General features: G+C 45.2%; 3 protein-coding genes and 1 long non-coding RNA gene across 6 annotated transcripts; 2 read left to right on the top strand and 2 right to left on the bottom strand.

Moving 5' to 3' along the window:
- Window positions 1–24,920: 24,920 nt before the first annotated feature.
- GALNT10 (polypeptide N-acetylgalactosaminyltransferase 10) lies at window positions 24,921–108,959 on the top strand. Its single transcript, XM_071570060.1, has 12 exons — window positions 24,921–25,230; window positions 64,132–64,234; window positions 65,129–65,267; window positions 69,281–69,447; window positions 86,411–86,596; window positions 88,116–88,299; window positions 89,162–89,279; window positions 97,526–97,633; window positions 99,427–99,648; window positions 100,512–100,628; window positions 102,344–102,493; window positions 103,231–108,959. Exons 1-12 carry the CDS (start codon window positions 25,066–25,068, stop codon window positions 103,396–103,398), a joined length of 1,827 nt encoding a protein of 608 aa, XP_071426161.1. The 5' UTR covers window positions 24,921–25,065; the 3' UTR covers window positions 103,399–108,959.
- Window positions 108,960–111,797: 2,838 nt separating this feature from the next.
- LOC139678955 (uncharacterized) lies at window positions 111,798–112,668 on the bottom strand. The gene is made up of 2 exons (XR_011699122.1): window positions 112,547–112,668; window positions 111,798–112,420 (listed from the first exon to the last, which is right to left on the bottom strand). It is a non-coding gene; the product is annotated as an uncharacterized lncRNA (long non-coding RNA).
- A 439-nt stretch (window positions 112,669–113,107) lies between these two features.
- On the top strand, window positions 113,108–125,847 carry SAP30L (SAP30 like). Of its 3 annotated transcripts, none has more exons than XM_071570012.1 (5): window positions 113,108–113,568; window positions 115,200–115,322; window positions 116,944–117,042; window positions 118,986–119,159; window positions 124,666–125,847. In XM_071570012.1, exons 1-4 carry the CDS (start codon window positions 113,383–113,385, stop codon window positions 119,112–119,114), a joined length of 537 nt encoding a protein of 178 aa, XP_071426113.1. In that variant the 5' UTR covers window positions 113,108–113,382; the 3' UTR covers window positions 119,115–119,159; window positions 124,666–125,847. The 3 variants fall into 3 exon arrangements, with proteins under 3 accessions (XP_071426113.1, XP_071426111.1, XP_071426112.1); XM_071570010.1 differs by lacking the exon at window positions 124,666–125,847 and adding an exon at window positions 118,171–118,278 and having other exon boundaries at window positions 116,944–117,058; window positions 118,986–119,118; XM_071570011.1 differs by lacking the exon at window positions 124,666–125,847 and having other exon boundaries at window positions 118,986–124,535.
- A 7,541-nt stretch (window positions 125,848–133,388) lies between these two features.
- Window positions 133,389–134,545, bottom strand: HAND1 (heart and neural crest derivatives expressed 1). Its single transcript, XM_071570363.1, has 2 exons — window positions 134,045–134,545; window positions 133,389–133,490 (listed from the first exon to the last, which is right to left on the bottom strand). The coding sequence occupies exons 1-2, from the start codon at window positions 134,543–134,545 to the stop codon at window positions 133,389–133,391; spliced, it is 603 nt and encodes a 200-aa protein (XP_071426464.1).
- Window positions 134,546–141,862: the final 7,317 nt, after the last annotated feature.

Here is a 141,862-nt window from a genome sequence, read left to right as displayed (position 1 = left end):
GGCTGTCTCCTCCACACGCCAGGTGTCTGCAGGACACAGCTGCTGCAGGACCAAAGCCAGGCTCGGGCTGGTGCAGTGCAACTCAAATCCAATCCGTTAAGCAGGGAGAAATGATACCAGCAAAATGACACTTCCAGCTTTAGCAGAGGGTGTGCTGGAGTTAGCAGAGAGATGAAATCTTGAAGGGGTGCTTGCTATCAGCAATGACAAAAAAGAAAAGAGACAAGCATGTGGGATAGCAGGAGAGCTGCAGACATTGGTAAAGAAACTTTTACAGCTCAGTGTTCATCTTTCCCAAACTGCTGGAGTACTCAGTCTGACCTGGGCATCTCTGTCCTTCATCCCCCGGGAGTCTAAGAGTAGTTCCAGGAGGAACAATGCCTGTTCTCCATAGCTGGTGGTCAAAATAATAAAAAAAAAAGAGGCAGAAAGCAATCAAAACTCAGGAGAGTGAGGTGAATTTCATACCTGGTAGGAATTTCCCATGGGAACAGTTTGCTGGCTGTAATGCCACTCTCATCAAAATGAAAATTTTTCCCTTGGGAATATTTCAAGATTGATGAAAAATTAAGAGTTTCCTCTGGGAGAAAGGGTGAGAGAACCAGAGTCATTCACCATAGGCCCATTTCTGCCTTCAGGGAGAAAACAAAATTTATGAGCACCGGTTGAGCAGTCACATGTTGAGCTGAGAAACCCCACTGAGCTCTCTTAAAGCTTTTTCCACATGTGCTGAATACCTCCTCCCATGAAAAAAAAATCTGATATTGCATTTTGCTCCAATTCAGGTAAAAAAACCCAGATTCTAAATCACATTTTTGAGCATAGGATGGGATATCATTTTCCAGCTGGCAGCAGCTGCCTTCCATCAGCAAAACCTGTGCTCTCTGCAGCTTGCCCTGCCCAGCCTGCCCCAGTGTCACCAGTTTAATTAGCTGCTGTCCCCAGTGCCTGTGGCTCAGCTTAACTTCATGTGAACCAACCCTGCTGTGCTGGACAAGCTGGACTCTTTCCTGCACCAGGGAGAAATCACTGCCTTTCCTCATGTTTTTCCTCCAGGACTTCATGCCTGGCAGAAACTAAAAGTTTGAAGCTGGGCCCAGGTGGCTTCATACATGCCTTAGTCACTCAATCTTGTCTTTCCTCTAGTGAGGAAAATAGCAAAAAAGAGATCTAAGGGAAATGAATCCTCCACCCAGCCTTGATGCGCAGCTTTCCAGGCTGCTGAACTCTGCCTGAGAGTGGGATTAATATGCACCATGGGCACTCATGGAGTTAAAGAGCATCCTCACCAGATGCAGGAAGGTGCAGAGAGGGGCCAGGAGAGCCACATGGGACAGAAAACACAAAGACAGGCTGACAAAACTGGTCTTCAGGCTCAAAGAGATAATGGGAACAAAGAAATAATAGGAAAAGTGATGTCAAGGAAGAGAGGTGTCTGTTTTTTATCCTTTGCTTGTTGTGACAAAGTGGGATGGACTGAAACAGCAGCAAGAATATTTAGGGTTAGACAACAGGGAAACCCTCAAGGACAGCAATTAAACATGGGGCAGGTTGGTTGGGGAGAAGGCAGACACACCGTCACAGTGAAGAACAGACCAGATGCAGTTTCTGTCTCTGGACAGATGCAGACAGAGCTGTTCCTGCCTGGACATGGGACTCTGGAATACACAAATCTCTGTGATTTCAATGGCTCCATTTTCCGCTGGTCCAGCCCAGGGCCAGATCCTTCATGACTCCCTGGGGGACACATTTACAGCCACTTTTTTTTCACTTTGCCACTTGTTTTCCCAAATAACAGCAGCAGTCACCCACAGCTTGGGCACCCAGGTTGAGTCCCATGGAGGGAAATGGATTTACTGAGCTGCATCCCTGTGTGAGCTGAGGGGCTGGCAGCATCCATGGCTGGATGCAGCAAGCAGGGGCATGGGCTCAGACAGCAATGAGGACTGCCAAAATACCTCAGAAATGTTTGTTGAAATAAAATTTTTCTTGTTTGGCTCCATCAGCTGGATCAGGAATCTCAACTGGTATCTCAGAGCACTACAGTGATCTTTTCCCCTTTGGAGACATGATCAGAGACTTCTCCAAAAAAGACAGTAGACAGATGATATGTTTTCTGTGAAGAAGAGATGCAGCACCAATGGGCTGCACTGTATCTACCAGACTGAGCTGCATTTCCCTGCATCCCACAGCCATGTTCTGCTCCATTCCTGGGATTCAGACACCAGCCAAACCTGCATCATCCACACCAAAACCCCTTCCCCTTGGCAATGAGCAGCAGTGAACTGAGGGACAGGGTTTCATCTCACTCTTGGGGTAGAAGAGAGGAGCAGGAGGGATGCACAGGAGGGGGTAGCCCTGCTGCTATGGAGTTTACCAGCCTTTTATGGTGTCTGATTTTTGTCATCTGCAAAGCTATCAGCTGAAAACGTCAAATTAGTGCTGTTAGTCCACTGCGCAGCTCTTATCTGTGTCTCTCAGGATGGAAGACACTTCAAGATGATTATTGTTCCCCACTGCTCCTGAAATGAAATTGGCCCTCCCAGAGCGCTAAAAGGGAACCGAGAAATTGTTTGCCTGAATTTGCATGAAAAGCCCTGGAGACGTAATGAAAGGGGGTGACAAGCCCAGTGTCACCTTCTGCCAGCTAAATGACAGAAGAAAAAAATTCCTTTGTATTTCTGCTTCATTTCAAGGCCTTGATTCCACTTCCTGCCCTTTTCCCTCTGCCTGTCACCAAGCTCCCAAGGTCGCTGGATCCACCGGCCCCATGACTGACATGGGAACTGCCTGCTTTGGAGCCTGGATGCCATTTTGCCACCCAAGGAAGTATGGTCTGCCTCCCATGGTGATGTGGACCCTATTCCCAGCACCACCACAGTATCTGTGTCCCCAGGGCATGGCTCTCCCACTTTCACCCCAGCTAAAAAGTGGGGTTCCCCTGTTCTAGAACATCCTATCCCACTGTAGCTTTTCCCCAGTTTAGGAAGTCCTGCCCATTGCAAAGAGGTGCAGTAGCACAACTTCAAGTCCCAGTAATTGCAACTTGGTATTTTCTTTTAGATCCATGTGCTTGGCTGTGGTAAGCAAGGAAACATGGTCCTGCAGGATAAACAGATGGCTGTGTGCTTCCAGGGTTCCTCCTGATTGCCATCAACCCAAACCTGCAACACCCTGGATGGGGCAGGAGCTTAATGATGGGGCTTTGCTGGTGAAAAACCCACAGCATCGAGGGAGGCACTGCTGGAGGTTGTCTGGGGAGAGGTCCCTCACTGGGCTGACAGCAGCATTTCATCAGCCAGCTGCTGCAGTGCCCAGATGGGACTCCAGATCCAAGGGCTCACCCAAGCGTGCTTGTACGTGTGTGTGTGTGCTTGTCCAAGCTAGGCAGTGGGCAGGCTGTGCAGGCAGCTGGCTCAGAGGGATCTGCAGCCTGCTTCCAGTAGGGAATTTGCTCACAAGCCATTTTTGTGAAATTGTTAATTCCCACCATCCTTGTTCGGTCTGCTGTCTTCTTCCTCCAGCCTTGGTTATCCCTGCCTTGCAGCTTTCCTTCATACTGGGAGCACCTACTTAGATTTCACACTTGTGGAGAAGCCCTGGAAATAATGATGCAAACAGGCAGGAAAGCTCAGAAACCCAAAGGAGAATAATGAGATCACAGAAAATGAGAGTAAAATGTAGAATGTCATGATTTTTTGGTTTGAGAGAAGACAAAAAATCTCTGCCTCACTTTGTGGGAGCAGAATTGAGCCATCTCCTCCCTGAGGATTATGGAAGCTGCTTTCTGAGAGTCCAGCTCCATCAGCTCTCCTGTTCCCAAAACCTTCATCCCATATGGGTTTTCCCATGCCAGTTTTTTTGCAGCCAAAGGGCTGCTCAAGCACCAGTACAAGTGCCTGCATGGGTGGAAATGCCTGGGGTACAGGGAGGAACTGTGCTGCAGAGACCTTAATCCGTACTTTTTCTCTTTTAATCCATACACGTGGAAATGTCCTGGAGGAAGGAGCAGCTTAGCTGGGGCCTCTTCTTCAGTTTTCTTCCCCTTTCATCAGCAGGAGAGGCAGACATGAGCTCCCGCTCAGCAGATGGGTGGAAATGACTGTTTCAAAAGATGGACACTCCAGCAGCAAACCCTGAAACTGGCCCCAAAGCAATGCCAGGAGGTGCTTCCAGCTCTCTGAGTCAGTCCCACAGGATTCATTCCAGCACCACAGCACCACAGCCTCAAAACTCTTTCTTCTTTGTCAGTAATTTGATCCCAGCTGTGCCCAGCCCTGGGGAACCACAGCCACTGACACTTTGCTGAAGTGAACGGCCATTGTAAGATTCAGGTGGCAAATGAAAAAAAAAAGAGTTTTGGGGTACTGTGGTTTAAAAAGCGTTGTGAGAGTTGGGGTTGGGATATCAGTCCAGGCAAGGAGCACAGGCAGGAAGGGATATGCATGTGATGTTCTGCTTGCCCCAGTTTGTTTTGTCTGCTTTAATGGCAAGCTCATGAGAAGGCAAGAACACCAGCCACCTCTGCCAGCTGCAGCAGAGCTATTTGGGGTGATGTGACAGTATGGCTCATGGAGGATGCAAATCTGTCCTGCCACAGGTCTGCATTTAGTGTATCTAATCCCAGCAACTTGCTGGATGCAGCTCTGTGAAGGACTCAGCCGAGTCTGCCAGCCCACAAACATTCCCATTTCTCCATCACTCTGCCCAGCCAGTATTTTTGCATCAAACTCCATATTGGTTTGGGGAGCTCTAGAAGGGCTTTAAAGCACGGCAGCAGTCCCCAGTCCTGAGGGGGGTTTTGCAGGGCTGGCCTATGGATGCAGCATGGCAGAGAGAGGGAGGGGTCAGCATTCCCATGGCAAAGGTCCATTCCTGGGGAAGGGATTCCTGTCCTCAGCGGAGCTCTGGGCGATGAAACACAATGAAGCAGCCAGCATGTGCTGGGGCATCACTGAGGGAGTGAAGCTGATACAGGGCTCCCATCATGGGGACCCAGTGGGGCATCACCATATCCATCACTCTCCCACACCCTGGCACATCTGCCCCAGCAGAGCAGCACCATCCCCTTTCCCAGATGACATCTCCCAAGTGCAGCACTGGCAACATCTGCAGCAGACACAAAGTCCCACAGGCTGTTTCCTCCAGGTCTCTCCCTGCTTTTGACTCCCTGCAGCAGGAAATACAGCCAGAGTCACACCAGTGCCTTCATGCCACTGCTCGAAGAAACTGTGCCCACACATTCTCCCTCTTCCCCATTCTCCCACTTCCAGCAGCACAGTGGGAGTTTTTTTGCCACTTCACCTCCCACAGCCAAGCGAAGGTGGGATGTTGTGTAACAGGAACCATCAGGAAGGGAAACTGAGTCACAGCCCGGGGGGCTGGGGTCACTGGAGGGGGACAAGGGAGGGCAGTGAGCAAGTCTGGCTGGTGGGCCAGAGGAGCCCACTCTGAACAGGGACTCAGGTGCAGCAGGGACCTCCCCACAGCAGACCTTGTTGCCATGGTGGGGAATAAACCTGCCTGGAGCAAGAGAGGAGAATCTGCAAACAGCCATCACATCCATGGGAAGGCTCATTCACTGTGACTGGCTGCAAGGGGAGAAAATCATATGGAAAAATAATATGGCTGGGAATAAGGAGGGATCATTTGTAGTCAACAAAGGGACCAAAAAGCTTGGCTACAGAGTCAGAAAGGGAAACTTGTGAGTCAGTGGTGAAATGAAAGCAGCGATTACAATGGGAAAATGCATATATGTATATATGGCCAAAGAAAACCAAAGAGCAGTCTTTGTTATGGAAGATGTGAAATGTTAAGAACGTGAAATGCTAAGAATAGAAAAAGTAAGATGAAAATACCAGGAAAAAAGCATGCCTGGAAGCACTAAGGGTAGTAAGAAAGGAGTAAAATTCTATGTGTGCTATTACAGACAAATGCTTAATAGAGATGGTAAAATTGCTAATGATACATAACAGGCAGAAGCAGGCAGCAAATATTTCTGTTTGGTATTTGGAAATGAGCAGGCAGCTATATTTGTCTCACGTCAAGCTGCTGAGGCACTTTCTAGTTCATTAATTATGTGGCCTTATTAAATATCATCTGCCAGGAATAAACACAAGAGAAGTGGTAGGCCAGGGTGCCTCAGCTTCATGCCCTGCCTGTGCTGGATCCTGGAGTGAAACCCAGAGCCAGGGATGCTGCAGGAGGTAAAGGTGAGTTGGCTCCTGAAAGGGGGACATGAGAGGACTGAGATTTGGGCTGCCTACTTAGCCTGGCTTCAATCCTAGGCAAAGTAAAAGACAATCTGATGTAAGACTCAATTAATAAAGAATTAAAGGATAGAAATCCAATTAATGCCAGTCCATGTGGTTTATGGAAAACAATGTCTTGTCAAACAAAGCTGGTTTGTTCTGTGGTGGGGTGATGTCAGGTTAGTGGAGTTGACTGCATGCTGCACCAGCCCACACTTTGGGGGGGCCCAGCTCTGAACTGGAGGGTGTCCTGGTCCCCAAAAACTGATGCAATGCCTAGTACTGAAGGATGTGTAGTTCTCCTTCTCTGCATGTGGAAATGAGATGCAAACAGACACTGTCTGCAGGGATGGGAGCTGTGATAATGGAGGCAGAGGAGGTCTGTCCATGAGCAGTGGCCAGTCCCTCTGCTCTCCTGCCCTGCCAGCACACATACAGCCAAATTTGACCCACAAACAAGGAGCAGGGAAAGGGATAGGCATCCCCAGTCATGTTCATCAGTGCCATGCACATCTGGTAATTAGCCTTCATCCCCAGAACAGTACGAAGCCACATGTGGCTTTGATGGGCACCAGGTAAGCATCACTCAAATGCCAGGGGCAGGGGGTTTATCAGGAACTGCATATTTCTGGCATGTTGCTTATCACTACATTTTTGCTCTGGAAGAGAAATTATCCTTACAAGGAAAACAAAGGTGTGCTACACCAGCTGGTCCCAAAGCATCTGTCACATCACCTTGAAGTGCAGCACCGGAGGGAAACTGAGAAAGCTTCTTGCAGGCCAGCACAGGCTAGAAAAGTCCCTTTATTGATGGGAAGAGAAAGGAGAGAATAGCTTCTGTGCAAGGCACATGAGCAGAGTGGAAAAGGGAATTATCACGGAGGTCTCAGTACCCTGATGCATCCTGGTGCCATGAATCTGGCTGGCCATGAGACCCAACGCAGCCCCATCCCTGTGCAGCTGTCCCCTCCCTAGGGACCATGTCCCCAGGTGGGGAGCACAGAGCTTCATCTGCATCAGTTTTTTCTGTGCTCCAAGGCTCAGCCCATTTCAGCCTCATTGCAATTCCGTGTCCTCGTGGCGTCTCCTGACACTGGATCATTTACAATGCCCAGGAGGCAAATACAATGACTCATTATTATTAGTTAATGAAGCATCCAAGCACTAAACCCACAGTCTACCGAACAGATAAAGAGCTGAGGCTGAATCCGATTTACCACGCATCTCGCCTGCTCCTCTGGCAGCGATGGAGTTGCTGCCTCTTGAATCCCCCCGGCCCTTTTCCCAACACTGTGGGTGCAGGCAGCAGCCAGGAGCTGGCAGGGAGTGGGGCCAGGAGCATCCATCCTGCTGCCAGAGCTGGTGAGCCATGCTGGCTTCTCCCACTGTGTCACCTCGCAGGCCAAAGACCACCAGTAAGGCACTGGCATCTCCCCTTCTGCAGTGTCATGGACTTGCCAGGGCAAATCCCTGACTCAGGGCCAGCTTCAAAACCACCAGCCTCAAGGGACAAAGAATCCCGAAGACAAGGGATCCCACTCTGAATTTCGAGCCTGCACCAAGGGATCAAGGTGGGATGAGGGCAGGGGTAGGCATGAAGGACATGACACGTCCTTGGCTGGCAGCACAGATAATGCAGAATTTCTCAGGCTGCATCTCCCTTCCCAGAAGAATAAATATTTGATAACAAATTACTTTGAAGATAATCCACTTAATCCTTTGCCATGTCTCCAGGTTTCAATATAATTAAAATGTGATTAATTTTCTAAAGAAAAGCTAAAATCCCATGCCTCCCCTGGCCCCCTCTTCCCTGGGTGCAAGGGATGGGCTCAGCTCATGACAGGGATGATGAGGTCCTGCCAAGCTTGCTGCTGGTGGTCAAACAAAGCCCAGAATTGGGCCCACAGACATCCTGCATAGCTCAAATCACCAAGCTTGAAGCAAGAGCAGGAAAGCCAGATGTATATCTGGGAAGGTCTGACACAAATATGCAGTCCCCACAAGCTGCTCACCCAAATGTGTCCCTGGACTGAGAAGGGGATTTGCGACCCCATGTCAGCTCCCCTCAAACTGTTCCCCAGCTTCTCACTTTCATTAGACCTTGTACCCTGCCCAGGGAAGCTGATGTCCCACTGGTGTCTCAGTTTTAAGGTGTTGGGGTCTGCACAACTGGTGGGATGCCCATCCTTTGCTCTTCTGTATCTCCCAAGGGCTAATGCAGCTTCACACTGGGGGTTTCAGATGCTCAGCTCTTTAACCCCCACCTTCAGAGAGGCAAAAAATGTGTTGTAGTGATTTTGCTCATGACAGGGAGCTGCTGTCGTGGGCTGGGAAGCGGCACAGAGGGGAGGGGAGTGGGCTGTGCCCTCCTAATGGAGTGGGATCACCTTTCACTCCTCAAGTGCCAAAACTAGGGTTGACTCACTTGATCAAAAATAGAGAGTGAGGGGAGGTGTGAAAGCCAAGGGAAAAAAAGGAAAACAGGAGAAAAATAAAGAAAAGCCAACCAACCTGACTAAGACTATCTGCATTCACCTCCCTCAAGGTCCTGGAACTTGGAGGTGGGGGCCTGGCACTTGGGGTATTTCAGAGCTGATTGATCCCTTCAGGGAGCCATGCTGACATCTCCCTGATGCTCCTCAATGCAGCAGCACTCATCCCCATGGGAATGGTGGCAGCTCTGACTCAGTGTCACACCTCGCAGCACACAGGTAGGGGACCCAAGGGGTCAGCATGGGGATGCTGGCAGCAGGTGACACTGTTGGAAGAGGAAGACAGGACCTTCACTCTGCTCCTCACTTCCCAATGCATCTATAGGGGACTCAGACATTCAAAACACCACGAGGTGCATCCCTCATGCCCAGCTGTGTCCCTTGTCCTGGAGCTGTTTGCAATAAAACCAGGCTGAATTTCCTGCATTTTTGCTGATTGATGTTTAGTGGAGCAACACAGGAAGTCCCAGCTCTCCTACAGACATTGCCAGTGTGTCTGGGGCATCATGGGCTGAGCCTGCCCCAGTCCCATGTGTGCCCTATGGTCCCACTGACCCCTGACAGCAGAGCAGAAGAGACAAGAGGACAGAGGGACAGAGGCAGATCTGGTGAAGCAGCTTTCCCAGGCAACACTGGGAGGATGGACTCTGCTGCATTCAACTCTGACTCTTGGTCCTGTATGACTGGTGTCACCACCTGGTCATACGCAGGGAATTTCTCAGGACTGAGCCATCTCCTGTTCTGTGTTTCGAGGCTGGACACCCTCAAAAGTTCCCACCTCCAGCATAGGCCAAGAGAAGACAGCCAAGCAGTCACAGTGGTAGAACCGCTGGGAGGTTTAGGTGGGAGCTGTTCCTGCTTTGGGACATCATAGCATGTCATGGACATGAAGCCACCACTCTTGGTGCCAGGCAAGCTGAGCTGACCATGCCAGACAGGAATGTCATGCTTTGCCCACATCTAACAAGGACATGAATCCAGGCTAAAATTAACACTGCACCAGTCCTGGTGGGGCTTTCCTTCTCTTCTGTCCCTGTATAGTTGTGTTTTCAGGTCAAAACTGTTAAGAGAAGCTTTGGAGCTCAGGACTGTTCATGGTAGAGTAAAACTCCCTGAGTGCAGGGAGCGTGGGAGAGCAGCACAGAGCTGCACTTATCAGATAGTTCAGCCTAGTCAGTGTCAGCTCTAAAGACACAGAAGCTGTGTTATTCAGAATATGAGGTTTGGCTATCGAATGCCAATAACTGGCCAGTGCTTTTAAGGATCAAACAGAGCAGGCATCTTACTGCAAGTTGGAATTCTGCCTTGGAGCTGCCTCAGCAGCAGGCACGTGTGCAGGGCGTGAAAATCTGCTGAAGAGAAGGTGCCAGTTGTCGAAGGCTGCCAAATTGTCAATGAAAGAAGAGTTACACTACTGAAGGATCAGTTATTCAACAGAGATGGCAGTTTCATTGCTGGGATGAATCAAAGAGCTGTGGCAGCCGTGGCAGAGGAACTCTCTGCCCAGCAGAGGCTGTGCAGCCGTCGGGGTACGTGCTGCTGGAGGCTGTCAGAGCGATGCTGCTCGCTAAGAGCAGGGAGTTTTTCCAATAAAATACCACTAGCTTTTTTATCATGAGGTCCAGGGTTTACATTAAATGATAATGAAAAGGGAATAAAACTCAGCACATTCCCAGTTTTAATCTTGCAGGTGCTCAGCACAGTGCAGTCTACAAGGTAGGAAGCTCTGCTCAGTGTACTTTGCTTTTGCTGTACCCCAGGGTAATGCTGAGGAAGGGAAGAAACAATTGCTTTCATAAGCCTTCCTGCCTTCCTCTTTCCTCCTCATATCTCCTATTGAATTCAGACTCAAATGAAACGAGGCAAAGAAACTCCAGTGGTTGTCACTGACTGAGCACAGTCCCTTCACCCAGCTGCAACAAGGAGAGGTATTTTAGGAGCATCCTGCTGGGCTTACCCTCTTCCCTTACAGATCCTGGACAGCCATACTCAGCAGATCACAGGAAAAGGGGTTGAAATCCTGTAAGAAAAGGTCAAAAAACATCTACCCTTCCCTGGCTGTTCTACCTCACTGTCCCCTGAGCCCCAGGACACTTCTAAGGGCTCTGCCCACACTAAGGATGTGGAGTCCACCCAGGGTAATGCCAACAGGCAAGTTTTGTATTTATTTCCCCTGGAAATATGTCCTTAACAGGCACTTAACATTATGCTTAAGTGACAACGAATTACACATTTCATTTAAGAGTAGGCATGAGGAACAGTGTAATGCCCTATAGACTAATGGTGCATTTCTCCTCACAGACAGCCAATTAAATATTTAATCAGCACAATAGCCACTTAAGTATTGTATATGGCCATAAATACAACCCAATACATTTCCATGCCACATTAAGCTGAAGCTTGTAGACACTTGTCTCCCCAGAATCAGGCATGACAGCTCGGTCAACGCATCCTTTGAAAGCAGATTCTATTTATTTTCTGTCATATTAAGTGGGCATCATTTCTATCCTGTCCCAGCCAAGTATATTAACTCTTCAGCATCACCATAAGAATAATCTGCATCAAATTGTGGAATAGAAGAAGATTGCCACCTTCCTGCTCATCAGCTGTTTGTGAGGGGACTGCAGATGTATTTGAATAATTTCTCTTTGGGTCTCATCCTGGAGCTGCAGTAGTGGTTAAAGGGACATTGCTCTCTCTGCTCCTCAGATGCTTTAGAAGAGATGAAAGATTCAGCAATTAAAGACATAAGCTAGAAAAAAAGGGGAAATAAAAGAATTCTGCTTCTCATTTAATGGAGAGGGATGAGGTTAAAAAAGCATTAAAATTAGGTTCTCAAATAGGGCATTGCCAGAGGGAGGGAGGGAGGGAGGGAGGGAGGGAGGGAGGGAGGGAGGGAGGGAGGGAGGGAGGGAGGGACGGGGCTTATGGAACTACCCAAGGACACAGTGGAGCACTCAGTCTGGGCTCTCAGTCAGGGCACAGCACAGGCTGTGGGCATGAGTGGGGCTCCTCATTGGCAAGTGGAGCCAGCCCCAGAGGAGAACAGGGCATGCAGGGCTTGGTCCAGTGCAGAGTACAGAGAGAGAAACATTAATTCCTCTTTCCCACCATCTAGGAGATGTGTTCATTCCATCAGTGCCTTCTTTCAGGTTTGATTTCTATTCAGCTTGCTTTCAGTCTCCACTTCCCAAGCTCTTACTGGCTCAATTATAACCGTAAGAATAAATCTATTTACAGTGCATTGTTACAAAGTGAATCAATAAACCTGAAGCAAACACAAGGCCAAATCCTCAACAACTTGAATGGTTTTGTGTTGGCTGCAGCGGGTGCTGCCTCCCATATTCCCTCTGAGTCTCTCAGGTAAGTGCTGTTTGCAAATACAAGGGTCATGCCTGGTACAGAAAGTTAAGCACGATGGGTTATTGACAGCTGATTTTCTTTTCTGGCTTCTAAGCAACTTCACAAACAAGTCACAATCCTCTTCTCCATCCTGCAAGCTACAGTGATTCACGTTGGTAAAGCAATGAGAGGAATATGAGCCCTTGCTTGCAGAAATAAGCTACTCTTGGTAAAGAGGGCTTTGCTTGATTTCAAGACCAGCACATTACAAGGCATGCTCTAATACAGCACCTAAACAAGACAGAGGCTGAGCAAGAGTGGGATGTGGGGTTAGACAGCACCTTCTGTGTTCCAGGCATTTCTAGGGCCTTGGAGACATCAGAATGCAGACAGGGGAGCATGTGCCAATCTGCCTCACACTAGGATGAAGCTCACAAACATCTGGGCCATTTAACTGCAGGGGGTGCACCAGGGTAAACCCTGTGAAGTGTCACTGTGAGAAGGTTTTTCTAGGGTTGTGAGTCACCATTGGGGAGCTGGAGACTGTGTAAGGGTGATGTGTAAGGAAAGGTGAAACCATGGGAGGGACACCAGCTTTTGGCTAATTTTATGTGTCTTAGAATAGTTTCTGTTGAGATCTGTTACATTACATAAAGATTTAGGGAAGGCAGAGGCTGTGTGACTTGCTGGAGAGCAATGCACAAACCAAACTCCAGCCCCATCCTGGCCCCATGACCAGTTGATGGGATTGGCTGAGCTGATGGGGTTGGCAAGCTGTGGTGGCCAGTCAGGACTGTGATAAGGGACTCCATGACCTCACGGGGCTTCAGTCTGACATGTTATTCCATCCTCAGCCAGCCTTTGAGCATGCTTTTACTGACTGAAACACTCTGGCTGAAGCACAGTAAGAATTTAAGCCACATGAATGCCTTCATTTCTGTGCCCCTTGCCTTAATTACATCCTGAATTTCATCAAAATTTGATTTGATCCTAGACACAGAGAGATGGTGAGAAACGAATTGGGGATCTGTCCCCAAGTGCCCCCAGACACCACCACTGGCTTCCTACTAATAAATCCCCTTCCATTAGGAAAAAACAGGCAAGTGCTAAGGGTGGTTTACACTTTTTTGTCTCTGTTGCTCTTACTTCAACCTCTGCAACAGCTGCCAGCAGCTATAAATCACTGAGCACAGTCCTAGAGCTGGGGATCACTGTCTTGTAAAACAAACATCTTCCAGATTTTGTAGCACCTGATGCTTGTTACAAACTGTAGGTAGTTGAATTCTTCCTCTTCCATTTATTTCCCAGCCCCTCATCTCTGCTACTCCTTGTCTGCTATATATCTTCCGTTTATTGTTATTTCTTTCCCTCCTTTGTTTTAATAACTATTTTACTGTGGATTCTTGTAAAAACAGCTGTTCCAGACAGTAAAAAAAAAAAAAAAGAAAGAATATCTGGAAACAGATGCCCTGGCATTGCTTCAGCTGTAATCTACAAGATTTATAATTCCTCCTCAGTTCAATATTGATTCAGAATAAAGCAACTCAAAACACACTGGCAGCTCACAGCTTTTTGTAGTCTTCTTCTATCTTTTTTCTTCTGTGTCATGACATTTCTCTTCATTCACACAACTGAAATGTGCACAGGAACAAACCAATCCAAGCTGATGAGATACACCCAGGTGCCCATAGAACAGAGGGTTTATGTCTGTGGAAGCTCAAAGGAATGTTGTCAGCTCATTTTTTATTGTTTTAATTTCTTTCTTCTTGTCAAGCATTATCTACCTTCTCTCAGCATGCCCCTTGTGCTACTGCCCTGTATTTCAGGGACTTAGAGAGTTCCCAGAGCTCACAAAGAGGTGATGGAAGCCCAGCAACCCCAGACCAGGGCATGGTGCCTCCCATAGGATGCAGATGGGGCCATTCCCTTTGGGTTCTGGGTGCAAGAGCTCAGGGAATGAGCACTGAGGCTCCTTCTCAGCCCATCTGCCACTGAACAGCACCACAGGGATCAGCAAGTCCCATGGCACCACAGTGAAAAAGAAACACTAACATTTCCTTCCATAAAGTGCCTTGAGAGCCCACAGGGAAGGACAGGAGAAAGCTATTAGCACACATCTTTCAGACTGATAAAAAAGCCCATTTAGAATGCATGTATTAAATACAAGGCTTATGCCCAGACCAGCAAGAACAGGCACCATGTGTCCCTGGAGCCTGCCTGTAAGTGGCTCAAGGGCCACACCACCCATCCACCAGCACACAGATTTCTTCTGACTGACCCTACACCGGTGAGACTGTACCTCAGTGCAGAGTGGAAGGGTTGTCTGGAGCCTAAAAGAGGAATATGCTCCTTTGAATGTTTCAAGACACTCTAGACAATGCCACCCTGTGTCTTATATCTCAGTTTCTCTCAGGGCTATTTGGTTTGAACTTTTGGGACTATTAATGCCTGGATCTTCCCTTCCAGACCTAGACTCCTTTGCTCCCTCTTAACAAAACTCTGCCAGCACTATAAGCTATTTCATCCCAGCAGAGCTCCCATTTGGGTACTTTAAATTAGCCTATTACTTTCTTCTTCAGGAGAGGATGTAGCCTGGGCTTTCTTTAGCTTGTGAAACCCCAGGTGGTGTCCAGTTATTACATCTCACTATCTCATATTCTCCAAGTCCAGCACAGATCCTTGGGTTTCTTCCCAGGTTCTCCCCCATGTTTTCTGCCCCTCCCAGCTGACTTTCCCTCTGAGGAGATGGGACCTACTCAAGGGCAGCATGTGTGAAGCCCAACAGCCATGTTTCTGTGCTTACCTAAAGACAGGCTCTAAGAGGCACAAATTTAGGAAGTGGAAGTAAAGTATCAGTCCTACAATGAGGTGAGAAATGTTACTTCTAGCAGAGCTGCACTGCTGCAGGGCATTTGATTTGGGGAAACAAGCTCCAGCCCACCCAGCACTCAGCCAGGCTGTCTCAGTTGGACAAGAAGTTCACTGATTCCCCTGGCTCTGTCATATGTCAGCCCGGAGCTGACAAACCCTCAAGCAATCATTTGTGTTGCTGAGCCTGGAATGCCAGAAGTGCTCCCAGAGATGTTGCCAGAGGCTCTACATCAGCAGAAGAGCTGCTGTCCGTGCTGTCTGCCTGTAGAGTGGGATGTTCTGTTCTCCCCCAACATGGAACCTCATGTCAGGGTGGGTGATTTCTTCAGCAGACAGGAGGGATGGAAAGGCACATGTTTTTAGCAAGCTTAAAATCCATCTTCAGCTTGTTGGCCCAACCTGAAATATGTGCTAGCCAAGGAAAATGTCACAGACAGGACTGGCTTTCTGTGCTGACAGTCCCTGTGGTCCCAGCTGAATGTCAGGCACAGCCTGCTGTAACCAGACAGCCAATGTCCTCCACTCTCTGCCCAGTGTGCAGCCCAGCAGAGCACACAGACAACACTGGAAAGCCACCAGGGAATGGCAACAGTGAATAAATTAAGTGGTTCCAGCAAAGCAACTTGGAAGGCAGGGGGTTTTGTGGGTCTGGGTGTGACCAGCACATCACCACATCTTGAGCACATCAGCAGTGTGACACCTGGAATGCCAACCTTTCTCTTCACCCAGTTCTCAATAACAGTGGTGACTTTTGCAGCGCCAAAAATGTCATCTTCTTGTTATGTCTCCTCCTTCCCACAGGAACAGCCCCAGGTTCAGTTCCTTTAGTGAGGTCTGAGGTCTGCCAGCCTCAGAGCTGTGGGGAGAGCTGGGGCCTGTCACCTGCCTGAGGCTTGTCACAGTGTCCTTGAAATCTGCTTGAGTGAAACAATTGGGATTTAACAGATTGGCAGTCTCAAGGGGGAGAAAAAAAATGTTCCTTTGAAGCACTTCCAACCAGCATTGTGGCCACTATTTTTCTTTCAAGATCTGATGTGTTGGCAGAGATGCACACCCTATGCACATTTCCCCAGAGTGGCTCTCCCTCCTTTGTGTCTCCCACCTCTCCAAATCATTTCCAGCATTATTTTCCACTGCTGTCCATCACCACTGTTAGTTACTGTGCCAGTCAGCACTTCCAGGAATGTGAAAGCGGACAGCCTTTCCAACGTGGTCACCTATGCTCACGGCAAGGATTGGTCCTGTCCCGGCCCAGGGAGGGACAAGGTCCCATGGGAAGCAGGATGGTGTGGGGAGTGGCCAACAACCACTGTGCCAGGAGTTGGCACACCCCTCACCAATCAGTCTGGGACTGTCCTAATTTGATTATTTGTTGGTGCCTTCAGGGTGCCAGAGGACAATGTACACAGCCAGGACACGCACATGGGTTGGTGACAGAGATTCATTAGGCTTATTGCATACCCAGTTATGCACAGTTGTGAAACTCGCTGTGGCTCTGACACAGCTCTCTAGCAAGATTTGCAGTTGTGTTGCTCTTTCTTGGTTTGTCTTTATTTTAGGGAAGGAAGGGGGAGCTGGACATGATAGTGGCTGGAGAAACAATCCATGTGAATAGTCTATGCTTTTGCAATCCCTGAGCAAGAAGCAGGGAAATGTGATTTCCCAGAAGAGAGCATCTCTTCTCCAGTGCTGGACACTTCTACTCTATGATTGCCTTTCCTTCTCAGACAGCCAAGCAGCAAAGTGAGATGTTGCTGTCTCAACTCTGGTTCACCCGGTTCCGCCCTTCCTTGCCCTCCTGGGCAAACCCATGCGTCAGCTCTGGGCTGAAATCCAGGAGTCCCAGGACTGATCTTTTTTCCCAGTTTCCAACAAATTAAGCAAGCACACACCAGAATTGCATCTGACTGTGCTGGGGCACAGCAGACCGTGAATCCCCCTTTTGTCTCTACCTTGGTAATGGAAGGACCCTCGATACCACCCCCCCCCCCCTCAGCCTGGCCCACCATGACAGTGGCCACACAGTTCAAGCCAGGGGACTTTTCGGGCTGTTATTTCCCCTCTGGATCATTTCTATGATATGGACACAGTTCAGCCTCAGGTCTTCTGGCAGGGATGAATTTTCCTGACTCCTCTGAAACTTTTTGGTGTGTTTCCCAGGAGGAAGAGTCTGGAGGAATCCCATGGGAAGTGCTTAGTTTTACAGTGCTATGTACTGCAAGATGATGGCTATTACCATGCTCAAAGAAGCTGTCGGTTATCTTTCATCCTACTGTATCCCCTGGGAATAAGGCAGAAACCTCTGCACAGGCCTTTACTCAACAGACTCAAGTCTTAACCATAAGGGTGCTGAATTACCAATCCTCAGCAATAGTAACAGCAATGGGATGTGACAGCCGCAGCCTGGAATGTCTCTGGTGTCTCATGCTGGCCCTGAAGACTCACCTTCTAAGCAACAAGAGCATGGGACATGCAGAGTTTTGCTTTCCAGGCTTCCTCCCAAGGCAGCATCACACCTTCTCCCTTCCTAACCCCACCCTAGCCCAGCATTGGTGCCTCCATGTCCTCCTCCCTGCAGAAGGAGCCCAGGAAGAACTGAGACCTTGTCACAGTGAGTTTTCCAAATGGTCTCAAGTAAATCACTGCCTCACACGCACACAGACACTTCAGGTTGTTCTTTGCTGCCCCAGGAGACTCGTGGCTGGCTGCCTGACTGAGCAGAAGGAGAAGGAGGAGGATGGGAGGGATGGAATGCAGACTACAGGGGGAGGAGAAGAAAGGGTGCTTGGGACCTTCATGATGAAGGCAGCACTCGGCACATTGAACTTCATCTCTCCAAGTGCAAATGTCTGGTCCGAGAGAGTCACTACAGCATCTTCTGCAGTCAAAACAAGGGAAAACACCTCCAAAGGAGTATCTGCCTGTTAGAAATGCCTGTTGGAACTGGGCCTTCCAGGGAGACAACTGCCTCTTCATTGACCTCCAAATACTCTGGGTGTACTTCTGGATATTAAAGGATAAAGGGATTTCTGTTGAACTACAAGGTTCAGCTGATGGAAGGGGAGCTGTACAATTCCTTACACAATATCTTTGCGTGTCTCAGAGGCCAGAAGCTTTAGCAGACTCTGAGGCAATAGAAAGAACAAGACAACCCTGGAGACATGAGAAAGAAAACATGAGGTATCCAAATCTCTGACGATAAGATATGAGTTCAGCTCTAAAAGATAAAAAATTGGTAAAATACACTGAGCAGCTGAGCAACTTCATCTGTGGCTGATGGATACCTGCAGCCACCGGGCAACCTGGAGGAGTGAGGTTCCTTGAGGATGTGGAGGACAATATTTCTGAGATACAAAGGACCTGACTCAGTACAACTCCTCCCACGGGCCTGAGCATCGAGCTCGTGGTGGCACAGAGCTCTCAGCTTTCCCATTGCATCACCACAGATCAGGACTGTGACTCCAGTGGTCTCTTGCCCTCCCAGTCTCATCCTCTTGTCCCATCCCACACCACATCTGTGTTGCTTCTATGCTTTACAAGCACTGTTTTTTCTGCCTTTCTTTTTAGAGACAGAATATAAAGGACAAAAGACCTGGTTTCCTTCTGACTCTTGAACACAAGAGCCCTTGGAGAGGACCTATTTTAAGAAAGGAGAGCCTTTTCCCTGCTGGAAAAGTGGCTCAGCAAGGGCAGGCTCAGTGCCATACCCTCCAGTTGGGCACTTGAGACACCTGCTAACAGCCACTCCAGCTGTCAAATGCTCCTGCAGCAGTGGCAGAAACCAATGTCTGCAAGACAGACTCCAGCAGCATTCATGGGGAAGGGGGAGAATGTCCTCTGTGTCCTGGGGAGAAATGCCCACCCCACACCTCCTTCACTGACTCACTGTTCAAGTGGCAGCAAAATCACCTTCTCCCTGGTGTGGGTACCCAGCAGGTGATGGCCAAGAGCTGGGTGGCTTAGGCCACTTCCAATGCTGAACAAATCATGTTTTCAAGCCATGGAATGAAGAAGTAGGAGGCTCCCATGAGAAGGGCTGCCCAGGCTCCCACTCTGATGGTAGTCATTTTTTCTCCAGTATGAAAAATCCTGAAGCCGATTTTATGTCAGATGCAGAAGGGAGAGCAAGATCCCGCAGAGGCCACTTGGCACATCTCACTCTGTGCTTAGAATCATAGAATTGAAAAAGACCTTTTAGATCATCGAGTCCAACTGTTAAACCAGCACTGCCAAGTCCACCACTAAAGCAGCCCCAGACTTGTGCTCAAGGGTCACATCTCACCTCAGAAAGGCCCAGTGTGTTTTCTCCAGCCTTGCCCTGCAGATCATTCCTTGCTTTTTTGATTCTCCACTTGGGAAGGCACTACTTGACATCTGTTCTGAATTTGATTCTCCTCTATCTGGGTTTTATAGCCCTTGCTCCTCTCCCTTTGTAATTCAGATGATATTATCCATATTGCTTTTGTTTTTAATCACTTCACTAAATTTTCTTATAATCAGTTTTATTTTTCACTTTCTACGTTTTTTAGTGCTGGGTTAAGCCTCTTTATCCTGATTTCCCCTTTCCACATGGTTATTTTTTAATGGTGTAATCAGAGTTTATCACTCTTAGCAAATAACCTGTTAAAGGAGAGTTTGAGAATTTTTGTGTTCCTGATCCACCACGGATCCACCCTAATGAATACCTCAAGCCCCTGTGATGTTCCTCTCATCCCAGAGTGCATCCAGCAATCTGGAAGAAGGGACATGTCCTCCAGGTTTGGCTCAGTGATGCACAAACTAATCCTGTTCACAGGAAAGCTGCAAACCTTCCTTGAAATCATCTCTGTGTTGCTCTCATATATGCATTGGAGGATCTCTTCAAAATCCTCCTTATTAAAACCATGCAAGCCCATGGTGAGCACATTTTGAGAGTCGGCACCTGTTCCAAGCACTAACGGCTGCTACGGGAAACAGTCAGAAAAGTGAGGCTGAAGGCTAAGATGCTCAAAGCTGCCATAATTATTAGAGCGTGAGCTTCCAAATCCCTGGAGAAGCACAGAAAGTGCTGGCCTCAAAACTCACGGTGTGCTCAGGGAAGCCAGGGAGTTTTGGGGACATCTTGACTGCAGTCTGCCTGCCTGGCTCCACTGGACTTGGAATCAGTCCGATTCATTGCAGCAGCTCTGAATTCAGAGCAGAGGGAGCAGACAAGGCTCATTGACTATTCCAGCCAGAAAGACTGCAACAACAGTTGCGGTTTTCATTTTTTCTTAAAAACAAGGTTACTTAAGTAGACAGCCAGGAATAGACCCTCTGTCTTCTCCTCCCTAAACTGAGCCCCACTGAAAATTATGCACAAACTGTCAAGGCTGCTTTGGAAAAACAGTGCTAGAACTAAAGCAGCCTGACGTGGCTTTGTGCAGGGCTTTGCCTGGAGAAGTGGAGTCCTCGACGACCACCAAAGTCCGGAGGAGAGAGCTGGGACCATTCAGACTCTGCACAATGCAGCCAGAACTTTTTCTCCTCAGCCACTGATGTTCCTGATGGTTGGGAAGCCTGGCCAAGAGGTAGGCAATGGATTCATGTTACTCCTGAGGAAAAGCATATTCCCATGCAAAGCAAATCTCTGGATATGTTGGTGCATCTGTTTGCAGTGTGGAATGCATGAGGCTCACAGCCCTCCTTGCCTCGCGCTCTGTTTCAGTATTTATCCTCCCAGAAAACCATCGTTGCCTCATCGTCCAGGACTGCGCTTCAACTTAGACATCAGCAATTTCCCCTGCCACAGGCAATCAGTGAGATTATCTGATTTAAGGCCAGGGGAGTTAAAAATCTTACACTCTGGGAAACTCTTCCAATAGTTTTATTGCTTTTGCACCTCTCCAGGCTGCAGAGGGACCCAGTCTCTCCTTCCACTTTGCACCAGGCTGGAGGAGTGGCCACTGACAATGGCTCTGCTTCAGCCACCTTCTCCTGCCCCACACTGCTGGGCTCTGTTTGTCCAAAGTAAAGGCAGGCAGATTCCCCTGTTGACATTAGGGATTTTGCTTGCTCAGGTGGATCACCATTTTTATTTTATTTATTTTTCTGCTAAAAGCTACACATAGGTCTGTCTTATGCAGACAAACCCCCAGGTCAGTCATGCAGCAGTTAACTCCCTACCTTGCTTCCCAACCAGGGGCCAAGGATTCTTGGATGTTCGTCTCTCCATTACTGGGAAGCCTGGGGAGAGGTGTGGATGCTCTCCTGCGGTGACAAAGTTGTAGTTTCTTTTTAAAAGCCTGTAATCATCGCACTTCTATGAGCTACTAAAGCATTTAAATTGTTTTGCAGTATTCTGAGTGCAAATACTCAGAATACTGAAGCAGCTCCAGGTTTTGGGGGAGTCCAGCAGGATCCCTGTGGGGGGCTGTGCTGACAGGCACCCCCACACTGAGCAGCAGTGGAGGGATGTGCTCTTGCCCACAAGTGAGTGGGCTCCTGGGCAGAAGATTTTATTGGGAAAGAAAAAAACGGGGAGAAAACTCCAACAAATCAATTCTGTTCACATGAGATTTGAGCTGAACTCCAACTAATAAACACAGAAGGATAAAGAAATGCTGTGGAAACAAAAGTCATGTTGTGACACAGCCACGGCTGAGGTTCATTCATTTTTTAAAGATTGTTTTTCCTTTTCTCCTCCTGGTTAAAAATGAGATTTGCAGAAAAGAGAAAACAGCAGCAGCATACAAACATCTATCAAAAAACCCACCCAAAGCGGAGGAGCTGACCTTCCCTAAGGGTGCAGCCATCTGACACAGGACACAGTGCAGACACAGAGACCTGCACGGGAGCTCCACACTCCATCCCCCATAGTGGCAACATGTCCCTGCAGCATCCAGTATTTTGATCCCCATTTCCCCCTTGCAGATATGCCATCCCTCTAACAGTGTTTTGTCCCCCTAACCTATGCTGTTAGACTGGCACACCAGCTGGGGTTATGGAAAACCAGCTCTACTTTCACTCATGGCTACTTAGCAGGAAAAGGGGGAGCCCATAACCATTCAGCTTACTTGCAGGAATGCAAAGGACTCCCTGCTTTCTATTATCCACCCCTGCAGCAGTCCCAAGGTCAGAGTCCAGCCCTTCACATGAGTCAGCCCTTGCCCTGAGGAGCTGCAGTTGGAGGACACCAGAAGGCAGGAGAGCACTGAGTCCCAAAGTCTGTGCCATCTCGTCTCCATGCTGTCATGCCATCTGTGGGCTTTATCCCAGGAACTCCTGTCACATCCACTCCCATTAGCATTTTTCAATGCTCTCCTGCCCTTTCTCAGCATCTGCTGACCAAGTCCCTCTGGTCACCCCTGCTCCTCATCCTTCATCAAGGCTTTTAATTTTCATGATGCTGTTACCCACTTTTGCTGCACTCCGCCCTGCAGCATCTCAACACATGTTGCAAAACAGGCAGCCCAGCTCACTAGGAAAGAGAGCTTCCAAGTGGGGATTGAGCTGCTATTAATTTATCCTATATTTGTTTTGAAAAGATGCCTGGGGAAGGTACACCATTTCCCTTTCCAGTTAGAGGCTTAAGAGCCACAGGCTCTCTTCTTTCTCAGAAATGTAAATCCATGTTTATTTTTCATGTACCTGATTAATCCCCAAGGCATTGCATCCAACAGGCCAAAATCAGAGCTCTGTCTCCACCAAAACACTTCAGCAGAAAGAGGAGAGGGAGACACACTGCACCTTTACTAGAAAAAAAAATCTATTTATTTGGGACTGAGGCAGCTGCAGGGAGTATAAGTGATTTTAATTGGTAAGCCTAACAGGATTCACTCCCCCTTAAAACAGAAAGGAAGGACCTGGAACATCCATTTCCAGAGTGATCACCAAGGAACAGCCAGACCTCAATTCCTACGAGGCTCTTCAGAGGGTTTGATTGTTCAGGATGCTCTCACATATACAAAATACTGATCTACCTGCAGCACCAGCCATAATCTGTTCCCAGTTAAAACTGGTGCAACTCTGCTGAAGTCAATTTACGAGGCAAACATTTAATTTAGCAAGCAGGCACCCAATCCTAAATTTAAACATATGTCAAGCCAGCTAGTGGCTTTGTTTTAATTAACTCTCAAACTTTGTGGCTGTCATTTCTTTATATAAATGAGGATATTCTGCCAAGGGCAGCCTGTAAGCCTATGTGCATCCCTACAAAACCTCCTGCTATTTCACAACCACTTTTCAAAGAGCTCTTGCAGAGGCAAGGGGATGTGGATGTTATTATAAGGGTCCATATGGCAGTACACCGACACTGCAGTATTAAATCAGAGGCATTGTAGCTTTCCAGCCTGGATTCTCACAGTATCAGGTAACGTATATGTAGCTTTATTGTTGTACAATTTTAGTGTCTATGCATTATTCAAGAGCAGCCAAAGTCTCTGCACTGCCGGAGGTGATTCAGTGATGATAAAGGGAATATGCTTTGCTCTAAAGGCACGAGCATAGGGATTTCATGGGTCGGCATCTTCTCCACCCACGGAGAAACAACGGAAGCATTAACATTTCTAGTAAAGAAATCAGCTGGCAACAAATTCTCATCGATAATTAAAATGAAAGTACAAGCTGCCTTAACATGCAGTTAGACTTAGGAACTGTAACCTGCTCTCTAAATTAAATGCTTTCCTTTATAATTTGGCTCCCGCAGCAGGCACTGAAATCTGCTGGAAGATGCCATCTAGTGGGTTATGGAAGTTTATTTAAGTTTAAATCCACTTGCTGGTGTGGGGTGAAGGTGGCAAGAGCTGCAATTGGTGGGATGCATAATGGTTTACATAGACTTTTTGTTGCTGCTTAGGAAATAAGATATTTCCCTGCGGGGGTTTGCATTGGAAGAGAACTAATATTTATTTAACCAGTGCCCAGCAGGGCAGGATTGTCACAGCTTTGCCATTCACAAAGCCGAGCCTCTGTGTACTTCTGAGTACTGGGGCTGCTGCTCGTCATTAAGAAACGAATCCACCCGTTTTGGGGAAAGCTGTGCTGCCATTGCTTTCTTCTTTAAAAAAAGAAAAAACAAGCCTCAAAAATAGGGACTATCTTGTCCCTATAAATTATCTAGTGTATGGTATAGTACAAACCACTTAACTGGCATACGAATAAACAGCATCCCTTTTTAACAGGAGCCATTGATGGGGATTGATTAGGAGCGATCCCGCCTGTCGGTGTGGCCGGGGATGGGCTGATGGCATCTCCATCCATGGCGTTCTGGGGGGACAGTCTCGTCCCCTGGGTGCTGTGTGTCCGTGGGGAGAGCTGCAACCCTCTGGGGAGCCCCTGTGCCCCCTTGAGGGGCACCAACAGCCTTTTGGGGAACCACTCACACAGCCCTTTGGGGAGCACCTGGACTTCTTTTGGGAGCATTGACAGCGCTTTAGGGAGCACCTGGACCCCTCTGTGGAGCATTCACAGACCTTTGGGGAGCACCTGGACTCCTTTGGGGAGCACCAATACCAATTTGGGGAGCACTCGCCATCCCTTAGGGAAGCACCTGGACCCCTCTGTGGAGCACTCACAGCCTTTTGGGGAGCACCGGGACACCTTTGGGGAGCACTCACATCCCTTTGGGGAGCCCTCAGAGCCCTTTGAGCATCATCAGTATAGGACCCCTTTGGAGAGCGACCTTCAGTCTGCGCTACTTCCCCCAAGCCCCTTTTAACTCCTTTTAAGGGTTTTTAACCCAATTCACCACCGTGACTCCCCCAGCGCTCGGACCGTGCTCCCGCCGCGCCGCGGCACCCTCGGAGCGCCGTTCCTGGGGAGCCATTGAGCGAGAGTCACGAGCGGCGGGGTCCCTAGCGGGGGGTCATTAGCAGAAGGTCATTAGCGAGGGGGTCATTAGGAGAAGGTCATTAGCGGGGGATCATTAGCGGGGGCAGGGGCGTGGCCTCTCGGGTGGGCGGGGCTTTCCCGGCCACACCCCGGAGCGGAGCGGAAGTGCCGGAGTTGCCGCCGGCGCCGCCGCCGAGCGCGGGCGAAAGTTGCGCTCCGGGAGCGCGGCGGGGGCGGCGGGACCGCGCTCGCTCCTGCTCCGCTCCCTGCGCCTCCCGGCCCCCATCCCGCGCCCGTCCCCGCTCCCGGCGGCCGCCCCGATGCGGCGGAAGCAGAAGCGGCTGCTGCAGGCGGTGGGGCTGGCGCTGGCCGCCCTCGTCTTCTTGCCCAACGTGGGGCTGTGGTCGTTGTACCGCGAGCGGCAGCCCGAGCGCGGCGCCGGGGACGGGGCGGCAGCCGCGGGGGCAGCGGCGGGCGAGGCGCCGGTGAGTGGCGGGGCTGGGGCAGCCCCGGGGTGCGGGGGAGCCCCGGGAGGGTCCGGGCGGTGTGCGGGGCCCGGCGCGTCCCTCCCGGTCGATTCGGGGGGGATGAGCAGCCGCGAGGGAGGGAGCCGCGATGGGCTGCTGTGCTCGCAGGGAAGGAGGTGTTTTCTCCATCCTGTGCCTGCGCTGGACGGGGAGCGCCAGTAGTTTCTTGGGCATTCACGGATGCGGGAACGGGAGGGTCTGCTTGTCTGTTTCCTTTGGTAAGGGAATAAAGCGAGGTCTTCGCTTCTTGCGCCGAGGAGGAAGGAAGGAAAGCTTGTCCCATCCTTGCATAGGCAAGAACAGCAATTTCATCTCCCAAAGATGTGCCTCACTGCCACGTCTCTCTATCTGCTTTGGGAGGGTGTGGGGAGCAAACGTCACCTGTTACCTGTGGGTCCCTGCAGAGCTTGGGGCGAGGGCAGAGAGTGCCGGGTGGAGCTTGGGAATTGTGTCAGTGGATGGTCCTCCTTTGGCGAAAGAGAAGCGGATAACTCTTCCTTAGAGGGAAAGGATGCCTGCTGGATACCTGGCCTGAGGATGTTGCAACACATGACTGCATTCCTTTCTTGTCCCACTGGTGTAGTAGTAAATTTAACAGCCAAATTTTTCTGCATAGTGTGTGAGTCAGGAAGGCTGGATCACCCAAATTAGGCGTTTGGACTCCGTGTAGCTGCATTTACTTTTGGCTCTGTACTTGCTTTGTCCCCTTCTGGGTTTGGTTTTGTACCATTAAGAATGATTGGGACTTGAAAGCTTGAATTGTCAGTGTGTAACTATCGCTTCAGCTGCCACTCTGCGAGGCTGTGCTTGTTCAAAACCACTTAAAACTCTTAGCTGTCTAAATCTTTCCCACCTTGGAGAATTCCTGCTGTAACTGCACCATAAAGGTAGAGTAACCTGCTGTGACAATTTGTGCTACGAGGGAGAGAAGACTCTCAAAGAGCTGTAGTCAAAATGGGAGTGAGCTCTTCTTTCCCCCAAGAAATGCTTTTTCAGATTCAATAATTTAGTTCAAGTCTGGATATAACCATGCTCATAGCCTTGTAATGTCCCATTCTGGTAGGGAAAAGGGTTCAGCTGTTGCCTACCATAAAACATAAAGTTGTAGCAGATCCTCCACCCTGCACAGAAGTCCCTTTGATATACACAGTGGTCATTACATGCCTGGTATTCCTGATGTTATTGCCTTATGCTTGTGTTTCCATGGGATGCAGGGAGTCTGTTTTGCCTGACTGGTGAAAATCAAGCCCTGCAGTCCTGCTCCGGAGCTTCACATGGTGAAATGAAGACCTGGGCAAAATCTTATGTCCTCCAGAGCAATGAGGACAAAGTTAGTAATTATTAGGAGGCTTCAAAGTGACAAGTCTGACTTTTATATTTTTGGCCTTCCAAAGTTGTCCTTGTACCGTGGGCTTTGGGTAGCTGTAAGCCAGGCAGTACCTCGCTGCTGATCTCTGTGTCTGTGCAGTGTTCCCAGCATTCAGACATCCTGTGCTGCCCATGTTGTACACAGTGTTGACTCCATTTTTCTGTGTCTCTTTAAAGTGTGGCAGCTGTCAGTGAATTGAAATTTGCTTTTGTTTTGATGGTGTGTTGAGCTGGGCAGGAAATGTCTGTACAGCAGGAAAATCTGCAATAAAACCTCTCAGCACTTGTGTAAATCAGTTACTGGGTTTTAGGATGAAGGCTTCATCTTCCAGTCTAATTAACAGGGAGTTATGGTCTGCAGGGGGTCTGTGGATGAAGAAATATTTGTATCATGAACCCATTTTTTTGAAGGATTTGGCCCTGAAATAATAGCTTGAGCTACACTGAGCAAGGGAAAACATGCCCTAAAGGATAAGGGGCTGTCTCGGTAAAAATAATTTCAGATGAAGCAGAATAAAAACAAACCAAATGTGATTTTGGTTTTTTGTTTAGTTGCGTGGGTTTGTTTTACTGTTGTCATAGAGGTATCTGCCAGCTGACTGCAGAGAGTGTTTTGGGCATCCTTAGATTCAGTAGTTCCAGCCTTTCTTCCTTGGTCCTGACAAGCATTCATGGGGTTTGTACCTACTAATCAACCTCTGACTTGTAAATGAATATGCTGTTTGTCTGCCTGTTCCTGAAGCCATTCAGAAGAGCTGACTTCTTAATACAAAACTCCAGATGAGAGGAGGAAATAATAATAAAAAATGGTATTCATAGCAGTCAGAAAGGATTTTCTTCTGTTTCTGGCTTTAAGTTTCCTTTTTGTGCAGCCGAATCTTTGAATTGAGGACAGTTCCTATGTACAGAACTGAGCTTTTCAATGAAATCTCTGTCCAGGCTCATTCTTTCTCCTTAAATGGTGTCTGCTGTTTAAGTCAGTAGTTTTATCTTTCAGAGTAACAGCAAAGGGGGGAAAGGTTTTAAGAAACTGCAGAATTAAAGCTCTAAAGCAATTCCAACAACATTGAGTTGTGATGCTAAAATTTTGAAGTTTGAAACCAGCTAGGAGTTTTTGTTGTCTATCTGTGCTGCATCCTGCCTTCAGAACAGCAATATATCCATGTAGGTGATTTTGCCTCATTTAATCTTTCTAGTGCCTGAAACAAACGTGTCAGAAAATTAAGCAATCAGAAGCCATGTAAATATATTCTAGGGAAGATTATTCTAAATGGTTTCTGTGGAAGTGCCTAGACAGCTAATTGCTTCTGTATTTACATGTTCAGGGGAAACATTATGGTGGTTGAAAATAGTGTATTGCTTTAATAAGGAGGGTGAGGTCTGTGCTCTTTCCTGCTGCCTTTGGGTTTGTTCTTCTGCAGCTCTGTAGGGCCCTTTTTGCTCTGCAGAGAAGGGATGGCCTTAAGGCATCAAGGTCTTGGCCTCAAGGTCGTGCTGCAGATCTCTTTAGAAAAGCTGATGCATTGAGTCAGTCCTCACTACAGCTGTGTGCTTTGAACTGGCCTCTGTCACTGCGTGCAATTGTTCAGCAAAGGAGATGATCTGGGAAGCTCTTTTTTCATGGCATGTGTAACAGGTTTGGCTTTAAGTAGGGATGGTGGTATTGTGGTACTGGAGTGTTTTGCTGACAGCTTAGAAGCTCCTTAGACTTCATGACTGCACTGTTTGCTCACCACTGTGAATGTATCGGTGTGCTCGGGGAATGCAGATTGACTTTTCTGTAGTTTCATCTTTTTCTTTTTTTAACAAGTGTTCAGTAAGTAAAAACATATGATCTGTAGGTGTGGGGGTAGGAAGAAGCAGCAAAAGAGATGCAGCTATTCCTTTTGTCTCTTGGATCTCTGCTGTCTGCCTCAGAGACTGCTGAGCATCCTCAGACAAAATGTTTAATTGATGCCTGTGTAGTGTTGCAGAATGCAAACCACAGATGAGTTGGGTTGTGGGCTGGTGGTTGATGCTTGGGCTAATACAAGTGTTTACATGACTCCTAGTGCTCTGCAGAGATACTGCTGTGCACCTCTGTGGTCAGGTTGGAGATCCACACTGTGTCATACCTGCTCTTCTGGGAATGTGGCATTTGAACTCGGAGAGATACTAAGCTGGAATGTTTTGGGATTTTTTTTAATTGCTGGCTAAAAGCACTGTAGCAAATTAGCTGCCTTTTGCGGCAGTGCATTTTTATCTGATATGATGAATGCGTTATGGAGTCGCCCTGTAGCTTGTTGTAGCAGTAATTTGTGCTCTATAAATTAACTCGGGAGCATGATGGAAGTGTATAAATCACATCGGTGATTGTGTGGTGCCCTCTGCTGCCAGCCAGCTGCAGTGAAGTGGGGTGCTCTTCTTGCCTGCTGCTTGGGAATGAGAAACCAACTGCACACGTGTGATTGAAAAAGAGTTTGTGAGAATGCTGCTTTTGGAAAGTTTGGGGTCATAAATTTTGGCTTTAGTGCAATTGAGCTTAAAGTTTCCAGCCGCTATTGCTGAAGATGTAGCCCCAGTGATGAGCTGAGTGGGGAATAATGATGCTGATGCTGTTGTTCATGTCCTCCTCAGCAGAGGAAGATTATGGATTTTGCTGTTCTGACCTGGGGGCAGCTGTGAAGTTGTCAAGGTTTGTCAGCGTCATGTTGTTGTTGGCAAAAGCTGGTGAGGAAGAGGATGTCTTTTGAGCAACAGATTCTGTGCTGCTGTGGCTGTGGAGGGAGGAGAAGGGCTTGGTGAAAGTGAAAGGAAAACCTTTCTGCTCTATGCCAGCCAGAGGTAAATAGAACTACCAGCTTGCTGTATGTCATAGGCCGATTCCTTTAGCCTGTTTGTGTCCTGGACCTTCCTGCTGCTCCTGTCTGGGGCCTGGTTCCTTGCAGACATCTTGAAGGTTGCTGTGTTGGTAGTTGTCTTTGCCAGTCACTCATCAGGGAGGGAAAGGGAAACTTTGTAAAACTTTTTAAGTATAGTGTAAAACAATTGGCGTCTCAGGACTGAAGTGCAAGTGCTAGAGCTGAGCAAGCCTGCTTTAATTTGAGTGGCTGATTGCCAGTGTGGGCTGCTCTGAAGTTGATCCCTTCAGTGCACTTGTGGAACAATCAGGGTTTCCTGACCTAGAGAAGTGTGTCCCGTACTCTTGGTTGACAAAGTGAGCTGAAGTGAATGTGAAGTGGCGAAACCACCTCACAGCTCTATAGTGCAAAGTAAAATTTTGGAAAGGATGTTTATTAAGAAACTGGACCTTTCAGTGGTCTTCACTCAAGGTCTCGTTGTGGTGATCTTCTGTAATGGCAGTGCTGACCTGAATGAACAAATGGGTTGTGTCGTAGGTCTCCTATACTGTGTGAAAATAGAAGGCTTATTATACTTGTTGTTTCTTATAGTGGAGCAGGTCCTCCTATTATTGGAAAAGGGTTCTGTTTCACTGTTCAAACATGCTCCATATGTGCTTCTTAATCACTGCAGTGGTGACCTCTCTTCATGGAAGGACAATTTCTGCAGCAAAACTTTTGGGCTCCTGGCACCTGGACTACACTAGGTCACTGCTGAAAATCATATGGTGATCTCCAAAGCTGTGTGTTTTTCCTGTATACATATGAGTCAAATCGTGAGAGACAGCAAGATTTAAAAGCATCTATAGTTGTACATTTCCTGCCAGATAACTCCCATGTATTTAACTAAGAGAACTGCAAAACTAACAGGAAGTTTCTAACCACCAGTGATGAGTGTTTGTGAAATTAGGCAGAAAAATGCTATCAGACTTTCAGTTATACAGTGTCCCCTTCTACTCCCTGTTTGTGGAGTGATGCCTGTAGCTGTATTCAAAGACAAAGAACTGCAGTTTACCTTCCTGTCACTCTGTATTTACTCCCTTGTGGAGCCAACTGTAACCTTACTTACATTGTGTAAGAACAGATCCTGTCTGACTCAAACTTTGAGGGAATTGTATCCAGGTGTTAAAACAAGCTGCTCACTGCTCCTGTTTCTGTGCAATGTTTTTCTGTACCAGGTGACACAGGTAGGCAGCCTTCAGCTTCCTTCTGGGAAGGACAGAGCTGGTGGGATGCATGAGGAGTTGGCAGGAGGGGTCCCACTGTGTGCTTGAAATACCACTGGGAAAAAAAAGTGCTGCAGAAATTTGTTTTGATTCCCTGTGAACGCAGGCGCTTCAACCTGCAAGCTTGTTATCCTGTGGATTTTAGTGGAGCTGTCAGTGGCAGGCTTTTATGGAGTGCACCTCAACTGGAGTGCACTGTGCTGTTTCATGGTACTTCAGTGCAGTGTAAATGCTCGTGTTAACAAAGCTGCAGTGATATTTGCCATCAGAGGACACTTTCTTTCTCTAGTGTCCATCATGCTTCATGTTTCCGTCCTGTTCGCTGTGCAGAGTAACCTGAGTTAGTGGTGCTTTTGTTCAGTAGTAACATGAATAATGCACAATTCTGTGTACACACAGCCAGAGAGGTGGCTGCAGTGACTTGGTGCAAATGAAATCTTTTAATAGGAATAGGTCCCCTCAGGCCAAGTGACCTGAGTCTATGTATAGATTTTCTTCTGGATCACCTTTTCTAGAAAACTGGAAAGGAATTTTTCCATGGCTGAACAGGTTAAAAACTGGCTGTTCTGGTGTAATACACTGTGGTGGCAAGCAGACATGAATGATTATTTGAATAATTATTTATTTAAATATTATTTAAGTGTTACTTTAGTGAGACTGAGGTAGATTGGGTTAAAGCTGAATAGTAACTTTCTGTTTATTTTGTATCTCTCTCTTCCTATTCTGGAATAGCCTTTCTAAACTACGTTTGCACTTTGGCTTAACCTGAGCCTTGATCCCTGGACAGAACAGTTTCAGTCTGTCCTTGTGCAGTTTGACCACTCACATATTCCTTCTAGATACAGTCTAGAGAGATGTATACAAGACATTCTGACTTGCCTTCAAGTCTCAGGCTGTTTGCAAACCCAATAGCTGTTGGTGGGGATTTTTAGCAGTTAAGGGATAGTGTGAACCTGTGTGTGAATCTGTTTATCAGGTTTCACAGATTTCTGAATAAATCCTGTTGCCTCGGTCACTTTCAAGAACGTAACAGTGTGATGCTTAATTTCCAAATCCAGGTATAATAGCAGCCACCTTCTAATGTTAACTTTTTATGTTCTACTTTCAGACCTCCTTTTGTCTTGTTGGCAGTGAAAAAACTTCTTAATTCTCCATTATCTGTTCCAGAGTCTGTAGTTTTACCTTCAGATCTGGCCTGTTGTCATGACTCCTTACAACCCAGGGAGCAAATAAGTGCTGCTGGTCCTGCTTTATTCGTCATGAAGCCTGACCTGTCAGTGGTGATGGTATCTTTTCTATCAGTGTAACCAACACCCATGGTGGTATTTGCTGCATTTGTGTTACACTGGCTAGATGATGGATAGGTAACAAGGAATGGAGTGTTTATCTACACAGCTTTGTTAAGAATATAAGTAGTAGTGGATATCAAATTATGGCTGACTTGTCAGACTGTGCCTCTTTTGTTAGATTTAGAGGGTCTGGCAAACGATTGGAGAAAGCTACAGATCAGTAAATCAATACATAGCACAATGAGTTGCCAGGCAGCCCTTCTTTTCAAATGCCTGGGTAGAAGAGTAACTTCTGCTATGTCTGAGTTCTGCTGGTAGCTCTGCATCCAAAGTCCTGTGCACCCCCTAAAATATAAGAAATGGGTCACTTGACATGTCTCCTTATTGTTCATAAGCTTAATAAAGCTTTAAATTGCAACTTCAAAGAAGGGAGATCTACCATTTCTTGGTGCTTAAATTCGCTTTTCTTTCTAAATAATTAGCTCTCTTCTCTGCCCGTTTACAGTTCCTCCATTTTCTGTAATCTTAGCTCCAGGTTATAAGAGAACTCTCTAGAGCATATATCTATAATTAAGGCTTTTTAACCACAGTTACAGTGGAGTATAAGCAGTGTTCTGATCTTGCCAATATGCAATGGAGAAAGTTGGTTCGTTAGAAAAGTTGTTGATTTCATTATAACCAAAGTCTCTGCTATCACACTCATGGAATTTCCTCTGAAACTGCTTCCTACCTTCCCACTTGGAGAAGTTATCTTTCTAAGGCTGATGATCATTAGTGGCATATCATCTGCAGCTCACAAGTATTAAAAGGTTTTATGTAGTCTGCCTGTCGTTTTCTTGGAAACACAGGCTGCCAGTATTGTGAGTAGTGTCCCTCATGAGAACATTCATAAAACCTGAGGGTTTAAAAGGGAAACCCTGTTTTAAGCAAATTTGTGTAACTCCTGTGGGTATTATGATTCTCTCCTTGGCCAGAAATAGAAAGCAAAGGAAAGGGAGGAGAATGGAATTAGTGAAGGCTTGACTGTGTAGTCCTGCCCAGCCTGGTGGAGAAGCTCATTCTCAATGTCACCAAATAAGCTGACTGTCTTCCAATCTCAACTTTGTATTAATTTTTCAGCTTTAATACCTTTTTTTTTTTTTGCAATTAGCACAAGTAATAGAAATCAGCTTCTGAAAACTGTCTTTCAAAAAGTGAATGCTGGAATCCTTCCCTGCTAAGCTGAGCATTGCTTCTGCAGGGAGGTAATGAATTTCTGTTCAAAGCATCTCCCCTCAACGCTGTTCTGTATTTCTGGTGTGTGTGGCCTGTGTAGCTGGTGTAGCAGTGACCTGACACGTTTCCCTGATGTAGCTTTCAAAGACAGAACTTGTCCTCTTCTCTGTGGTTGCAGATCACAAGGCAACTGCTGAAGTGAAACTTCCAAAAGGCACTTCAGAATATTTTTTAGATACACAGAAACTGCAGCTATTTCCCGAAATAATGACCAGCAAAGGGGTTAAAATTCAAGTAAATAGATGAACTGGTGTCTTAAATCAGGATGCCTATGAATGAACTCTGCCTACTGGAGAACTATTTGATTATAAAAATAAAGGATTCATGGAATAACATCAAATCAGCCTCTCTCCTTCAAGAACTTTCTGGATACATTAAATGGTCTTTCTTATTTGTATACTCCTCCTTTGCAAAAGCCTGACTAGACTGGCATTTTGTCTTTGTTAGTCAAAGTCTTGTGATGTTCTGGGGCTTTACCAGATCGGGAAGCACTGTCAGCTGTTCCTCCTCCATGCAGAGCTGCCTTGCTTCTGCTCTCTTGAACAAGTGTTTTTACAAGATTAACTTGCTATGAAAAGTTCTGCTCTGCTTGATCTCTGAAGCCTGAAATCCTTTGCTTGCAGTAGTGTGTGCAGGCTAAGGTGACAAATGAAAGTCATCTTGTTCTCCATCTTTGCTTATGATTATTCTGAAAATCTAATACTTAAAACCTCCAGTAGCCAGTCTTGTTTTTTCTAAGAGGAAGATCATATAGGCTTGTCTTTGTATAAGTTACCTTTACCTGTGTCCAGATTCCTTTGGGAGGTTACTTTTAGCTAGTTTGTGACACCAAGAGAAAATAATTTTTCCCCATGATGGCAAAGAGGTAGTTTTTTTCCTTTCTTGAGCTTTCCTAACATTTCTCAGCCTTCAGATGAAATCCAAAGAAGAAATGTTCACAGGGACTAGTAAGCATGATCTGTTTCTTAATAAATAAAACAGGTGAAACAGAGTTTGAATGTTCTTAATGTTTAGAGCAAAGTTTTCAAAGATGACTTAGAGTGTGATGTTCCTTTGAAAGATAAGAGTCTTAGTTGCTTTGATCTAGGGTATGATATAAAAATAACCACATAACCAGGACTGGCATCCCATAAGATTTTTTTTTGTTTTCTAAGGGTTTTTTTCATTATTTTTAAAAGAGTGAGCATCTCCTTCACTTCTGCTCAGACTGACTTTAATCTTAACTCTGCTTCCTTGGAAGTGGCTCTCTTTAGAGACTGTGCTTGCAGCTCAGATAAGTACAGGCAAAATATATTCCCTCACTAAAGAAAATCAGACCCCCAAAAACTAGATAAATACAGACATGATGATGTTGTAAAGGGCTTCTGTTAGGCAAGTAAGTTATTTTCTGTATCATTACAGAAGGTCGCTTAAATTTAGCCTGACTGTCAGTTCATGTTAGCCACTATGTAACAGGCTTATTCAGGATCTTAAAAAGAAGTGAACCCTGTGATTATCTTCTGTCTTCTCATTTATCTTCCAGGTGGCCTGTTGCCAGTGTTTGGTGTGTGATAGCCAAGTAATAAGGAATAACTCTTGTTTTCCACTCCTGCATATGTTGGTTTTACTGATCCACCAAATACCCTCTGGACTGCCATTTCCCTTTGGCTCTCAGGCTGTGGCTTGCTGTGTTAGGAATATTTAAAACTCCTATTGATGTTTTGCTGCTGCATGCTGCCTGATTCTTATGTGTGTGTGGTTGTTTTGGAAACTGATTCAAGGTACTAATTTAGCCTGGGGGAAAAAAATCTCCCTTTAGAACACCAGCATCTGCTCACAGGTCTTATTCACAACAGCATAGAAGTTATATTGGTACAATTAAAGTGTTTGGAGTGAGACTTCTAACAATTATTTTATTTGCTTGATACTGAGGGCATGGAAGTAAACTATAAAAATATCTGCAAAGTGTTGGAAGAGCTGGGATTTTGATGGAGAAACTGGTAGCAGTGTATCTGGTTGTATCCACCAGAGAGGTATCCAGGTTATCACTGTTGCCAACTGTCTGCTGTTGCTGCCGAGTTTTGGAAATGTGGTTCTTTACCCACTCTGCCCCAAATTGTTTCTGATCTTCAGATGAGGGTTTTGTGTTCTACTAATGGGGTTCTAGGAGATTGGAAAGCCTTATCTGCAGCATGTGGAGATCCTTGATTTTGTTTGCTGCAGAGTCTCTGTGTGTAAAAGATAACAAGTTTTCATTCATCATATTTTCTGCAAATAGGAAGTTTGACCTGCTGATTACAGAAAGAGTCCTTGGCAAAGCAATTACAAACTAACAGGAAAATGTGTTGAACCTCTATCTGTGCCAAGATCTTTTCCATGCATTTTGGCCAAAGCTCTTATCAGTATAAACTAATGCTGGTCACCATGGGTGAAAGGCCTAAGCTCTGAAAACAAGTGATGTCTTGTGGCTTTTCAAGTGCTGGTATTTTTATAATAAGAGGCTGCTCATGGTACAAATACATCTGAGAATCTGGGAATTGATGTATGTGAGCAAAGGGAGCTGGCATTGCTGATAAATTAGCTGGGAATTTTCAGTCATGTAAAAGAACTCAAATATTGGCTTAACCCAAAAATGTGAAATTAAATAGAAAAGTACAGATTTTCTTTCTGGATATTTGGAAACAATAACAAGTCATGTGAAAACTTGTTTTAAAAATTATTTCTAGAGGGTATGAGTTTTCCAGTCTAATGCAGTGAAGTCTATTTTTATAGTCCTTGAAAACAAAACCTGACAGACCATATTTGCCAGCACTTATATTGCTCTGGTGACAGAGCTTCTTTTTAAAGCATGCCAGAGGAAATGCTCTGTGCTGGAGCATATGTCAGTGATTAGTGGGACCAGTGCTGCAGGATGAAGTGGAAGAAATATGGCTGTGTGAAGAAAAAGCTGAATGGACAGAATATGAGAAATGTAGCGGTTTATGGATTGATTTTAGGGTAGGAATGGAAAACAGTTATTTTTAGGGTTTTCTGTGTGTAGCTGACACACTGTCTTCCAAATCAGTTAGGGTTTAACCAAGAGAACAACTGGTGCTTTTCTCTGTGTGTTTCCCTAATTTTCTTCTTCATTTAGAAAATCATTTTCCGTTAGATCTGTTACTGTTTATATAATTCAGGTATTTGTGTGCTCAAGGTGAAGTGATATTTGTACCCAGCTTTTTGTGAACTCAGGCCTAAGTGGATTTAAGGGCTGAGGCAGAGAAGGAATCTCAGGAATAATTTGGTTTGCTCTGGCCTGACATCCTGGGTCCAGAGTTCTTGCTAGTCAAGGCCCTGGTGTGTGTGCTCATGTTGTACTTCTGGGTAGCTCTTGCCCCCTCCTGCTCCTCACAGAAGCAGCTGTCCTTGGCATTGACCTCCTCTTGTGAGGGACACTGAGGTCAGAGCACAGCTCTCAGCCCTGAGTTCTGCACAAGCCATGTGGGACTCTGGGTACCTACATTCAAAGTCCTGGGGTGAAGAGGAGAGGAGGATGATGGTGCCCTGCCACTCCTCCTCAGCTCAGCAGTCAGTAGATACAGCCCTCAGATGACTTTGCCTCCCTGCTTTGACCATAGAATCATAGAATCGATTGGGTTGGAAAAGACCTCCGAGATCATCAAGTCCAACCCTTGGTCCAACTCCAGTCCCTTTACCAGATCATGGCACTCAGTGCCACGGCCAATCTCAGTTTAAAAACCTCCAGGGATGGGGAATCCACCCCCTCTCTGGGCAGCCCATTCCAATGCCTGAGCACTCTCTTTGGAAAGAATTTTTTTCTGATCTCCACCTTCAATTTCCCCTGGCAGAGCTTGAGCCCATCGTGCCCCCTTGTCCTATTGCTGAGTGCCTGGGAGAAGAGACCAACCCCCACCTGGCCAGAACTTCCCTTCAGGGAGTTCCAGACAGTGCTGAGGTCACCTCTGAGCCTCCTCTTCTCCAGGCTAAACACCCCCAGCTCCCTCAGCCTCTCCCCACAGCACTTGTGCTCCAGTCCCTTCTCCAGCCTCGTTGCTCTTCTCTGGCCCCGCTCCAGCCCCTCAATATCTTTCCTGAACTGAGGGGCCCAGAACTGAACACAACACTCAAGGTGTGGCCTCACCAACGCAGAATACAGGGGAAGGATCACTAGTTGTTTTGACTGTGATCCTGAAGGTGCCCACACACTTTACTCATGGCCTCAGGCCCCACAGTGGGAATTGCAAGGCTGAAAGTTGAGCTGGGAGTTGCACAGCTTGGCAACATTGAAGTTTCTTGTATATTTAGCCCTTGACCTCATACGTGCAGTCAGCACTCAAGTGCTGCAACACTCTTCTCCTGCCTTATCCTGTTCTTCATGTCTTGTCACTTATGTTGGAGTACTCAAAAATTTTTTTCTATTTGATGTAAATGGCAGTAAAATGAAAATGCCGTGTTCTCTTTATCTCAATTGATGCCTGTGTTTGAACTTTGCCAGTATTTGTTTATGAAAACTGTTTGTTTACCTCTCTGAAATCTTTTTGTCAGAACAGCTCAATACAACTTGGATTAAGGGAAGTCACAAGAGGTTAGAGAATCCCTGAAAACTAGAAAAAGGATGCATTAGACTGCTGCACAGAATTACCCAGCTAGTATCAAATTAGACTGCTGCTTTTTGCAAAGTAGACATTTTAAAACATAATTCAAGAAGCCAAGCTATATCCAATTAAACCCAAGTTATAATTGTCTTAAGCTCATTTACACCTATGACTTACCTGTCTTATATGTTTTATTTGTGTGGAATTTCCCTTCACATTTAGGAGTTTTTAAAGCTATTTTAGGTCTGGTTTTTACTACCCTGCAAAGTTCTCATGTTTGAGTAACTCTTGATATAATTAGCAAAACAGAATTAAATTCTTTGTGCTCTTTAGGGAAAAATGGTGGCTTCATGAGGTTTGATTTCTATTTCTATAGCACACAGGAGGCTTAGTCAGGAATCTGCAAGGAGAAAGTAAAACACCCAAAGGCAGACTGCTTCCCATAAAGTAACATCATCTGAAAGTATACATTTATTTTCCATCCCTAAAGTTACTCTGTAGAAAGCACCTTAAAAAATTGGGTTTTTTTCTGGTACTTGTAGCAAAAAAAGGAGTTTCTCAGCAGTGCAATGATTTGATTTTGTACTGTGTCATGAGTACTGCAGGGATTTCTGAAAAAGACAGCTGGATTTTCACTGGTGACTGAATCCAGTGTTTAAAGATTTTGTGTTTTTTTCAGTCTGATGTGTGATGTCTCTCTCGCTTCTCTAATTGCTTCATACTTGAATCTGATGGCTCAGGCATGAGACGTCTGGATCCAGTTTTCTCTTCCTTAGTTTGTCAGAGCTGTGAAAGGATCTGACTTTGAAACCTTGATTCCAGTTAATCTTTTTGTTTCCTTACAACTGTTAAAGATCTAAACATTTAAGAGGAGCACCAGATGACCTCATGTAGGAGTCACAGCTTCACTATAACAGGATGTCTTCTGTGAAATGTTTTCAAGCTAGTGGAAGTTGGGTCCATTCATAATGGATTCATGAGGGGTTTGGCTGTATCTGCAGATATGATCTGGCTTTTTTAGAAGAAATATGTGTAGAAGTGGCTCTTTGAAAGGCTGCTGTTCCTGGGTAGCCAGGGAAAGGACTGGAAGTTCAGCAGGGAGGTGTGATGCTCATCCCTTCTCCTATGATGGGAGGCTGCTGAAAGCTGTGGCTCTCACTCGTGAAGTGTTGTGATGCTCTATTAAGGTGCTCTTGTTCATCAGCTCCAGTGATCCCTGTTCAGGAGGAGCAAAAGAATACCAAAGGAAGTTTCCTTCCATCCTATTTATAAACTATCAGTTTAACCTGAGTGAGTTTGGGCATGTGCTCAGAGCTGCTGGATTATGCAGTTGGGATTCTGTCCTGGCTTCCTCAATAAGAGCAAAATGTAACACATCCCCATTCAGGGTATGTGCACTCTGTTCTGGTTCTGTACTGTGAGCAGCCAGCAGGGAGGGTCAGGAATTAAATAAAGAGCAGATCAGGTCGTGCACCTGGATCTTACTTGAATCAGAGGGTGCAAAGCTTCTAAAGCCCCTAAAAACTCTCAGGGCCTCCTCAGAAGAGGAGGTTGGTTGGCAGAGAAAACTCCAAAAGCTGATTGGTTACAGAGTACTCTTAAAATTTAATGAAATGTAATCCAAGATTTTAATTACATGTCTGGGCTTATGCATTTATTGTTGACTTTAGCAATTCTGCTCAGTACCTAATGAGGCTGAACATTTTGTGGAACAATAAATTTCCTCCAAAAGATCTTAATCTTAAGAAATACTTGAAAAAGCAGGGAGGGAGAAGCAGCAGTTGCAAAGATATCACCTGGTTTCTTGAAGCTCCTTGAGTTTTAAGGATTTTTTGTGGTTCAGAGTAATCTTGGCATTAGTTTATGTTATGCAAATTTCCTCCTTACTAGTCTGCAGAATGGTTTGTGCATTCTGTAGTGAGCATGGAAGGGATTTCTGTGATCTGCAGCCAGAATGGTGGAAGCATCAAACAGTGCTCTTTAGCAAATGTACTGCAGAACAGCTTTCCAAAGGGATTTGGAAATGTCCAGTTCTTCATCCTCTCCCAAGAAGAACAACATTCTAATCCCAAACCCAGCAAGCAGAGTGGGCTGCACTGGGGAAAACGCTTGGCACTGACTGTAGCAAGGCTGATGGGTTTGTAGTAGTCGACAGCTGGCATCCTCTGGGTCTGACACAGTGCTTGAATAATTATTAATGTGGGTTAACAGAATTGCCTGAATAGCCTTAGTTTTGACTTGTGGAGTCAGCAAGGTGGATGCTTCAGCTCTGTGGGATTGAATATGTGTTCCCAAGGCTCCCACCCAGCCCCAAGGTGGGAAGTGTGTTCTGGCACAGCAGGTTAATGTGCAGCTGCTGCAGGAGGTGGTTGCACTAAAGCAACACTCTTGGAAAGTGGTGATGTGTCCTCTCTTGCTTTCACTGTTAGAATAGCTTTGGTTTCTTTAGTCGTCTACAGCTTGAGGTTGAAAGAAATTGTCTGTTATGTAAACACTTTAATGTGTATATAACAAACTGTAAACATTGAGGTGTTTTGGTGTATTGCAGTGTAAGGCACCATCTAGGAACAGTGATGTTGGGTGGATAGGCAGCTTTCAGAAAGAGAAGGGTGGCTGTGCTGTAGCCCTTGTTGCTTCAGCTATTTCTATCATCATTTCTACTGCTAGAAGGAGACTGGCTGTACTTTGGAAAGGTTATAGTTGAAAGAAGTTACAAAACAGCACTCCAGCAGGATATAATCTCTTCAAGGTAATCTCTTGGGAACTGCACGTACTTGATAAGGCATTTCAAGACCTAAGCCTTCTCTAAAGAGTAAAGGAAAGTTCATTTATATCCAGACAAAGACCCTTTGGCCATCTGGACTTGACTTATTGTTGTCTGCTCCTTGCTCATGGGTGAGGAAGTGCTGTCTGAGCTGTGGATAGAAGGTGCTATGCAACACTTAAACTCCCTTGACCTAATTCACTTGCTTTTTTACTGGAGCATGGATTAGCAGTGGCTTGCTGGTGCAAAAGTAAGCAGCAGTTAATTCTTGTAAGTCAAGTCCTGTATGACTGTGATTTGGGTAATGCCATCCTGCGGAAAAAATGGGGCAAACTCATCAAATGAACTTGATAAAATAATGGCAGAGGTGATTCTGGAGCCAAACACTGACACAGGTGGCAAATTGTCTGTTCAGGTCTGGATTATGCTGGTTACTTCTGACTCCTGCTTTCCCTCTCTAAGTCATGACTGATCTCGGCTCAGCCAGAGCAGCCTTCCTTGGAGGCTTTAACACATTCCACGGGATTCCAGATTGTTCTGAAAGTGCTTTCTAAATGCTGTCTTAATTAAAGATTTCTTTAAGTCAGAATTAAGTTATTAAAATGTTCCAGGCATTTTCTAGAAGTCTTTGAAAGCTGACTGTACATTCCTTTTAAAGTTGATTTACTCCTGTTATGAGTTACAAAGTGATATTGTGCTGCTTTTGGGTAGCAGGTAAGTTCTAATAAATAGATTTTTTTTCCAGTAATTTGCCTTTTTATGAACTGACACTTCCATTGAGTCAGTCTTTAGGATTTTGCAGTTGTGGTCCTATAACAGTAATGGAAAAATATGTGCCCTGGAGGGCACTTCCAAACCTCCTGGGTATGTCAGACCTGGTAATGGTGTGTAAGGCAGTAGGTAACAGCCATCTAAAAGGCTTTTGTCTATTTCTAAAATACTGGGTGAACATCCATGATAGATTTTGTGTATGGGTTGAGTGCTATTGTTCTGGGTTTAATTAGGCTTTTAGGGTTTTAAAGGCACCCAGCAACCAGATATATTCTGTGTGTCAAACTGAAAATGCTCTGTATTGGAGGGAAGTGAATTTCTGTAACAGTACAGTGGACTTCTTGGCTTAAAATGTGTTTGTAAGAGCGCTCTAGTTTTGCTTCCTTTGCAAATCCATACATTATGTTCTTCCTTGCATTTTTCAGGTAGTTTGGACAAGCTTCTGTAGAGTTGTCACCTTTTCCTGGCAAGTGCAGTTAACTACTGCAAGAAGATGATAATCAGTCTCCCCTTTACTCTGCCAGCCTTAGGAAACCTTGGCTGCTGGTTCCAAGATGAAGTCAGTGCACAGGTGTCTTCCTGAGCTTGCAGTTGGCTTTGGAATTTTGCTGCTTAGTTTTATAAAGTTGCAAAAGGTTTAAAAAAACCCCAGCCAAGTAAAATCTCAACCTTACAGGTCTGTGTTGCTTTTGCTGGGACCCACGATCAGTTGGTGAAGCAGCTGATCAAGTTGGTGTTCCAATTCTGACTGGAAATTGGAAGAGCATGTCAGGTTAGAACAGTCCGGAAACAAATATGTGGTTACAGGGAGCGCTTTTGTCATGTACATTATCCCGAAATCTTTTACAATAAGTGAAATGTTAATAGTTTTCTATTTGCTTTGCAGTCTTTGGTTGTGTAATTACCTATCCTTGCTAAAAGTTCTGCAGTGGGAATGGATGACTGTCCTCACATTTGCTGTGCAATTACTGCTAAGTCACCGGAAATCCTGCTGAGGGGTCAGCAGCAAAAGCATTGCTGGGAACCTGCGCAGCTGTGGAGCACTTAGAAGCTGAAGACAAATCTTGAAATGTCTTTTGTGTTCTGAAAGAGAGATGGGAGGCAGTTCTTAGGAACTTTGCACTGAGATCAGAGGCTAAGCAGTGAAGGCAATAAGTGAGTACATTAATCCATGGGGCTGAGAAAAACCTTTCTTTGCTAAGATAACAAAGTTTGACAGGGCTGTTTATCTCCCTTAAGTTTCCCAGGAGGTATGACACAAAATATGTTGTGCTCAGCCTCTTCTGTCACTGTACTAGATAATTTCTTTTTAAAATATCTTTCCTAGAGAGGTCAGGTTTTTAGCACAAGACTTGCTCCTCTGTTCCTACTCTGTTCTTGAAAGTGTTTTGCAGATTTGCCTGGTTTTTGAGATCTGCTTTCCCCAGAGCAGCAGAGGTAAAGAGAAGTTGGAAGCTGCTTGCATTTAAAACACAAGGCAGTATCACACCTCTGGCCCACAAAACAACATCTACTGGGAAGATGCAGTTGGAGAAGGTTTACTCAATTTTTGGACCACTTTTGGACCACTTCTCTGTTGTGTTTGTGTAGAGGGTTTCCATTTGCAGTACGTCATTCTCCCAGTTCTCTTGCTCTGGATCTGGCTGGTGGACTGTCTTTAGCAGCGTGGTAACTGCTCTCAGGCCACAAAGTTGTGCTGAGCGTTTCCTGTTTGAGTTGAACATGTTTGTCTGCCTGTAGCACAAACTGTTTCCATTGGCTTTAGCTTTTCCATTCAGGAATGCCTGTTTGGGCCATAAGAACAGCTGAAATTGCTGGTTTTCCAGAATATTTTGTTTGAGTTTTCTCTAAAGCCAAAGCCATTGAAGGTTTTTTAACGTGGTACTTTGGCATGAGCCAATGCAAAATTAGGGGAAACACGTTGAGCTGGTGACAACTGAGGGCTTGTACTGCAAGCACTCCCTAAAGGAAGGGAGAGGCTTTCCAGAGGGGCCTGTCAGCCTGTGCACAAAGGTGGGACTTTGACCCTGTTGTGTTGCCTGAAGGGAGGACACAGCCTGTAAGGCTCAGCTATACCTGTGACACAGGTTACTCTGCTTTTCCAATCTCAGTGTTTGTGTACCTCATATCTGCCCTGATTTACGGAGCTCGAGAACTTTTGGAGCAGGGAAGTCCTATCACCTTTTTTGAATGGCTTTCATTCAGAGGGAATGAAAGACCTGGGTCAAAATTGAGTTTCTGACTGATGTAAAATCCTCCTCTCACTCATGTTGTTTGAAGCAGTAAGCTGCTATTTATTTGAGATGAAGTTTAAATTTAAAACCCACAAGGTAAATCACTTGGGAAGGGATGTCATTTTGTGCATGCATAATGGTGATAACCTGGATAAAACAATTGCAGGAAATTTATTTCTGGGGGAGAAGCCAAAGGAGGTATTCTAACCGTGGCACTTTTATGATAACTTCTGCAGTTTACTCCTCTTACCAGAAAGATTATGGATGTTTGACTGGTACAATCAAAACCACCTGGATTTTTTGGAATTTTAAGGGGTTGTTCCTTAAGCATTTTTATAAAAACCCAAGAAGTCCAATTAGTAGAATTCAATTCATAGAAGTTTAAAAATTAATGGTAAGTTACCTTATAAAATATAGATCACTTGAGACTAAACTAAGAGCAGACATATGGTTTTGATATTTTTTTTTTCTGCCTTCAAACACTGGCACAGTGCTGAGGCCAGACAACTTTATTTGCCTGATGCATTATAACCAGCTGCAGATGTTTTAGATGTTATCGCTTCTAAATGGGCTCTGACAAATGTCTCCTGGAAACCAACAGCTCTAAATATTACATGCAGTGTATTCTGAGGAAATGTTGAAAATAAAGTTTTAGGAATTAAGCGTTCAGTGTCTGAATCAAGAAAATTTACTTTCTGTCTTTCTCAGGGGATTTGGTAGCTGAGAACGTTCTTTTGTGAGACAGGCACAGATGTTTGTCAAGACACACATGGAGACTGGAACAAATTTTGCCACAGATGGTCTTGCATAGTGTGTTATTTACTGGCCTTCTATTGCTAATACTGGAAGGTGGACACTTGAAAAGGTATTTCAACATATAATGCTGACTTGAAATTTGTAACAGGTGTGCAACTATTCAGCATTAAGAAAAAAAAATTGAAGTATGTACTAAAACTTACGGAAATGTTGTGGTTTGTGCATCAGTGACCACAGCAGGGCCCTCTTGTACAGAAACTTTTGTGATATTTCAGTTACTTCGTTAAGGATTAAAGTAGAGTTTTAAATGAAGATTTTTTTGTGTGCTTTTTATCTTTACTGCATAGCTGTGAATCACCCAGAAGGACATCTTCACTTATTTATGTGATACAAAATGTTTCTTGCATGTCAAATGTGTGGCTTTGGTGGGGAGAGGGACTGTATGGTTATTGACATGGGAATTGCATCAAATGTCCTTGACTTCCAAAATTCAGACAGCTTGATTCATCACTGCATAAACCAATCACTTGTTTTTCCATGCCCTGAGAGAGAGTGGGAAAATATCCGTGCTTTGCTGGAGACACCTCGATAACACTTGATTCCATAGGCAGCACTGTGAGTTCTCAGTCTGGTCAGTGCTGGAGAGGAAAGAGGTGTCCTGAGGGGACAGGCTGGGTGCCTAAAGGGTGCAGGCTCAGAACTGGGTAGTGGAAATACTCCTTTAGGCAGGGATGTGCCAAACAGGCTCTGCATCTGATAGGGCTCATTTATATATTAGCAGCTTATTGAGCAGTGGTGGTCCTGATTGTTTGAAACTGTTGGGATTTTTACCAAAAATCTTTATAGAGTTTCGAAGGAAAATGGGAATTTCTGAAGTGTTGTCAGTAATTTCTTTTGTGCAAGGACTGTTTTGGTAAAAAGACATTTCAGAACAAAGGACCTTTTTGTGTATATAAAAGGTTGATGATGTGTCCAGTTTGTACCACACAAGGTAACCAAAGGGAACCTCCTTGCCTGTCTGTGTTACCCCTGAAGAGCCGTGTTCCAGCTTTGGTCTGGTTTAAATATAAGCCAGCTTGTGCTCATTGAAATCCCTAGAGTCTGCCTGGCACTGGGGAGCAATTCCAGGAGCAGATTAGGGATGGCAAAGCATCAATGGGCAGAGCTTGAGCAGGGACCCGCATGCTTTGCTGGGAGGGACTGGCACAGCGCCCTGCAGGAGCCGAGCCGAGCAAATGCAAGTCTAATGATTTGGATTTTGCTACTTCACACTAGTGTTTAAAACTGCTTAGATATAATCCTCCCAGCAAATCTCTCCTTGCTCGGAGATGGTGGACATTTGCTGCTGCACACTGATTTTTGTATGAACTGGTTACACTGAATTCTTGTGCAGCTGAACAAAGGCTCTCACTGGTGCCTGGCAAAGAGGAGACGTTTTCATGTCTGATTCTGTTTGTACAGGAGCATAAAATGGGTCTTTGTATCAACGTGCTATAACAAATGAAACATTCAGAGGTTTGGTTTGATACTTGCCAGTTGTGTCGTGAGTCTGGGAAATGTATATATCAAATATTTGGCAGGGAGGAGGAATGCTGCCGAGTTTCTGTAGAGCTACTGGTTGCTTGTGTTTAGTTGGATGTGTTTTCTTGGCTTATAAATTATTACTAAGAAAGTTTAAATGGAAGGTTGATGTTTATAATATCAATCTTTTTTTTAGTGGTTGTCACCTGAGCCTCAAAAAAGTTGCTTTTTCCCAGTCACCCAGGATGTTTCCACTATCTCTAGAGCTTGCTCTGGTTTCTTGACGTAACTTCATCAGAAAAAAAATCTCAAAGGTAATCCATGCCCCTTGTCTGCAGTTGTCTGAATGTACTTATGCTCAGAGGTCCCTTCTTTGTAGTGCATATGGACTCTGAAGTCCTCACATTTCTGATTAAAAGAGAAGCCACTGTTCATTTTGTGAAACATCAGTCAAAAGCACACTGTGTTTTTATGCAGCACTCACAAGATTGATCTGAATACTTTGAAATCTGTAGAAGCAATGAACTTTGGCTTGCATCATCTCAAGGAAAAGAAAATGATCCTACCTTTGATGGAAACTAGCAGAAAGTTGCCTTCTATTTAACTTGAAGGAATTTGCTTTGGTTTCTCATCCCTGTGGTCTAAGTGGAATATCTTGGCTTGTTTGAAACAACTACTACTTTTTTAAAATGCACTTAAAGGATTTTTGGAGGTTCTAGTATTTGATTTTCCCACGTCACCACCATGTGCTGTAGTTTCTTCATCCTTTCCCCTCTTAGATGAGGCATTTACCTTACTGCAGTCAGAGCTGCTACATAAAGTGTTCCAGCAGGTCAGAAGAATTCTCACAGAGGATGGAGGATTAAGTGATGAAGGCTTTTATGACTGTGAGCATTGGGTTAGTTTTGGGTTGGGTTTTTTTCCTCATGCAATGATCTTTCTGAATCTTGCAAAGAAGATTACTTAAATAGAACTGTGTTCCTTTGGAGTTGTTGTTTAATCGGGATCCTCTTTGTCTGTCACTGAGATTAAAATGTTAACATGACTTGATGCAGTCCTGAAAACTAAAGCAAGTGCCTGTTTAAATTTTTATATGGGGAAGGTGGTTTAAATTGCAACAACAAATTAGATTCAACCGTTTGGAGATGTTAAAATAGGTGTACTAAGCAGCCAAAAATGTGTGGAATTTCCCACCTACTGGTAAATATTTATTTATTCCTTTAAGGAATGAGGTTTCCATTCTTTCTGCTTTTGAAGGTTTCTTAACTCTTTGGTTTGATAAGCCTGAAAGTTAGGGAGAAATGGCAATGGATGCATGTTCCTGTATAAGGGAGGAGGTGTGTGAATTCGAGTTTCAGAGTGGCAGATGTGGCAGGAAGAATAGATTAATTACCTGAATGTGCTCTGCTGCCTGACAAATAACAATCCAGTTACCAGGGTGTGTTAAGGAGCACTTTGGCCGGAGCTGTCTGAGTAATAGAGGTGATGTGATGATCTTGCCCCCATTTTCCAGCCTACTTTCCCCTGCATTGTGCTGGTACAACCCTGGATGGGGACTTACTGTAAACTTGATCAATAAGATGAGCTGCATTTGAGACAAGAAAAAAGCCTGTTAACTGAGCTTTGCTCCTGAAGATGATGAGTACAGAATAGTGTCGAAATTCAGCAAACTGTTTTTGCTGAGCTGTGTAGGGCAACAAGGCTGTTGGTCTTACCTCTTCAAAGAATTTGCAAGAATTTGCTTCAGACCATGGACAGAAGTGACAGGATTTATCAGTCTAAGATTAGCTTTACTTGAAAGTACACATCAGCCTTGATTTTGTTTTGTTATTCGAATTGGAGAATAATTCCACTAAATTGCATGTATTAAGAATCTTATTTTTTACTTTTTGCCAAGACTGACATCTTGTCATTGCAATAAGTGTTATGGTCCTTCCTCCTTTTAATGTAATTTGTGAAAATCCAGTCCTACACAGGCTCTTTTGAGCAGCTGTCCTAAATGGGATTACTGAAACATTGACATTTATCTGAGCTTTTTACTTTTATTATTCATAATAGCCAACTGCTCTGGCTTATGCTTTTTTGGGATGGTGAACTTGTCTTGCCTCTTTGCACAGTGGTAAATTTATGGAAATACATAAATATTTCCTAATCTGGGAGCGTCATATGGACACTTAAATCTTGAAGTCTCTTTGCTTACTTCAAGTGTCAAGAGATGTTCTTAGAAATAAAAAAGACTAGTTCACTTCATGTGTGGCCCCTAGAGTATTTTATAACATGAGTCATGGGAAAATAGGTCTAGTTGAAGTAATCTGTGAAGAGATACTGAGATAAGTAAAATCCTGAGGAGGAATGAAAGTATTTCATTGCTCTGTCTACATGGCAAAGTGAATTTAGATGCATCTGAAAGACCACTCTGGTTGGCAACTTGCTGTGAAATACCAAAGCTGACTTTTAATGTATGTTAGACATGAATTATGAAGTGATCTGTGTCCATATTCAGTGTGCATCTCTTAATAGCATGAAATTATTCAAAGTTGAGTTGTTTCCATGCATTAAGTATCTGGCATATTTATAATGCTCTCACCTTTTTAGCAAAGGTGGTAACTTCCACATCTAGTATTTTGCTTGCACTTTCAGAAGGCAATTGCTTTATATATACATACATATATATATGCACATATATATTGCCTTAAAATACATATCTTGTCTCTGTGGTCTTGCATGTGCTGACACCCAAAACTAGAAGTTTATGTATTTAATGGGTTTGGTTTGGGAATTCAGGCTGAATTCTTGGGCAATGTAGCATCATGTTTCATGATCTCATGGGCAGAGATTGCTTACAGGGTTAGGTGTGGCTGACTGTGGTTTGGACTAAATAATTTGCCTAGTTAATTACTACTAGTTTTGCTAAACACTGTGGTGCTTTTTTTCCTGAAGCTTGACAACCAGCTTTCCTCTTGTGGTTCTACTTTTGCTTAAGAACCATCTTTCCCACCACAGCCTGTCTCATCCATGAATCCTTTCTTTGAGAGTAACACTGCAGAGATGATGTTTTCCACGAGAGGGTAGTTGATTAAATGCTATGACAAATTATTACAGCTACTTGAAAGCAGTTGCTGCTGTCTTTAATTTCACAGTGTCAAGTTACTGTGTCTTAAGTAAGTGCCAAAACTGTCCAGGCTGCCTTTTGCAGAGGTCATTCCACGTGGCTCACCTGTAAACACATCCTCTCCCTCGGAGGGGAGAACAGATGTTTCTGCCTCCTAAGGATGCTCCAGGCACTTGCTGCAGGAGATGGTCAGCAGGCTGTCAAAAGCAATCTTTATAGGCAGGCTGGTCTTTCACAAGGAGATGTGTTTACAGAGCATGAAATGAACATTTTTGCACAGAGGCAAATAATTGCTTACAACGGAGACTTTAGTAGCAGATTTGAAGCTTGAATGGTTATCAGTAAGGTCAGCTGGAGCACACACAATGTCCATCTCCTGAGCAAAGTCATTCAGAACTTTTTAGCTGTTCGTTTATGCTGAAAGGTTTTAAGATGTTGTAGTGTTCACACCTTGGGCTTGTCACTTTTGATAAAAACTTGTGATAGGCTGTGTTGCTACATCTGTATATGTGATATGGTTCCTTCAAAATTATTCTTGAATGGAAAACTATTTTTTGACTTGTCCATAATCTTAGTCTTGAATTATTATCTAGTAGTACTCTAGCATTGGCAGGGTTTTTAAGGGAATTTCATTAAGTGTCCATGAAACTGGCTGTTTTCATGAGGAAAAGGGATCTCTGAAAGCTTTCTGTGGTCAGGAGATGGGTCTGAAGGGCAACAGGTCTTGGTAGTGTTGGCTGTGCTGAGATGCTCCAGTTAATGCTCTCACTCCTCAGGTCAGGGCTCTTTCTTGAGCAGTGATGAAAAATTGTTTCCAAAGAATGGCTATTGGCAAAATTAATCAGATTGATTCTTCACTTATGACACAGATCAAGAGTTGAACTTCAGTCTTCTATGGTAATAAGACCAGTTCATCATCACTAATTACATCTCTTCATTCCCGGCAGTTTCTTCAGCCTCTTTACTCCTTCAAGGTGACTTCCCCACTCAACAGATCCATGTGTGTCTGACAGAGCGTTTAAAAACCACAGAGCTTGAAGTAGATGAATTTCCTATAAAAGCAATTCTGTTTGATTGCAATTAGCCACATCACAGAATTCAGTAGGTCTGACTGATGTTAACTGAGAGTGCTGTCAAACATCAGAGCACAGGGAACTCCTCTCTCCACACACAGCTGCAAATGGGGCTTAGGGCTCCAAACGCTCCAGTTTGTAAACATCTCTGCTGCTTTAGGAAGGGGGGGAAAAATTACCAACACCACAAAGGCCATTCTGAAAACTTCTTTAAAATGCTGCATGTTACACCCATGATCTCCCCGTTTTCTGGGGTTTTTTTTGTGGTACATCATTCCTTGGAGACAGTGGCCCTTCTTACTTCATTCACGTTGTGCTGAACAGCCTTAACCATAACCCCTTTCAGGAGAGTTGTCCTTGTCTGTGATGAAAGCCAATAAATGTGGTCCTTACAAGGAACATCCAAGCATTGCCTGAATACTCCCCAGAACAACTGTCCTTGAGTTCTGGGAATGCAGGAAATCTAGGATATATGTTGTGGTTTGCTCCCTGCTGCCATTGAAAGGAGGTTTTAAAATAGTTTATGCTCCTTCAGTACAAGACTGAGCAGAGATTCACCTTCAGAATTCCTCCAAAGGGGTGAAATGGAGCTCAGTGTTCTGCACACAGTGTGAGCTGAGCAGCAGCACTGTTTTTGCCACGAGGTGTTACACCATAAATTTTCAAAGGACACGAGAGAGATTGTACATACAGTGAATTACTCAGACACTCTGTAACACGACCTGCTAATAGCCTGCCCTCTTTGAAATAGTCCCAGCAGTGTGAGCTTAATTCTTTTTGCCTGTTTAATGAGACTTGGTAGAACAAACACCTAAGCAAATCTGAGAAGTTTGTATCAGTCATTCTCTGCTGCATCTCATGTATAACCATGTGTTTTATTTCTCTATTGATTTTTCTTTTTTTGTCGATGCTTAAGCAGTATTCTTTCAATATGAAGTAAAGCTCATAAAAATACCAGATATAACACGTCCAAGTCAAATTTGGTACTTCTTTATTCTGGAATGAGAAGCTACAAAAACTGTTTCAGAGAATGTACTGCTGTATAGCAATTTTTCTTAGTCCCATGGAGCTTCATTATAGCGAGGTCAGACTCTGTGCCGTAGAGAGGAGGATTTATATTTTATCATAGGGCTAACTGCTACACTCTTGTAATGACCCTGAAGGACAGTAAATGCTTTAAATAATTCAGCTTCTTTGGAATATAATTCTACTGTGCTCTAAGAGCTAGAATATATCTAGGAATATAGACATTATTGTGGTATATTTTAATGTGATGCCTAAGGGATACTCATGAGTGTTTGCCTGCCATATCCCTGTCCAGAAGGTGGATGGTGAAGATTTCTGGAATTCAGTGTTTTTCAGTGTACTCTCAAGGGAAAGACCTCCCTTAAGGTCCTTGTGGTGAAATGAGACTCTACAAAGACTAATTGTGTGTTGGCCCAAGATGGAATATATTAATTTCTCATGTAGTTGAAGAGCCTTTTCCATAATTTTGTGTTATAATTTTAATTTCATGTCTTTCCATTTTCTTCTACACTATTTGTAATACCTGCCCTACCTTTCTGCCCAGTCATCTCTGCCTTCATCAGTACCCATTATTTTGCATTTTTCTGTGTGTTGTTTCTGTAAATGTCTCATGATGAAATTTTCATTTTTTCCAAACAGGAGGACACAGATTCATGCATGATGATAGAACAGCTGCTGGGCAGCTGCATTAAAAAAACCACTGAAGTCTTGCATTTGCACAGTTAATGCTTTCTTTACTCACCCTTTGAATTGCATCCCAAATTTTTGATGCTTTTTTTGGGTTCAGGACTGCTTTTGAATTTTAATCCCATTTTCCAGTTAGCAACATCAGCAGATTTAACAAGCCTGCTTTCCATTCCGGTATTGAAATCGATAGATAATTTTACAGGGTCTAGAAAGATTCTGGCAAAGATCATTTTGACACGACCTGAATGTTTACGTGGGAACGTTTAAGTTTTGATTAGAGTGAATTCTGATTTCGTTGTTTACAGTGACAAGATTCAGTATGCTCAGTTTTACATCCCTGAGTGATGCATCTCTTTTTCTCTCCTGTCTGCCCACTTGTTACCTGTCCCAGAAAGAAGCTGCTTGTTTTCATTTTTAATCCTGACACTGCTGTAGTTAGTAGCTGTTTGTCACTTTCAAGGAGACATCCAAAAGTGATTTGTCACCTTTTAGACATGTACAATCTTTTGGTATCTGCATTCCCAGCCCTGCTCTTCCTCACTTCCCCAGAAGTGTCCATTATCTTACAGGTATTGGGGATATCATCTGCCTGCCACAGGTGCCCTGACACTGTCAACCAGCTTCTTCCCAGGCCCAACCAATTTTTTTTTTCCAGTTTCTGTTTTTCCCTATTTTACCCGGCCCAGGCTCGGTGTGTCCTCTTGCTGTGCTGGAGCAATCTGGTAGTTTCTTGTCACATCATAACTTGCAGCTGCCCATGTGAAGTGGTGATCCCTACTAGAGAGCATCTCTAGGAGGGGCCAAAGTAACTACACAAGGTCTAGCCTCTATATTCAGCATTCCAGTGTGGATTGCTTGATCCTTTCCTTCCCATGGGTCAGCCTCGTCTCACCCCCACTGTGGAGGCGTGGACAACTAAAAGCCTTGGATGGCCTAAAGATGTGGGATGTTCACAATTTCATGCTGTATTTGGAAGGAGTAGAGGGAGGCCTTGTGAGCAGCTTGCTTGGGAGAGAAGTATTAAACCTGGGAAGTGTGATCAGATGGTGCCCAGGAGTGCTGCATGAGCTCTGCCAGGGCTTTCCTTGTGAAGGGAACAGTGGGGAAAGGGTGGTAGGCGCTCTCTTGCTGGGTATGTGTACTTGGCACTTCAGCTTTTAACTGCTGAGAAGTCTCTAAACATTACTGTACATGGAAGTTATTTTTAGGTGCCCAGAACTTTCCATGGGATAACCTTCCCCATATGGTTCACAGTGAGTTTTTAGTGTAGTGTGTGTTCTCAGAGTCTTCTTTGCCAACCCTTCAGCGGTGGCTTTAGTTTCCTCAAGACGCTGAAGACTTCTTGTCTTCAAAATTTGGGATTTTTGTGCTCAGCTTTTTTTTCCCCAGTGGAAAAATGCAGCTTGTCCTTGGTCTCAAGGAGCACCTCGTGCTTCCTGATGGGAGGAACTGCTTACAGGAACACCATGGCAGTACAAGAGTGTCCTGCAGGTACTGCCCTGCAGCTCTGCACTGTGGTGAACTGCAGGACAGCCCCTCACCATCCTGTGTGCTGATCTAAACAAAGCACAAGGACATCCGATGAACTGACAACATAAACATGGAAATTGCTGGTAGTATGGATCAGATCTTTTTGAGTAACTGGGGTAATGGCAATAACTCTGAGAGGAGTGTGATATCCCTGGTATAGATCTGTGCATTTGTTGGGTGCAACATATTGGTTGTCTGAGCAGCAGTTAAATAATTTTTTGGGGAAAAGAGGCATGTTAAATGTTGCTTTTTAGTGCTGATGTTTTCACTTTAACATAACACTGTCAAGAAGCATCAAGTTTGCCTGGAAGTTGGTAAGGAATTTACTTTAAAATCTTTAAGAGAGCTTAAAAGGAAAATAGTGGTATTCTGTTGCTGAAAACCAGAAAATTGTGAGTTTGCTGCATTGCTGCAAAGAAAAAGCTGTGCTGAGACTGATGATAGGGGTGTGAATCGGGCAGCAAACCTATTTTGGAGCACCACCTGAAATAATGGTGAAAGTTTATTGAGAACAATAATTTTATTTTTTTTTTCCTAAACTAAAGCTATCACAGTGGTAGTTATGGGTCCTATTGGTTTTTCAGTGTCTGGAAGGCAAGTAAGCTGTGTCAGCACTGAAGGTACTGCCTGAAGAGTGTAGAAAATAAAATAGAAAAATGCCTATGTTTCTTTTTGCTTTATTAGAGTTAACAGGAACAAGGTGGTTCAAGACATGTGTGTTATGTGAACATGGTGGTGTTCCTGGTAGCAGGAGATAACTGAAAAGTACACTCTGAAAATACCTGTGAGCTTCTTGATGTCATAAGTTCACTCTAGAATCCTTTTGGTTGGGGTCTTTATTCTATGGGGGTCCTGAGTCACCTGGCTGTGATTCCAGGTACAGTTTATTGTTAAACTGCAGCCTTGATCTGCTGGGCAAAGTGAGCTGGCACAGCGTGTCTGGGGATTGTTCCCTGCACAGTGAATGCTGCTGGGAGATGATGTGACATCCTCTGGTGTAGGGTCTGACTTTTCTACAGGGAACATCACATTTTTAGTCAGGTTGTGCCTGCTTTCAAATATATGGTAGGAGATACTTCATTAATTTTATGTATAACTCCTAATGATGAATAAGGACTCAAAATGGGGAAAAAAACCCTAGAATACAGACGTTTTTCCCCAATATCTTTCAAATTCAGTAGGGAAAAAAACAGTTTCTAAGTTTAATATGCAGCTTGATATGGGAAGCACTGTCTGCTGATATAAAACACAATCTCAGTACCTGGAACACAATGAAATGGCAGTTGTGCTTTTTATTCCAGTTTTTGAGTCATATCTGTCACGTAGGTTTAGTATGGATTAAATATAGTTTTCGTTAGCAGTGAAGTTAGAACTTTTTTTATCTCTTTGGAGATTTCAGAAGTGTAGTCTTAACCTTTCTGAAGCCAGTGTACTCTGCATGCTGGCAAATCTTTGCCCCTCACCAGGCATCAAACTTCCAATAATGTGCCCTTGAATTTTGTTTGTGCAGGTTTGGCATCAGCCCAGTTTCAATGAAGAAAGGTGAGTATCTGATCTGTGCTGTCAGCTATGGCACTGCTGCAGCTCTGTGAAGCTTAGGAATGCCTTATGGGGCTCTGCCTGTTTTTCCAGGCAAAATCCAGAGCATTTCTGTTTACTATTATGGATTATAACTGCTGGCAAGCTTTCAAACTGCCTCGCTCCTCTTACCTCAGAAAACATGTTTAGTGCAGTCTTACCTGTGCCTTTCTCACAAAGTGCAAAGCATCCTGGTAGTACACTTTTCACATTGGTAAGTCCCAAAATTGAGTGGTTTTCTCTTGAAATGTCTGTTTCTGTGGAAAGTACTTCTTCCTTTGCATGTCTAGCAGGTAGATTTTGCCCTGTCTTTTTTTTTAATACCAGTTATGCCAGTTTATACCAGAACTTGTATCAGAGTTTCCCCAAGGACTGGTACCCAACCAAGTAGATGCCATTTTATAAAAACCCCAAATTGCCATAGTTCTTTCATTATGAAAGTAGTTACTAATGCTGGAAATTGTTTTTTAAACTGAACAAGGTCAGATTTGCAGTCACATGCCAGGTCCACCTACTGCAGCACCAGGCCGAGTTGTCATCTTGTCTTGGTTGAGTGCTGTGCATTTCCCCTCTGTGTAGCATTTTTGTGTGGAGGATATGTGGGATGTTCATTTTGGTGTATCTTTAATGAGATTTATGCTACTATAATGCAGAGTTTGCTTCTATGCTTGTGTATAAAATATTTGGGTGTTCATCTGAGCAGTCCTTGATTGGCTTAACATTCCTATAATCTGATCTGGAGTTTATAGCTCGAGTACAGGGAAATCATCAAAATGATGAAATTAATAGGTTTTGTATCCTGCATTTTTATTAAATCTTAATGCAATTATTCAAGTAATGCTCCATAGGCAGCATAATCAGCAAGTCCTACTGGTAAGTCAGATTTCAGAAACAGTGCTCTGAAGTGTGTCCTTGTAGGAAGGGAAAGGATGTGTGCTGTTTGCTCGTGCTGAATGGAGTGTGGATTTCTGCAGATGTGCAGGGTTCTGCTTCAAATGCCCACTTCTCAAACTGATCTTCAAACCAGATCACTCACTCTTTCTGTGACTATAAGGCTGGTTGCATTTAATACAGCTTCAGCTGGCACTACATTTCCTGCTCATGGCTTCTGCCAGGAGCTGCAGTCCAAAACCAGCCCTTGGACACGCAATAAAACACTACATGTGTGTTTCTTCCTTGGGAGAGCTCATCTAGTTTTAAGTTTCCAGAAAGCTGTAGAGCAGACAGGGAAGGTGGGGGCATGGGAAGTCTATAATCTTATTTGGAATGACAGTTCAGAGATTACTTTTGTCGACATCTTCATTCTGTGTATTTGTTGTCCAGACCTCTCCTGGCTGTTGTACCTCAGGGAAGGTGAGTAATGGGCTGTTCCCATCTTGGCCATAGGGTAGCTCAGGGCATGATGTCTTCTTTGGGAATTTTATAATGTGTTCCTGTATCTCACAGCAAGGTCAAAGAAATGTTCTTATTGCCTGAGGGGGGGAAACAAGGAGGTTTCTGATACAACTAAATGCCTGCAGGAGTTTATTCCTCGGTGTTGAGCAGATCCCTGAGACAGGCTACAATGGGAAATGGAGCAGTTCTGTAGGTGAGAAGGGCTGTAAATGGTTTATTGAACAGAAAAGATGAGAAAGCTGTTGTGGGCAAATGAAGTCTAAAACTGGGCCAGCTGGGGTTTTAACAGCTGAAAGGAAAGTCTGAGGCTGAAACTGCTGTGCTATCACAGGGTGTGCTAAAATTCAGGGAAGAACTCGCTTCTTGATGCTCTGTGCTGACTTTGGAAGGAGTTGGTGCATTGCAGGCCTGGGTTGAATTAACCCAACAATAAGTTCAGAACAGCAAACATTGCAAGACTGTAATATTATTTCTAAAGGTAAGTGAAGAGCAAAGTGTGATGTGTTTGGTAGAGACAGATGACTAAGCTGGATGTCATTTCACTGTCCTCAGCAGCTATCTTCAGACTTTAATCAACTGATGAACCAGGACTTTTGCTAGACAAAATTTGTTTGTGCTAAGGGATTTTTGGCAATTGAGGTTGAATAAAAACTTGTTAACTGAAGGAATTTCAAGCTGGGGGCAGGGAGGTTGGAGAGGAGGAACAGTTCAAACAGGTACTGTTCTAGCCCTTGACACAAAAATCTTTCTGCATTAAAAAGCAGAGTCAGCTACTAAAATTGGGCAGTGCTTAAGCAGCAGGGTGTCCCATGCACCAAGGAGTTGGATGCCTGGTACTCTACAAGGAACATGTTGGTTTAACAGCTCTGCAGTTCCCAAGTGTCCCTGGGTGTTCTGCAGAACAGGCTCTGCTTAGAGCCTGTTTGCACTGATGCATTTGTGGTTCTGGTTCAACTGTGCTGTCATTCACTGCCACAGGGTAAGGTCTGATCCAGGAGTGCCTGCAGGATGTGGGGCTCTACTTCTGAAGGAAGCAGGCAGGTTGTTTCCGTCCCCTGAAGCATGACCTTCTCAAAAACAAAGCACAAATCTGAGTTTCTGTGTTACTGATGTTTCAGGTGGGAAAAAGCATGGTGGCCAAATGGTAGCATCATGCAGGAAACTTTAAGGTCTGGTTCAAACCTGTTCCTTGGGTCTGAGTCACAGCTCAACTGTGAAGATGAACTTGGCTTTTTTGTCTTTGAAAGCACTTAAACATTCTGCATATTGTGCTGCCGTTTAGTCCTGTGTTGCCTTTTAATAGTTCCTGAAATGTTGAAGGTATGGATTATGTTAATGTACCTTTTAAATTTTTTATGGACTGAAATAGCTTCAAAAATTAACCTTTTGAAAACACTTGGGTAGATCACATGACAGGCTTTTAGGAGCTTTTTTATTCTAGTAGTGTGCTGCCTCCTATTCCAGTAAATGAGGAGCTTTGATTGACTGAGGTTATGCTCAGCTTTCTGACCCAGGACCAGCCTCCAGCTGATGTTGGTGATATTTTTATTTTTCATTAGCTTCTCTGAAAGTCTCAGCTGTTTTCATGTCAGTACAAAGGATGGAGTTTGTGCTGTGTGAGTGTTGTACCAGTTTGTTGTTCAACACATGTTCATAGAGCTCTGATTAAAAAGAGAATGATTTTGTTTCTTTATGCTGCAATAACACTTAATATCTATTTATGAAAGGGTTACCTACATTTAGTGTGGGTGGTCCCACGATCATTAAAACCTGGGCTTCTTGCTGCATTGAGAGGGGGATTCTGTTTCTGCCAGAAACTGTTTCTCTCACATGTTGCCTCACATACACCTTGGGTACTGCGGGTTTTGGGAGACTGGAGAGAATCTGACTGTAGATGTTTTCTATTTCTGCTTTGCCATGTCACAGATTGTGACAACTGGAGTGTACTCAAGTGTGTACTCTTGAGTGTTCCACTGAGTTCACCTCAGGTTGCAAGTTCCTTTAGTAAACAGAGGAATGGCTTCTATTTGCTCTCCTTTCACTGTTGTTTTTCTGGAATGGTTTTGTCATCTTCAACATCTTGTTGTAGGATATAAGTGCAAGACAGACTTGCTGAGGTGCTGGGATAAATGAAGAGGCTTGGGATGTAACAGATGCTCCCTTTAACACTGTCTTGAAAGATCAAAGCTTCTTGGGTCTGATCATAGCTTCTTGTTTCAATAGAAAATAATAAATCAGCAAAGCAAGTGTTTGAACAGTGTTTGAAATCTGTACAGCATCCTGATTTGCGTATGTGCTTCAGCAGGTCTTTTTTCCTCATGTGTAGAAAATTCTTGGCTTATGTCTCCATCGGCACTTTTTTTTTCTTGGCTGGAGCCAGGCACACTAAATAGTGATTAAACAAAAAATTAAAATTCCATTTTTGTGCATTTGGCATTTGAATGCTGATCAATTGCTTTGGCGGTGCGTTAAGTAACAGCGTGGTAGACAACAGAAGGGGCTTATTTACAGCAATCTGTCTAAATCCATTTTCAATGTATTGCTTAATATGCCTTTCTACTTTAGTTCATTTACAGTTTTTAAAAAATGAAGGCTTGAAACAAGCAGGAGAACAGTTTAAGATATTGCTGCAGAAGTAATCACTCCTTAGTGGTAAACAACATCCAGTTCTTAAGGAAAAGAAAATGTGCTTGAGCTGAAATAGAACTTATGGGCTTGTTGTAGGAGTTAATGGATGGAATTCAATGGCTTGTGCACTTACATAGCCTGACTAGATGACATAATGAAGCCTTCATGCTTTGAAATGTGCTTTTTGCATTTTTCTTACAATTGACCATTTAAAAAAAACAATGATATTTTTGCAAAGTGGGAAACTAATGTAAAGCAAACCAGAAACTGCTGGCCTCCTTTTTAGAGACAGAAATCCAGATCCATAATGTGAATTTACCCTAACCATGCAGCATCGGCAGCTGCAATGGTCAGACAATGGTTTCTGCATTCCACAGTTAAAATGCAGATAGTGGGGATTGTGCTGGTGGGTTTGGACAAAAATGTTTTGCCTCCTGTCATGCAGTTGGAATTAATGGAAAATTAGGGTAAGAGTGAAAATTGAGATGAAATACAGCATTACATGTGACACAGCTCCCATAAATGAGATGCTTGTTTAATAGTTAAAGCAAAAGTGAGTCCAAGGAAAGTTGCTGTGTTTTGCAGATTGCTTCAATATCACAGTCTAGAGCGTCTGTTGAAGGAGTATCATCAAGTTATGTAATTTGCATAATTGAGTCAAATTCCATGCAGCATCCCTGAAGGAAGCCACTAAAAAAAGCAACATTCTGGTCCCTGTATGCTGTGTCTGGATTTCTAGAGCTCAGACATCTTTTACAAAAATGGGGGGGGGAAAAAGAAGAAAGAAAGGGAATAAAGAGCTTCCAAAACTGCATCAAGGTCAGCAACCTGCCCATTCTCCCAACGAGAGGGACTTTGAGGACGTGTGTGCACGTCCCTCTGTCCGTGATGGCATCGTGCCCACAACCTTACACACTGCCCTGCTAATAGTGATGACATGAGCCTAACATCTGCATTTGGGGAGGGGAGGCAGTGTTTTACTGTTCACCCTAACTTTTTTGGTAGTCTGCTGAAATTAGATTGGTCTTCAAAATGTGGTTCTTAAGAAATACGATGCTAATCAGGCTGCTGCAGCTACACCTTTGGGGCTGTGTGGATCGTGGGGGTTGGCAAGGTCATTGAAGCAGAGACATTCATATTCATTTCCTAGCACTGAAAGTCACTTCAAAATTAATATTTAGACATTGTTGACAGAACCTGTCAGTGACTCAGCAGACTTCTCAGTTTTGGTGTTTCAATAGTGACCGGCAAAACCAATGTAAATGTTGCATGTTTGCTTGCAAGGGATACTGTTAGAAATATTCCAACCTCTTAACATTTACCCAAGTTGAATTAAATTTTATGAAGGATTTCTGACTTGGATTGGCTAATGTAACTTCTCTGCCCAAGACCAAAAAAGCTGCAGAATGCACGATGTCTGCCATTACCTTCTGTAGCTATGTCTGCCCTTCAGAATTCTGAAAGCTGTGTGGATCCAACAGAGTTCATACTGTGTTTGTCTTGTGTGAGTCTCTCTTGGTGTTCGATGTGCAGGGCAGTAGCATGACAAGCACTGCAAGCAGAGGAACAGATAATGGCTCACCCTGCACAGTCCTCATTTTGCTTTGCCAATACCAACACATGGAAGGGTTGAACCTTGTAAGTCTCCAAGGCTGAGAGCTGTACAGAGCCTGTTCCCCAGGACTTAAGGATCGATAACTCTTACTCTGTCTACTTCTGAAGTCCAACGCTGCAGTTCAGCAAGGTCTGAATAACTGATGTATGTACTTCATAGTTTTCCCTCTTGCTTAATTTAAAATTTACAAATTGCTGACATGTGTGGCCTTGACATGGTTAGCTTAACCCAGCTCAAGGATGTTTTTGTGTATAAATTTATCTCGGACTGAGAGAAGTAATGCATCTACCTACTCGACTTTCTGCTGTCCTCCTGCCTGATTTGTACTGTGTGTAATACAGTGGCAGTCTCAGATTTTTTTTCTTTTTTTGTTTTCCCTTATTTTAACAGCCCTGGAGGATGGCATGCCACTACCTGCTTTCACTCAGTATTGTAGGGTTTAAATTGCTTGCATTAGGTTGTTGCTTGCTCTGAGGATGTTTACATGCACATTGCTGACCTCTCTGAAGAATGGCTTGAAGCTGTACAGAAAATTTACTTCCCTGTTCACATTATCTTACATTGAGAGCACAAACACAAGGATCACTCCAGCCCAGAGCCTGGGGGTGCTCACACTGAGCAGAGATGGCTGGAATTGCTTTTTAATGGCTTTTAGGCTGCTCCTTGGCCAGATGAGTGTTGTCTGTGTAATGGTGAGAGAGGCCCCTCCTGAACCAGCTGATAGCCCAGTGGTGTGGCTTCCCTCAGAGTATGCTGGAGATACTGGTGTGAGTCCTTTGGAGGTATTTCAAACTTGTCTCCCTTCTCCTGAGAGCTGTTTTGGAGGACAGCTTGAGATCTTTCCAGTGAGTGTATTTCCAAAGCAGAGTGTCGTGGTTTTACCCCAGCTGGCAGCTCAGCCCCGTGGAGGGATAGGGGAATCTGAAGGGTGCAAGGGACAAAACTCATGGGTTTAATAAGCAAAGTCTAATAAGCAAATCAAATACAAATTAGGGAATCCACTCACCACTTCCCATGGGCAGACAGGTGTTCAGGCATCCCTGGGAAAGCAGGGAAGATAAATGCCATCACTTTGAACAACCCCTACTTCCTCCTCATCCTCCAAGCTTTGTGTACTGAGCATGAACACCACAAGGTCTGGGATATCCCTGGAGTCATTTGGGCTCAGCTGTCCTGGCTGTGTCCCCTCCCAACTTCCCATGCAGCCCCAGCCTCCTTATTGAGGGAGGAGGAGCAGAAGAGGTCTTGACTCTATGTAAGCCCTGCTCAGCAGTAGTGAAAACATCCCTGAATTATCAGTGCGATTTCCTGCACAAATCCAAATCACAGCCCCATACCAGCTGTTATGGAGAAAATTAACTCTGCCCCAGCCAAAACCAGCACAGAGAGCAGTCCACACACGGACTGGAGCAGTGGATGGGTATCTGCTAAGGGAAGCTCTCAGACTAGAGTCCAGAGAGAAGGGAAGTGTCTATGCAATTCTAGTTTAAGTTGCCTGAGCCCCAAGAAGAGGTGGGATTTAGCAGTGCCCTGTTAGGCAGCTTGGATGTATTTTTGCTGGTGGGTTTCAGTTTTCTCCAGGATGCCTGACTTCCCTGGTCACTTTGCAGGGGCTTGGCTTGGGGTGCTGGGTTACCATGTGCACAGTGGGTGTTGTGAGGCTCAGAGTCACACTGTGTGTTCCTCCTTTTGGATCTAGTCCCTGGACACTCTGGCAATGGTCTCCTCTGCATTGGTGGGTGAGGTTTCCAGGGTAACTGCTGGTAAGGGATTTTCATGTGTTGAATTTCAGCAAAAGGCAGAAGGGACAGTGGCATTGTAAGTGATTCTGGTGTGCATATTCAGTTCAGAGTGCTATAAACAAGAGAAAAGGGACTTAAAATGTTGAGGTTTCAGACTTACCAGTTGTTCCTGTGCCCAGTATGATACTTGTGCACAAGCCTCTGGTGCTCAGAAAGTTGGCAAAACTCTCCTGGCAAGGAGGTACTCTGGTCTGTGAGAGCTTCTCGGGGCTTTTCCTGGCAGGAGAGTGTCCTGGAGACAAGACTGGACAGAGAAGGCCTGGCAAAGAATGTTTTTTGCAAAACAAAGGCAAATATTTCCCCAAGCAGTAGTGTGCTCTGTGGGTTATTTAGTGAGGATGATTAGAAGGGGTGGCATGTTGTCCAAACAATTAGAAACCACCATGGTGGCCAGAAGAGTTGGTGTCCTGGACTGTTGCAGCAGCACAGGGTGGCTGCTTTGTGGTGCTGAAAATTTTATTTTACACTAAAAATAATCAAACTGCCACTGTTTGTCACACAACTGTCATTCAGACCTGCTCACATGAGTTGGCAGGAGCTAGTGAAAGTCAAGGTAGAGTTTGTGCAAATTGTCCACATGAGTGTTGGGTCAGGTGGAGCAATGAGCAGATGCTGATGGGTTTGCCTGGCCCTCGCCCGCGCTGCCCTGGCTCATCACACCCCAAGGGAGTATCTCCAACCACCTCTGCTCACATCCACTACTCAAAAGCAGCAGTAACCTCATGAGGTGAAGCAAACATTAAGTTTTTGGGTGGTGTAAGATTTTCCAGGTGCTCTGTGATCGTGTTGCTGCGTTTCCCCAGAAATGCTGTTGTCCACTGTGTTCAGAGTGTCCTCCCACTGCTCTCTGGCCTGTTTGGTTCCTGCATCACACATTCATCTTGACACTTAAAACTACTTTTGCGTTATCAGCAGGTAGGAATTCATGGGAGAGCAGTGGTGTCCAGTGAGACAGCTAGAAAACCACAAGGCAGGTTAAGCAATTTGGCTTTATATTTGTTTGGCAAGTTCAGGTGAGTCCTTCCATGACAGCATAGTGTGGGTCTTCACACTGATCTGCTGCTCTGGGGCTGTACTTGCCTTCTCCTGCATGATGGGAATCAGTGAGGCTTTTGCAGTACCTGTCATGAAACCTCTCCAGCAAATGTGAGTCTTCAGCCTGTGCAGTGAGAGGTGAGCTGGAGATGTTGGATTACTGGTGATGATCTTCATTTGCTGACTTGTTTCCAAAGCACCAATGGCTTTTGAATTTTAGGAACAGTATCATGAAATAGGAGCTCTAATTGGGTTCAGTTCAGGCTCATGCCTTGTGTAGAATTTGCTTTTAAGTTGAGCAGCAGAGTCTTAAAAAATGACCTTTAAAGTCTTATTTGGATTTTATTCAGGTGTAGTAGTGTGCTCATTAATAATGATCCTGCAATAGGTCTCCCATTACATCCTATTTAATTAACAAAAAAGCTGCAAGATGTATTGGATGTTTTCAAAATGAAAATGGGAGTTTTTAATAGATTCCCTGATTAAGAAATACTGTTCTGCATACATGATGGTGCCCTGAAAAAATACCTCTTAACAGCTATAGAGAAAGTTCTGTTCCGAGACAAGCAAAACTTCCTCCCCTACCCCTTTCAGGCTAAAACCACTTGCTTGTGATTATCTTACCTTAAGGAAGATGTTTAATCTCTTCTTACAGGAAGAGGAGGCTGTTAAGAAAAGGTTGCATGTGTTGTGTATTTAATATATCCAATTTTTTTTAAAGGCATCCTATATGAGGCAAAAGAAAGATGCTTACTTTGCTGATGGACAAAGGAAAAAAGACTGGCATAACAACGAAGCTATAAGGAGGGACTCTGAGCGTGTAGGTAAGTAAAATTACTATAAAAATGTTGTAGCATTGATTGTAATTTAATTTGATTTTATTTGGAAAGCTGAGTGTAGAACAACATATTGAACTTCAGAGTCAAGATGATTTTTTTGACATGATGCAGCAGTTAAAGCCAGTTAATCTGTTAATCTTTAACTGTGTTAATCCCAATTAAATTCCTTTTCCCCCCAACTACACAATAACCATTTTAAGGTCAAATGTATCAGTAACATCTTGGTGGTTTATGGTAGCTGCAGTATTCATTGTTTAAAAACCCTACCAAGAAAAAAGTATGTGTACCTCTCCCAAAAGTGGGAGATCCAGAAAGGAAGAAAGGGGATAAGAAAAATGTTCTGGATTCTAACATTCATGCAAGCTTTATTCCATAATTCTAGGGTGTGTCTTGCCTTGCAAATAAAGGCTCATTTTGAACATCACAGCTTCACACTGGTGTGTCTGCAAGGGCTCTGCCCATCAGTTCAAGGGCTCAGGTTGTAAATACACGTATCCATCTGTGCTGAAAATTCCAGCAGTGCTGAGGTATTCAAACCATATGGATTCTTCCTGCTATGAAACAAAAGGTGTTCTACAGATCCTCCACAGCATTCCCATAACCTCTTTGTCTGTTTCTGGTGTGAGAAGGAACACTTCTCTTCCATGATTTGCACAGCTGAATGTTTTGTAGAACTACTTATCAGATAAAATCAATAGATTGACATGGTTGACTTGATGTTAAATATGACACAGAGCACAAAACTAAGGAAGGAATTATCAAAGGACTATAAGATGCTCTCTTTTTTTATTTTTTTGTTTTTGCTATATGGATTGGTTTCTGGCCAGTTAAGAACTAATAAGTAGTAATTATATGTATTTACTTTTTGTGTATCCATAGGAAATGGAGAACAGGGCAAACCTTACCCAATGACTGATGCAGAGCGAGTGGACCAGGCATACAGGGAAAACGGCTTTAATATCTTTGTGAGTGATAAAATTTCTCTGAATCGTTCCCTTCCAGACATCAGACACCCAAAGTGAGTATACAGTTTGTATCTCTACAAATAAAAGTTTGCAAGCCCTAAATTAACACATCTGCAGGAGTTTGCTCTTTTTTATTACAGACTCTTATACCTTTGTTAATCAACTACAATCCTTTCTCAGCTGGGTCTTGGTGTCTCCCTAATAAAGAACAGTGTATAGTAATTGCAGTGGGAAATACAGGAGACCAAATCTGTGAGAAAAAAAATCTGCTCTTTATTCCAAAAGTCAAAATTACCACAAATTTGCAGCCCTATGCAGCAGAGATCTTGAACTTAAACCCCAAGGTGACAACTTCTTCACCACTTGGAGCATCACAATTCAGCCCTGGTTCCCCTGACAGGGCCAATAGGTTTTAGCAACTAATAAGGTGAAACTTTTTCTTTCTGCAGTGAAACTGATGTAAATGTCTGACTCAGTTGACAAGTGCCCTCAGTGCAGTCAGGTGATGGCTTTGTCACTAAACACTCTGTCCAGTTGGCCATTAGCTGGAAATGATCATGAAATGCTCAGGAGCAGAACAAGATGTGAGTAGCTCTACTCAATTATGTATGAAGAGTTTTATCAGATTTATGGATTATTTTCTTGGACATCTTCCTCATAAAAACAGCTTCACCAGGGTTTACAAGTAGAAACTAGTTCCAACAGAATGCTGAGTTTGTCTGGGTTTGGACATTATCCCTTGGGATGGTGTTAAACTGATTTTGTGCAAACCAGAGGGAGTTTTTTCATTAGCAAGAGCGCTCCAATTAGGAGTTGGCCATTGCTTAGACAAAGCTGAGAAGTGTTTAAATGCTTTGTGCAGTTCTTAATCTGACAGCATTGTTAGACATTTGAATCTAAGCTCATTTTGTGTAAAGCTGATTTTATCACAATTCAGTAAATCTGAATTCAACAGCTACTTTATTCATGAGGCATAATTTCCAGAAGTCGGGTTTTATAATTTGTTAACTGCACAATTGAGATATTACATCTTCAGCAGTCACTGCAAACTAATCAAATAAACTGGCTTGACACCCTTTCTTGATATATACACATAAAACAAAGTAGTGAATATAGCTCCATGAATATTTTAGGCATGCAGCTGAAATGTTTAGACATGGAAATAAATCAGGTAACTGAAGATTTTTGTGGATCAGCCCATATTCAAGTTCTAGGAAATACTTTACTAATCTAAGTCCTACCTGGCCTCCATTTACAGGGTCTGCCTTGGACTTTGAGAACTTATAGGTCAGATAATCTGAGTATTTGGCTATCTGAAGGTTTAGTATATTACCTCACATTCCCCAATGTTTCCTGAAATTGCCAGCTCAGAGTTGCTAATTCTGCTATTTAAACTTTTTTGAAGTGTGAAGCTTCTAACTCCAGCCCCAATTAAAATTGCAAAGTGAAGTATCTACTTAAGCTTTGATTAATGATGCTGCTGCAGTAGTTTGCTTGTTGCTTGCCATATCAGTGTGGCAGGTTGTAATCGTGGAGGCCTCGAGGAGAGGATAAACAGCATGTGCCTAATGGATGCTGGGATTAGCTGGGCAGGGAGCAGGGTTATGTACAGTGGAGAGATGCAGTAAAGGAATTCATGACTGGAAAGGTCTGCTGTGCATTCGCTGTGCCCATTAAGAAACATATACTTGAAATGGTGTGGTTTGTGTTGCTTTGGAGGTTGATGAGGGCAATTTATAACAAAGTTAGTCTGAGACCCAATCATAAAGTCACAAGAGCATAAAGAGTATTCCAGAAATATGGGAGTTGTCTTTTTAGTAGCCTTTTACAAACAGTGAGGTAATAGAGACTTTGGAGATGTGCCTGCAAACATCAGGGAGTGTAAGGAGAAGGTGAACTGGGGAAAAATGCATCATCTGTCTTGTCTTAAGCTTTGGGGCCACAGCTGGGATTCTCCCCAACAGCTGGGGAAGGACAAAGAAGCAGCTGATGTGTGAGATGGTTTGTGCGGGCTTTTATATACCGAATAGTGTGTCACCTCTGCTCTCTGTTACTTGTGGGAATCAAGGAGCTGGGGATGTACTGGATCTGCCTGGTGCACACATACAATTGTTTGTTTCAGCAGTCATGTCTTTCCCTGATAACATTTTCTTTTAAGTGCTCCTGGGTTTTTTAATACTAAATACTAATTTTGCAGGTCTTGTAAAGCAATTGTAGATATGGTAGCTGGAGGGAAACAATTTCTCTCCATGCTTAATGGTTAAACTTAATAGCTAAAGTTTTCCACTTGTTAAAGTTAGTCAGAAAATGAGAATTCCAGTATAAGAAGAGTTAGAAAAGATTCAAGGGCTCTTGGTTCAGATTGGAACAGAATTACAGCCAGTAGCTGTCGGAAGAAGGTTAGGATGGCAATGCCAAGGGCTGGATGAAAGCAGTCCATGCAGCTTTCGTTTGCATCTTGCATCTGTGCATTGCAGCCACAGCCTGCAAGTTCTTGGCAGCACCCCAAGACAATTCATTACACCCAGAATAAGCTACTGTCCTCTCACACAGGCACCAGAGTAACTTCCTGTAGCCACAGATGTATTGAGCTTGTATAACATAGGTGCATCCTTCTCCCTCCCCTGGGAAAGGTACCAGAAAAAAACTGCCCCTGGCAGAGCTGCTTTCATTCCTGTCTGACCTTCCGGGGAATAAAGAGGGAATTCCTGTGTGTGAGCACTGAATTGTGCACATTGGGGCAGCCTCACTGAGGGTCTACAGATCAGCTCTGGTGGCTGTGCAAGAGGTGCAGTGTTGTGGCAGGGCAGGGGCCAGAGCAGACCTCCTTCCCCACTCCTGGGCAGCTGGTCCTGCTGGCACAGTCCTTACTGCACTCCAGACACGTCCACTCACATAACCACCTCTGTTTTGCACTGAACACATGGGGTTCCAGGAATGGAATAGATTTTTGACCCCTAATGAACAGCTAAGGGTATTTTTTAACTACAGTCGCTTGCTGTGTGGCCTTTGTTACCTGTTTAACAAAGTTCAAACTCCACTTAGGACCATGTGTGCAGGAAAATAAACACTCTTCTTCATGCTGCAGTTGGAATTTTCTTTATGGAACTACCTTGAAAACAACCCTACAAGGCAAGAGAGTGTTGCACCCATTTTAAAACTAAGAAAATTCATGCTGTGGAGAAATACCAGAATTCAAGGGGTCCATGTCTCTGCAGACTGAACTCTCCAGCTTTATCCAAGTCCTTTGGTGATTTGTGTTCAAAGTGCAGCCGCCTTCACTTCTGCATGCAGAACTGATCCCAGTGTCAAACTAGATCCACTGAAAAATGAGGAAGACAAGATTGGTTGATTAGGAAAATTGAATTGGATAATTGCCCAGCATGACAAAGGAAGCCTTTGGTAGAGTCTGGAAGTTGATCTATTACTGAGGGAGGTGGGTTTCTTTACTGAGCACTTCTTAGAATCCTCTCTCTTCTGTGTATTGTTCATGATGTCTTTAACTTCTGGGACTGCTCAGGGAAGATCTGGTCACAAAAAATCCTTGCTTTCTGCACATTTTGTTTAAAAATTGTGGATTACAGTTATACATATGATTAGAGTCATCTGCTTCTCTGAAAACTGGCAGTAAGTGAGCTAAAGCAATGCACTGATAATGCCTGGAATAGAGACTTCTGAAAAAACTTTATAGAATTTCCTCTTCCTAGTCATCTTTGAAGTATAAACACAAGGTAAACAAGTATTTTAGAGACTTTATCTTAAGTTATGATTGAAGTTCCCTTTAAAAGGAGCTTCAGCATCTAATAGACCTCACCTGATTTTGTGTGTTGCTAAGTGTCATTGACCACTAACAATCTCCACTTCACATGGAATTTCTGGGTCTTATTTTGACCAGGTAGACTAGATCAAGTCAACACTGGCTCGGTAAGTCCTGAAAATTGCTGGGTTTTTTTCAGGTACTTTGCATCAATTTGAGGAGTAAAGAATGAACTAAGTTACTTGATGGCAATTAATATGGAGTTGCGGGTGGTTTTTGGCAGCTCCTTTTTACTTGCTCTGTGTCCAGCTGCAGGAATAAGCTGTACCTGGAGAAGCTTCCAAACACCAGTGTGATCATTCCATTCCACAACGAAGGATGGTCCTCCCTGCTCCGGACTGTGCACAGTGTCCTGAACCGCTCCCCTCCTGAGCTCATAGCAGAGATTGTGCTGGTGGATGACTTCAGTGACAGAGGTATGATGTGTGACATCATTGTGTTTCCCTGCCTGTACTCACCGGCCTAAGGGAGCAATGAACTTGCAAATATGTGTGTAATGGCTTGGGGTTTTTTACTCGGGTGAATCTTGCTCTGGTACATTGGAAAGCAAAAAAACTCATGCTCCATATTCAGGGTGTGCTGGTTTAGCTGTTGCTGACATGGGCTGTCCTGTGACGTGAAAAAACAGGGAGGGTGGTTTTAATATTCTGCTTAGGGTCTGTGCAGCCCTTAACATTAACCCCAGGGTTAAGTGTGTGATTCTTGGAATAACAAAAGAAAGGAAGAGGAAGGAATAGCTCACTCTTTTTTCTTGTTTTTTTTTTTGGACATGGAAAAATAGAATTCTTGATTAAGGTTTTCCATCTGGGACTGCCTGTGAGTTAGCTTGCTTTTCTCCTGAAAAGTAAATCTGCAGCATCCAAAACTTTGACTGCTATCACTTGCTTAGAACTTTACTCTTTGTTTTGCACTGTGTTGCCAGGAGTAGTCCCTTTGGATTGGGTTGAGGTGCTCAGTGGAAAGGTCTGGATTCACTGCCACAACACATCCCCACAAAGGGAACAACCCCTTGTCACTGCAGCATCAATGTGTACGTGTAGTTAGTGAATCTATTTGTTCTGTAGCAGAAAGGCAAGAGATCTTTGAAAGATTTAAATGCTACATGATGAAAATTAAGCTACTTTGTCTTGTATTTTGCACCCTTGCTAGGGTGGAAGAGGCAAGTGCAGGAGAAATGATTGCCTCTATCATGTAGACATTGCATAGCTGGAGAGGTCCCCTGGAAAGTCCTCTGAAGTTGGTATTCTCCAGTGTTGAAGAGGGTACAGTGACTTTAAGGGGTTATGGTCAGATCTAGCAGCTCTATTTTCTCCTTTAAAGTTACTAAGACTATTTAGCTTTATGAGCTGCAGAGTTCAAGCCACTGATATTACTCAACTGAGGGAAAAGAGCTCTCTATACAGATAATAGAGGATATATCTCCAAAAATCTGACATGTAGGAAGCTGCTAAATGAGCTTGGAAACAAGCTTGTGATTATTCAGTGTTCTGACCTTTACTGACTTCCAAATAGGCACTACCCAAAGCTGTAGTATTTGTTCCAAAGTATTGTCTCATTAGTTTGCAAGCAAGGCATGCTGCTGTGAACAAATCAATGTTATATGAAATAAGTATTTCTTTAGAGGATTTTCAGGCTAGGCTGGGGAGAAGAAAAACCCACCCTCCTAACAAGGTCTGCTTTATTGCTACTCAGTCTAGAAGGAAATTAGACAAGCTCATGCTGTAACCACAGCTAAAGTGTACAAATGGGTTGCTTTTCAGAGAAGTGGAAGTAATGAAATCTGGATTCCTGTGGATCTATTTTCCTTGTTCTCCAGATGTGCCTTCTATCCAGCCCTCCTGCTCCTCATCCGTCTGTACCTGTGCCGTTTGTCCAGCCTGCTCTTGCTCTGTTCCATCAGCCTCTGATGAGACACAAACTCTTCCCTGTCAGCCATCCATCTCATTCAGAGGTTGCAAGAAGTAGCTGAGATCAATTTGTATACAGCATCTATTTATAGATGGATATAAAAGACTGCTGGTGCTGGACAGTGAGCTAAATTGTCGCTGGGAGAGAATGACATTCAGGAAAAGAGAGTGCTGATAAAAACCTGGTGTGGGTTTTCTGTTTGTTTGTTTGGTGGGGGCTTGGGGTGTGGGGTTTTTTTGTTTGTTTGTTTTAACCAGTAGTTTCATGTTAGCACAGTTGATTTGTGCACATTGGGACAATTACTGGTTAGTGTGAAACGTTTTCCCTTCAGTGCTGTCAGTTCTGTATTGCACTTTTCTTCCTTAACCACACTGATGTTGGCTTCCCTCACTGAGTCTAAGTAGATCCTTAGTCTTCAGGAGGCTGTTGAGTCCTAAACACATGATTATGACTTTAAAGGCTAATGGTTACAAATTTCTGGTTGTGATTTATCCACTGTATGTATTTAAAAAAAAAAAAAAACAGCAACCAAAAACCAACCAACACTTCAGCCCCTTAAACTGAGAATTGATAGTTTAATGCCTCAAACTGAATTGCATGAAGGAGCAGAAGTTCCAGGAAAACTTTTAATTCACATTATAAGTTTGAAAAGGACACATTCTTGGATTTAGACTGTTAGGTCACTACTCTGTTTATCTGTTTCTTATGATTAAATTGCGCAGATAATAAAACCCCTGTGTCCAAGCTGATCATCATCACAGCTGTGCCACAGAACTAGTGAGAAGTAAAAAAAATGAGATTTCTTAATTTCTTCTTTTCAAATCATAATGATTGGTCCTCTGCATTTTCTGCAAGTTGGAATGCTGTGCTTCTGTTTCAAATGCTAGTCCTCCAAATTTGTAACAGCATCTTTCTTTTAAAATTAGAGAATCACTGTTGGATGTAGTGGTAGTAGAGGCCACATTTGAGAACAGAGGGGCATAGTATGAACAGTAAATGTCATCTCCTCCCTGAAGAGATCAGTAAATAGTCACCATAAACTCCAGTGAAAAGCCAAAGATGGAAAGGATAATCACTCAATAAAAATGTATTATTAACATTTTTTTCAAGAGGTTACACTGACAAGATAAAAACATCAGATCTCTCTGCTCTACCTGTGGTGGCCTTTCCTGTGAGGGTTGTCTAAACAGACCTCTATCACTTTAATATAACTCTTTAAAGAATAACCTTCAACAACCTGGCCTTCCCTGGCAAGGAGGCTTTATCTTTCTTGTGCTGACCTGTGTTGGGGTTAAATGTGCTGGGTTTTGCTCAACTGCCCTTGAGGTGCTGTTAACACTCTTGTTCTGCTGTTGCACTGATTTCTGAGGGTGGTGGTGCTGATCCATCAGCCTCTTTCATCCCTGTATCTCAGACATGGATCATCTTTGCTTCACATGAATTAAAGAGGACTTTGGTAATAAAAAAGTGAATGTGGAAACCTGGCTATTGCACACATCACTGTTTTTCCTAACAGATGTTACTTTCATATGTTTTTCATCTGGTTTGAAGCTTGAGAATAAGGAATTTTTGGTCTGTCTATGAAGAGGGTTGAGAAGTTGGCTAACAAAGTGACAGGAGAGTGAAGACAGATTTCTGGGTTAGTTGGTGGCTGCTGTGGCTGCAGCAACCCTGGGGGGCAGCTCTGTGGCTTTGCATTATTGGAGCTCTCGGACAGATGAATCATCATCTGGAAGTGTCAGCAGCCATTTATTTCTTAATTTGTTTGAGAGAGACAACTCTGTGACCTTTAGCAATAAACATTTTTCATCCAAAAAATGCTGTCCTGATGACAGCAAATCTTAACAGCGAGCAGCAAAAGCTTTATGGGTCATGCTTTTGAAACATTTCCTTTGCTTTGTATTTGAAAAGTCAAAATGTGCTGGAACAGCTCGCTGACTGGATTTTTTTTTTGTGTGCCTGAAGTACAATGCAAATGATCAAAATCTAAAAAAGTGCTGGAGTTTTACTTCACATAAATTTCGTGGTAGGTTCCATGTCAGCCAGAGTGCTGTGGAAGGGAAGGCTGTTGGTGGGGTCAGTCAGTGTGGTGGGAGAATCTCTTTGCCTTCAGGTGCAGATCATGTTGTCACCTCCAGCAGCTCTTTTTTGACACTTGAATCTTCCTCTGTGGGTATTCCCTTGGTGGGTTGGCTTGGCTTAAAATCCAGCCTGTGCTGTTGGTCACAACAGAGTAAATATTGCAGGGCTGTTTCTTACTTTCTCTATGAGTAGTCTTGTTCCCAATGTAGTATTGCATTAGGAGTACTGTAATGCTTTTTTCACCACAAACTTGGTTGAGATATCTATGATAGAAGAATTTTCTTCCCATTTTGGAACAATTGGAGGTATTTAATATGCAGAAGAATATAGGTTATACTGAAGATAGAGGCACCAATTCAGCAGACTATTGTTGAAGAATAAGAATCAACCTGCCCAGCATTGGCTGCTTCTTCCTGTGTGTTACAGAGAACTGCTAGAGCCCCACAGACTGAGTTCCATGGATTTGATTAACCTCAGCTATTGCAGGGTGGTCCAAAATAACACCTGCACTTTCTGGATGAGCAGAAATCTGAATGCAATACATGAGAATTATGACTTTAGAATTCCTGATCATAAAACCCCTTAGCTGCAGCAGTCCTGTGTGAATTTGTGCCTTCACTTTTAATTTCTATAGTTATTCTTTAGGTCTGATCTCAGTTAAATTAAGCCTTTTCATATGCTGACTTGCAGGGTACTAATTGTGTCCCTCTGAGCCTGTTGTTGCCAGAATGGCCCTAAGTAAACTAAAATGTTTTTTCCATGTATGTCAGTTTTCTCCTGGGGACTGTCATGTGAAATTTGTTTGCTTTTTGATTATCTAATTACCATGCTGCTGAGTGGGAAGTAGGTTCTCTTATACCATAGGTATGGGAAGAGAAGAGAAATGAAATTTCAGGTCAGTCTGTAACACTGCAGGGTTTTTTGGTCAGCTCTGATGGCATGTTGTTATTGATCACAGACAAGGAATAACAGACAGGCAGTTCACGGTTCTTCAGGGTCTGCTTCAGTCCCCAGACCTGCAGTCTGAACTGGCTGTGGTGAGAAATGGAGCTGTTCAGCTCTAGTGTCTGTCTTGTACAAAATGAATTGTTGGTCTCCACCTAATTCTTGTAGCTTGTGGACATCTCTGCTGTATAAGCTGTCTCTGTGTCTGCATGAGCCAATGTAAAACTGTCCTCTGTCTCTCACTAATAAATGAACAGCCTTAAGCTGAAGGAACAGAGGATGGCACATTTTCTCTTTGCTTTTCACCTGGTACATATTTGGTAGCTCTGTTGTACAGCAGTGGAACATCAAGTACCACTGGTGAAAGGCAGAAGGCAAACTCTATTTTGGAGGAGAGGTCTCTTTCAGGTGCAGGTTGGACTGCAACACCTACAGAATCACAAGTAGTTGAGGTTGGAAAGGACATCTGGAGATCATCTAACCAAACCCCTCTGCTCAGCTATAGCAGATTTATCCAGGTCTTATTTATTCACTCACGTTAAATCTCCAAGGATGGAGACTCCATAATGTCCCTGGGGAAGCTGTTCTGCTGTTCAATCACCTTTCAATGACTCAGTTTAGAGAAAAAAAATAATGATGATTAAAAAAAATCTTATGTTTAAGCAGTATTTTCTGTGCTTCAGTTTGTGCCCAAGGACTCCCAGAATCTTTTCTGCAAACCTCTAGTAATTATCTAGGGGACACCTGCAGAAGAATAACTCTATAGCTTAAACTAATTGTTTACATTTATGTGTTTATCTGGAACAAACCGATATCATGGATGTTTCAGCCTTTAATATCAAACATGTTAGGGTTTTTACCTTTTCACCCTTTGCAGCATTGAAATTTTAAAATTATTGAAGATATTCTAAGCTTACTTGTGCTAGAAGTCTGTGATTTAATTGTTGAGTGTCATTTAAAAGAAACAGCTTGCCACGTAATAGGGGCTACCTGTGTGCAGGGAAAAGGATACACACCCCACATGTGGGCTCAGAGGTACTTTGGGTTTGTCTTATTTTATGCCTTAGCTTGACAGAGATCAGTGATTGTGGCTGGATGCTTAAATTTCCTATAAAAGTCACGTTTCAGCATGCAGTTATTTGCATATTGAGTGACAGCCTGTTCTTACTCATTTTTGAGATTACTTTGGTATAAATGACAGTGTTTCAGAACAAATGTTGTCCCTTGTTGAAGAAGAGAACCGCAGCATCAGTCATCTCCAAAGCATGAGTTACATGCAAAGCACTGTGTTGGTACAATAATAAAGCTGAATGTGGCAGCACTGAAAATACTGCAGTCTCCAAACATCAGGATTGTTCTGGAAGTGTTAACCCAGCAGGGCTCTCTGCCTTATGACATCGTGTGTCTGTACAGAGGCAATACACGGAAGCTGAATGTCCTTCTTAGAGTAAACAGTCAAAATCTGCACCTGTGACTGGGGGACAGCAACAGCTTCAGCCCAAATATTTGAATATATTTAACCTGATATGACAATGACATTTGCAAAGTGAACCTTCTGGCTTTTACATTAAATATTGTCTGGTTTAGGGAGTGTCTATCTAGGAGGCTGTACAAAGGAATACTTGGCTGCAGTTGATTTCAAGGAGACGATTTTGTCCTGGATAATGTGTATGGGATCTCATTTTCCCTTGGGTGGTCATTAGGGAGGTTATGGATTTCAGCTCCATCTTTCTTCCATGACTACCCTGTTACCTTGAACCTTATCTTAATTTGCGAAAATTATTTAGGATTCTATTCTATTTATTTCTTCAGCCATTTTAAAATTTTTTAGTCTGTCCCTACTTTGTCCCTTTTTCCTTAATTGTGTGCGTTCAGCAGGACTTCGTACAGTCAGAATTAGAGCAGCTCTTTGGGAGACAGCAGAGCATTGTGAGCCCAGAGTCTGGCATGTGGCCACAAGGCAGCAAGAGGCTTTTAAGCCTTTGATGGAGGACTCCAAGGAGTGTCATCTCAGCCCTGGGTTTTGACCAACATATTCCCCTTTGTTTGCCCTCTCCCCTCATGCAGAGCCCATCAACTGCCTTGCTGTGCCCCTCGTGCCATTGCACCACCCTGGCTTGGACATTCACTGGCACAGGAGCCTTGGAGACCAACTGTTCCCAAGTGTCAGAGAAACTCACAGCCAAATCCCCCTTCTTCCCTTTACAGATAAATCCCCATGACATTTTAAACCTCTCTTTTTATTGCAGTGAAAGTAATTCTGGAGGTATGGGATAATCTGAATGGAAAAACAAATGTGAGGAAGGCAACTTGGCTGAACTATGAGCAGCGTAATTTGGTCTGAAGGGCAGAAGTCACTAAGTAGTGTAGTGAGGGAGAAGGCAAGGGGTGATTAATGTGTCATTTGGTGCAGCATCAGGTATGTAGCAAATACAGCTCTGTTCCATTAACCACATCTGCCAGGCCATAATTGAAAGAAATCGTGTTCTCAGTATCTGAAATAGAAAAAGGTTTAATACTTGAATTCTTTTTGATCTTTAAATGGAACAGTAAGGGATTTATGCATCTAAAGAGATTATCTTTTCATCTTTAGGCACATGCACTGTAAAAGTAATTTTTTTGTCTTAAATGTGGTAAGTGCATCTGGTTAGTACATCTCAGAATATGGAGTGACTGTGCTTAGGACAAAATGGTGAGAGCCTTTCTTGCTGAATTATCAATATGGTTCTTTAAAAGCTTTTTACTTAAATATGTTTAGAAAAGAAGAAAAAGCCAAGCTTTTGGGGGGCAGCTATGCTTTTCCACAACCTTTTCTTACGTGTTGCTTTCAAGATCTCTCATAGAAGTTGTGGTAACTATTGTCGTAAACAACCGATATAAAGGTTATTTTTATAAATTAAGTCACAGAATAAAGAGGCTTTTTCCTTGCTAGAGTGTAAGATTGAATTTGTGTACTCACCAATACTCTGTTAGTGAGCGTCAAGTGGAGCAATAAAAGACCTGGTGCAGTTGTCTGATTTTAGTTTATGTAAAGAGAGGAATTTTTTTATTCTCCATTCCTGGAAGTGTCTTGTGGGTGTGGGATACTTTAGATAACGGTGATAGAGCTTGCTTTGGGTAAGACTGAAGTGTGGATGAGATTGAATTTTATGTTTTCTTTTCCTCAGTATTCATTTTTAATGCGTCTTTAATATCTGTGCTCTCATATACCCTTCATAAAGGGATATCTAAAACCTGCACTGTTCATTAGGCAGTGGCTGGATAGCATTAGAAGTTTATTCTCTAGTGTTCTAAGAGACCTGAGGGCCCATTGTACTTGTTTACTGCAGCTTTGTTTGTGACAGCCTAAATTAACTAACCAGCTTACTTTTCATCATCTTCTATTTATTTCTATAAGATCAGTTGCTACAGCTGAAGGATCCTTCTAACAAGGAGATAAGGTGGCTTTAAAAGGTCCAGTTTACTGTGCCCTCTTTCTCAGCTAATTATTGTGTAGTGAAGGATGCCTGGCAGTCTAAAATTTAAAAAAAATAAATAATTGAGTAGCAGGGTTCCATTTCAGCTTATTAAATAAATCTGAGTGCATTGCTTGTTACTAAGAAACCTTACGCATGTAGCTTCTGTTAGAGGAACTTTGCAGAAAAATAGCTTGAATTTTATTCTCCTCACCTTGAAGTGCATGTCCTCCTCATCTGCTACGAGTCAAAAAATCTAGATATCTGCCAGCTGCAGTGCAAATCAGCATTTTAATGCTTTGCAGCTGCTTCTCTGTAGAAGTTAATTGAAAATGTGATTCAAACACCCTCTGCCAATGCTCATATATGGTATCTATTACTGGTAATCATAGTTTCTGCTATTTAAGCCTGCATTTGGGGTGGTATTAACAAAACAGCTGTTCCACCATAGGGACTTTGATAAAGTTGGAAACTTCTTCACTTTGAGAAAATTGGAAGGTAATGCTGGTGCAATTGAAAAAGAGAAGTGGGTAATCTAAATCACATCCCTTATCTAGTTTTAGTTGCAGTGATAGTTTCTCAGTAAAGAACTGCCACACCATTCTCTCACTGTCGTATTGATTCCTGAGTGCCATGAGGACCATTGTTCCCTGTTACCCAGAAGCCAGGGATGCTCTAATGGAACACAGCGGTTTCCTGTGCTGAACAGTGGGAGCCAAGGCTCAGGATTTAAAACCAGGTACCTTCAGCTATCAGTCCTCCCCTCCCCTCTGTCATCCAGCTAAAATGAATGTGTCAGTTGAGGACTATATTGCCCATGAGATGGTTTAGTTTTGGTATCAGTACAGCTGTGAACAGGTCTGGATTTGTGCTTCAGGATTTAATAGATTTATTGACCTTTCTAGCAGATGTCACTGACTTATTGTGATAGCTGCATTTCTCCTGAGTAAAGTGAACAAGACTGTTGGGAACTGATGGTGAAGAGGTCTTGAAGAAGAGTAGTGTGAGTTTATAAAATATACTTCTGACATGCCAGAGTTTGTTACTACAAGTCAAATGTTGTGTTTTCCCTGCAGCTGTATTGGTAATTTCTTCAATTGCCAAATGCCAAATACTTTGTTTTCTGTTCTCTGACATACAGACTACAAGACAAACATGGGTTTGCTTTGTCATTTATAGTTATTGATGTATAAACATTATTGTAGTAGTGAAGTATTATCAGTTTTCCAATATTCTGTCTGGCTGCAACCCCAAAGCAAAAATTTTCTAGGTCTGTGCTATTAATTTTAGGCTTCATAGTTGTTCTTCCTCACTTAGACACTTGAGATCAGAGCCTTTGGGATCCAAAGGGATGCATTCCTACCAAATCAAAGCCACTTTCAAGTGGGTTACATCTTGGGCCTAACAGACTGATCTCTAACAAGACAAAAGTCTGGAATAGAATTCTCTGTCAATTCTTGTGCTGTTTCTGGAATATTGCCTTTTTTTTAATGGTTTGCACAGAGCAAATACTTTCAAGCCAAGGAGTTCTTTGCCTTTATCAGCACTATTCGTGTACATAGCTGATTCTCTGAGGACTGGTTTGTTTGGGGGCTGGAGGTTTGGGGGGGGGGGGCGGGTTGTGTTTTTTTATTCTTTTTTCCCCAGCAAAACTCAGTGAGTTTTAAAGCTTTAATCTCGCAGCTTTGATAGGTTCCAAAATATTTCAGTATGAAATGTCTTAACACTTCATCTGCGTGCATTTCTTCAAACAATGGTAAGTTTTGTCTTGCTCTTGGTCTCAGACTTTAGGTTCATGTCATGATACACCAGGCAGCACGTCGCTGTCGGTAGTGGCCATGCCCTGACATGCTCCCCAGATGCAGATGCAGCTTCTGGAACAAACTTGAGATGCTTTTGTACCCCTGCTTGTCTCTCCAGTGCTCAAAAAGCAATTGATGATGGAGGTTCAAGGCAATTAAAGATTTTTAGAGTACAGACATTCCCGTGGTTAAACAACTGGATAATCAAATCTACTGATGTGGCCTTAAGATGAGGGCACAGATTCCTTGGGTTGAAGGCAGTATTTGGGACAGTAATGCTCTTCCTGCCAGTCACCATGGCTACCTCAAACTTGAGCTGAATATTAAGTGTACTGCAAGGAATTCAGTCCTGTTTGAGCAGCTACAAAGGCTTTGTAGGCCAAAACCTGCAGCTCTCCAGTGTCTCTCCCAGCACAGCAGCTCTGAGGTTAAAAGCAATCAGCAGGAAATGACTGAGAGTACCAAAGTCACCTCTTTAGATGACCTGTAGTCAACGGAAGAGGGAAAAACTTAAGTGGGTGCTTTAGTCTTGATACATGTTCAATGACATGGGAAGGGAGAAGAGTAAACTAATGAGCATAACTGTTTCCCCTGGGAAAGGTGGGTTATGGCACACGAGGAAAAAGTGGTACTGTGAGTTGGCCAGGGAGTCAGTGTGCAGGAATTAAGAATTGAGTACACACCGCAGATTGACTGCACTGCCCCTGAGGAACAAAAGGTGCTTAAACCTTTACAGCATGAAGGAAGGATGAGTAAATGGATTTTTCTGGATTCCCTCGGAAAGAAGCAGGTGGAATAGACTTTCTTTACAAATTACACTTTCCTGAGAGATTAAGAGGTCATGCTGTAGCTAAAATGATTATTCCTTGTGTATTTCCCTAGTAAACTTTATCTGGGGTCTGGGTGTATTTATATGCTAATTCCAGTAAATGTGAATTTTCTCATTTACAGATTGCACCTTTTTCTCTGTTCATTACCAGTATCTCCTGAAGCCACACCTGAACAGGTTTGGATGTCTGCTGTGGGGTAGAAGAAGCAGTGAGAAAGTTCACATTGCAAACTGAAGGAGTAATTGGTGGTACAAACAGGACAGCACAAGTTCAAAACAGCACAGGCTCACACCAGTGGTATTTGTCCCAGAACTGAGTCTGGCTTATTTCTTGGGCCCCACATCTCTATACCTGGAATGAAAGCTGGTCTTTAAAACATTTAGAAAGAGAAAAAATTCAATGAGGTTTTCAGGAAACTAATTCTTTTAATCTTTATTAAAAGTCTAAACAGTGATGATATATTAGCTTATATATTATATATGATATATATTGCTGTATGACTCAGTGGGGTGTTACACTTTAAGCTATTGTCCCATGCTTAGAAACTCTTTCCCTCCCAAGTTTTTGTTTGTAAAGGTGTGCTCAGTCCCAATACTGGTGCAGAATGGGCAGTGGAAATTGGCCCTCCCTCCGCTTTTGGAGTCCAACAAGGAAGTGTAATCAGTGAAGCAACAGATATTGATTCTCTCCCTTTCCAGGCTTTTTCTTTTTTGTAAGAAGACTCTCAGCTTGGAAAGCTGTGATCAGCCTAATCAGTTTCCTATTATTGAGACTGGTGCTCATAGTACAATTTATTAAATCATTTTATTATCCTTCCAACCAACTTCAGTGATCAGAGCGTGAAAACATTGAAAGAAAATTAAAACCAGTGTAAGTGCTGCCTGTTTGGATAACAGCACATTTTTGCTGTTTCAAAGGATTACTCATCTGCACCAAAACAGGGAGAGAAGTTAATTTCAATGATTTAGAATTTTCTATTTCAGGGAGGCCTGACTTGCACATTGTGATGGATTCAGGAAGAAGTATAATTCATTCTTAAATTGTTAAACAGCACATTAGGGCCAAGTATTGAAGTAAAAATAAATGGATTCATTTGTAATCTTAAACAAGCGTGTGTGTGTGTGGGAGGGTAGGGATGGGAGGCTGGGATAACCTGTAAAGAAATGCCAGATGAACAGTGGCACTTCAGGTTTTGGTTTTGGAAAGTAGTCAAAATAACCTGCAGAGAAGGAAAACCAGCTTTGTCTACTTACAAGGGAATTCTACAGATCCTCCAGTCATCTCCTCCCATGCCATGTGCCCTTCAGCAGGAGAGGGAAAGTTCCCTTGATTTTCAAAGTGCAGTGGCTCTCCCGTCTTCATGGTATCTTCAGCCTTCTGGGTGTAGACTGAAGCAAAGTGCCTCAGCAGGAGGCGGGATCCTCTAGGGCAGAGGGAACTTTGGTGTCACCACTGGCATCTGAGTAATGTGGGAAGGTGTCTGGGAGCATTCCCGAATTCTGAAGTGCTGTTCCTTCTGGACTGGGTTGATGACACAGATATAGCAAGGGCACTAGAGTTGCAGGTGTGCTGTGCAGTGTAAAATTCAGAAAGCAAAGCTGATAGTATCATATGAACCATGCAATATTGCACTAGTAGGACAGGGGAGTGTTTCGCTCATAATTCTTTCTCAGGATGTAAATCTCTATAATAGTTTCAAGTCCTTGCTGGTGCTTAAAATGAGATAATTTTTTTTCAATGACAAATATTGGTACTCTCTTCCCTGCCAAATACTGCAGAGATGTTACAGGAACATATATAAAAAGATGTTAAGTCTTGGTATATCATTGGAGGGAGAGAAAAGGGCACAAAACAGGCCAGGATTCCTCTGTGAGCTGTGACTGCAGTGGCTGCAGCCAGCAGTAAACTGAGCTGTGTGAGCTCCAGGGAGTGAGGTTCCTTTGTACTGCAGAGCAGCTCTTGAGGCAAAGAGCTGTTCAACTTAAGAAGTGCAGGAAAGATGTTAGAAACTGGAGGACTGCTGGATTTCTTTCTCTGATTTCTATGGGGAAATGCCTTTGGTCTGAGCCAAATCAGTTCAAAATAGGCTACAAACCTACTGATGATTTTGCACAAGCCTCTGAGAAAGCATGGCTGAGCTGATGGGATGTGAAAGAGACGGGGAGGGTGAAGGTGGGCTGTGTGGTTTGCTGTGAGGGGATGGATCAAGTCTGCTTTGACTTTGAATTACAGAGTCATCAGCGTTGGAAGAGACCTTTAAGAACATCAGGTCAACCCAGCACTATCCCTGTAAGCCCTAAAACTAGCACCAGATCCAGACACCTCTTAAACACCTCCAGGATGGTGACTTAAATAGTTGATTTCCATGGACCCTGCAACTGCAGTGCTACCTTTCCTGTAGACCCATGTCGAAGTTCTTCTGTTTCTCATGTATTTAAGCTATACAAAAAATATTATCCTTGGACTCTTCGGTCCTGCTCCAGCTTCTGCATATGTTTTGGTTTTGAATTTTTAGGTGCCTGTACAGGTGGTAAGCATGCAGTTGCTGTCATGAAAAGTCAACTGGACATGAGAAATTCCCGTCTTGGAAAGCCCTTGCTATGCTACAAGTGGTCACCAGAGTAGTGGCATCTGAGAGCAGCTCTGCTTGGATGAGACCAGTAGGAAGAAGTACAGTAAGACTGCCATGGAAATTTGAGCTAGGGAAAAATAAAGTCTTGTTTTGGAAAGCATTAGGGCTGGTTCTGTAAAGCAGGCTGGCTGCTGAAGCTTCTCTGCTCTCCACACAGTTTTATTTACAGCTCAAACTAAAGAAAGCAGTAGTTCTTGACTGGTACTGTTAATGTATACACTGTATATCAAGTTTATTGCAAAGTCTGTTAGCAAGCTACCAGCCTAGTTTTTAATCTGCAGATAATCTTACTCTCATTTATATGTTTGGGCTGTGTTACTGTGCCCAGCGTAGGCACAGCCATTGGAATCCATCCAGTTCACCTAACAACTTTCATTAAAGAAAATTGTTCTTATAATAAAAATTACTCAGTGTGGCAAGATTCTGTAGTATATTTTTTAAAGCCTCATAAAATTTTGTAGGAGTTAATGCCGCTTGTTTGTTTTTTGATATTTTCTTTTAAAAGCAAAAATTGGCTAAATTGTGACAGTATTTGAAATAGAATAAAATAGCTATTTTCTAGCTGGGTCTATAGAATCCTGGGTGGCAGGAATAGCACAGGGATAAGGAAATAAGAAAGCTCTGTCTTTGGAGAGTACGTTTTATAGAATTTTGTACATTGTGAGGTTGCTTGGAAGTCTGTGACTCTTTAGTTAGGGAAAGTAAATTCAATAAACTCTGCCCACTTGCAGTTCATGATACAGCAGACTTAACCTTATAAAATGCACTGATCAAGTGTGGATTTTTCTGCAGCAGTTTGGGAGCAGCTTATCTGAGCATCATCCCTGCTGGCTGAAGGACAGCTCTCAGTACCTGTGTCCCCTGCAGAGCAGGGAGAACAAATGGTTGCTGATGGAGTTCCTGGAGCTTTCCCTTGCCTCTTACAGCCATCAGAGACATAATATTCCTGATGTGAGAGGCTTCTTACCAGTGCAGTGTACAGCAGGCTACTCACTGCAAGTGTGAAATGGTATTTTTTTACTATGAAAATGTAATGAAGAAAAGTGCTAAGGAAGCAAACCCAGCATTTGGGAATGCAATGGGAAGTCAGTGGATTGGACTCCCTGCTGCCTATTTGCAGACTACTCACCTGAGAAAATTCAGGCTCCTGTGCCTCCTTTTCCCCTGTTACACTATAAAAATGGGGAAATAGCTCAGTTTTTAGCTGCTTGTTCATTAATAGATATAAAACAACCTGTCCTCAGTCATGCTGGGGCAGAGCAGCCATCATCATCACAACAAATATGGCCAAGTCCAGTGACTCTGTTTCCCTTCTGGGGTGTATGTCTTGATGTGTGGAACCAGGTCCCCAAATGTGCCCATGTTTGGTACCAGGCTGAGCCTGCTCTGCTCATACCCTTGGAGGAACTGGTTCAGCTGCTTCAGGTGTCACCACAGTTGAAACTGGACAACCAAGCAGAGCAGTTCAGAAAGGTATATGATGCTAAAATATAAAAGGACCTGCACACAGGTAGAAGACAAACCTCTGGGATCTTTCGCAGTCTCATTTTCTCATTTCTGTCAAGAGTTGCAGAAGGTCTCTATTTTCCATTGTGGGGGAGGGCTTTGGATTTTTTGAGACTTTCCAGTGCTTTATAAGTTTAGGGTCTGATCTTCCAAGGGCTACGGTATCTATGGCTACTGTTGGGGAATCAAACCAAGAGCTTCTGTGTGATGGTTCCCTCCTTTATTTTAATGAGTACCAGCAGCCACGCTCTCGTGTTTATCTTCTCTTGGGTACATAACTAAGGTCTACCTTCTGGCTTAGGCTTAGCTGATTTATGCTTGAAGTGAGGATTGTTTGTTCTCTCTGATGAAACAATCTATTGTGATAAACTAACAATGGCAAGGGATGAGCTCTGATGTTAAACAGTGGTGCTAGCTTTTCTTTTCTTTCTGTTTTTTTTTTCTTCTTGTTTTAAGTCTACCCACTGCCTCAGGAGAAAGGCAGCTGCACTAATAATATGTCTGGTCTCTGTGGAAGGCCCTTATTTGAAAAATCTGTAATTGAGTGGACAAAATTTCTGGTTGCTTGAGAGGATCTATTCAGAAGAGATTTGAAAAGGATGAGAGAAAAGCACACTAGACAGCAAGAAGTCCTAAGGGCTCTATTGAGCAGGGAAACCTCTGTAGATATTGTGGGACAATTAGACTTGTCAGGCAAAACACTAAAATGGATTTGTGAAAAGAAAATCCTGGGGAATGTTAAACAAAGCTTTGAACCGGGCAAAGAGCTTGCTAGGAATACCTCAAAGGCAAGGAAGTTGATTTGGGTGATCTTTGAAGGAAGGCAGGTGCTGGCTGCTTCAAAAAGAAGGTGCAGAATGTGTGTTAGTCACAGGGATCCTGCCTGTTTTCACAGTTGCCAGGTCAGCATCAAGGAGGAGAGCTCATAACTAGGTTAAGTATATTTGCTCCTTTGCTCTTTTCACAGAGCTGTTCCAATGCCCAGCCTCCCTGGTGCCCTGTTCAAGGGCACTTCACGCTGTTGGCCTTTCCAGCCCCTGCTTTTTTAGGCCCACTTTGGAAGCTGAGAAAGACTGGACTGTACAGAGAGAGGTGGATGTGTTCTCTGTAACCCTGTGAGATTATTTGTATTTCAGTGATTGCCTCTACTCAAAAGTTTTGTTGTGTGAGATTTTAAGATGAGTTATTTCCTTAAATTTGACACACTAAGTTTTGCCTAGCAAGGCTTCTTTCCCCCACGGGTTGCTGATGGCAGTGAGTGGTGTGGGGCATTAATGAACAGTCCCTGGCATGCTCTGAATGGGGTTTGCTGTCAAGTAAGTCAGAATTTCAGATGCCTGAAGATCAACCCATTATTGATGAAGCCAGTGTCAGCTCAGCCTATTTTTAGGTTTTGCTTTGCTGCTTCACTCTTTGATGTAAAGACAGCTGTGTGCCCCTTCTTCTTTATGTAGACCAAGCTTTTTATCTCCACTTTGGAACAAGCTGTCCATTGTTTTGATCACTCAGTGATCTTTCTCTGCAGCTCTTCTGTTTGAATTCTTGTTAATCATGGTGACTGCCAGTGCCTGTGCTAATTCAGATGTGGCTCCAGTCCATGTTCAGCAGCGTAAATATTTCCATATTTAAATGCAAATATCTCCTGTGATAAGCACATAACATAGCCATCCCCATGCACACTGTGACTGTGCCTGCCTTGTGGCTTGGAAGGGTGTCTGACTAGGGGTTTTGCTGGATTTTATTTATGCAAGAGTGGATGTTATGCTGTGTGTTTTGAAGAAACCAAACACAGCTTAAATACACTGATACACTGCATGCAGTTCACTTCTGAAAGTAAATTGCTCTGTGTTTCTTTGGGTTTCCACAAGTGTCCAAGAATCCCAGCTGAGTTCTGCCAGCTGGTTTTTTTATTCCTTTTCCTCTGCTGCTTTCTTTCTCATCTTATTCTATTTCATCATCTCCTAATATCTCTTTTTATTTTCTTAAATTTTTTTTCTTTTAATTGCTTCTAACGTTTTGGAACATCTTCAGAAGTCTTGGTTAAGCAGTTATTTATAAACCTTGAGTTTAAAAGAAATTATTCTTAATTCTTTTTTCCTGGTACTGCATTTGTTAACTGTTCAGGTCATACTTCCAAAGGCATCTCCCTCTGGTGAAGACGGAACTGCACTTCTAAGAAATTAGTTGTTACAGTGTTCAAATTTCTCCTTTTCATACAGAACACCTGAAGAAACGCCTGGAAGATTATATGGCCCAGTTCCCAAATGTCCGAATCCTCCGAACCAAGAAGAGAGAAGGGCTGATCAGAACCCGCATGCTCGGGGCCTCGGTGGCCATAGGGGATGTCATCACCTTCTTGGATTCCCACTGTGAGGCCAATGTGAACTGGCTGCCACCTCTGTTAGGTGAGTGTTGGGGGTGTTAAATTTGATTTATTTCCACCTGCTGCTTTCCCCTCTTACTGTAACTGGACAAAAGGAACATGAACTATCATAAAAGGGAGAACAAACCAATCAAAATACTCAAGTGAATTGTTGGCAACTTGAAGCCTTTGATACAAGAATTTTTCTGTTCTGCAGTCCTACATTGTTATTCTCTGTCATATGCTGTGGTTAATTAAAGAGCAGAGATCATATTCTTCTCTTTCCTCAGTAAATGAAATCTTAAATAATTTACAGCTTGTTAGAAGAGTAAACTATCAGATGGTCATTCAGCAGTTTGCAGAGAGGAATGGCTTTAAGATACAGAAAAGATCTTTACATACAGTTTTTGAGTAGCTTTTGGGTTTTTCTCTCCTATTTAACTATATTTAACTTCATAGTCTGCAAGCCTGTGGAAAATACTTCTTGTGAATGAGAGATGCTGGTATGTATTTGTAGAACATGGACACCCTTTTCCAAGGCAGTGCTTCATCTTTAAGGAGTCATCATTTTGACAATGTCAGTTCTTTTCAAGGATGACTAATTGAAAGGACAATGCCATCTGTTTCTGGTACCTGTCTGCCTCTGGTCAGTGCCAAACTCTTTTACAAACCTATTGCAAGTGACCTGTCAAAGCTTTCTCTTAGGTGTGACTTTGTCAAATAGGCTGTGGCAACAACAGTCAAGTGGAAGTTTAAGAAACACCAGTCAGATTTGTCCAAAGGATTGTTGGATGGTTATCTCCTTTCACTGTAGTTTCTATCTGGCAATAGTGTAAAACATTTGCAGCTTTATGAGCCCCAGGGAGGGAGGACAGAATTAGCTCAAATGCCATTTAAATGAGAACACGTAGAGTATGCTTTGATTTTAAAGCACAGAAAGGATTTGTGTTAGACGTGGTTTGGAAGCTGAAACATTTGTTGCCTCTGCTCTGAAAGTTAGCTTCTAACAAGAGACTGTCTTAGTAATAAAGTATTTAAGAAATTCCAGATGTTTATGCAGAAATGAATCCTGTGTTGTATTATTTGGTTGGGAGAAAAGGCTGAGGCGAGGAGGTAACACTTGCATTTCTTGAGCCTGCTGAGAGTAGTTATGCCATTAGTCTGAAACACTTCCTGCCAGATTCTGGCGTAGCAATTAGAGCTGGGTGGTGCAGCGGGTTATTTCCCTGCATTTAGATCTGTGCACAAAGAGTGAAAATGAGCACTGCTCACTGAGTACAGGGGTGTCTGGTTCTAGCCTGGCAGTGTAGATATCAGTGGTAATGTGCCTGTGTCTTCCTATTCTGCTTCTGGGTGATGATGGCCTGGTGTTTTCATCTCAATTATTGCAGAAGTAGCAGACAAATTGATATAAATTGGAGCATCTGCCCAAAAGAGAAGGAATGGGAAGACAACTCTGTCATTCTTGGACAACTTCATATTTTGACACTTTTTTTTTTGCAATTTCATGGTCAAAGGAACCACCTGGTGCAGGTTTTCTAACGTGTTTCTCCAATCTTCAGATCGCATTGCCCGAAACCGCAAGACTATCGTTTGCCCTATGATTGATGTTATTGATCATGACCACTTTGGATATGAGACTCAGGCTGGAGACGCGATGAGAGGTGCATTTGACTGGGAGATGTATTACAAGAGGATCCCTATTCCTCCCGAGTTACAGAAACCTGATCCCAGTGATCCCTTTGAGTAAGTTACTGAAACACAGCGTGCTAAGAGCTGGCTAATGAAATAACACCCTGTTACAGGGTTGGTTTACACCTCAGCATAGTAAAAGTCAGGAGCTGGTGTTAAGCTACTTGCTTTTTGGCAGCCTTTTGCTTTCTTGGTTTGAAAGAAATGCATTGTATAGTAGCTGTGAACACTTTCCTTTTCATTGCTGTTTTTTAATTCCCACAGAAGTTAACATTTCATTGAAAACTGTAGTGTGTAACATCTAATGTGGTCATTTATTACTGAGAACTTTCAAACTTAGTATCCCTAATGCTCTGCCAAAAACAACAAACCAGTGGTGGCTTATGTGTCATTCCCAGGTGTGGGAAGAAGAAAACCTAGCAGAATAATTACAGCAATTTTGTTGATTGCAGTGCACTGCAGAAGTAAATTTGTGATCAAGTTGCATTCTGCTGTTGCTGTGCTTGCCACCATTGAGATAGTTCTGCTGTCCTTAATAAAGAGTTTAAAAAAACCTCAACAAAGCACTTTTTGAGATCAAACTCAATGACTCGATCACATGACTGAGACAGAGCACCACGTGTGCAGCACACAGATACCTCTAGGAGAGGTTGTGTCCTGGCACTTAATGGTGTACTCCTGCCTGTTTGGAGGAGAGGCACTGGCTGGTTCTGAAGGAACCCTAGTCTGGGCCTCCTCCTTTGCAAGTGGAAAATCAGTAGATAATGCCAAAATATCTATTTGATGCTCTGATAGGGCTGTAAAGCTACCACTCTGTGGTGAATATTTGTTAAATCTGGCTCTGTTTTTTAAATGTTTAGCTAGAGATCTGTATCTGTAAATGTGTTTGTAATATGGAGTCTGGTTTTTCCTTAAGGTCTCCTGTAATGGCTGGAGGACTGTTTGCAGTCGATAGAAAGTGGTTCTGGGAGCTGGGAGGGTATGATGCAGGTCTGGAGATATGGGGAGGAGAGCAGTATGAAATATCCTTTAAGGTGAGCCATGTTCTCTGGAAATTACTTTTGTTTTGAAAAGTAAGAATTGTTCTGAGGCAAAGAATGTGAATGACCTGTCTTGTCCTTGCTTTTGCGTGTGACTAAAGGTGAAAGAGCTGGGAGTAGTAAGATAGTGCACAGAAGAAACAGCGGTGGTGTGACCAGTCACTTGTGAGGGTCACTTTTGGAGCATGATTAGCTGAGGTGTCCCAGTTCTGTGGTCTCAGCTTGCAGTGCAGGCACTCCTCCCAGAAGGGGTAAGTCAGCGTGTGTGGGGCTCTCTGACTCTTGGGCTGCTTAGTCCTCACCCTGGCAAGATGATGAAATGTTCTCCTCCTTGAGGGAAGAAGGATTCCAGCAGCTCAGTGTTTGCCCAGTTGAGTACCTCAGTCTTCAGGTCAAGTTCCCAGAGCTGAGAGCAACTTTGTCTGTAGTCAAATCCATCTGACTCCTGGCTGCAAGGATCTGAGGCTGTTAATTACCCGGGAAGAAATCCTCGACAACTGGAGTTGCTGGCAAGGACTTCAGATCATTATCTGCCTGGCTTGGGGACTGTTCTGTTACACACTGACTGACTGAGCTGCTCAGTTGAGGGCTTTAAAATTAAGAGTTAGACAGCTGACTAAAATGCTTACTAATAGTAACGTGCCACTGTGACCCACCAACACCGCTGGTATCTGTGTTATCTTGGAATGTGGCACTCTGGAATCCAGTCTAGGAAACCAGGTGCAGTGTCCCAGACCCCTGAAAGCAGGTAACTAGTCTGGAATCCTTTCCAGAGCCTGAAGTGAACTGAGTAAAGATTTCTACATGAACTCCGGGGTTTCTCTTTCAGAAGTTGAATTATATACTTTCATAGGTGTCTGGATGCCACTGACCTAAGCTGGTTGGTCTCAGCACGGGGCTAGAAGATGGCAGCACTGCTACTATAGTGCACAGTTTAGTTTCAGCAGCTAGAATTCTTCAAGTCTGCCCTGCAAAGTCATGGCTAATCCCCTATAAAACAGATTCCTAAATCTCAATGCCTCTGTGCAATTCAGAGGATGTCAAACCACAGCAACCCATATTGCCTTACATACACTCCGTGTGCTACTGGGCAGCAAACAGTGGGAGAAAAGACATTGCTCTTGAGACAGTCTTTTCTTTCATCATTTGCTGCCAAAAAAACATAAGTAATAAAGTCACCTTGGAGGTCCCTTGCCCTCTACAATGGTGGCAGGAAGGGAGGGGTGGAGGGCACCCTCTTAGGGGATGTCAGTATGGTTAGAGCCATTTGTTCTTTGTGTTGCATGTAATGAAATTGTGTAACACTCATTCTCTGCGGGAGTGGCACTGTCAGTATTCAGCCTCTCTTCCTTTCTAAAAATGCTGGTTTCCAAGAGTGATGACAGTGGCTGGGCAAGCCCTTTGTCTCCAGTGCCACAGCAGACAGTCACACTGCTTGATCTGCAGGAAATAAGACTACTTCATTCATCTGTTTGCTTATCCCCTCTGAAACACACTGTGTTTTATTTCAGTCCAGAGATGGTAATTTATGGAGGGATAAATTTGCTTTAATTAATCTCAGCAAAGACCCCCTTTTTTCTTTCATTGTGCAACAGAAAAATGAAGTTTTCACTGAAAGAGGCTCAGTGTATTTTCAGAAATTAAGATAAATTGATACATTCATCTGTGGCTGATAGATTTAATAAATCTGCTGGAATTGCAAGAATAGAAGGTTTGTTCATAGAATTTATGAAGCTATGACATTTCCTGGCGAGCTTAGAGCTACGTTTTTACCTTTAGAAGCAGACTGAGATTTTGTAGTTAAAGGTGCACTGTCAAATAATTTAAAACTCTGGCTTAAGGCATGGGGTACCTGCTTTCACATTATTTATTATCTCATGGGAATTCAGATTCTAAGCGTGCCAGATTTACAGATTTAAGGAATCCATTCCTCTGCCTGGGTGTTGTGGGTGCAGGTACTCTTTTGTACTGCTGATCTTTAATATATTGCATAGGATCTGGCCTTCTTGAATCTCACCAGGAATACAGGGCTTTTGGGGGTTTGTTTTGTGAAGGTTTGGGGTTTTTTCTTAAGCATATTCCTTTTTTGGCCATGCATGGACTGTGCTTTACTGGGTTTTTCCTTTATTTTAAAATCCAGGGCTCTGTTGCTGAGAGACTGGGAATAAACAAGTTTATTTAGGAGCCTCTTGCCTTTCTGTTTGGGGATCATATGTATTTCTGCATCAGCTAGCTCTGCTTCTTCCTGAGGAGAAATTTTCAGGCAAGCCAAGAGAGAAGCCATCAGTATTTAGCACCTCGGGAAGCATTTAACTAGAGCACGGATCAAACTCTGGAAGCCTTGCTTCTTGTATTGAATGTGTACACCAAACATCACCAGAAAACATTGCATGCAGGAGAAACAAAAAAATTTAGGTGAACTTTACATTAGAAACAAACTTTCTAACCCTAATGGCTGGTTTGTAGTTTTCTAGGTTTTACCAATCCCTTAAAACAAATTTTAGATTGGAAATAAAGGGGTCATCTGTCCAAAGAACAGGCACTTCTTCCTTCTCTTGCCTGTGTGTATCCAGAGCAGCTCAGTGCCTCTAACCCACAGGTCAGGCTCTTCTTGTTTCAGATCATAACCAGACACAGCAGGCACATTCCAGGCTCCAGTGATCCTTGCAGGTGTTACCTGTGCTCAGATGAGCCTCCTTTGTTCCATGAGCTCTGCTGGCTCCAGCCAAACTGCTCTACAGATCCATATTCTGTGAGAGCCCTTCTCCTCCATTTCTGTGAATTCCCAGCTGCTGATCTTGGAGGATGTTCTTGTATTTTAGAGAAGGAGGTAAACAAACATTCACAGCTGTCTCTGTGGGGCACTTGTCACCTTTCCTTTCTGTTCCCCCTAACTCTACCACTGTGGTTCCTCTGTTAAGTGGACCTCACTGAGGTGTTTTGTTTTTTTTCTTTTTTGGAGTCACTTCCATACCTCTCTTCTCTTACAGCTTTTCCCGGTCTTTTTTATTTTTCTGAAATGATGTGAACAAAAGTGAATGCTTTACCCAAAGTTAAAATGGGCCTTTCCTCCTCTAAACACAACTAAATAGCTGCCTACGTAACCACTTCTTTTTTTTTTTTTTTTGCATAAATGCATTTAATTTGTAGCAGTATATATGGAGCATGTAAACTGTTCCTTCCTGCAAATGCTACTTTGTACAGCACTTATCTACGCTCAGTTTCATTTGAGATTGTGTTGCCTCTTTTCCAGTATTTTTGTGGCTTCTGTTCTATTTGGCTTACATAATCTTTGATAAACTGCTTCATGCCTCTTTTCCATAAATATACAGTCTCTGATTTTTTGGGGTATAGGGAAACAGAGGAGTAAAAAGGGATGTCTCTGACTTGTATAGGCATAAATTTAGCTTTACTTGGTACCTCAGATCTTGAGTGGTGTGATTCTCTGTCCTTTAATTGCACTTTGTACTTCAAGAGCAATGAGAGATTGTAAAGCTGTAATAAAATTCAAAGGCTTGGTTCAAACAAGGCAAATTGACAGTTGCCCTGCAAAGAACAATTAAGGGGAAGACAAAAGAGCTGGGCAGTATTTGTGGTCTTTAGTCCTTGCTTCAGCCGTAGGAAACAGCTACTGCATTTATTCTGGTTGTAGATCATTGCATTTTTCCAAATCCTTTTCCCAAAGCATCAGCATGGACTGCTTTCATTTCTAGAGCATAAAACATGCTACAAATCCATCCATCAAATCCAAGTGCTCCATAGCTTCTGTTCACATGTGTAATAATGCCTGTACCCCCTGTGCCCCATGTCAGCAGCATGTTTCTTATTCCCATTTTGCCACTGGCAGGTGTGTAGTTGGGGTGCAGCTGCCAAGGGGTCCCTTCTGAGCTTTTCTAGTTGTGCTGCTCACGTTAGTGCTGATTGTGAGCCTCTGCTGCTTATTCCAGGCACATACTCGCACCACTTGCCAGCAGCTCACGTTTGCCCACACTGAAACAGGCTGGGCATTCTGCTGCTTTTTTTTGAGGGGGTTCTTTTTAGCCAGCACATGCTGCTTAATTCTAAGGCTCTCAGCTGCAGTACAGAGTGGCTTCTTTCTCCCTTTCCTATCTGGTGATGCACAGATGAGTTTCAGATCACTGACTTGAATGTTTGGCCTCTGTTCCCCCTGTGTGCTTGGTTCAGGTTCCAGAGCAGCCTCCCACCAAGCAGCAGCAGGGAAGAGCTCCCCTGCACTCTCTGAAATGTGATTATTGGGAAGTGCTGTCATTACTCTCAAAGGCTCCAGACGGTGAGGAGGGGCTGTGCTGGTGTGTGATGTGTGAGAAGGTGCTGTGCAAACACACAGATCCCAGTGCCCCATGAGCTACCTTAATCTCTTATACAGCAATAAGTCCCAGCTGCAGGAGCAGATGATGCTTCTAATACAAAGGATTACAATTTCCCTGAATTATTTGTTTCCCTTGCTTTCATCCTCTCACCTACCTTGTTATGCAGAGAGCCCCCTTGACTTACTCTCTGTGTTTTTCTCCCCACCTTTCTGTGTGTGCTCTGATAACCAGTCAACTTCTCTCTGTTCGTCCATCCCCTGGTCCTCATTTCTGTTGTGCCTTGCAGCAGCAGCTTTGTTTTCAAGGCTTAACTCTTTCTTTTGTGTTTTTTTCCTCTCTTGGGAAGCATTGGCTCATCATGGTGCAGTCTTTAGAAACCATAAACCTTGTATTCCCAGATAATTTGTGTTCACACACCAACTGCAGCATTGTATTGCATGTTTGAGAGGAGAGGTTCAGCTGTCTTACCTGACATTGTTTTCTGAAATTGCAGAAAGGGAATTGGATCAGCATAACATTCCCATCCTGAGAATAGGTGGCATATTATCTGATGCTTTCATAGCATACTGACTGAGTCAAAGCCGCTGGTATTGCTTTATGAATATGGAGTTACAGCTCTCCAGGCCACTGGGAAGATGGAAGTAATATCACTGGTGCTGTTATTTTATTTCCCCTGTGTGCATTTTTATTATTAGGGTGAGATTGTGGCCTTAGCTGAATCTGTTGCAATAGGCCTGTTGACCTCAGTGTAGCCAGGCTTTCTCTTAATTCTAGCAGATCTGTCAGCTTCTGGATTCCAAGCCCAAAATGGAGATTGGCAAAATTGTGCCTGAGGAAGGAGAGAAATTTCCTGTTCTCTCCTGATGAGATCTGATTAGATTATTGTATAAAGCACTGTCTGCCTACCCAGCTTTAATTCTTGTTCTTACGGTGTTCTCGTAAATGGCTGATTGAAATCAGGTGTGTCAATTTTACTGTCATGTCAGCGGAGGAGTGAGGCACCATCTCACCCCTCTGTAAAACAGCAACAAGAAGAAACTGGCTCCTCTGGCCATAAGGAGAAGGTAGTAAGTGACAGTCAGTGTTTTGGGGAAGGCATGAGGTGCTGCTCCACAGATCAGCACTGTTTCAGCTGTCTGACAGCATGGTATTTTTAGCAGTCTAAGTTTTGGTGTGTCGTGCCTGGGAACTGTACCCTTGTTTAAAAACAACCAAATCTCACTGAGTGGAAGCATTCCCTCAGTGAGCACACAGCTATTTTGGGTTTGCTTCCCTTGCAGTTATTCCTTGACAGACCCTTGGATGTGATTTCCTGACCTTTAACTCTGGCTTTCTAATGCTTTTGTTAGTTGTATTTTACCAATGCACGTCACGCTCTTTTCCTCTCCCCCTTCTTCCAGTTGTATAGATAAGGACTGGTAATTGTCTTTATGGAGGTTGTAATGAGTTCTGTCACCACACAAAGCAGCTCACTAATAAAATAAATCAAAGCAGCAATGAATGAATGGAAAGCATGCTTTTAAAATTAGATTTGTACTGCGGGTGCCACACTGTCACTTGCAGCGTGACACACCGTTAAAAAGGCATGGAGTTGGCGAGGTACCTTGAAAGGGTCACTGAGCTCTGCTAGCAGGAATTAGGAAGCCTTCCATTGCAGCATCATTTAGAAGTAAGTATTTTAAAGCATGATCAGGAAAAGAGCATGTAGAACTGATGTTAGATTTTACTTGTTCAGTAACTCAGTTAAGTAGCTGTTCTGATCATGTCATTACATGTATTCATGTAATGCCATTTCTGTGCCTGGAGTCTTGTAGCAGTTTGGAGCTTCTGGTCCAACCTACCATCAATTCTGTCCAGCTCCCCACACCCTCTGCCTCTCCAGCAAAGGGCTCTGTGCATCAGTGCTGTCTGTTATCACTTCACAAGATCTGCAGTGCAAGGACAGCGCTCTCCTCTCCAGCCGTACTGCCTGCAGGGCTCTGCACCTACTTTACGTGGGGACATTGTGTTTCAGAGAAGAGGTGTATTCACAGGGGTCTGACTTAGAGGTGGGGCAAGTGAGGCATCCTATGGGCAGGCAGCAAGGATAAGAGGCTGGTGTTTGCATTCAGGCTTGTTACACTAAAATGCAGCTGCTGTGAACCTGTCAGGCTTGCTTGATGCAGGGTAATACAGGTTGCTGAGGACTGTATGTATCTGTGCAACTGACCTCTGGGCTTCTTCCGCTGCTCTTGCAGGTTTTTTTATAGTTCCCAGATCTGTTGCAGCTCTTACAGCCTTGCACAAACCATTCCTGTCACAGAAACACAAAACACGCCCAATTTCTTGTTTCTTAGCCTATCTGTTAATTTCCCAGCAGTGAAATCGTGCCATGGCCCTCTGCAGCCAAAAGCACAGCAGCTGCAGCATGAGAAGCATTTCTGATTCCATGAGAAACTTCACAGAAACTGAGTGCTAGTTTCTTTTTACATCTCTTCCATACCAGCCTCTCAAGACACAGCCAGGACAAAAGGAGTCAAATTCTGTATAAGGAGTGTTTGTCAACTTTCTTCTTGTCTCTCTCACCATAATGACATGTAATTAAATACCTTGAACTTTAGAAGTTGTGAAAAATATTCCTCTAACTGAGAGCAACCAACCTCCATTAAGTTATACACAGTCAGCAAATGACAGTAATTATTAGGACCAGTAGACAGAGCTGAAACTCCAGAGGACTTTAGTGTCAGAGCTAATAATTATGCAGCAGCCTTGGCCAAATATTTCTCTTCTGAGCTAAGTATTTAATGTTGTCGCTGTAGAATATTAATGGAATTGCCTGCGATGTGTGAAGCTGTTGACTAAGCTCATTGTACAGTGAACTGTGGTGGCTCAAATTAGCCACAGTGAAGGGGGAGATCAAGAGCACTGCAGCACCAGCCTAAACCCCTCAGCCCTCAGGGCACTGCCATCGGATCTGAGGACAAACTGCAGGGCAAGGCAGTGCTGTGCTTCAGGAATCCAGATAGTCATTTGTTTGGCATTCTGAAGGGTACTTTTTCTTCAAGTCTTTCTGTGAAGCACATGAATATATTTCTTAAACCTAATGAAGTAGATTGGCTGGTTCAGAAAACATCTTTCTTTTCACTCGGACAAAATTTTTACATCCATGCTATAAATAAGGAATAACCGAAAGTTGTTGCAGAGTGCTGGCACAGAGGGGAATCTTTCCAGATGGGGAAGGAATCTTCTGGGCCTAATCTAGACATTAACCAAGCATCAAGGTAGTCATCTCCAACTAGCAGTGTGCTCTAGTGACTTCCCAAGGGCTTTTTTAAAGCTATTTATGTGTTACCAGGCAGGGATTTCCACTTAATTGTAAAGCTGCAAAAACAGTGAATGAATGTCAGCAATGAAACCATACGAGAGCAGTGATAACCATGGGAAAAAGAAGCAGTTTCTTCTGATTCCTGCCACTTGAACAGGCTCATGAATTCCCTAGAGCTTTTGCATAACACATGACCACCTGTACTACAGAGATGGCCTCCCTTTTACAGCATCATTACACAACCTACACCCCCAGGTTTTTTATGGCAGCCCAGTTTAACTATTGTGGTTACTATTGCTGTAATGACATACATCAGTTTAAAGCGAGGTGTGTGCTGTTCTCTGGGTGCTTGGATTTTTTTTCCCCTGTTCTTTTCTGTAAAGAAGGCTTGATAGCACTTGTGCTAAATCAAGGTTTGCTGCAAGGCTCTAAGCGGGTAGTTATAGGATTTGAGACTAAGGCAAGGAAGGGAGGGGATTTGGGAAGAGTGTACTTTAATGTAAAAATCTGGGTTAAGCTTTTTCATCACTTGAAAGTCTTTTTTTTATTATTTTCATTTTTCTCCGTAAAACCACGATTGAATCTGCTTCTCTGCTGTCCCACAGGTGTGGATGTGTGGGGGTCGCATGGAGGACATCCCATGCTCCAGAGTTGGGCATATCTACAGGAAGTATGTTCCATACAAGGTTCCCACAGGAGTCAGCTTGGCAAGAGTAAGTGGCAATGGCATTCCCCACGACAGATGTCTGACTGCAATGTGACCATGCTGTTGTCTTACCTCACAATGGAGAGGCAAATACAGGCTTTGTAGCCTGTAAGTTGCACTTGTACAGTGCAAGTTGAGTGGTTTTGCAGTGGTGGATGTGTAGCATTAAGGAAGAGAGCCTGGGGAGCTGCAGATGTGTGTGCTGACAGCTGCTGTGCTCCAGGTATCAGCCACTGTTGGGTGCTGGGAAGGGACTCTGTGATCAGGCACTGGCTATAAAAGCAAGATATGGCTTTATTTGTATAATACTTCAGTCATTTTATAGCTGTGCTCTCCAAGAGCAGCAGGCTTCAGCGTGGTGATTGCGTTTTGGTGATTGAAAGACCTCTCAACTTCAAGCATCACAGACCACTGAATGGGCAAGCTGTAATTTTCCACAATGGAATGTTCAGTGCCATCTTATTTCTTAATCTAGTGTAGCCCAAAGAGGAAAGAGCTTTCGCCTATCGAGCACTGGGTTTCTCCAGTTAATTTTCAAATTGAGAAGGGATTGCATTGCCCTCTGGTGGGAGAAAAAAATCATAGGAGCAGGAAGGCTGCAAAACTAAAAACCACAAAAAGGTGCCCTGCTGTTCTGCAGTTTATGGCTTGCACAGTGTTAAAATGCTTCCCAGTTTAATAGCATCACCCTAGTTATAGATCTGGATTTATTTCTCAGTCCAGCAATGACCTGTCAGAGTGCTAGAGCACTCTCCTGTCTGTGCCATCTCTTCAGGAAAGAGCTATATTTCTTTTGATTCAATATTTGGCTCTTGTATACTCCCACAGTGCTGGAAGGAGATGGCAGACATGTGTTGGAAAGGCTATTTCTTGTCATCTAAGATCATATAGTCACCTTGAGATAAACACTTGCTCTTGTGTAGAAGCTGCATTTGGGGCAGGGTCAGCACATTGCTTGCTTTTAGCATCCTAATTTTTTTGGTAGTAAATGATTGCTGCTGGACTGAGCAGTGCAGTGCTGCTGGGTCTCTGGAGTAACAACTGTATGTGGCATACCACTGTGTGGCACCAAGAGTGTTCCTGATGTTGCCAGAGAACAGTCCAAGGTCCAGCAGTCTCAAGGGTGCTGTGACAAGGTTGTCCTGAGAGGGTGGTGATTTTTGCTGTCTTGGAATTGCACAGTTGATTAAGCTTTACAGTATTACATGAAATGTACTTCTGGCAGGAGGTAAAACCTTTGCTTCTGTTCTGAAGGGTCATCACCTGCAAATTCCATATTCCTGAGATATCTCAGAGTTTTACCCAGAAAATGGAAAAATAGTGCTAAGGAAGAGTACTGTGAACTGAAGCTTTCCAGAAGGGAGTACTGCAAATCCCGTTCCTAGATGGATATAAAAGATGCAATAAGAAGGATTTAAGAAAGTAGCTTTTTGTCTGAGACCTTTGAATGACCAGTGGTATTTACCAGCATCATGTTCTGACCAGTTTCTTTACAGAAAAAAAGGGGAAAAAACTACTTTTGATTAATGTTGTTTTTCTTAGCCACAAGGAACTAGATATAATGGCCAAGTGCCAGCATTCTTTTGACCTCAACTGAAAATATCTTTCTAAAAGTCCCTTGGAACTAGAGAATAATAAAAATAATCTTTGTCCTGAAGCTGGAGAGAAAGAGTGGAAGTGAATGAAAATCCTTTCTGAGCAAAAACATGCGAGCTGCTCTGAATGCTAATGTCAGTGGTTTGTGCAGTGTTCTCATGTGGTTTTCCCTCTCATTCTCACCCATGGCTGTTGCCCACACAGAACCTGAAGCGGGTGGCCGAGGTGTGGATGGATGAGTACGCCGAGTACATTTACCAGCGCAGACCGGAGTACCGGCACCTCTCTGCGGGGGACGTCGCGGCTCAGAAGGAACTTCGCAACAACCTCAACTGCAAAAGCTTTAAGTGGTTCATGAGTGAGGTCGCCTGGGACTTGCCAAAGTTCTACCCGCCAGTGGAGCCTCCAGCAGCTGCCTGGGGAGAGGCAAGTTGGTGGTCTGACATCATCAGAGGGCAAACAGGCTGTGGTTTCGTTTTGTAAGGTTGCCCATGTGCTTCCAGTACTGGGTTGCTGTGAAGAAGGGGCAAATGAGTGTTTGAATATCTGCTTGATATCTTTCAGAGCCCCAAACTCCTCTACCATTGCACTGGCCTGATCAAAGCAGGCCAATGTACAAGAACCAATGTTTGAGCAGGCAGCTGCTCCTATTGGTGCACAGCTACAACGAGAATAGAGACTTGGCTTGTTCGCATGTTGTGTATTTAGTAGGAATCAGAACATGCCAAAGAGAGGACCAGGGAGAGGAGGCAGCTGAGCAATAGTGAAAGCTTGTATTTCCAAAGGGCCTCACAACTGTGTTGAGCTATTTTGCTCTGTAGCTTTCCCATCTGAAAGTCAGAAAAAACATACCTATTTTTGGAAGTTGACTGTGCTCTGGTTAAAAAATTACCACAAGAGTGAAGCTGTGGATTGTTATACACAGCTGTCACAGGCAGTGTTTCTGATAAACTAAGAGGAGCTTAGCCCTGGTGCTGTTTGCCAAGGCCTAATGAGCATTTCTGAGATCATAGTGTAGGTGAGGAGGGGATGCAGCATCATAACATCACAGGGGGCTCTGCAGTCCTGTGGGCTTTGCTGTGTGCTGGAAGTTTTGGTACAGCTGGTGATGGGCCCCATTTTGAGTTCTGTGCTTTCTTCCAGCTGTTACCTGCCAACTCAGACACAGCTAAGTGAGGAATCCCAAAAATTGTCTCCATACAAATGTTGCTGCTATTTGAGGCAATTTGAGCCTTCTTTCCTGTCACCTGCTAGGAGCAGGAGATTCAGTGACTAATTTACTGTTTCAGATACGCAATGTAGGAACTGGACTGTGTGTGGATACTAAGCATGGAGCCCTGGGATCCCCACTGAGGCTGGAGAACTGTGTAAAGGACAGAGGAGAGGCAGCGTGGAACAACGTGCAGGTAAAAAATCTGTCTGATAAATCATCTGCCCCTAAATTTGGAGATGGACAAGTTACAAGAACCAATGTTTAAGGAAGGCCACTGCAGAGCTGTCAGCTGCACCCCAAGGCTCAGAAGCTAATTGTACTTGAAGGGCTGGTAGCAGGATGTGGCTTCTGCTTGTGGCAGGGTCTGGAGCCTTGCAGAATCTGAGCAGAGCTTTTACCTCTGCTTTGAAGTTCTCAGAGCGAACAAAAGAAATCACAAGGAAACAATATGCCAAAACAATAAACCAGTAACAAGGCAGCTGTAATATGTAACAAAGTGAATATTAACTTCAAAGGTTGTGCTGAAAGAAGTGATAGAGGAGCATCATGCATATTAATGAACCTGCAGGAGCATTCAATAACCGCTCACTATCATCCTCCTGACAGGAGGCAAATGCATTATAAACACGCAACCATTGCTGGAGAGAGATGAAACCAGCCAGGTTATAGATTCACCCTCTCAACATATGAGGTGCCAGAAACGACAGCTTTATTGTAACAGAAGGGAGGAAAATATTAGTTTGTCTAAACTGTAGCAGCTGAGCTGAGAAAAGATCAAGAAAACAATGCCTCCATTATAGGCCCATGCATAACTCTTCAGGGAATGGCTTCAGTAGTAAGAGACAGAGGGTTGTTGCATATCAATTTTGATGCGTGAAAAATAGAAACAAAACCAATTTACTCAGGCACGGTCCAAAACTAAACCTTTGTTGTGTCACGAGGATCTTGAAAATTAACATTGGCTTATGTTTAGGAAGAGAATGTTGTTTGAATCTCTGTGGAGTGTTGAGCCTAAATGATTGTGGTAATTTCTCTCTCAAGAGGCATTTAAGAGAGAGGCAGGAACAAAGTGGCTTCTTTGTGCAAAAGTTTTTGGCCATGCTGCTTTCAATAGCAGCACCCTGATCATTACTGGCCTTTCTTATTGTCCCATGAGATATTTTTGAAGAGAGAACCATTCTTCCACCTGGTTCAAAAGTAACAGAACAGCCCTTCTCAGGGGCTGAGAGGGAAGCATGCTGGCTGTATCCCTGAAGAACCACATTGGCTAATGGTGGTCACAGAGGACACTTTCATCAAGGCCAGGTTGTGCCCAGTTTTCTACAGCTAAACTCTTTTCTCTGCTTTTCTATACTGTCCATCCCTTCATTTCATCTGAGACCACTGAGAGAAGAAAGTGCTAGGAAGCATTGCCCAAGTGTTTGCCCTTCTGACACTCCTGTGGGGTGGAGAGCTGTGGGCTCTTGGTCTCTTGTCCCAGAAGGTGTGGGACAGACATCCCAAGGTGACTGCAGGCTGCCTGTGCAGACTTATGTGTTTACTGCCAGCATTAACTCAGAGCTCCTGTAGCTCTGTGTCTTTTTTACTGGCTGTGAAGGGCTGTAATTGGTCAGCTGCTCACTTAATCCTGGATGTATGTCTGCATTGCAGACATCCAGGGTTGCTCTGGTACCCAGGCTGACCAGCATGGCTGGCTGCAGCAGCACATTTTCCTTCCACATGCTGTGTGGCAGCTGGTACAGACTCCCCTGGTCAGCAATTCCTGTCCCCAGAGCTGGGAGTAGTTTCTCTCTGGAAGATACACTGGCCTTTCCCTGAAGCCACCCCCACCCTGTGGCACAGGGAACAGCCTTCTGCTGGTGAAAACATCACACCCAGCCACCCTGAGGGCCCTGTTTGTCCTAGCAGGTATTCACCTTCAGCTGGAGAGAGGACATCCGTCCCGGGGATCCTCAGCATACCAAGAAGTTTTGTTTCGATGCCATTTCCCACAGCAGCCCTGTGACCCTCTATGACTGTCATGGAATGAAGGGGAACCAGCTCTGGAGATACCGAAAAGTGAGTCTGTGTGTGTGGGCGTATGCATATTCTCTTCTAAGGTGTCAAATTGGCTGTAGGCACTTAAATTTCTTAAAATGTCACCACTCATGTTTTATTCCTTCTCTCCATGTAGCTGCGATAAAAGAATCTGCAGACAATCTGTTGTCACTGTGCCATTAATTACCCTCGATTAGAAAGAGGTCATTCCCCCATTCCACTGGTTAGAAAGGTGAGGACTCCAGGGCTCCTGAGCAGGACACTCTCCCTGCAGCGTGTCCTCAGCTGGCAGTGACCCATGATGTAACACCCTTGCAAAACCTGTTTGCAAAAAGGTGTTTTGAGAGTTGGTTTGTTCTGGAAAATCATACCAAAAGTAGATAAGGATTTCTTCATCCTCCTCCTAAGCAACTAAGCTATTGTGGGCAACAGGTAAGTAAATTCTTGCCTAAGTGCCCTATCCTAGTCCTTGCAATGTGCTGGCAGTGATGCAGCAGGAATCAGCCTGTAGGCTGGAGAGTCTGTGGCTTCAGGCACTGCTTTAGAGCTTCCCAGTGCAGGTGTGAGGATTGGGCTGAATTCTGTTGTAAGGGGTAGGAATGGACTCAGACACTTGCCAGCCAGTTAAGTGTGGAACAACTCTGGATACACACAAGTGACACAATAGCTTGTCTTGGTTTTTAAAACTTCTTTCTGTTGGTTTTAAAACAGTTTTTCTTCTCTGCTTGGCAATCTCACATCAAATTTCTTTTCTCCAGGACAAGACCCTCTACCATCCAGTCAGCAGCAGCTGTATGGACTGCAGTGAGAGTGATCGAAAGATCTTTATGAATAGCTGCAATCCTTCATCTCCAACACAGCAGTGGATATTTGAACACACAAACTCAACCATCTTGGAAAAATTTAACAGAAATCTTGATCTTTAAAAGACTAAGAAAATATATATATATATTTTACGATTATAGTTTTTACTGGGGAGGGTTACAAAAAATTTTTTTAAGAATACTTTTTTTTAAACACTTAATGAAGGTAAAAGGGAGAATCTCAGGAGAAGGTTAATTAGCAGGCCAGTCTTTATTGCGAAGATGCTGCATCCTTCTCTTCTGGGGATGGTGGAATTTTAAAGGCTTTGCCAGAGCCACTTCTGTGCTGAGACTGAACAGAAACTCTGTTTTTAGAGGAGTCTGAATGTGATTCAAATGGCTTTTTTTTTTGCCTTTTCTTGTTTTGTTTTATTTCCCACCTGGGTCTTGTGTTAAATGATTTTGTTATCCAGGACCCTCCAGGACATTTTGTAGCTGCTATTCCACCCGCTGAAGTGTTCCCACAGCTTTATCTTCCAAACTCCATAGAAGTAAACTCTTGACACAAGATTTAAGCCTCCAAACAAAAAAAAAAAAAAGCCCATCAGTGGAAAATGAAATGCATATTTTTTTGCCCTGAACCAAGTATATTTCAATCAGGTTGAGTATTATTATTTTCCAAATCATAGCTCTGATGAAGGAATGAGCTCTAGTGAAAGTGCAGCCAAGTGTTGGGAATATCGCTGTGGTTATTAGCAATGAGGAATCTGTGTTTCTGGTCCATTCACTTTGCAGTCAGTTTGTCACTCACTGTTGAATCTTCAAGGTGAAAGATTAGCAGAGAGTTTTTTAAGTAAGCACAGTTCCTACAGGTGAAGACTTTTGCCAAGAGCCTTCTGATACCAGGTTCCAAATTTGCCTCTTATTCATAATCTTTTTAGCACCAATGCCTCCAGGGTTTCTCAGAGTTAAATCTACTGCATGAAGGCAACTTCCATTTTTCCTTTAGAGGTTTGAAGGCTAAGTTAATTCACAATTGGTGTGAGCAGATTAATTCAGGATAATCAATTCAGGGCTGAGATTAGCCATTGGTCTTTATGCATTTGTTCATCAGTCTGTAGTTTGTTGAATCCTGTGGTCAGTAGTGTTCTAGGATTGTGGGAATGTGCTATTAATCTTTCCTCATTTCCCAACATCCACAGTGCTGCTCAGTTTACTGTCACTGGAAATCTGTTTGCTTATGCAGACATGTGGGATTGATGGACCCATTTTACTGGTACCCCTTGTGCAATCAGTGAGCAGTGCAAGGTATTGCCCTTCTGGTTTGGCTGTGGGATCTGCCAGACCATGAACCAGGACGGTCTCATTGCAGGAGCTGGAGTGTACTGACACTAAAGGATGACAGAGGACCATTGGTTCAAGTCTATCTGAAGCAAGGAAAAAAACCCCATGGTTTAAAATGAAGTTGTTGCAAAAACAGATTTACTAGTTTATTAGTTGAATTACTCTTGCATTGAAGGCAGCAGTGGCATTTTCTGGTAAAAGCTGTGAATGATGATGCAGTTAACCTTGTGCACAGATGCTGTGTAAAACTGATTCCTTTGCCAGGAATTGCCCAGCTCCTTGCTTTGTCCAACTGCCCATGCAGGAGTGCTGCAAGAGTAGGTAGTGTGCAGCCAGCTCTGGCAGTGAACGGGACTCTTGATGAGCACAAGTAGTGGACTTCCCTTTCTCAGAGGAGCAGGGAGGCTTTACGCTGGGATGTCTTTCCTGCGAAGGCCAAGGAGATGTTTGCCTGCTGTCCCAAAACAAGCAGGCTGGCTCCCTCTGCAGAGCTCCAGAAACAAGATGCCCTTTATGATGTTGCCATTCATAGGATTGTTGCCTGTGTTTCGGGTCTCTCTGAGGACATTTAGAGCCGTGTCTGGCAGCTGGGAACAAACTAGAACACAACTGTCTGCCCTTCAAGCTCTCTAGTGTGATGTGTTGACTATTGATCAAAATCATTTCCACTGCTCATCCTCACAGCTGACCTCTTTTGCCGTCTTACCTGGTCCATGCAGTCATGGAGCATGGGAAACCTGGGTGCTGCCTTGCAGCTGGGACCAGGCTTCCCAAATGTGTTGGTGTCTAACGTTTCAGGAGTGAGGTAAGAAAAAAAAAGCTCTAGGCTTCCCTTGTGACAGTTCTGCAGCAGTACTGTGTGGAAGTGAGACCAACATCAAGCAGAGTTGACATCTTATGTTCTCAGTTACTACAATATGTCTGTCATTAGGATCCCTTTTCATTTCTGTGGGAGGCAGAGTCACCTTCCAGCGCTTTGTGTCTGACTGCTGCTTTCTTTAAGTTATTAATGCTCTCATTAGTCTAGTAGTGCTGAGTGTGGAGCACTAGATGGCCTGACTAGATGTCTTTATGAATGTTTTAGTACCTGTGGAACAAGAAGCTGTTTGTCCATGAACAGTGATAGTCTTTTATAACTGGGACACAATCAGCAGATTCTATAAATGGACTGTAGGTCGTTCTGCTTGCAGATTGCAACTTTGTGTGTCTCAGTTTTCTAATGAGAGGATTAGCTTCTGTTTCTAAAATGCATGGCTTGCTTTGTACTTGGGCTCACCTTGTGAAGAGAGTCCTGCTTGGCTCACAGGATGCTTCAGAGAGAACTGCAGTAATGAACAGGTCTTTTACCACTTGGTGATCATATTTTGGAGAGAAAGGTCAGCTTGCAGCACTTTGCACCAAAACACAGGTAATAGTTGAGGCAATTCCTGTTTGACAACCCACTACTAGTACACAGAACCTGGAGCTTTAGTGTGAGTGGTTCTATCAGGTCCTTCTCAGTGTGGTTTGTTTTCTGAAGGTTTGGGATCTGAGTGTGGTAAGTGCCTCACAAATTCTGTACACTTCTGTCTAGCTCACTGGGCTTTGAACTATTAATTTATTTGCATCAATTATACTTTTCAATACCCTAGAGGCTTTGCTGACTAATGCAGAGACTTAATATAGCCAACCATCCACTGATTAAGAAATAGATGCTGTATTTCATCATCTGCATCTTTAACTGAGCCTTTGCTGGGCAATCTGGTTAATTATTCCAATTACTTTTGGTTATTTGTAAGCAAAATTGCTAAAGCATGAATACACAAGCAAATCTTCACATCTGCATGTGAGTCAAGACTAGAGATTAAATACCGGTGATTATCTAATGCAAAATAAATGTTTTCATATTTTTTTTCCAAAAAAATACTGAAACACCCCTCTCTTCATGGCTGCCTAAGTTCTGCTGCTTTTATATATCAGAATCCCAGACAACAGAGGGATCCCTGGATGTGTTGTGTTGCATAAAAAGATTTTGATTTGCTCTTGAAGCTGTTGTTGATCTCTACTGGTGCTAATCTCTAAGGTCTACAGACAGTAAATAGGTTTGGGGCTCTCATGTGTGCAAGGTATTTTCTCATACCTAGGAAATTAACTTTCTTTTCCACACCACAACAGAAGGAACGTGTGAGCCTTCCTGAAAGGGGAATACAGCATCATTAAAATAAAGATGTGCCTTTTTAAATGTAAATGTACAGCAAATGCTTAAACTTGAACCATTTCCTAGTGCCTTGCTGGACAAGAGACGAGAGGGGAAGGGGTTGGGAGATAAGGATGTAAGAGAAAGCTTGACTTTTTCAGTGTTTGTGTGTGTTTTTTAAATTGCCTGACTTTCAGTGAAAAATCTGTGTGAACGACAGTAATTCAAAAGCTCCTGGGTTTCCTCTGTTAAATCAGTCTCATGAGTGACTGGTGGGTGTTTGTCACTGGTGGGACTCAGAAAAGGTGGCAGCTTCCTCTTGGTGTGCTGTAACAGCTGGAGCTGGACTGGAGGATGTCTTGGTTAGCTGTTGGATGTTTCACCTCATGGTGAAGGGTCATGATTTCACTGGCATGCAGAATCCTGCATTTTATTTTCTGAGTATGCAAATCACAAAGTCCCAAAAGCTTCTAAAATCTGTAGCCAGAAGTGTCTTTCAGAAAAAGTCGATGCCTTCCATCACTGGGAAACTTTTTAAAGGGTGTGTTAAAATCTCTGATACAGAACTAGCAAGAAAGCAATTTCTCGTTGTAACTTTCTACCTGGTTGGTTTTACAGCAGTCTGTGCACAGGGCTTTGCTCTCCTTTACTGGCTAGTTCCTGCCAGCAAACTTTTCTCCTCCCTGCTGCACTGAGATCGGTGTACTGAGAGTCAAATAGGCACCACCAGCATTGCAGGAGCACAGTGCTCTGGGGCTGCTGCAGGGCTGTTACAGCTGCTCTGCTGGCTCACACTGCCCCAGGAGAGATCTCCTAAAAGCCATATTGGGTAATCGTGGAACTGCTGGATGAAAAGGGAGAGGATTATATTTAAATTGTCTTTCAGGGTATGGACAGGCACTTGAATGGCTTTCAGGCAGTCAGCCTGTCATGCTTCCAGCTGAAAGAGCCCTGGTAAAGCCATGTCTGAAACAGCCTGGCTCTGCCAGCATAAGCAGTGCATGTGTACCTTGCATCCCACATGCACTCCCAGCTGCTGTGTCTCATGGATAAACCGTGTGGTTTATCCAGCATCCAAACAGGAGCTGGCTTGGGAGTCAGGAGCACTGAGTCCTGGTCCCAGGCTACTGTGGCCTGTTACTTGATCTTAAGCAAGGAAAGTCTGTGTGCTGAAATTTCCCAGCCTGTGTAGGATTTACCTTTAACTGCTTTATTTTCTGACCTAATGAGTGTTCAGTCCAGATTTTAAAACAAGCTGCAAATTTCTCACCTGGTTCAAGTGGAGAGGAGAGATGCAATGAGTGGAGAATGGGAAATAAGACCTGAAAATTCCATCAGCATTCAACCCAGATGTGTCAATTCATTTCATATTCCTCATTAACCAGTCAGATTGATTTATTCACATAATAAATTTAAAGTGTAACTGAAGTAAACTCATCTCCTGCTCCAATTGCTCCTTTGTAGTGCCACACTTTAGCTTGGAGGTCTGTATGGAACTAGGCAATGATAGATTATGGAAATCCTAATAAGAAGCCTATGTCTGTTTTTGACTCTGCCTCTGATAGCTGATTACACTCCTTTATTTGCTACATTTTGAGCTTTCTTGTTGCTTCTGTATGAGTCAAAAGGCCTCAATGATTCCAGCAGATGTGAGGGATTTGGAAGTTTTATATAAAACCACTGGATCTATGTGGTCCTAAATACACTAGTGCAACTCTAGGAAAAAAGCCCTAATCCAAATTAGTGAGCAAGCAAACGTGAACTTCACCCACAAAACAAGATAAAAACTGATCAAGTAATAGCGTGAAACCTTAGCCCTTTTGATAACAACAACAAATAGCTTTAGCCTCTAGGGTGGAGAAGGGAATTGGTTTCAAAATGCATTCTCCAGGATCTCGGTGATTAGGTCTAAGTTTGTCTGTTCCTTGTACTGCATGCATTTTCTCTGTAAAACTGGATGGTGCCTCTTGAATCAGTGTGTATTTATTTTGTGCATATTAGGACCAACAGCCTAATATCTGGGGGTGGTAAAGGACTTGTAGCACTTTAATGTAGTAGCTTTCATAAATTGGGAATCATTGATAGAATGCCTAGTGTTTTTAAAGTTGAATGGACTTCCTTTTATAATATATTTAAAATAAATTTTTAATGTGTTTTCTGAAAACTCTGTGTGCAGATGTGACTGTCCCTGCCTGTTTTAGTCCAGTGATTTATTTCTCTTCTCTTTGCTCATAAGCTAAGTTATCCCTGGTCTGGTGTCTCCCCAGCACAGGCTTCCTGCCATGCAATGCACTGGTGTCCTCCAGCCCCCTTGGGAAATGTCCTTCCTGGCTGCCCTTTTCTTTGGGAAGAGATGACAGGATTTACTGCGTGCGCAAACGAGCAGCCAAGGAGTTTGTGCCCGAGTGCTGTGTTGGGTGTACAAGGAGGCTCAGGCTCTATGTCTGCCACTCAGAGCTGCTTCCTGGCAGCTCTCAAACCAGTGGGAACAACCCAGCATATCCCAGAACTCCAGCCCATCAGGGGACCCTGCAGCACCTCAGCTCAGATGAGTTGAATGAAGAGCAAGCGGCAGCAATAAAGAGAGGAGACATGAGGAGAAATGTAAGATGTGGACAAAGCTGGAGGAGACATGGAGGAAGACAAGTTCATGCAAATAGGTGCCCTGTGCCCAGGGGTGCTGTTCTGGATGGACCATGGCCATGGTGGATGATTTGTGCCCAGGTGGGACACCCCTGAGGGTCAGTGGCCATGGACAGTGCTTGGTAGGGCACACTGGAAAGCACAGAGCAAAGAAAAGAAAGCTGTCATTTTCATTTCTCTGCTTATCTGCCTTGGGAGCAACTGCTGGGAGATCCATCCCACACCTCAGTTTGCAGGGGAGGGGTTTAACAGCTCATGGCCCTGTTTGTGTTCTGATCTCCACGTGGAAAGCGCAGGCTTAGCCCACGACAAGGAAAGTTGCTGATCAGCATTGTTCATGTTCCCAGTAGGACCCTCAGTGCTTTCTATTGTCACCACTTTATTCCTTCAGTGGCCTTCTCAACACTCCTTTTTACTTAACTCCTTTGGGTGAAAAACAGTGGAAAAAACAGATGGGAGACAAGCAATGAAATGTGTGAAAATGTGTGTGTGGGAAAAGGAGCCTGTGTGAAGAAAAGGAAAGGCTCTTTCTGAGGGGACCAGCAGATAACTGCAAGGTTAACTGCTTCCCAAGGGAAGACTGTGCTGTGATTCTTGGCCGTGGCAACGATGCCCAGGGTGAGTATGCGCCAAAAGCTGTGACAGTTTAAGCATTTTAGTAGGTTGATTATGTGCCACCCTTGAAAAGTGCTGAGAAGAGTGGGAGTGTAGAGGAAGGTGCTGGGGCACTGTTTCCATTGGCCCTAAAGGTACCGAGAAAGGAAGTGGTCTGATTTCTGACTGAAGGTATAAGAACTTTTAATAAGGCATCTTCCCAGGACATTTTCAGCAGCACAGTTTGGAGAGAAGCATTTCTGTCCCAAGCCCCCCAAATGGCTCCATTAAAACAGTAAGTTCCACATGACAGTTACACCACGGACTTATAGAGGGTAGTGCTGCTCCAGGTGAGATTTACAGGTTTGTGCAGGTTCCCCTAATTTGATTAGAGGCTGGCTGGGATGGGCAGGCTGTTACCGCTTCAGAGGCACTAAAGCTGCCGGGTGCTGATGGGTTTATGAAACATTGTTTCTCACTTCATTGCAGCTCCCACAAAGAATTATTGGATCAGGTTAGTGATAGATACCTAATAAAGAGTGTCTCTATGAGGCAGTTTATTTCACAGCAAGCTTGTTCCAGACTACCAGACTGTGAAATCTGGAGGTTCCCAAGAGGATAAATACACTGAAATAAACTGCAATTATAAAAACACCTCCATGCACTTTTTTTAATTTTGAAAGACTGTAGAGAGGTGTCATTGTGCTAGTCTGAGCAGGAGTTAACACTGAATTAGCAGGCAGACAGTGACAAAAGCAGAGTTTTTCCTTCTACTGAGTATTGCAAAGTGACTTAAAATCTTTTCATTTGGAGGGTGAGAGGTTGCAGGCCAAGATGAATTACAGTCTGATGGTCAGTACCAACCTGTTCTGGCACTTTTGGTGCCTGTTTCTCCAGCCACTCCTGCTTCCTATAGTATAGTCCAGGGAGCACCTGCAGAATCTCCTCCCCACGGGGACAGGAGGGAGCCCTAGTGGTTATGGTCATGTTCCCTTTTATCTCCTCCCTTCCTCCTATTATCATCTGTCCCTACAGTCTGAGTTTGCAGCAGCCTGAGGGTCAAGATAGTCCCTGTGCAAGGTTTCCTCAGACTGCCATCTGATTTTTATTGGTCATGTTAAGATAAACCAGAAAAGCTTGGTAGCAGGAGCTCCAAGATCACCATCAGCCTTTTGAATCCTAGAATTGATTGGGTTGGAAAAGACCTCCAAGATCATAAAGTCCAACCCTTGGTCCAACTCCAGTCCCCTTTACCAGATCATGGCACTCAGTGCCACGGCCAATCTCAGTTTAAAACCCTCCAGGGATGGGGAATCCACCCCCTCTCTGGGCAGCCCATTCCAATGCCTGAGCACTCTCTCTGCAAAGAATTTTTTTCTGATCTCCAACTTAAATTTCCCCTGGCAGAGCTTGAGCCCCTGCCCCCTTGTCCTATTGCTGAGTGCCTTATGTTTTCTCTTTTCCCCAAAACAAGGGAATATCTATCTGGTTTTGCCAGGAGGGTATTAATTCAGGCAGGCAGATCCCAAGCAATTTGGCTTAGGGCTTTTATAAGCAGTGGCGTTCTGCTTATTTAAAATCTCTTTGCTTTTCACTAACTGCTTGTTGTTCTGTGGGTAAAGTCATTTGTTTCCATCAGCTTCCCATGGGAACAGCCACCATCCCCAGGAGGGCGCACTGTGGTTCTCTCCTAGTCACATGGACAAACAGAAATTACTAATTGCCTGAGGGCACCAGCAGTAAAAGCAAAGACAAGAGGCAGAACTCTTGAGGAGGAGTATTAAGTCACTCCCCTCCAGATTTATTCTGAGACATGTTTGGTTGTGTAAGGAATGCGAAGAAAATATAGATTTAGACTTTTCTCAGTCATCTGAGAAGGCAAGATGCCTGTCAGGGTTAGTGGAGCAGCCTGAGCTGATGACAGAGGGCTCTGAGTCTCTTGCACAGGTACGTCTTGCCTGTGATTCAGCACAGCTCACCCAGTGCTCACACACATTGTTCCATATGCAGGATTTCAGACTTTGAAGTAATTTTAGTCTGTGGAATCTTTCTTCTGCTTGTGCAGAAAGTCTTTTCTTCAGGAAGATGAAGCCCTTTTCCTTTCGGAGCTGCTCGCACGGCTCTCACAATGGGATTTGCTGGCTGCTATTGCAGAGGTCACAGCCTTTCCAGAAGTTACATCTTTTCTGTGCAGATCAGCAGGACTTTCCTTTTTTTAATTTCATTTTCTCCTACTTCTTCTCCCCCTTTCTTCCCCATTTTTTTACTTTTGTGGTTTTGGGTTTTTGGTTTTTTTTACTTTTTTCCTGTAGATGAAAGAAACGTGGAGCTTAAAGTCACATTGCTTCAGGAAACACTTCTGCAGGTCCCATCTTCTCACTATCCTGCCTTGTAATCCGGAAAAAAAGAGGAAATCATGTATTTCCTACAATATATAATCTTATACTATAAAAAGTATATATTCTTGCCTACAGGACGATGTACACAAGAACAGGCACTTGTGGCTGTGCCGACCTGAGTATTGTCCGAGGGCCGGGTGGGAGCCGCGGGGTCGGGGCTGCCGCGGGGTCGGGGCTGCCGCGGGGTCGGGGCTGCCGCGGGGTCGGGGCTGCCGCGGGGTCGGGGCTGCCGCGGGGTCGGGGCTGCCGCGGGGTCGGGGCTGCCGCGGGGTCGGGGCTGCCGCGGGGTCGGGGCTGCCGCGGGGTCGGGGCTGCCGCGGGGTCGGGGCTGCCGCTCAGCTCCGCCCGGCGGGAGGAAGCGGCGCTCCCGCGGCTGGATGCGGTGTCCCGTGCGGCTCCCCGGAGCAGAGGCAGCCCCGCTGCTGCCCCTGCCCCGCTCCTGTCGGGGGGACGAGCCCATCCCGGCGGGACCCGCCGGTGCCGGCCCGGCCGGGGGGGCCGAACTCCCCGCGCCCCTCACGGCGCCCTTCCGGCCGCGGGGGGCGGGCGCGCGGCGGGGACGGGCAGCTCCTCCAGCCAATCAGCGCGCGGAGCGGCGCGGGGCGCCCCGCCCCTTCACGCTCACTGTCCAATGGGAGCGGCTCTGCGGGCCGGGGGGCGGGACTTCCGCGGGGGGGGCGGTGTTGTGCGGGAGCGCTGCGCGGTCCCGGCTCCCGCGGCGGCGGCGGCGGCGCTTGGGGGGCCCGGCCCGGCCCGCGGGCATAGCGGAGCGGCGGCGGCGGAGCGGGGGGTCCCCTCCCTGCCGCGGCTGGGGGGCCCCCGCGGGGGCGGCGGGGTCCCCCCGAGGGCGCGGCGGTGACGGCGGCTCGTCCTTCCACCCCGTCCGCGGTTCGTCTCCCCCCTGTCCCGGTTGTCGCTCCCCGCGCGGGGTGAGGAGCGGGCAGGTGGGCGATGAATGGGTTCAGCACCGAGGAGGACAGCCGGGATGGGCCGCCCGCCGCCCCCTTTTACGGCCAGAGCTGCTGCCTCATCGACGATGGGGACCGCTGTGTGCGCCCCGCCGGCAACGCGTCCTTCAGCAAGCGCATCCAGAAGAGCATCTCGCAGAAGAAGCTGAAGCTGGACATCGACAAAAGTGTGAGTTGCGGCCTCCGCCGGCCCCGCCGCCACCGCACTGCGGTGCCTCCGGGGAGATGCGGATCCGCCCGCGGGGTTCGGTCCTCCCGCCCGGGCAGAGGAGCTGAGGGTCGGGGCTGTGCGGGGCGAACACGGAGCCTCCGGACCGCGTATTCCCACCCAGCGCTCGGGGAAGGGTGGAAAGGACGAGCCTGGATGCGGAACCGGCTTTTCCCCGCGTACAGACCCCGCTTTCCCCCCGTGGCACTGCCTGTCTCGAGGGGGTCAAACACAAACCGCGGCGTTTGCGGTGCCGAGAGGAGCGGAGGAGCCGCTTGTGCTCCGGGGGAAGGGACGCGGTTCCATTGCGGTTTGGGGGCTGGAGACGCCGGTTCCTGCCAGGTGAAAACAGCGCTCGGTGCTTCATTGAGACGTCGCTGGCGCTGCCTCTGCCATCGGCACGAATCGGAGCTGTAGCGAAGCGGGTCAGAGAGGAGCTGGCGGCGAGATGTGCCGCCTCTTCAGCGGGGCTTGTTCGCACTCGGAACAGCCCAGTTTGCTGCTCGGTGACATTTAGTGACAGCTCCCAGCTCGAGAGAGAAGCAGGTTGTTTGCCCAGCAGAGAAATAGGTGGAGCCGAGCAGCCCGAAGGAATTTCTCAGAAGTGACTCGGTTCACAGAGTCTAGCCCTGCACGCTTTTCTTAGCAGATATTTAAAGATTAAAACCAGTGAAAACAAAAGATTAAAAAGGTGAAGTTTTAAGTCGGTCAGTTTGGCAGCTCCCCCGGTTGGCTGGGTCCCTGCTGCACAGCTGAAACGCATCGTGTCACGGGAAGAGAGTGATTCAATTTGAAACATATTGTTAAAAAATGGAGTATTTGTTCTCGCCATAGTCCTCAGCAGATTTGTCTAGTGACATAGTAATTCCCTGTATTTTAGAATTTAGTCTTTGTTGACAGATGTAAGGCTTTAGAAACAAAAAGGGGAGATCAGACTAAGAAACTCAGAACAAAGGGAAAGAAGCAAGGCTGCATGGAGAGATTTCAAATGTAGGTTGCCTGTGTTGTCTGCAGATATTTTTACCTTACGGATACCAGATAATTTTGATCATTTGAAGTTCTTTATTTTCCTAACTCTAGTCAGATATATTTCTTAAAAGGGGAGTTCTGTGGCTGAACGAGCAGGAGGAAAAAGACAATTCTGCTTTTGGTTTGTTTGATTTAATTGAGGTAATTAGCCAGCTTTTATTTGATCAAGGTGTTGAAACACTTGCATTGATAATCTTCTGTACTGTTCAAGCCGGAAAGTTCACAAAAGTGAAACAGAATAATATTTGTCTTAGTGGTGAGCTGCCAGTAAGTCCTGAAGCAAATGAGCTTCCTCTGCACAAGGACCTATTTTTTCTGACACACGATTGCAACCATAATAAATATATTATCTGCAGAGGTTCACATTCAGTCCTTAATTTACTTTGCCTTTAGTCTTTGTAATGTAAATTATCTCTGACTCAAGAGTGTGATATCAGGCCTGAGGGCAGTCAGTCACACCAGTGGTGAGGGATGGACTGTGATACTGATGTCTCAGTGGCTGCTCATGGATACTGTGTTACGATACCTGTTTTGCTTTCTCTTTCACCACTTCTGGTTCTTAGGTGAGACATCTGTATATTTGTGATTTTCACAAGAACTTCATTCAGAGTGTGCGAAACAAAAGGAAGAGGAAGACGAGTGATGATGGAGGTGACTCTCCTGAGCATGACACGGATGTCCCGGAGGTTCGTAGGCTGCTTTACCAGTTCTGAGCATGCTGAAGTTTCACTTGGATGGTTTCATTTATCAGAAAATATTTACATTTTAAATTCCAACTCCACTGAGGCTGCCGTAGAGTTACTCTCACTTTCCAGGAAGACTCTTGTGTGATGTCCTAATTTTCTTCTTCATTCTCGTATGAGTTCTTTGCTCACGTGAAGTTTTCTATAAAAAGAGGTGTGATAAGGTAACTGTGCAGCTTCTTGTATGTACAGATAAAACTGTATTTGATAATAATTCTTTTTTAAGGGTAAAAATAAGTTATTTTTGGTGGTGTCTGATGCTCCATTATGATTCTTTGTTACCTACACATCATTCTGCAAATACACTGGTGAATTCCATAGGTTACTGTCTCTGATTGGGTGCTTGATATCCAGGGATATTGAGCTTCTCCAGACCTTTTACATATATGGCATGTTTTGGCACTATTTAAAAATAACTAGTTTGTAGCCACTTTTCATTTTTGGGAAATAGGCCTGGGGGAGGTTTTCTGCGACACAGAACTCTGAAATAATCCCTTCTCTGTGCCATTGTGTGCTGCATTTGCTTTGGGGATGTTTCTGGTACAGCAGACACAGCAAAAAGTTGTGCAGAGGTGATGCTGGGGAGAAGCAGAGCTGTGGCCACGTCAGCAGAGCCCTCTGCTGGAAATGCCAACCCTGCTGGCAAAAAGCCTTTTATTTCTGAAAAAAAAAAAAAAAAGCCACCAGGAGTCATTTCTCCAGCAAAGCTGTGCCGTGGTGCAAAGGTGTGTGCACACATTTCCTTTGAGGACGTGTTGGAAGACTGGCAGGTTTTTGGTGTGGGACTTTTTTAAGGATACCTGACCTTTTGTAATCGTTGTTGATGTTTCCATTCAAGGTTCTCCATCAAAACTTTCCTATTAAGACTTTACAGTAGTTGCCAGGGTGATTGCTGAAGACCCAGCTGGCATCTAAAAATGGTGTTCTAGAGCACAGAGAGTATTTGGTGGCTGAGACCTGAGGGATGCACATTGCCCAACTGAACCAGGAACTCTGCACCCTGTCAGTTTTAGTATTATTTTCCTCTTACTTTTCAGCAGAGATTCCTTTTGTCTTTGAAACTTGGCATTCTCCACGTGATCTTCATCTTTCTTCCTGTAACCTCCCTACCACCCCCTTTGGTTTTAAACTGTGCACTTCCCATTTATGTATTTGAATTTCATTTCATCTCTGTGCTCTGTTTTATGTCACAAGCCATTTGTTCAGTGCCTGCTAAATTGATATTTCATGTGTGAGCTTTTTAAACCTTGTGGGAACAAAGGTTCCCCTTTGCTTGGAGGTTGCAGAGGTGTAATTGAGAGCAGAAATTGGCCAGCAATTCTGTTGACAGCATGTGAACCAGAACAAAATTTTCTATTTCCTCGAGGCTATTTTGGTCCTTTAGCATTAACAAATACAAAATATACTGAGATTTGTCGGTAAAGCAACTCAGTGTGGTTCTGAATGCAGGCAAAGAGCAGTCCTGTTGAGGAAGAAGTAGTTATTAAGTAAATTTTTTAAGTAAAATAACTATTCACAGAAACTAAAGGTAATGCTCATCCCCTCTTCTCTGCATCACTTGCAGGTTGACTTGTTCCAGCTCCAAGTGAACACCCTGAGACGTTACAAGAGACATTATAAGTTGCAGACTAGGCCTGGACTCAACAAGGCTCAGCTTGCAGAAGTAAGTGATGACAGAGGTAATGTTATCACTGTTATTAAAATAATTTTTATCTCCTCTTTTCAAGTGCATGTTTTGAGGACACTCACACCTGTGTGGCTCTCTAGCACGTACCAAGTGATCTGCAAAGGGGGTCAGGGGATGGAGGCAACAGAAAACTGCTTTCACCTGGAACAGGCATGGAAGGCATGGAAGCTGGCTCTTGAAAGCATGTTTAGTAACCTGGCTTGTCTCTGTTTCCTTTCTCACCTTGTTCATAGTCATACTTGGTGACCTTTAGGGAGCAGAAACAGAACCATTTTTCTGTGGCCTGGGTGTTACTTGGAGGTGGCTGTTGGACTGAAACTCGGACTTGCACACTCCTGGTCTCCCTAAGTTCCCTTGTTAGTTTTATTTTCTTCACAGGCACTTGAACTGGTTGGAATTCCTTATTATTAAAGTCAGAATCACTGACCATGACTTCAGGTTCCTTATTTCCCTCCCTTGTCATGATTATTCTGTATTTAGTCAATAAAAGACTTTTTCCTTAAGGGCCTCTGCTGCTGCTTTCTCACCATATGGGTACTTGCTCAGAAAGAACTCTCTGTATCTCTGTGTTATTTGGGTGAGTTGTGCTTGGTGTGCAGCTGCTCTGCTCTCTTTCCTGACTTGATCTGATGACATGCCGTGAGAAGAGTCTTCTCTAAACTTGGAAGACTGTCACAGTTACTGAATGGTAGTGAGGTTGATTTTGGGAGCTGTGGTTTTCACAGCTGTCTGCCTAGAACTGTCTGGGTTGCTTTTAGTCTTGCTTTAAAGAACAAAAACCAGCAGACCAAAAAAAGTGAGAAAAACGCTTGTCTTTCTCTCTTTCAAAGTCAACTAGGGAGTGAATGTACCAAATATAGAGAATGTGTAGTGTAGTGCATGTAGGAGTAAGTTGAACGAAGCAGAGTGGGGATGTTCCTCAGTAGTAGTTCTGATTTGTCATGTTAAACTAACCAGTTCAGAGTCTCTCAGCTGCTTCCTGCCATGAAGCACTACCTGCTTAGGGAGTTTACCGTGAATGTACCCAAGAGGAAAGAAAAGAACAACTACTATGCAAGCAGAAAATAGAGGGAGCCTAACTTACAGTTGTCACACACTTCCCAGATTTCCTGTGGAGTCTGAGCAGCTTTGACCCTACGCTGGATCCCCGTCCAGCTCCCATGCTGGAATCACTGCTGCCTGAGGCTCTTAGACTCCTGCTGCTATCCCACCGTAAGGAAAACTCAAACTTCCATAAATCTTGGAGTGACTTACTGCATCAAAATCCAGCCCTGGAGCTGTATTGGGTACCACAAAAGTGCTGCTTTCCTGTGAGAAGCAGATCTCATCCAGCTTCAATGTGTTTTCTACATTCATTTTCTAAGCAAAGAGCAGTTAATGTTTAAGGGTTATGACAGTGTCTAAGCTGGGTAGCCTTCAATAAATCCCAACCCTTTCATTACAAATTCCCTAGTGTTCCTTTCAGTGAAAACTTAAAGACTCCAAAGGAGAACTCTCTGCATAAAACCTTGCTACATCTGGTTCACACAGCAAAGTGTTGCAGTGTTTCTGACACTCTCTTTTAAGACACTGAGGTGCAAAGAAAACTCGCTTGCCAAATAATCTCGGCATGAAATGTCACTCAGGAGGAGCTGTGCTGCTTTGGCAGGAGGACGTTCTGGCTTCCAAATTCCACTTGTAGGTTGGCTGCAAATCCTGCTGACATAGCAAGGCTGTGCTCTGTTCATACACACATTCCAGCTGTAAACAGGGAGGGAGGTAAATGAGGACTGACATTTCGAATTGGTGCGTGTTTGACTAAAAGTATATTGTGCTCAGTGGCCGTAAAATTGTGTTTGGAAAGTGAAGAGAAACTCTGTTCTGATTATTTCTACTTTTTAATTTCAGCATTTCTGTCTCTTTCCGTGTTGTCCTTGCAGACTGTCAGTCGTCACTTCAGGAATATTCCGGTGAATGAGAAGGAGACACTTGCGTATTTCATCTACATGGTGAAGAACAACAAGAGCAGGCTGGACCAGAAATCAGAAGGCAGCAAGCAACTAGATTGAAGGTTCACAAGACTTGGAATAAGAGAGACCTTGAAGGAACATATGGTATTGTGCATTTTAGGTATATAAGAACTGTTAAAGCATATTGTAAATTTTTTTTTAAATGCAGTGTCTGAATGACAGAGAAAAATACAGACACTCTTATCAGGAGTTTCTTATTTGAATACTTGTGCCCAACATGTTTCTGAAGACTTCTTCCCCTCATTTTGAAGTCACATTGGAATAAAGAAATGAGGATAATGGGGAAACCAAGTAAACCTGTAGGACTGTGGAGTTTGTCAGCTTGGTGTTTTAAACCATTTCTGGAAATCTGCATCTCAGTGCAATTCAGATCCCAGATGGAATTATTTTCACTGAATTCAGACTGCATCACAAACCACCGTGCAGTCTGTCTTGGTACAGGACTGGAAGAGCAGCAGAGATAAAATTCATGGGTCAGAAGTTTATCTGAAGCTTGCTCCTCACCTACACATGCTCTGTCTTGCCTTGAGTCAGTGCTTCAAGTCCCAAACTTCTACAAATGCTCCAGATCACCAGGTCTACTCCAGTGAATGCTACTTGACTAGTCTGAAATTGATGTATTTTTTCTTACCATTTTTCCTACTGACCCTGTCTGACATGGATGCCAGCCAACTCTCTGCAATCATTTCTTCTATTTTTTTTTAAGAAGTCACTAATTAAATTGTCTGTAAGCATTTAAAAACTTACACTTTTCTTCAGAATGCGGTATTAAGGCAAACAGTTTATTTGCTGGGTCTAATCATGTTGGTAGAACTGCTTGTTTTATTCACTTATTTCAGTGGTGGTGGGTGAAACAATGGCTTGAGACATCAGTTCTCTTAATTTCTGTGTCAGGTCAGTATCAGTCACCAGTTTTGTGAATTTTATACTGAATCTGTAGCAGGTGCTACAGGATGCTGTGTGGATTCAGGGGCTCTGCAGTCTGTTTAGTATAAAGCAGAGTTATGGGTGAGGCACCATAACCAGGGCAGTGATCTGACTGGAGCATTTCATGATGCATTTCATCTGTCCTTGCAATAGGCAAGAAGTGTTGAAGCATTTGCCTTTCATGAGCATTCCATGTGCTTTCATGAGAGCTGTGTGAGTGAGGGTGGCACCCTGGTGCTCCCTAACTGGGCACTGTAGGAGAAGACCACTCTGATTTTGTTATTTAAAGCCAAGGTGTCCTTACAAATAACATAGCGGTTATTTTGGCAAAAGGAGCTTATAAAAGTGTTGGTCATGACTGACAGTTCTCCAGTGACCTCAGATTCTCTTCAGGGGATCTCATGATTTAAAGCACCACTCTCTTTCTTTGCTGTCCTAACTTGTGTCTCCATTCTGGTACAAGATGCCAGGACTCCACATAGAGAGGATATTCTCAACAAGCCTTAAAGCAACAAACTGACCAGTAGAAGACTTCAGCTAGCATTTTGTAAATGGCAGGTTTTAATATTTCAAAACTGGATGAAGCTTTGTTGAAGAGCTAAACACACAGGTCCTGGTCCCAGCTTAGTACTGCATTGTGTTTGTTAAGGCATGAAGGGGTCACTTAGTGAAGCTCTTGTTGAAGCTCTCCCAGGGTCCCTTTAAAAATCAGGTCACAGAGCAAATTATTCACATCACTCTGAATTGTTTGCTAGTACTCCAAGAACATGTTCAACAAATTTCGACTTGTGTAAGTCCTGTGTCATAGGCAGGAATACTCTGTTATGGTACACATCCCATTTGTGACATTTGGGGAGTGTGATTGTTACAGCACTTCCTTGTTGAATTCTGTATGGATTTTTAGAACATCAGACAAGAAAGAGGTTCAAGGAATGAGGAGAGAATGTCTTGCATCAGAATTTCATGAATGTTTAAAGATTTCCTGATTATGCCGGTCCTTTCCTTATTGAAAGGATGGAGTAATTCCCACATCAGTCAACATGATCCAGCTTCTCTCATTCAGGACAGGTCACTAAAAGCGTATGTTCTCTGACTGCATGTTAATCTGCAAAGTGCTCATGTCATCAGAGGATATTACCAAGGGGAAAGGAGTTTCTGAATTGAGAGGGTTACGCCTCATAGTGATTTTTTCCCCTGTATTTGGCAACTGGTGAGGCACCTCAAGTCCTGTGACCAGTTCTGGGCTCCTCAATTCAGGGATGACATTGAGGTGCTGAAGCGACTCCAGGGAAGGGCACCAGAGCTGGTGAAGGGTCTGGAGCACAAGTCCTATGAGGAGTGCCTGGGGGAGCTGGAATTGTTTGCACTGGAGAAGAGGAGGCTCAAGGGGGACTTTATCACTCTCCACAACTCCATGACAAGAGGCTGTAGCCAGCTGAGAGTTGGCCTCTTCCCCCAGGCAACCAGCAACAGGATGAGAGGATGTGGTCTTAAGCTACACCATGGGAAGTTTAGGTTGGACATTAGGAAGAAATTCTTCACAGAAGGGGTGATTAGACATTAGAGTGGGCAGCCCAGGAAGGTGGTGCAGTCACCATCCCTGGAGGTGTTTAAAGAAAGTCTGGACATGTCACTCAGTGCCATGATCTGGTTGACATATGTGGTCATAGGTTGGACTCGATGATCTCAGAGGTCTTTTCCAACCTAATTGATTCTGTGATTCTAGACCAAAACTGTAAAAATGTAGTTTGTTTGGGATTTACTTTTTTGTTGTTGTATTTTATTTTGTTTTGTTTCTAACAGTAAATAAATCTGTTGGGGTGCTTTAGTAGCCATCAGCAAAATGATTCTTTTCAAGGAAATATGGTGGCAGGTTCCATCTGTTCAGGTGTATTCACTGGAATGCTTTTGTGGAGAGGTGGTATCCAGGAAACTTCCTTTTTCTTTTTTTCCTGAAAATAGTCAATTGATGTGAAATGTGATCCTTGTTGATTTCACTTCTAAAGCAATTATACTTTTTTGAAAAAATTCTTAGTAAGATGTGATGATGAAGAGATGTTTACCAGCCATTAGCAGTTGTTTATAAGGTGGAAATCTTGGAGGCAAGGCACCAAAGAAACAGAAGAATCTTTGGTTGTCGGACCCCATGGCCTTATAAACCCCTTGCAAATGCCTTATTACCTTGTTCTCAACTTAGCTAGAGCAAAACGCCTTGAGCAACAGAAAGCTGATGTCTTGTTGGAAGGGTCAGCCACCTGCTGGCTCCCATGCTATGAACTAAAACCACACGTCAATTCAGTAGCAATATCCATGTTCAGGGTGCCTGTGATTCTTGAAAAGCATTTAGTGTCTAATAACCAGAAAACGCAACAATGCAATTGTCGTTGTGTACAATACTGTGCTGTGTGTTCAGTTCCTTATGCTGCATGCCAATTAAAAAAAAAGACTTTCCAACTTTTTTATTTGAAACTTCAGAGTAAATGTGTTTGAACCTCACAATTGTGAAGCCATGAGGTAGGACATTTTCTCAGCACTTTTAGATGGGACTTGTTGGAAAGGTGTAAGACCCAAATTGCTTTGGCTGGTATGGTGAGATTTCTTTTTTCCTTTTGCATTTTGCTTTTCACAGATGGGCCTTAAATTCTGTCTAGCTTTGAACCATGGAGCACAAGCCTTGGGGGCATGGAGGATGACCAGATGTCATCTTCTATTTACAGTAGTGGAAGGTTATTTCATACAAGCCTGCATAGGTGACATTCACCCTGGGGCAGAGGAATCATCTCTGAAGGTCTCCAGCCATTATATAGCCTGATGCAATTCCATAGCCTAGCTCAGTTCTCATTGAAGATCTGTGTTGACTTAATTAGAGTTCTGAATAGATCCAAAACCATTAGTATGCAATCCAAATAATGCAGGAACATCTCTTCTGAGGTTAATATCATCCTGTATGCTGACCCTCTGCTCACTTCAAGGGAAGAAGAAGAAATCATTGCTGGTAGTTATTGGCTTGAGCTCAGCTCAAGGGAATTGGAAGCATGCAAAGACTCGAGGTGTTGGCAACTTGATGGCTGAAAAGTGCAAATATTTTCGAGGAGGCTGTGTTAGAATGTAATTTATAAAATTTCTGAATCTAAAAGATTATTGTCTATGAACCTGAAGTAAACAATTGCATTGGAAGGTAATGTTCCTTTTTCCAGGCACTTTAGATGCTCAGCCAGAGAAAAGCAGAGCGGGCAGGTTTGTACCACTTGTCCCCACTATTTTGGGTCCCATTTTTTCCTAGAAATGTGGCTGTACAGCACTAGATACCACAGTGTGCGAGACTTGACTAAAACACATCAAGTCTGGCATTTCAGGTTAGTCTAAAGTGCAAACTGGGTTCAGAGAGGCTTTGAATACAAGAGCTGAAATTATCCACAGTAAATGGGAGTTTTCATGCGGGTCATGATGGCACAGAGAGGATGAAACAGGATATTGCCCACAGAGAGACTGAACAAAACTCAATTCCACAGGCACCAGTGTGGAGGACGATTTGTTCTGTGTCAGCTCTTGTGATGGATGTTTTATGAGAGGGGAAGGAGGGGGAGCTGTGCACTTTACATCTTTTGGTTGAGCCAAATGTAAATACCAATGGGAGATCTTCAGCAGTAACTGCAGTCGAAGGGGAGGGTCTGCTGAGGGACTGTTTATTTAAATCAGCAGTTTGCTGCACTTCCCTAGAGCACTACAGGCACTTTGCCTCTACAGTGTAGAAGAATGGGTAATACAAGGTGGCCTCCTGCCCTGTGCTGCCCAGATTATTGACTGAAGAGTCCCAGAGGTGAAGGAATGTTATTGATGCCTCACTCCTTGTGTCACTAATGCCCTTTAGCCATCTCTAACTTACCAAGTTAGGGACTTTTCATTTCCCACTTCCAAAGTGCAAATGAATTGTTACAATGTAAGATACTCCTTGCACTTTTCACAGCTATCCCTGGTCTCGTGTTTTTGACTTGTGTTGTGAACACATCTGATTAAGATGAATTAAATGCTTGAAGAAAGTGTGGGGAGAGGGGGAGGCTCCTGCCTTAAGCCTGAACTTCCCTTGGAAGCAGCTCTGCAGGCCATCCTGTACATCAACAGGCTCCAGGAGCCTCTGGGTTACCTGAGCCCTAACAGGGCTGGGTTTGCTCCTGTCCTACCCACACTCAGCTGGTGCAGGGGGAGTAGGTAGCAGGTAACCTGCAGAATGGTTTGGAGTCTTTTGGCAGGCTTACTGGGAGAGAAAAACTGTGTTCCCTCTTCTGTTTCTGGCCTCCATGTGTTGTGCTGATCTTATGCCAAATGTTTTGGACACCTTGTATTTTTAACTGTGTAATATAGCTGTGTATTGTTAAAGCAACTTAGTAACTTATAGCAAAAACTGTAGAACTCTTTTCTCTGAGGTGTAGGAAGTGTCCTGCTACCACTGTGTATGAGACTTTAACTCTGTACTGTCTGACAAAGATAAAATGCTGAATTTCACTTTAATAAATGATCTATCTAGCAACAAGGCCTACATTCCCTTCTGATTGCCTTTCTGCCCTCGGCACTGATGGCTCCAGAGCCAGTGGAGTTCTGGTTTGTATGGATGTTTTGTGTCAGGCTTCTCACATTCGCTGTCTTTTCTCACCCACCTCCCCAGGGCTGAAAACTCTGCAGACATGGAGCAGAGAATGGCACTGCTGACTGGGAATGCCAAGCCTGGAGCAGAAAACTCAGATGGTGGGATATTTTGTGACAAACCTGTGTGGGTTGCACAGATGCAATTCATGGAGTTTTTTGAATGCAACAAAGAGATGACGTGCAAGAAGGATGGAGATTGCTGAAGAATCACATGACTTTGCATTTTGGAGAGTGTTGGGCTTTTCTACAATGAAGACCTTCCCCTCCAGTATCGTGATCAGTCCATCAAGTGCAGCTTCTCATTTGATTCATGTTTCCTAATGAATCTTCTTTGTGTGTAGTTTAGCCCTGTGCTTCTGCTTCCTTCTCAATAACACGTTTGGCGTCGTTTCACACATGGCTTATGAATCCTCTTGTCCAGAGTCAAACTGCATGTCCAGCTGACAGGGTGGGTGCTGCTCCACAGCAATGCTGACACGCAGCCTCCTAACGTTGAAGATCCTTTCCCATTAAGTGCTTTGTTTCAATTTTGTTCCCATGTTGTGGTTCCTCCTGACCATCAGCCTGACAGGTAAAGGTGCCTCACTTTTTACTGCAGTGAAGAAGGGACTGGTACCAGAAACTGGGACAAGTAGTTGTTCACCAAAACCCTGTCATGGTGTTTCCAAAGGCTCTGCTGGCACTGGCTTAAGTCATGCTTTAGACCTTGATTTTTAGCCAGGAAAGAGGTTGTAGGATACAGACACTTGGGCTCTCACAGAGGAGCGTGACTGTATGTTGAAAGCTTTATAGCTAAAATAGAAGGCTGGAATGTATCACTGTCAAATCGTGCTCAATGATACTTGTGAGTCCCTTCTAACTGGGCATATTCTGTGATTTTGTGAAATGCACTGTTGATGTGCAGTAAAGATTTGCACAGGTAATTCTCCCTGAAACAATCCCACAACATCTCCTGTATCCTTCCTTATTCCTTGGTGCTGTCCTACAACCAACTGACCTGTCTCCTTATTGTCATTCAGTTCATGGCAAGGAATTAAATATCCTCTGGGAGAAGAGTGGCGGCTTGTGTTGCTGCTGTATGGTGACTTCCAGACATGAGGAATATGCCTATTTATACTCTCTTGTAGCGGACATTTGTCCCCCCACGCCTTCTGCATGCCAAGTAACTCATGATAGAAATAACCACTGCCAGTTAATCTGTTACTTGTATAGGCTAATGCATAATGGCTACTTAATCTCATGTTTGCTCCCTGCCGAGAAACCCACAGAAGACTTCAAGCTCTAAACCACAGTGGAATCTGCTCAGTATTTTTAACATATTTACATTGAGAATCTAAGGAACCAGCAGATTGACCTGACGAGCCAAAAAATCCCTCTCTGCGTTCCCGGCTGCCGTGTGAGGGCAGTGTTAGCTCAGGAACCCGAGAGGTGGATGCTCGGCAGCTGCACCTCGGAGCCCGGGGCAGCTCCCGGGGCACCACGGCCGTCTCCCCATCCCAAAGATGCCTCCTCGGTAGAAGCTGGCTGTACTTGTCAGAGCCCGGAAGCGGGATTATGTTGTACTGGGATGTGGAGATCATAAAAACGGTTTGTTTGGGCTTGGGGTTCTTTTTTTCCTGATTGGACATTGAAATGGAACACGTCCGATCCTCTGTGTGCGCTGTCCCACAGCCTCCTTGCAGCGTTGATGGAAACCAGGCGTCACTCTCCAGCAGAGAGGGCAGCGCAGAGGACTGGGGAAAAATGTGAATGTGGATTTAATGGTTTTGTGTCTTAAAGATGTGGTTGAGCAGGAGGAGTGTGTGGAGGAGAGCCTCAGGGCTTTTTTTTTTTTAATTTATTTATTTCCCCTTTATCCAATAAGGGACAACTGCATGGTTCCACCAGCACTCAGTCTCTCTCTGCCAGGAGCTGGAGTAGATTTCATATCTCTTACCCTTACAGGCAACGCTGGCTTCTTCTCTAAGTACCTCAAAAACCCCCAGTGTGTTTTTAATTATTTTTTTTAACATTCTCCAAGATTTGTTCCTTTTACATACTGCAGGAAGTACTGCACTATCACCACAGCACCCTCAGCAGGGAACACCAGGGTGTTGAGGGGAAGAGGGAAGAGTCAGGTGGCTGAGGTGGCTCTGCTGCTTCTCCTACCACAGGTATGGACTGCCAGGAACCAAAGAGCACAATGGTGGGCACCCCGGATCCCTGTAAGTGTCCCAGAATGGGACTTTTGAGCTCTTCCATGTCCAGTCCACCCTGTAAAGATCTCTGTACTCTGCAGGCTGACATTCTCACTCTCACCTTTCCAACAGAACCAGGTTGTTTTATTTTTTCCTGAAATTTCCACTTCACTGGCCTTAAACTCTGACTGCCTTGTAAATGCAGAGCCCTTGGTTCACCACTGCTGGCCTTGACTACCCTCAGCCCTCTCTGGCTGTTTTTCTGAGGATAAAAAGCAGGTTGAAAGCCTTCACTGGCACAGTGATAGCACTGGGTACTGACAGAGTTTTTCATTAGACTTGCACAAACTACAGTGCCAGAGAGGTGCTATCCTTCACCAGGCTATTCCTTGTCCTCCTCCCTTTTCCTGATCCTGTTTCCCCACTCCTCCCAGCTGCTCAGCTGCTCCAAGTCCTTCATTACTCCCCAAGGCAGGCTGACAAAGGTATCTCCACAGGGGCCTTCCCACCCTTTCATGCCACATTCCTAGAAATCTAAAAGATTCTTAAGGACATTGGGTATGGAATCGCGTAGGTTCAGCCCTAAGCAGCTGCCTTGGTTCCTGAGCATTTTGTCAGGTGAGTTACTGAACACAGCAGCCCAGGTTCGAGTTCGAGTCAAGCTCATGAGCCCCAGTGCATAGCCTACTCTCCTCCTCTTCATCAGCCACCAGACCAAAGCAATGGAAGGCAAACAGGGCAGGTGAGCAGAGGAGGGAGTTTCAGAGTTGACACAGGCTTTGTGTACTAGCTCAGACTTGTAACTCCTTCCCACATCTTTGCTTGGGAAGGACCTCCTGGCCAAGGCAATTAAACCAGCCTGCTCTGGTCCCCACTTCCTCCTCAGCTGCTCCTATGGGTCAGTCACAGGCCATGAGATTTTTGTCAAGGTAGCTGAAGTCTAAGGCAAAAAATCCCCTTTTCCTCTCAGTCCCTCAGCTTTCAGCTGCTGGTGACGCCATAAATTCCCCTACTTCTCTGGTTACTGTAAAGCATTTCAGGGTGGTCGAGACCTCAATTCCTCATGCAAAAGAAGCACAGCGAAAAGGAAACTGCAAGCAAGGGCCTTCTCTGCCTCAGGGATCTGTTACAAGGACTCAGTGAGGCTCCAAGTGTGGTTTCTTGCTCTGCAGTCACTCAGTTCAAGTATCTTGGGTAACTGCTTCTCACTCCCCTCTCACCAGCCAACACCCCCTGTCCAGCCTGTGCTTCCCACTCGTGCTCCAGCAGCTCCATCTGGCTCCTTGGCCCCTCTGATCTGCAGGATCCTGGAGCAGCAGCAGCTCCAGGTTTGTTACTGCACTCCACCTTTGGAGTAACCAGGAGAGGCAGAGCTCATACAGCATCACAGAGCTGTGGGGATGGCACTGAGTCCTGCTGAGTGAAGTGCTGCACTGGTTTTACCTCCCGCCCTGAGGTGTGCAGGACTGGTCCTCCACCAGCTCCCAGCCAGCTTCCATCCTGGACCTTAAATCCAGCTGCTGTGTGAGACACAAATGGGCTGCTCTGCCACCCTACACTGTTCAACTTCCCCTGAGGGCTGTGCTGAGATGTCATGGGAGATCAGTGGCAAACAGGCAGCAGAGTGTCAGCACTGCCTGAGAAGGTCCTTGCTAAGGTGATTGTCCCACCACTGAGCAGGACAAGGATGGGTCATTCTGCAGAAAGCTGTGGTGACCACCTTTGCTAACCCCATGCTGAGCATGTGATTCTTGTGAAAGGAGTACATACACACTTCTAACCCTCTGCACTGGAGGAAGAGCCGTCATGGAATAAAGGAGCAATGCAGGTTGGCTTTCAAGAGGTAAGGGCATGGAATGAGTTTGTCCATTGATTGAAGGATGGTCTTGGGGAAGGTAGCCCAAAGTGCAAGGTTCTTGGTCTTCTCCCAGCACAGGCAGTTGCATGGAAAAATACACCCTGGGCAGAGCTCAGTGCTCAGTCCCAAGTAGGGACTGCCATAGGGGTGAAAACCCAGACAGATTGGATTTGGTTTAGAAAATAAAATAAAAGCAAGAATGTAAAAACCTAGTCTTTGTTTGCCTAATGGTTCCAGTCTTCCCATGCAGGGACATCATTTCTACATCTATGTATTAGAAATGCATCTTCTCTTCAGAGGGGTCTCAGAATCACATGACTCCAGAAGATTTGAGGAAGAACTATTGCATGTCATGAACTTTGCAGTTAGGGGGGCCTCAGTTGGACAGAAAATCTTCCCACCTGAGCAGTGCTCCCAGGAGACAGCCTGACCTGGGACCCAGCAACTGGGCTGAGAGGCTCCGAGTGTTGGGAGAGGATCAAAAAGCTCCCCTGGCAGTAAATCTTTCACCTGCCATGTGACTCATTGGGGTTTGTGGCCATTCCTCCGAGGTCGGCCCCGGGTCAGGATTTCTCCTGTCTCTTTAGCCCCCAAACCTGGAGATTTTTGTCTTATCTTTGACGCCATCTTGACACTGAAAACAAATTATAGCCCAATTCCCCTTACTGAGAGGGGATGGGGCTACCTTAAGTGGTCAGAACGAGCAGGCGCTTCCTTAAGAACAGCAATTAGTGGAGCATGGGGTGGGCCGAGGGCATCCCTGGCATGGGGCTGCCCTTGTTCCTCTGCTTGGCATGGCAGGAGAGGACATCTCATCCAGCTCCATCCCATCCCATTCCATCCTACTCTGGCCCAGCCCTGCTGCACCCGTGGGCTCCGCAGAGACCAAGCAGAGGTGGGGCTCTGCTGCTCCCTGCCACGGTGCTGTCCGGAGGGTGTTGCCCCTGTCCTGTGCCTCCCCCAACCCTTTGTCACCGGCTGGGGCCAGCCCAGGGGGGCCCTGCGATGGGAGGCAGCAGCTCTGGCCCTGGCCGTGACCTTCGGGACGACCTCGATCCGGGGACCGGCCGTGCCTCACCCCGAGCTGGGATGTTTCCGTGCTCAACCAAAGGAAGCACCGAACAGCAGCATCACAACTGAACGGTTGTAACTACGGATCTGAAGCTTGTAAATTTTTTTTCTTCCCATCTTTCAGTGTTATTATACCGCACTTTGCTCTGCTCTGTGCCTGGGCATTTCTTGCCCAGGGCTGTGCTGTCCGCCGGAACTCAGCAGCTGTTTTGAGGGCTGGCAAATCCAAATCCAGCCTGCAACCTGGACCGTGCCTCATGTGTGAGTGCGTGGTTGGGGCTGGGTGTTTCTTTCCCCCTCTTTTTTTTTTTTTTGTCAGATTGGTATTTTATTTGGCTCCATCCTGTCTACCGAGCTGTCCAGTGTAACCCTTCCCTTGCTGCTTCTGAGATAAGAATAGGCTCCCCTGAGATCAGATAAACAGGCCCATAAATACCTACAACAACAAGAAGCAGGGTCTGGGCTTGGCAGAAGGGGAGAGAGAAATAGAAAAAAAAAACACCAAACGCCAAAGGGATGCAGAGCGAGGATTGGGAAGCACCCGACAGCCCCTTTGCCCCCAGAACTTTGCCCCTTGGCCAGACAGGGAGCGAGGGGCTAAGCAGGGTAGGCAGCAGGGTCCCCACCACTGTCCCTCGCTGGATTCCAGCGGCAGGGAACATGACACGTATGATGCTGCCCCGCGGCCAAGGGATCGCGGCGTGCGTGTGTTTCTGTCCAGGCAACACCAGACGGCGTGCCCGGAGCGAGCTGCTTCCCAACGGCATCAAGTTCACGGCAGGGTCGAGCCGTAGGTGTGTGCAGGGCCACCTCCCCGACCAATGAACCAGGCCCATAGATAGCCAAAAATTCCAAGCTGGTGGCCAAACCGTTCTTCTTCCAGCCGGTTCTGTCGCGCGCGGCACCGGGAGCTCTGCCGGGACCCGCTCCCAGCCGCTCAGGGTCGCTGCCGGAGGAAGGGAGGCCGTCCCTGTGCAGGGCTAACACCCCCCTGCAGCTCCTCTCCCTATACGGGTGAACGGGTGACCCCATCCAGGCTGGAACCGGCGCTGAGCTCAGCCCAGCCCCGGCGTAGCAGAACTGCCTGTGCGATGCCGAGGTGGGGACGGAGCTCGCTCGTAGCAAATACGGCCCTTCCAAACCGTTCTGGGGAGCGGGGAAGCCCCTGCCTAGAGGAAATATTCAGTGCTTTTTTTTTTTTTTTACTCACTGTACCGCAAAACACTGAGCCAGTATCTCAAAGGAAAACCCTCTTGCTAGGCAGTGAAATTCTCTGCAGCCGTGGAAATGGAGAGCGCTTTCACTTGCAAAATCCCGAAGTGGCAAGACAGTCTGGCATCGGGAACACCTTCCCCAGAAGTTTGCAGGCAGCAGGTATCACCACCAGAAACCTGTGGTAAGAAAAGCAAAAATCCCGCGGATGCAGGCAGGACAACAGCCCGGCTGTGCAGGGTGCCCCTTCCCAGAAGCAAAGCTGGAAACCCGTAAAATAAAAAACAACGGAGGTTTTTGGTGGAGTGTGAGGTCTGTAGGCTGCGAGCGATGTTCCAGGTAGAGCCTGGTGTACGAGAACCGAGGACATGATTCCTGTGCAGATTCCTGGCTTGGAAGCTTTCCCCTGAAAACCCATCACTTTAAGGGACTGTGAAACTCAGCCATAAAATAGAATATTTGGGGCTGATATTCTGTACATTTTCTTTTTTTCCTTCCCCCTCCCCCCCCCCCCTTAAATGTGTTTGGCTTTAGCAATGCCCTACTCTAACTTCACTCGTGGAATTGGTACCATGCTAAACTTTTTATAGTTCAAACCAAAAAATACCACTGCGGGCATTGCTCCTCTCAGGCAGTCAATTTTCATCTCAGTCTCACTCACAGAGATCGGAAAATAGATCAGGGGCTGGGAAGAAGGCCGTGTAGTGGCTCCAGAGCGAGGGAAGACTGATTCATGCAGCCAGATCCTTCACCAAGATTTAATTACGTTGGCCAGACCCTCGAATGTTTGCGTGTCTGTCCATCTGTATTTGTACACACGCACAAAGTTCTAAAATCCGAGCTGCTTCCCCATGGATGAGCTGGGCTATTTCTGATATGTGTGGCTGCACAAGCACAGATTGATCGACATGTCAGCATTTTACAGATGTTACATCATTATTTCCATACCTTTAGTTGCAATCAAAAGCTTGGTTTCAAATCGAAAATGTAAAGCTCCCTGATGAGCTTTCAGGTTAACCCTACAAGAAGGTACACGTTTCCCTGTGCTAGTTTTCTTTGACCTGAGCATCAGATAAGTGTCAGGATTTATCCCAGTATTTCTGGGAAAAGTGGAGTGGAAGTCAGGATCAGACCTTGAGCATGTGCACACACGTCTTGACAGTCTCTGGTAAGAGAACTGTGTATGCACAGAATCAAGGAATGAGGATTTGGCTTTAATTATTAAGGATTATTAAGGATTTATGCCTGAGAGGTGCCAGAGATGACTGTGGCTGCGTGAGTGTTGGTGTGTCTGAGGCTTGTGGTGTCCATCGCATTTGGATGGCGAGAAAGGGATGTGCCTTCAAAATGTGGCCAAGGCAGCGCCTGAGAGGAGATCCCTGGGCCAAAGTGCTGCTGGTGCCAGAGCTGGGCGAGCTGCCTGGGCAGGGAAGGGCAGCCGAGTCCTGTTTCTCTGAATGGCCGCAATAAACCTGGGGCTCCACAGCTCTACGATGCTCGTGCCATCCAGACGCTGCAAAGACCTGGTTCTGCCATCCTTCCCCAAGCCAAATACGAGTCCAGTCCCTCTAGCACGTCTCCTGAGTCGAGGGGAAGGGGTTGTAGGGCAGGGTCAGAGTTTGTGCCCTGGAGCAAACTGCGGGTACGCGTTTGTAGAGCCCTGCGAGCTCCTGGGGCAAGCAAGTACGGACGGCATAAACGAGTCCCAAAGCCACCCGGGGAGGAATTCCCTCGCATGGATCGGTCCCACAGCAGGCTACTGACTTCAGGGGAGTCCTTAATCCCGCAGCACCCCTCGCTCCCGCGGGTAGCACAGGGGGCCCGGCTGCAGCTGCACAATTGCCCGAGCAGGGAAAAGCGGAGGGCTCGGACCCGAGGCCGTTTTGCATAAAGTTTAAATTTTATTTAATTTTTTTTAGTTATTCAGTTTTAAATACGTGGTGTGGCGCGCCCGGTCCCTCGGGAAGTGGTCATGCAGATTTGAGGTAGAAAACCCGGCACAGGAGTGTTCCCAAATGCACCTCTAGGTAGTTTCACCGCAGCCACACGTCGGTCAGGCAGCGGACGGGGAAGTTCGGGGGCTCGTATTTACAAAAGCAAACGAATCGAACCGTTCCAGCCCGGCCCGGGAGGGCATGAGCCGCCGGTCGCTGCTGGCAGCGGGAAGGAGCAACGATTACTGCAAACAGGGGAAGGGGCGAGGGAGGAAAGGGCCCGGCCGGTCTGCGCTGCCGACGGGGCGAGCAGGACCCGGCCCCGCAAAGCGCTCTCCCCTCTCTCCCGCGGAGCATCCCTCCGGACCGGGGTCAGCCGGGCCAGGTTCCCGCATCCTGTGCCTGGATGGGCTTCGGGACCGGGCCACGATCTCCGACATTGCACATGGAGGGGCGAGTAGGCAGCGCCGTCTGGGCGACCGGGCAACCCTCAGGGGTTCAGTTCCAGAGCCCAGACCTGCTGGGGCCAACCCGTTCGGCCCTTCAGCTTCTTCTCGCCGTGACCCAGAGGCTGCGAGTAGACCTCGGGTTGCTGCGGGAGAGGAGAAGGGGAGAAGGGGGAGAAAGGAGCGGTCAGGAACGGAGCGGAATCCCGGGCTGCCCGCCCGCCTCTTGCACCCGCCGCAGAGCTGCAGCCGGACCCCGCGGCTCCGAGCGGCTTCACCAGACCGAGGATAAAGAAGGGCTTTAGGGGCACCCACTCCCCCACCCGCCCGCTGCAGCAGGGGGAGAAGCGGCCGCCTTTGCTCCGACACACTCCCGCGCCCGCTCGTCCTGGGAGAGCTCCCGAGAGAAGTAAAGGACAGATCGGGGGAGACTCTGCCGCGACCAGTGCCGGTTTTGGGGCCTGATCGCTGGGGGGAAATGACCAGGAGCCCCTCTGGCCCGTCGGAAGCCCTCCAGGCAAGCTGTAGGGGCTATTCACTGAGTTTCCCATATATATTTTTAATTTATTTTACGCTGGAAAACGAAGGCTTCAGCGGGCCCGAGAGAGTTACGAGGCTGTTTCACCTCCAGCCACGGGGCTTTTCCCGCCTGCTCCCGGCCCACGGAGAATGGGGACGCGGGTCCCGGTCCGCCTCTTACCGTCTCCCTTTTCCTCTTGTTCTCCCTGCCGTCGGCTTTCTTGAGCTCGGCTTTGAAGCCCTCGGTGTCCCCGGGCTGGCTGTCCTTGGCCAGCACCTCCATCAGGTAGGCGATGTAGCTGGTGGCCAGGCGCAGGGTCTTAATCTTGGAGAGCTTGGTGTCGGCGGGCACGTTGGGAATGCACTCACGGAGCTCGGCGAAGGCGCTGTTGATGCTCTCCGTCCGCCGCCGCTCCTTCTTGGGTCCCCCGACTCCTTTTCTCCGTCCCAGGCGGCCGCTGAAAGCCTCCAGGCGCCCCGGGCCAGCCGGGCCGTACTCGGCGGGGCCGTAGCTCGGGCTCTGCCCGGCGAGCTCGGGGGTCGCCTCGGCCGGGTTGAGCACCCAGCCGGGGAAATAGGCGCGCTCCTGGTGGCACCGCGCGGCCGGTCCGAAGAGGAAGGGGTCGTGCAGCATGTGGTGGTGATGGTGGTGGTGGTGCTGGTAGCCCCCCACCAGGTTCATGGTCCGCCCCGCTGGCCCCGGGGGCCGCTCAGCAGCGCTCCATGGCCGGGCGGGCGACGCTCCCGGCGGGCAGCGGCGAGCGCGGCTCCGGCGAGCGGCTCCGGAGGCGGCTGAGGGCTTTGGAGTGGGGCGGTCGGGCTTTGGGGGTTTGGGTTTGTTGTTTGTTGCCTTTTTTTCTTTTTTAACCCCTTCTGGAGCCTCCCGACCCTGCCTTTATATAGGGCCGCGGCCCCCCCGCCGCGGAGCCAATGGGCAGGGGAGGATGCGCGGGGGCCCCGGGGGGAGCGGGGCGGCGGAGGGGGCGTGCGCCGCGATCCGGGATCGGGGGTTTGGGCTCACATCTCCGCCGCTTGCCTTCGCCCCCCGCCTGTTCCTTGCTTTCAGGGAGAAGAGGATGAGGGGGACCCGAGGGGCATCCCAGACCCCGCTCCGGCGAGCTTCGATCCCCCGCTCGAGCGTCCGAGCTCCCCGACAGCCGCCGCGCCCGGGCGGGGGACGGGAGGCGGCAGCGGGGCGAGGGAGACGCGAATGTCGGGACCCCCGACGGCCGGGCCGGGCCTGGCCGTGTGCATGCTCCGGGGCCGCGGTGACCCAGGGGCTTTCTGCTTCCCAGGAGCAGAGACCCCGCTCCCCACGCAAGGCAGGCTCGTCCCCGTGGAAGAGGAGCGCGGGGAGGCGACGGGACCGGCTGGGCAGTGCGGGATGCTCGGGGCCGCACCCGGAACCGCGTAAGCCGGTGATGGGCAGAGGAGGGGAGAAAGGCATCAAAGGGAGACCCGGCTGTGCAACCCCAGGTCTGGGGATGGCACGGATGGAGTTGGGGACTCCCTCCCTGCACGCGGGGCTCAGGGTCCATGCCTGCTCCATCGTTGCACAGCTGTACCCAGATGTGCACTGCACGCGTGTACAGCACACCCACTCTGTGTAAATGCCCACTGCACATATATGTGGTTACACCACACGAGTGCTGCTCACAGAAGTACGCTGAACACGTTGCTCACAGGTACCACAAACACAGAGATGCTGCATACACTGCACAACTCTCTGTGCTTTACACACACCACGAGCACGTTACACACACACACACACACACACTTAACTGCACCATTACACGCAGCACCAGCACAGATGTGCTGCACATACAATGCAGCCATATGTATATTACATAGACACATTGCACACACACACGTATCACACACATGGCATATAAATACATGTCTATGGTGCACACTCGTGCACGGACACTGCATAGATACATAAATGTATAAAAATGGTACTATCCACTCACACAAACTTATTTATAATAGGGCAGTGGAGACCTTCCCTGCCTTTTCCTGACCCGAACTGGTCAAAAGGGTTGGGGGAAGCCCACTGGGATTGGAATCTTGTATTTCACCGCATCTCCCAAACCCAAGCCCAGCACGGGGCCCTGCAGCGAACAGCACATCCCACTTGCCTCGGCACCCACGGGAGACAGATTCCAGGAGCTTGGCTGGGTGACACTGGGGTCAAGCCCTACTCTTGCCCCAGTGAGACTGCCAGTGAGGACAACCTGGGCACGGCGGTGGCGATCACAGCACGGCGGGGCAGGAAGGGGCTTTGGGCCCAAGGTATGTTAGCGATTAACGGCGCTTTCCAGCGATTCATCTTGCAGCGGAGGGTGGAAACGTTGGAGGGTTGTTTGCAGGCGCTTGTATTAATCATCCGAGCTAACACACCATTAACGTCCTCCTGCATTTTAAAGATGACAAATTTTATTTGACTTCTCTCAATCACGGTTCCCGGGTGGATTCGGGAGCCACTTAAATGCCTCGGATTTTCCATCGTTAGTTGTTACAAGGCGAGTTGCAAAGGCGGGAGGCGGGGGGGCCGGGGCAGGGTGCGAGCGGGTCTCCGGTTCTGCCGGGCCGGCGTCTGGGGGGGAGCGGCCGTGCCGGACTGCCCAGCTTTGTTTCCCCCGCTTTGTTCTCAGCTGCTGCAAAGCCCCCCCTTCCCCACCCCCTTTAAACAAGCGCCCTGCAAACATTTGCTAGTGATTACTCTCCGTTAGAGTCAGGCATTGGGTAGGGCGCCGTGTCCCTTCAAAACACCCGTGGCTGGGTGGGATCCCCAAACCCAACTCAGAGCTGGTGGGAGCCAGTGCCTGCCTGGGTGAGGTTCAGGGGTCTCACCTCATGCCTCACCCCACCATGCTGGCAGACCATTACCTGCAGAGCCCTGCTCATTCTTACAAACCATCCAGGCTTCTTGCTGAGCTTCTCCCAGAGCCTGTATAAGCTCTGATCCAGCAAACAGCCAGTCTGCACCACCCAAACTCATCTCAAGAAAACACCCCTCCCAAAAAATACCCCTTTCATTCCCATAGCCCTGCATTGTACAGGCCACTCACACCAACGTCCAGGTCAGAGCTGTCACCTCCAGCTGTGTACCACAGCCACCTCCAGCCTCTAGCCACTGAGCCAGAGAAGACCAGCCCAAGCCCAAACATTATCTTGCTTTATCCACCCCCTGACAGAGGTCCCTGGACCCTGCAGAGTTTGGAAGTGCTCAGATAAGCAAATAATGGGACCAGAGAGTTGATTTTCCTTTGGAAAATAATTCTAATCTTTTGTTTTAATAAAATAATAAAATGACAGCCCTTTACATGCTGACACCTTCTAAATCAAACAGACTGCCTTTGTCATGGTGTCCAAATTTAGCACTTCTCAAACTTTTGGTGAGTTTCTTTAATTTCACGTCTCTCCACTCGCTCAAGGGGGTAATGCCAAGCAGCTCCGATTAGGCAATTTACTGCCATGGCAGGAGGAGCCATGTTTTTCTCTCCACCTGTTTTCCTTCAAATCCTTCCCAGAGAAAGGTTTCCTGCCCTCATGGCCAGGCCATGGTGAGAGGGCCAGTGCTGCATGTTGAGGGTGAGGTTATCCTGAGTCTCTGTGGACCCCAGCACCTGAAATTCCAGCAGGAGCCACCAAGCTCTGCACCCATCCCCTGTCCCAGGACAGGATCTGAGGGTTTGGCTCCAGCCCCTCAGCCACCTCCTTATCAGCACCCAGCGAGCGGCAGCCCCGGGTGTCCTGTGACTTTGACGCCAGCTCTGCTCCCCTCCTCCGGCTCCCTTATCTAAATAGGAGCGTAAATCAGGGCCTTGGCAGATGCCCTGGCAGGACAGGGACTCCATAAAAAGGGGCTCTGCTCCAGTTCTGTTTACATTGCAGGCCTGTAAAATATTCCCCTTGTCTTCCTTGTTACCATCTCCCTGCAGCATCCCGGCACCTTCCTGCACCCATATTCCCCCTCGTGGAGCTTGGGGTGCAAGCTCCACTGCAGCACCAGGATGCAGCCAGGAGGGTCCCAGCCAACACCCCACAGCCCCCCACCATGTCCCGTGTCAGGTTATGCCCAAGGTACCTCCACACTCGGCCACTGCCTTCGATTCCCTCCTCAAACACTGCAGGCGCAGAGCAGGGTTGAGCCAGCTCCCTTGGGCAGCTGGGTTGTGTCTAAAGGTGCCCCTGGGTATTTATAGCACTTGCCTGAAATAATACAATAATAATCACTCAGCACCTTCCTAACAGTTCTGCTTCTGGAGGCCTCAGTGGATGGTGGCAAAAATCCTTGGGAAACTGAGGCACAAGCAGGATCTGCTTCAAGGAGACGTGCAGGAGGCTGCTCTGGGGGATCATTTTCCTCCTGGTGACATGAGGAGGGAGAGAACCTGCTGAAGTGAATGAAATCAAGTTTGGTAGGTTTGATCAGAAATGAACTCAGCCCTGGGGTCATAGCAAAGGCTGGGCTGCAAAAGCCCACTCAAGGCATCCATCCTCCCTGGGAGTTTGCCACACAGGTCCTCCTGCTCCAGCTTGGGTCTCATACGGGTGAGTGAGTGTTGGGGTGCAAAGGAGCTTACACTGCCCAGTGTTTGTGCACCTGTGTACCCACAGACAGTGTGAGTCTCCCAGACTACATCACTGGGCTGCTTGATCCTACATCAGCATCACAGAAGCAACCCCAAGTGCAATTCACTCTGTCAAAACCCTATCAAAGGAGCAAAAGGAATTGAGGGTGAACACCGTGGTGTGCCCTGATGCTCCTGTTCACAGCATCTTCTCTGTCCCACACCAACCCTTCAGTGACATACAGGAAGACTGCAACCACTGTCCCTCAAGAAATACCATCTATTTGTGGCCAAATAGCCACTGTTCTGTGTGGATAAATCAAAAGGAAAACAAAGTTTTACGGAAAAAAGTATTAAATTTTCCATGTACTCCTGAAGGGATGCACCAGGCACTCACTGTTTATTTTTTGGGCTCTCTCTTTGCTAGTACTGTAAGTGACACTGTGTTTACAGAAGTTTTTATGTCATCAGAGCAAAGTCACAGCTCAGCTTCCTCTCCTGTGTATTTTATGTAGATGGATGTGTCTGCGAGGAACATTCAAACTAAACAGAGCGCTGGTTTATAGGAAAATGTATTTATTTGAAAAATCGTAACTCACAATTTCGGCAAAACTGGGCTCCACATTTATTGCCGCTAATGGGGTGTGGCGGCCATAAATTAACCTGGAAAATTGCTGCGGCCATATCAACAACGGCTCATTGTGCTGAGGGGCAGTGCCAACCAGCAGCTCCCCAAAGAGAGCTCGTGTCAATTTGCAATTAGGTTTGGATGCAAACAATAGGCAGAAGGGGAGGTAACGGCAGCCTTGCCGCTCGCTGCTGGAACCAGCCCCAAAAATACTGCTCCAAGCTGGTGTGGGTATCCCAAGTCTTATTTCGAGCAGTGCTGTTCCTCCATCTGATTGCCATGGAAATCAGTGGAAGGAGGCTCTGCCTATAGGGAGTGTCTGTTTATGTTACATTATGTGTCACAGACATGTAATTGGAGATAACAGAAAAAAACAGTCCATGAGCTCTGATTGGCAGCCCAGGTGAGCCACATGCATGGAGAGCTGGTCATGTTGCTCCCTAGTTGATGTCTCTTAAGCCAGAAGATAAGTTTTGCACTAAAGTAGGAGTGATGCCTCTACCCTAAAATCTTCTCTTTCCCCACCCAGATTCCCTGCTGAGACCAACACTGGTCCCCAAAGCCCTGGGGCCAGGTGTTCACCCCAGCATAAAAGGTGCCACCATCCCTCTCCCACCCTTGATTCCCTGGCCTGGGACAAGGTTTGAGTGCTGACTTGTGGTGGCCTCTCTCCACTCATGGGGAGAAGCAGAGAAGGGCTCCTGGGTGATGAAGGTCCCTGACAAAAAACAGCACCTTTCCCTCTTCCATCCACTTTCCACTCCTGAAGCAAATTTACAAGAGCCCTAAAATGTCCTGCTCCAGGGCATCAGCCAACGGCTAATGGCTAGGGATTGGAAAAGACATTTCCTCCATGTGAGAAGGATTGCATAAACTCTTATTAAGGCAGCTCCTGGAGTCTTCATCGAAAGCATCTGGTTTGGGGCATAGCTGAAGACAATCTGCTGGGTCTTGATGGGTAGCGCTGGACTCGCTTCTTCAAGCTTTCCCCTTGGTCAGAACTGGGTGCAGGTTTGGGTTATCTCATACATGCTGAAGGGAGGTGGATCATGACATGACTTGAGTCTTTCTCCCTCTGCTCTCCATCTCATCCTGATGGTGCCACTGTGGGGACTGCTGTTCACACCTTTTTCTCTCTTGGCTCCTGTTTTGCACTGCTGGCCAGGAGGAGGCAGAGTTGGAGCTCAGGGCCCTTCGGTCCTCAGGAACTATGATGCCCCATATGCATGAGGGATTTTCCTGATCATGATGCCATCCCACCTTGCTTGAAAGAGGGGCATCCCTCCTGTCCCACTGACACTGTGCCTGGCACAGGGACTGACCTGTCTCAGTGGTTGGGGTCCTCCTGACCAGCACTGTGTTTTGTGACATTACAGGCTTTGTGCTGGGTGAAGGCTTCTGACAGTGGCCCAGGCCACTGAAATAGGTTGGAATGCTTTTAACAGGGCCCTGCTGTGCCACAGGCTCAGTGTGATGTGCTGGCCCTGGGGAGCAGCTGGAGCCAGCGAACAGCATCCTGCCCATGTTTCTCTGAGGTGACCCCATATCCCGATATCCATACTTCCCACCTTGCTCTCCATAGAGATCCCCCTGGGGATTTTGATTCATTTTATCTCTAAGTTTTTCAGGGCAATTCCAATTCTCATCACACAGTGCCTCATGCCAAGTCCAGCTATGCCTTCCCAGAGGTGCCAAGGTACAAGGATAGGGACAATTACTGTGCCTTATTATCCTGGTTATCCTTAGCTCTCCCAAAATTCCAGGTCTTCTCTCTGCTCAGGTGCAGGAGTTACTACTCAGTCCCATAAGAGCAGAGGGACTGGTTTTCCCTTGGTTCCCCCGACAGCATCCCGAGCTGTCAGTGCAGCTGTCAGGCCATCAGGTTACAGCAAGAGTCTTGATACAAGTTTTCCAAGGTTGGGTTTTTTGCAGATTGAGATGGTTTTAAGAATTAACAAGCGTCTGCTAAGATTTTTTTGCAGCTGAAAATTATTTGAAGGCTGGGGCTTTTAAATCATTTTAGTGCTTTTTCCCACCCCTTTTTCCCCTGTTTTATAAATGGGAGGTGGCAGAAGCAGGAGTGCAACCAGCATCATTTTCCCTTTTAGGATGCAAGTTTTGAGGAAGGAGATGGCAGGGAGCTGGGGGTAAGTTATTTGTATGGTTTCCTAGGGTTTTGCTTTATAGTCCCTCAAAAAAGAAAAAAAAAACTACAACCAAAATTTTAAAAAATAATAAAAAAACAGGGAAAAGGAGGGGGAATCAGGAGAACATTTTCATATGCGAAGTCACTGCTGGGATATATACAGACTCTGCCTCACCACACTGTCTTTTATAAGCACAGCCTATACAAGGCTGTGTTGTTTGGGGGAGACAACTCCAGTCTGCCCTGGAATGTGCTCCTGAAATACACAATCACAAACAATTTCAGAGCCACCAACCCCACACTGCACTGGGGGACACCTCTCCCACTCTGGTACCTGTCACCCTCTGTCCTATTATCCATCTGTAAAGCAATGTGTGCGGTTTGGGTCAAGAAAACATCTTTTCTATAAAACTATTTTTTTAATGAAAGCTGCTCCAGTCTCTCCCTGTCATCCAGGCAGGCCCTGGTTTTCAAGTTCAGGGTGGCATTTTGCCTTCCCAGGGTTCACTGTCCTCGTTCCAAGCTGGGACTCAGTACCCAGCATGGCTATGCTGCTGCCCCCATGGACATGGAGCGTGGTGGGGATGTTTTGGGGGAAAAAGGCCTAGAGGCACCAGGTGTCCTATTGGCAGTGTGGTCTATGGTGCC

Source organism: Pithys albifrons, chromosome 15 (assembly GCF_047495875.1).
Source record: "Pithys albifrons albifrons isolate INPA30051 chromosome 15, PitAlb_v1, whole genome shotgun sequence".
Lineage (NCBI taxonomy): Eukaryota > Metazoa > Chordata > Aves > Passeriformes > Thamnophilidae > Pithys > Pithys albifrons.
This window is presented reverse-complemented; position numbering and strand designations above follow the sequence as displayed.

Excerpts from the sequence above, each read along its gene's own strand:
- GALNT10 (XM_071570060.1), top strand. The coding sequence starts at position 25,066 with ATGCGGCGGAAGCAGAAGCGGCTGCTGCAGGCGGTGGGGCTGGCGCTG. Across the intron at positions 69,448-86,410 it reads GGATGACTTCAGTGACAGAG|AACACCTGAAGAAACGCCTG; the intron begins GTATGATGTGTG and ends CTTTTCATACAG. Across the intron at positions 86,597-88,115 it reads CTGGCTGCCACCTCTGTTAG|ATCGCATTGCCCGAAACCGC; the intron begins GTGAGTGTTGGG and ends TCCAATCTTCAG.
- SAP30L (XM_071570010.1), top strand. The coding sequence starts at position 113,383 with ATGAATGGGTTCAGCACCGAGGAGGACAGCCGGGATGGGCCGCCCGCC. Across the intron at positions 117,059-118,170 it reads AGAAGTAAGTGATGACAGAG|ATTTCCTGTGGAGTCTGAGC; the intron begins GTAATGTTATCA and ends CACACTTCCCAG. Across the intron at positions 118,279-118,985 it reads ACTCCTGCTGCTATCCCACC|ACTGTCAGTCGTCACTTCAG; the intron begins GTAAGGAAAACT and ends TTGTCCTTGCAG.
- HAND1 (XM_071570363.1), bottom strand. The coding sequence starts at position 134,545 with ATGAACCTGGTGGGGGGCTACCAGCACCACCACCACCATCACCACCAC. Across the intron at positions 133,491-134,044 it reads ACAAGAGGAAAAGGGAGACG|CAACCCGAGGTCTACTCGCA; the intron begins GTAAGAGGCGGA and ends CCTCTCCCGCAG.